Below are 103,678 nucleotides of genomic sequence, written 5' to 3' on the forward strand. Positions count from 1 at the left end.
GAAATTTCGCTCAGGAGCATTCATATTGCTTGTAGATGTTACTACACTTTGACTGAAGTTAACCTGTGGCAAATTCATTTAAATGGTCAAACTTTGGAAAGACACACATCTTAATAAAAGGTCTAACAGCTGAAATGCATATCAGAGCTAAATCCAAGCCCTGAGGTCAACAAAACTGCTTGTAGAGGACGGTTAGAAACAGCATTGGATCAAGCCACAGATCTGGGGAAGAGTTCAGAAAAAATTCCACTGCATAGAAGGTTCACAGAAGCATGTAGTCTCTGCTACGCTTAATGACAGTAGTTTGAAACAAACAGGACTCGTCCTAGAGCTGGCTTTCTGGCCAAACAGCAATTCATGGAGAAGGGGCTTGGTTGGCTTGGAGTGGTGACCAAAGATCCTGATGGACACTCTAGTTGAGCTCCATGATCATATGTGGATATAGAAGAACAAACATCACTGTGGTGGTAGCAGCCTCATGCCGTGGGGCTGTTTTTCATGGAATAATCCAGAACAAACCTTTAAAAACAATCAATATAAAGAACTGCTAATTTTAATAATTTTTTTTTATCAAATATTAGTCATGAGTTTAAAAATAATAATTACTAAACAGGTCCTTTAGCACCACTTAAGGAGTCGTCCCAAATGAAAAATAACTGCTCTCTCATATTCCTGGACAATCTTTTGACAAGCAGAAATAGAGATTGAATTAAGTAAGTGATGATGACCAATATCGTAATGTTTAAGTCAGATTTCAAACAGCAATTCATGGAGAAGGGGCTTGGTTAGAGTGGTGACCAAAGATCCTGATGGACACTCTAGTTGAGCTCCATGATCATATGTGGAGATAGAAGAACAAACATCACTGTGGTGGTAGCAGCCGTGGGGCTGTTTTTCAGAGGCAAAATATTGTGATAGCCTTAATGAAAACCCAGTCCAGAGCATTCAGAACCTCAGACCTCAGGTCCACCTTCCAACAAGACAATGAGCCAAAGCACACAGCAAGATTGGCTTATAGACAACTCTGTGAATGTCCTTGAGTGGTTCAGCCAGAGCCTGCCTGAACCCAATTAAATATTTCTGGAGAAACCTGAAAATGTGTGCCTGCCCCCATCCAACCTGACAGAGCTTGAGAGGTGAGGAGAAGAATGGCAGATAATTGCAAAATGCTGATGAGCAAAGCTTGTCGCATAATACCCAAAAATTCTTGAGGCTGTAAAGGTGCTTCAGCTAAGTACTGTTAAGGGTAGAATACTTATGCAAAGTACTTTAAGTTTTTTTTGTTTTGTTTTTTTAAATAAATGTACAAAGATGTGACTATTCTGTTATTGAGTTGTCATTATGGTGTATGGAGTGTACTGTAGATTGGAGAAAAAGTAATATATAGCAGTTTAACATAAGGCAGGAACATAACAAAACATCTTATCTAATGTTTTTTTTTTTCCTAAATCTGAGAAAAGACTTGATGTGATCAATTCTCAAATATAATATCATACTGTATGCAAAAAAAAAGTCCCTCACTGGAATTGTAATTATTTGAACATTTATTAACGAATAGCCTAAAATAATTACACTAGATCATTTTTATTCCAAGTTTATTTAAAAAAAAAACTGCTGAAAATATATTGTGTAAACGTATATTAAAGTAGAATGTAAAATCATATAATATGATTTCAGGTTATCACTAAAAAACGTAATCCTTATAATCCGTTTACTATGCATCTGAAATACAAATTAATTAAATTACATGATACTGGCAACCTTCTTAGTTATCAATAATTGATAACAAAGTGAAAAATAACAAAAGTGCATATTAAAATCAACAAACGCCGACTTGAAGAATTGAGTTTTTTGCTATTTGGTGGAATTTATTAAATTAGAAATTGCACAATTTAATTGAACACCAAAAGGGACTAAAAAGATTTACACTACAAAGTGATTGACAGCCGGCAAACACACCCACAGCCGAAAGCGGCGTTCTCGTTGGACATTTGCCCACGCTGCACGCTCCACTGTTTACGCTTCAAACGCGGTTTAATTCTCCACAGAAAGCGTTCTTTAATTATCCCAAAACATGTAAGAGGACATTTAAAGCTAAATATCGTCGGAAAGTGTATATGACGTGAAATTTAGGCTACTTTGTGTGTTTTCCTGTGAGGTGCTATTGTTCCAGCTGTGTGAGACGCAGATGCAGTCGTTTGCAAGCGGCAAGACATTATATTGTTTTTAGACGCTGCCAGCGTTGCTAAAATGAGGTAAGCACAACTTTTATTGATTTTTTTTTTTTACAATGTATGAGCTGAATGTCTCTTACATTTAGACTGTCACGAGGACGCCAAAAAATTAAGAAGTTCGCATTATTGTAGTCAAGAATGGGTTTTATTTATTGGTTTGACACTATTTTCCTTCAGTAGTACACAATTAGTTTTTCTTTTGCATTTTTACAATACTGTTTAATTGTTTTTTTTATATATATTGATAAGTATATTTATTCACTGCCATATTTATTTAATAAATGCTTATTATATTCAATCATTAACTAAGACTATTGTCTCTGCACTGAGATTTGTGATTGTTTTGTGCTCACAGTCAAAAGGGAGCCTTATTCGTATGAACCTCCTTTGGATAAATAGGTAAGCCTAAGCCTATAACTAGGGAGGTATTCTATAATGTTGTCAACCGCAGCAAGCTTTAACATTTTTTTCTGTTTTCAGGGTGGTTGTAATGGGCCACAGGGGACCACTGCAGTTGTCCAACCTTTGCAAGCTGTATAATGAGGAGCCTGTCCACACCCTGTGCTCTGTGTTTGAGCGTGAGTGGGAAAAACAACAGAATTACAATGAGGTAACTGTGAAAATACACAAGAGCCAGAGACAACCTTCTCTGCTGTGCTTGTTTTCATTATGAAAAGAGTGCTTTGAATTATATTTAATGTTAATATTTGATTTATACAGGGGTTGGACCTAGAAGAGGATTCTGGAAGAGAGTCACTGCTGGTCTCCAGTAAAACCAATAATGGTTACTCTCTCCTTTATGCAATATGGGTGACATTCTGTCCAGCTTTAGTCAGAGTTGTGCTTCTGAGACTGTCAACAGATCTTTTTAGCATTTTAGGTCCTCTGACTCTCAGGTATGAATATAATTCTACATTTTTTGTTCAAAAATACAGTAAAAACAATTTAAATATCATGTTCCAGCAAAACATTAGGCAAAAAAAGTCTGCATTTAAACATCAATAATAATTGATAAAGTTAAGCACTAAATCAGCATATTAGAATGATTCACAGATGACCCTGGACCACAAAACCAGTCATAAGGGTCAATTTTTTGAAATTGAGATTTATACATCGTATGAAAGGTGACTAAATATGCTTTCCATTAATTGTTAGGATAGGGCAATATTTGGCTGAGATATAACTATTTGAAAATCTGTAATCTGAGGGTGCAAAAAAATCTAAATATTAAGAAAATCACCTTTAAAGTTGTCCAAATGAAGTTCTTAGCAATGCATATTATTAATCAACAATTATTTTTTGATATATTTACGGTAGGAAATGTAGAAAATATCTTCATGCAACATGATCTTTACTTAATATCCTAATGATTTTTGGCATAAAAGAAAAATGTATAATTTTGACCCATACAATATGTTGTTGGCTGTTGCTACAAATATGACTGGTTTTGTGGTCCAGGGTCACATTTATCATAAGCACCAATAATAAATAATAAATTTAGGCACCGAATTAGCATATTGGAATGATTTCTGAATGATCATGTGATTGAAGACTGGAGTAATGGCTGCTGAAATTCTCTGATCTGTTTTTGTACATGTTTTTTAACCTCAGGTGGGTTGTTCTGTTCTGTGAGAGGCAGGCTGTGTTTGACTGGGCAGGATACACATTTTCTCTGGTGGTGTTGGGAGCTGTTTGCTGCTGCTCTGTTTCTCAGCATCACTTTGAGAAACAAAGTAGGTTAATTACAGCCAATGCACAAGCAGTTCTGTCTGGCTCCCTCTACAGGAAGGTAAATGTCTCATGTTTCATTTTCTCAATCAGTATGCTGTCGGAATCATTCTTCTCACAAAAAAACGTTTTGTCATGTCACTGAAAGTGTAATAAGTATATATCCATTTCTTTATATACTGAAAGGTTTCTCTTCTTTATCCCATGGTTCATGTTCCCTCCATTTCCCCCCTTCTCCTATACATAAGACATTGTCTGTTTCCCATAGTTCTCGGCAGCAATCCAACACCACTCAGGGGACAGATGTATTAAGGGAGGTTGAATATTTGTCAGAGCTGGTGGTCCCATTAGCTTGTCTTTGGTCTGCTCCCCTGAGAGTCGCTCTCTATCTGGGTTTACTGTGGGGCGAATTGGGCCCATGTGTTCTAGCGGGGGTGGCATTAATACTAGTCCTCATTCCTGTCAACTCAGCAGTGGAGCGCAAAGCCAAACAGCTTCGGGTTAGTATGGCGTGGCTGCTCAGAAATTCATTTAGAGTATGCATGCATGCATAAAATAAGAGATGAAGTGTATTTCTGTCTATGCTGTGATGCTGATATATCTTTGTTGTTCCTCAGAGAACTCAGCTGATCATCAGAGAAAGGAGTGAACAACTGATCAAGGAAATGTTGCATAAATACCAGGTCTTTTCTGCTTCTAATCCTTGATCCTGACATTTATAGTCCTAACTCTTGAATTTGTTTCAATCCCAATCAGAGGTGATTGTAGGATTTCGGTCTAAGGGTGGCTCAGTTACGTATCTGAGCATGAGCTAATTTAGATTGGAGGTATATTTCCTGCTGTAAGGACAAAAAAAGTCAAGATTAGTTTTTGCTTGAATTACTGAATTTTTTTTTTTTAATTCATATGCCTTCATAAGTTTTACCAAAATAAGTAACTTCACCTTCTCCTTGCAACAACATCTCTGTGACGTGCGTCTGCTTGAGGGCGAAACAATAATTCCTGGCCTTCAGCAACCTGTCACTCATATGAGATTGCAGCAATTAGCAAACGACAGCGATCCAATCAATTCCTGATGGACAACATCAAGTCCTGCTTCACGCTTTTTCTCATTTGAGAAACCGTTTTGCTTTGACATCAGTAGGGTGAAAATCCAATTGCAACTTCGGTGTCTTGGTGATATTTTATTTTTAATTTTTTTAACAAAATCTGTTTGACGGTAATGGTTTTATTTTTGTCATTTCTCTTATTCAGTGCTTCAGTGTAAAAGTTCCATATTGGCCACCCACATACAAGCCGTTTTATGCATACTTTATTTAATGCTTAATTGGAAATAATAGAAAATTTTGTAATTCTTTAATAATGAAAGTGTTAAAGAATTAGTTAACTTCCAGAATATAAAATTTCCTGATAATTTACTCACCCCCAAGTCATCCTAGATTTTCATGTCCGTCTTTCTTTAGCTAAAGAGAAATTAAGGTTTTTAAGGAAAACATTCCATGATTTTCTCCATATAGTGGACTTCAATGGGACTTCAAATTGCAGTTTCAATGGGCTCTACACGATCCTAGCTGAGCAATATGGGTCTTGTGTAGTGAAACAATTGGTCATTTTCTATATAAAAAAAACATTTCTATACTTTTTTACCACAAATGCTTGTTTTGCTTGTTTCTAGCTCGACTTCACGCGTTACATAGTCATGTTGGAAAAGTCATGCATAACATAGGTGGAAGTACCAACCCAGTTTACAAAGCAAACATGCAAAGAAAGTCAAACGCCCTTTTAAAAAAAGGTAAAACAACATTGGGTGATTTTGAAGTTGGAGGAGAAATTGAGCTGGAGTTTTTTCACACTAACCTACTTTTCTGAACCGGAGTACAGAGACGAAGAATTAACCACACATGACCTTTCCAACGTGATTACGCAATGGTTTGCAGAGCTAGTGCAAGACAAGTTTTTGTGGTTAAATGGTATAGAATATATTTTTTTTTAAATGACAGATCGTTTTGCTAGATGAGGCCGTTATTGCTCGGCTGGGATCGTGTAGAACCCTTTAAAGCTGCATTGAAACTACAATTTGGACCTTCAACCCATTGATCCCCATTGAAGTCTACTATATGTAGAAAAAATTCTGGAATGTTTTCCTCAAAAACCTTAATTTCTTTTCGACTGATGAAAGAAAGACATGAACATCTTGGACTTGGGGTGAGTAAATTATCAGGAAATCTTTATTTTGGAAATGAGCTAATTCTTTAATGCCTTTTTAAATTACATATCATGTTTATTACGGCAGCTCAAAAGTATGCAATTAAACATTTCCCTGTCTTTGTATTTTCAGCAAGCTAAAACCTCAGCATCTGTCATGACATTACCTATTTCTATATTCATTAGTTTTGTAACTGCTCTGTTTATCGTCAGAATCAAGCCGAAGTAGAAACGGATGATTTCTTTTGTATTGTGTCTCACGTCTAAGTAAAACAGATTGTCGAAAAATAAAAAATGTAGGGTATGGACTTGGTTCAATCCATCAGTTTTTAATTGTTTGGAGGCAGATGTGTTTACAATAAGATCAATAGCATGCATTTGGAAAGCATATTTTAATTCTATGCCAACTTTAATCTGTCTTTGTGTAGGCGCTGAAATATCTCACTTGGGAGTCTTGGTTCCATCGAAGAGTTACAGAGTCACGGGCGAGGGAGCTGGAGATGCTAAGAATTCTGGGATATCTGACAGCCTTATCTATGCTTAACTCTATCTGTATGCCTTTCCTGGTAAGTGCTTGATATTCAGGACAAATACCCTCAAGAGCAAGATGGGCTGACCATCAGGTGTTTTTCTAGAGCTAATTTGGTAAATAATCTAGTTAATCTAGAATCCTTGTTGGTTAGTGTCCAAATATTCCATATCCTTCTTAAAAATCATTTTTTTACTTACTACTGCTAATCTACCCTCTCTGTGATTTTTGACTTCAAATTACCTTGCCTCTCTTCTCCAGATGCACAGGGGCTTATCAAGTAAACAAATCCACAGAGCTCTGAGATTAAAACCCAAATCAAAGTCTATCATAGATTACAACCTGAGGTCAGAACATTTTGGTCCCCATCATGCCGCTCTTTCATCAGAATGGACATGACCTGTGACTGGACAGTGAACGTAATATCTTATTTGACCCATATTTCCCATACTCTTTAACTTTCTGTGCAGGTTGGTTTCTCTAGTCTTGGTGTGTTTGTGCTGGTGGATGATGGGAATGTTCTCACACCGTCTCAGATCTTTACATCCCTCTGTTTCTTCAGATTGCTCCGCACAGCTCTGCTGGAGCTCCCTGGGCTCTTGTGTGTTCTCAAGCAGGTAGCATGCATGTGACATAACATCAAAAACTTTTTTAAAGAATTGTATTCATATTTTTGTTCATATTAATTAATCTCAACATCATTTATGCAGGCACAGCAGTCTCTTTGCCATCTGGAGAAGATGTTTCTTACAAAGGACTTGGGCACCACTCAGTTAGTTACTACAAAAGGTAACCAACATTTTTGGAGACTCACTGATGCACTTTTTTTTTGTAAGTGGAAATTTGTCTTGTTGTAAAAGCTATAAAGTGTCACTCTGTCATGTGTTACAGAAGAGCTTCCATCTGATGGCTTCCAGCAGCCATGTGACAGGTAAGTTGGTACTTGTTTATTTGTATTTTACAATATATTCATAATTTTATAATGCACTGCAATTAATCTATTGAACACCCTCATTTAAACGCTTGGAGTCTATAAGACATTTTCACGTTTTTAAGGATTCTTTTTGCAGTAAAACAAGTTTATAATAACAATGTTTTCAATTTTAATATATTTTTAAATGTAATTTATTCCTGTGATGGCAAAGCTGAATGTTCAACAGAAATACAAATGTTTGTGTACGTTACGTTATCCTCTTCCATTTGATTAGGCAGAGTCCAGAACATTGTGTAAAGCACAGTGCGTGACCTGACCTGTCAGTCTTGGTTGTCCAGTACAGATCCAGAATTAATATATTACAATTGCTTTAATCCAAGACAAACATCAGTGCATTTAAGAGCATTAGCAGTGCTTCTGATTTTAATATCTTTCTGATCCCCCTGAGAGAATGTATCATGCTTTTCTTACACTGTTTTCTCTGCCCTAGAGTTGCCTTTGTGGTTTAGTCATGAAGGGTAGTGCAGGTTAAGAAAGGATTATTGCTGGTCACAGGATAGTTGGGACCGGTAAAAGAGCCTGACTAAACAGGGTTGCCGACTTTTTTTTTTATCACAATAATTGAGCTTGTTGTGGCATTATCCTCATCAACAAGCTACACCATGTTTCTCTAACCTGCCTGTGGTTTTGTTGTGTTGATGCATGTGCTGCAGTTTGACCTCAAGTACACTGTATTTTTATAGTCTAAATATTCTCCATGTATTGATTTTTACAGGTGTAAAGATAAGCACAGTCATTCTGATGATAAAAGTAATCACTATCTATCCCAAAAAGTAAGTACCAAAAAATTATTTTCATTAAAAAAATTTATATTTAATATATTTAAAAATATTTAATATTTTAGATAATTTGACTTTCTTAAACTTCTTTAAAATTATATAAAATTTTCATGCTCATCAAGGCTACATTTATTTGATCAAAAATACAGAAAAAAACAGTAATACTGTGAAATATTATTGCAATTTAAAATAATGGTTTCTATTTTAATGTACTTTAAAGTATAAATTATTTCTATGGTGCAAAGCTGAATTTTCTTCAGTCATTTACATAATCCTTCAGAAATCATTTAAATATGCTGATTTATAATCAATGTTGGCAAGATTTGTTGTGCTTAATATTTTTTGGGAAACAGTGGTATTTTTTTTAGATTACTTCGATGAATAAAAAGTTAAAAGGAACAGCACTCTTGAAGAAATCTTATCTAACAATATCGAAACTTTGGGGTCCATTTTTTTTTTTCCTTTTTTGAAAATAATTAATACTTTATTCTTCAAGGATGTATTAAATGAATAAAAAGTGATCAAAGTATATATATATCCTAAAAAACATATCACAGATTCCAAAAAAATATTAAGCAGCACAACTTTCCAACATTGCATATTAGAATGATTTCATGTGACACTGAAGGCTGGAGTAATGATGCTGAAAATTCAGCTTTGCATCACAGAAGTAAATTATATTTTAAAGTGTATTAGGATAAATTATAATCAAATTTTATTAATTTATTAATTATTTATTCATTATTTTAATAATATTTCACAATTTAAAAATTTTTCTCTGTATTTTTGATCAAATAAATGCATTCTTGATGAGCATAAGACACTTAAAAAATATATATAAATAAATAAAATCCCAAATTTTTAAATGGCTGTGTGTGTATATATATGTGTGTGTCAAGAATTTTAAAAAGTTTTTTTTTTTTATTAAACTCCTTTAATTAATCTGCTTAATAAATAAATTTACATTATGAGTTAATAGAATAGTTCATTCAAAATTTAAATTGTCATCATTTACTTGCCCTTATGCCATTCAAAATCTGTAAGAATAATACAAAATGTATTTATAGAAGAATGTCTGGGCTGATGTTTCCCCAAAATAAAAACAAAGTTTTTATGAAAACAAATTAAAATTATAAAAATGTATTTCAGTGAACTAACCCTAAGAGGTTCTTTTTGCTGTGAATATTGTGTAATGGTGTGGTTTTGTAATTTCAGGGTATTGGAGAGGCCTGCAGTCTGTATTTGAGGGCTTTCAGCTGGCACTGGGTGTCAGTTTCCTTGCTTCTATACCTGTCTGTGTGTGCTGTTAGTTTAGCACAAGATGGTGTTCTGAGCTTGTGGACGGATGAAGCCAAAGAAGTTCAAGGTCTGGAAGGGTGGAGAGAGCTCAGAAACTCCCGACTGTCTGCGTACGCACTGCTCGGACTCCTGCAAGGTTATTGTCAACCTGTAGTTTCATATTTGAGAGTTTTTTTCTTTTTGTCATATATATAATATAGAATTAGAAAACAATCTAAAAATTCTTTTTTTCTGAAATATTGTCTTCATCACTCAAAATTTGAAGAAATAGATGTACCACTGTTCTACTAACATGCTTGACAATATATCCAAGGCATTTCAACAAAAACCTTTATTAGGACTAAGCAGTGCCATTAAAATGTAGGAAATTATCTCTAAAATATGCTTTTGTATTGCAGCCTTCCTGGTGTGCTGTGCCACCTACTCTCTGACCTGCGCTTTTCTCAGGGCATCTCATAAATTACACTCTAAGCTTCTGTCAGATGTTCTTCACAGGCCTGTGCATTTCCAGAGGACAGAAACAACAAGACTATTGCAAGCTTTCACTCAGGTGAGTGTTGTCCTCCAGGAGGCAGTGTTGAGCAGAGCTTAAAGCATTTGAACCAAAAAGAAATGCCTGTTAGATTCCCAGAAGTAGAAGGTCATCACTGTTGTGCCCTTAAGGAAGTATATGTTATATAACAGATGCAACCAAATATGATGAAATAACCAACATAGATCTTCCTTAATCCAGTTTGAACAAAACCAAACATTGTGATCTCATATTGGCTTAGGATATGCAGGTGATTGATGAAGATCTGCCCAAACATTTGCACAGCTGGTTGAGGAGTCTTTTGGATGTATTGATCACCACCGCTTTGATCAGCTTCATCATGCCGATTTTCAGCCTAGCTGTCTGCCCGCTTATAATCCTCTTCCTTCGTATTCAGGTACGTCATTTTCCCCTGAAGGTTTATACATTGGCAGATCAACAGCTAACATCGAGACGTATTTACAAATTGTTATTGTACAGGTATTAACATTTATTTTTCTTCTTTTAGTCACGTTTTTCTTCAGCACACAGTCGAATCAGACGCATGGAGGCAAACCCAGTTACTTCTATGATGTGTTTGACACAATGTGTTGAAGCTCCACTTTCTGGGCCAAAACGCAGGGAGGTGTGTCTGACACACTGCCTCCAAGCCTTAAATCAAAACCTGCTGGTCAAGTACAACAAAATCAACACAGAAAGGTTAAAAAAGATTTTTATTTACATTTTGTTTATGCTTGTAGTCTGAGAAGGACTCCAAGAGGTCCACTTGTTGCGAATTAGCTGATTAAAATAAATAATTATAATTGACAAAAGCACCAACGTTGAATTAAATAACCTAGTTCAGGGATAGGCAACGTCGGTCCTGGAGTGCCGATAACCTGCAGAGTTTAGCTCCAACCCTAATCGAACACACCTGAACGAGCTAATCAAGGTCTTCAGAATTACAAGGGCTGAAGGCCCCTTTTTTTGTTAGGGTTAAAGCTAAACTCTGCAGGACATCGGCACTCCAGGACCGACGTTGCCTGTCCCTGACCTAGTTAATCAACAGTGAATTTAATGATTAACTCTTTTTTTATTGTCTCACTTCAGTTACATTACTCCCAAGGTATACATACGTTTGTGTAGATGTTTCTTTATTGACAGAAAAGTGTCTTTATTAAAGGCTGATTTTTGTAGGTTCATGCACAAAGCAAAAAAGGTTGTTTGCTGATTACAGGATAAGACATTTGGCCTTGTAGGTTCTCTGCAAGTTTTGTTTAGGCCTGCCATCCAGGGTTGCCAGAAACCCGCCCAATTGCTACCCAAAACTCGTTTCTGTGTGGATCAAGTTCTCCAGTTAGGCCAGTTCTCCTCTTTCCACATGCTCCTCAGCAAAGGTTAATCTAGCCTTTTAATTTCTTTCTGCTAATGAGAGGTTTGGTCATTGCAGAGTGCTCTTTTAATCTGACTTCTCTGAAACATCTCAAGGCAGATTCTTACCCTGTTCAGCACTGAACTGGCAAGCAATTCCAGCTGCAGTGTTGAACGATTGTTGGTTTATACACTAATTAAAGCAGAAAAGGTTGGTTGCTGAAAACAGGGTAAGACATTTAGCCTTGTAGACGCTCTGCAAGTTTTGTTTAGGCCTGCCACCCATGGTTGCCAGAAACCTGTCAGGGTTTCAAAGAGAGGACTCAAATGCAGAATGTTAGTGATGGTAATTTATTGAACAGACGTCAAAGACGAGATGGTGAGGAAGGAGGGTGAACACAGTCCAAACAATAGGCAGGGAAAACATTTGAAGACACCCTGACGGTGAGGATGACAACTGAGTCCAGGCTACAATCCAGTAGTGAGCAGAACTGGCAAGAAGCTGGAAGTTAGCAGACAGGAACCTCAGTGGAAGTGACTCCACAGTAGAGATCTCACAGGTAATGCTCACATCTAGCAGAGAGGGCAGACCAGGAGCACCGTCAGCAGGACAGGACAGGACTGGACTGGACAAAAGACAACAAAACAACTTGACAGAGAATAAACTGAATATATAATAGCAGACAAACAGTAAACTAGATGGTTGGACACAGAGGTAGAATACACAACGAACTGGCAAAGACAAGAGGGAAGGTGCACGCTTATAAAGGGGATAGGAAACATGAAGAACAGCTGGGGACACTCAAACAAACGAGGACCAAACTAGAGGAACAGGTGATGATACTCAGACAAACGAGGGCTAAACAAGGGGGCGTGGAAATGGGAAACAAGGAGGAGGGACAAGAGGAGCACATGGCAGACAACAACAAAGACAAAGCCATGTGCTCAAACACAACACAAACAAAGACACATTAAACAAAGACAGAACAGACATGACTGTCAGAGGTGATCCCTGACAAAACCAGCCTAATTGCTACCCAAAATCGTTTCTGTGTAGGGTCAAGTTCTCCAGTTAGACCAGGGCCCGTATCCCTAAAGAATTTTTGTGCAAAAAGTGGCTGCTAGCGGCCAAATTCTAAGAAAATTCTCAGAGTCATGGCGTTTTCTTAGAATTTCCCCTAAAAGTGACACGAAAATCCCTAGCACTTAAAAGGGCTCCTAAGGCGAGATCTGCTAAGAGCAGGGAAGAGGACTTTTAGTGGCTTAGGAGTTCCCCTAAGCAGCTGCACAAAATGGCCATTTTTTGTGTTTTTGTTAACAAAGCCTTCATAAATAGACCAGCCAGCAATCACAGACATTGATAAAAGCTGAGCCGTGTTACCCTCGTTAAGACCACACTGAGTTGTAACGTTGCAATTTCTACTTCATTAAGGACAGCCCATCTTGTTTTCAATGGGGTCCATATGGGAGTGAAAGTACAAAATATGCCAGCTAGGATATTAATATGAGCAAATAAGACACAAATCATTATTTGAGCAGGGTGTAATGAGCTTAAGTTTTCACATATTTTAGATTCTAATGTTAGGCTATAACCCCTACAGCTTACTATTCATTTTCCAGATATTTTCTTGAATGTGAAATATTATTTACAATTACAGTCTGCATAAGATTAGAGTGTATAATTATGTTTATTGATTTGAGGGTACATCCTTTGCTTATTATCACCAAAAGTTAATTTTCATCAAACTTGTAGGATCAACCAATCACAGCTTTTGAAATGATGACTCATACCTAGCAACAGGGTCAACCACACCTCCTCATTAGATAGGATTTTCCATTAATTCCTTGCTCAGAGTTCACTGAAAATGTTCTGGAATCACTTCATCAAGCTAAAACTCCTGGCAAGGAATTTTTAGGTTATGTTAGAAGCTCTCTGAGAGGATTCTCAGAATCTTTAGGGATACGGGCCCAGGTCTCCTCTCTCCACACAACATGCTTCTCAGCAATGGTTAATCTAGCCTTTTAATTGAACAGTGTTGAACTGTTTGTTGGTTTATACACAAATTAAAGCAGAAAAGGTTGGTTTCTGAAAACAGACATTTAGCCTTGTAGACACTCTGCAAATTTAGTTTTGGCCTGCCACCCCGGGTTGCCAGGTTTTCGCTTAAACCTGTGGACATGAAAAACAACCAGCAACAGTGCAGACTTGGCAACACTGCTGCCAACTAAAAAAAGTTTGAGAACCACGACAGTACACTGGGGGTGCCATACACAACTGTAACTGATTTTATTATAGTGCTTGCAACTGTTTTTGAGTTATCTTGTATTTTAAGCAAATAAAAATAATTGTACATATTCTTTTGTATTAAACGAATACTATAAACTATAAACATCTACTGAACCTGGCAAATAAAAACGTCACATTTATTGCAGCATAAACAGCAGCTTTGACTAATGGTTTTATGGCCAAAACAATATTTCTGTGTGCAGTTGGGCTGCTCTGCGGTTAGATGGCATTGCTGGGATTGTGCTGTTCCTTGTCAGTCTGATTCTCCTGGAGACTAAACCAGACTCAGGGCTTGTGGTTCTGGCTTTGATCTGTGCCTTCAATGTAAGTTCATCTGCATACTTCATACCTACCCTCAGTTTGGTTTCATTTCATTCATAATGATTATGAAAATATTTTGTTTCAGATTAAAGAAGCTCTTCACTGTTACCCTCAGGCTGTTTCTGATATCAACATGGACATGCTGAGCATGCAAAACCTTTGTGAATTTGTGAAAATGGAGAAGGAGGTACAATGTAACATAATACATACTTAAGAACTAAATATTTTTCTTTGTGCTTGCTGGGTCACACCACTCCACACCTAACCCTACGTGGTCAAATTCACTGTGTACACTGTGTAAATTCCAAAGAGGATGATTTGTCACCTCAGAGTGTCATTGGATGCCATTTCCTCTCCATTGAAATGGACTGAGCCAACTGGCCCTTTTTTCCTTAGGCAGCATGGAGAGTCACCTACAGACTGCCCTATGACTGGCCCCAGGATGGAGAAGTGAAGTTCAAGAACTATGAGTCTGAAGCCTCCACACCAGCCTGCACACCAGCTCTTAGAGGAATTAATATCACCATTCTAAAAGGGGAAAAGGTGCCTTGAATATTTATTTATTTATTTGTTGGTTTGTTTGTTTTCTTGACTTCCATACTGATAATAAAGAAATGAATGAAAGACTAATTAATTAATATCAATGATATTTAGTTATTTATAAGCCTAAGATTTCCATACTGGTAATAAATAAGCAAATCAATTAATATTAATTAAAATGTATTTATAAACCTAATAAATGAATGTATTACTAATTAATATTGATTTATTTATAAGCCTCAGATTTTCATACTGATGAATAATTAATTACTAATATCAATATATCATTTATTTATTTTGATTGATTATCAATATGTCAATGTCAAACTTACAATAAAAAATAATTTTATATTAATCAATTAAAAATAATTTTATATTAATCAATTAAAAATATTTATTAATTTATCATTATTAATACCAATTTTAGTAATTTATTATTATTATTATTATTATTTATTTGTTTTTCATACTGAATATATTCATTTCTAAACATCAGGGTGTTTTTTTGTTTGTTGCATCAATTTGATTTATTCATTTATATATTTATTAGCCTAAGATTTTCATACTAATAATTAATGAGCTAATAAATTAATATTAATATTACATTTATTTATTTATTTGACAAAATAGCAACAAACAAATAGCAAATGAAAAGCAATTTTTTTTTTATTTTTTACTGATAATAAATTAATAGTTTTATATCAATATTTAATTTGTTCATTTATAAACATTATCAGTAAATTAATTACTAAATAATATCAATATGTAATTTATTTATTTACTTTTCAATATCAAACTTACAATAAAAAATATTTTGTTATATTCATAATTCATTTGTGTGTTATTAATTATTATTATTAATAATTATGCTATTTTTACTAATTTATTATTATTATTAGTAGTTGTTGTAGTATTAGGTTACATTTCTAGATAATGTAATTTCTTTTTTATATAATTTATACAAAATTCACTGATTATATGTATTTATTTTATTTTCATATGGAATATATTAATATTTAAACCTCAGTGTTTTTTGTTTGTTTGCATCAGTGTTATTTATTTATTTATTTATTAGCCTAAGATTTCCATACTGATAGTAAGTCAATCGGTTAATATTAATATTTAATTAATTTATTTTTATTTTTTTGTAAGCATAATAAGTAAATTAATTACTAAATAGTATCAGTATTTAATTTTATCTATTTATTTATAATCATAACACAGTAATCATACTGATGATAATTAATGAATCAACAAATAATTATCAATACGTAATTTATTTATTTTTTGCATTTATCAATGTTAATTTTAAACTTACAAAAAATATTTTATTAATCAGTCGTTATTTATATATTTGCTGTTTTACTGTTGTTATTATTATCACTAATTTATTATTAATGTAGTTATTATTTATTTTATTTTTTTATGAATAATGTATCAATATTTAAATCTCCGAGTGATTTTGTTTGTTTGCATATCTATAGATTGGTGTCGTAAGCAGGGGGAAAACAGATACCGATGGTTTGGTTAGTTGTCTGTTGCGGTCAGTGGAGGCCAGGAGCGGCGCTGTGCTGATTGACGATGTAAACATTGCCCACATCGGTCTACATGACCTTCGTAGCCATCTACAAATAATTTCTCAGGTTAGTCAAACAATATTATATTTGCATACAAGAGAATGAGATTGAACTAGCTCAATCCAGCCACAGCAAAACCGATCAAAGACTGGAGGCGAAGGAGTGTTGACAGGTAACAACTATTTGACTGGGTGTGGTAGAAGGAATGCTCTCTGATATTGAGCATAATATAAAACTAGCTTTACCACGGCTCCGCCAGGAACATGCATTATCCAGTTATTGTAGTCACTAATGAGTTATGGTGTCCCATGTGTTACAGGTTCCCGTACTGTTCTCTGGTCCCCTGAGGGCTAACCTGGACCCGTTCGCTCAGCATACTGATGCACAGGTGTGGTTGGCTCTGGAACTCTGCCATCTGAAGGAGCGTGTTCGACTTTTGCCTGCTCAGCTGCTGCACCCTATACAGAGGACCTCCCTCGCTTTCAGGTGTGTGGGAATCAAATCATTGGATGCTTTAGGCCAATTTGACTTATGTAATATTCAAAGTATTACATTGTACCAGAATATAGTTGGTCTTCGTACAGTTATACAAATGGCTGATGTAGAAAATAGTATTAGTATTGCAGAGATATTTAAGTCAAGGTCAGGGTGGTCATTTTTTTTCTTTTTTCTTTTACTTAATCATAACATTTATTTTTTGTAAAATGTAAAAAAATATTTATAATAAATCTTTAAGTTGGGTACCATAATATTTTGTAAAAGGAAGAAATTCAGGTCCGTCCTGGGTCATGCCCTTGTATATAAAATATACTAATAAAAATAAATAAATACATTTATTAGATATTTATATTTATTTTTATTTTGTATATAAATAAAATAAAGCATATAATTAATACATATATTAAATTAAATATTGATATAAATTATTAAGTTATTAACTTATTATAAATAAACAATAAATATGTATTTATATTAATTATTATCAGTATGGAAATCTTATAGATAAAATTAAATATTGCTATTAATAATAATAATAATAATAATAATAATAATAATAATAATAATTAGGCTCATAAATAAACAAATAAATAAATCAAACTTATTTATCATCAGTATGAACTAATAAGGCTAAATTAGTAATTAACTTGTTAGGCTCATAAATAAACAAACAATTAAACAATAAAACAAAAATAAATAATTTACGTAATTTTATATTAATTATTAATTGATTCATTATTTATTATCGGTATGAAAATCTTAGGCTTATAAATAAATAGATAATTAAATATTGATATTAATTAGTAATTAATTTACTTACTAAAATAAAAACAAAAATAAATAAATTACATATTGAGTTGAATTATTAATTGATCAATTATTGATTATCAGTATGAAAATCTTAGACTTATAAATAAATGGATAAATTTAAATATTGAGATGAATTAGTAATTAATTAATGGCGAGATCAGACTGCATGATTTTAGCCCCGATTTTGACTCGCCGACAGGTTTTGAGAAATCGCTGACAAATGCCCGAAATTACAGGCAAATCGGTGCTCGTTCACGTGAGTGACAATCACACAGTGTGAACTATCAAAGACGCGATCTGAGAGAATCGCCAACGTGTCGCCGACACCCGTGAGATATTTGGCATGCTAAATATCTGGACCTGTCGGCGATTCAAAATCATGCCGTGTGAAAGGTGATCTGACTGAAAATCACATCAGCGATTACCTACAGCCAATGAGACAGCAACATCCAGGCCAGCGGGAAGTTGGGGGAGGAGTTACGAAGGTATAGACCACAATATCAACAAGCATAGCTTCAGCTTCTTTTCTTTTCACTGCAAATGAGTGCACATGCAATTTGTACGACAAGCTTCTTGCGGGCTACCTTTTTTTTTTTATAATAATCCCAGTCTCACGTGAGAACTTGCACGCCTGACCTCGCGTTGTTTCCATGTCACTTCTCGCGTGTGTTTGGTTGTGAGACGTAGTTTGCGGACCGGGACAAAGTTGTCGGCGATTCTTCCTATTGTAAAGTCATGCAGTGTGAAACCCCCTGTCGCCGATCCATCATGCAGTGTGAACACAGCAGCGACGGAATGCTACCCCAGATAGTCATGCAGTGTGAAAACATCTGTGACGCGATTGCTTTGAAAATCGAGCAGTCTGAACTCGGCATAACTTGTCAGGCTCATAAATTAACAAACAAATGATTAAATGAACAATAAAAACCTAAATAAATAAATAAATTTCACATATTGATATTAATTATTTGATGATTCATTATTTATTATCAGTATGAAAATAAATAGATAACATTAATAATTGATATTAATTAATAATTAACTTATTAGGCTCATAATATTAATATTAATCGATTAACTTATTTGTTATCAGTATGAAAATTTTAGGCATATGAAAAAATAGATGAAGTTAAATATTGATATTAATCTGTAATTAATTTACTTATTAGGCTTATAAATAAATAAATACATAAAGTCCTGGTCAATTAATAATATAAAATTAATACAAAAAAAGTATTCAATTAAAAAAATAAAGTTACATTTTAAATATTTATTTTTATTTTATTTATTATTTTTATGCAATTTAAAATGTAACATTTAATGCATTAAAAAAATCACATTCACAGATTACAACAAGTTTCTCATTTGCTTATTAAAAATCTTATTCAAAAGTTCTATGAAGTGAATTTTGCAGATTGGATTTCAGATACATTTTTCCCGCTTATTTTGTGTTGAACGAACCACAGTGTGAAATTTAGGGATGTAACGATTCATTCATTTTATAATGCAATTTTTTTTTTTTTTTTTTTTTTTTACAAATGAGTTTTAAGACAAATTATTAATGAAAAGGTGTCATTTTAGTATTTTCTAATAAATAAATAAGTAAATCTGCACAGGTCTTAAAATATTTGAAAACAAATCCCAAATCAAATAAAGAATCCAAAACAAACCTCTTTATATAGACTAATGCTTTGCCTATGCTCTTTCCATTTAAAACTAGAGGCAACCACAAAACTAAGATTCTGCATACAGGAGCAGTTCACTGATCTATTATAGATCAGTGGAGCAGTTTCATTATTTAAACTAGATTGTATAATTTTGAAATATGAAGCAAAAACAAAATGTTCTGACTAAAATTCAACAATACTACAAAAATAAAAACAGCTGTGTTCATTCCTAGGGAAATGATTCACATTCTGCCTGGAACCAATCATGAGTCCTGATCTGGATTGTGTCTCTGGTTTATTGCCGCATGAAACAATATATTTTTCTCTATGGCAACCCTTATGTACTGGCACAACAAACAAGTGGTTGTTATGGGTTAAATATTTTTCTGTTTTTGTGTTGTGAAAGCTTTGGCCAGAGGAGGCTGCTCTGTTTGGCCAGAGCCCTCCTTGCAAGGGTCAAAATCCTGCTTGTGGAAGACGCCCTTCCTACTGTGGATGTAGAAACAGAGGACGTAGTCCGCCAACTGATCCACACAGAGTTTAAAGACTGCACTGTACTGTGGCTCACTCAGAACCTGCTCAATGTCATGCACACCGACAGGTCAGGAGCAACAATCCATTATATAACAAGTGACTCATCATGTCATTAAATGTCAAGTATTCAGTAAGGTATTTATGACCTGTTGTTACTCCTTCAGGCTGCTGGTTTTGAATAAGGGACAAGCTGTGAACTTTGACACCCCTTCCGCTGTCCTCCAACAGGGGCCGCTGTACAGTCAATAAGACGGGACCTGCTCTTACAGTACATCCTATTATTCTTCTCTTATCATTTACTTATTTTTTTGTTGACTAAATATTTAAAATATTCATTTGACATCATACATTAGGGTCCCTGAAGCACAGTTTATAGACACATTAATTAATAGAGGTTTTGGACAGATTATACTGAATAAAGGGTTAAATAAATAAGATTTTCAAGTATTCTACTAAATTGTGGGGGTTATTTAAATGTATTTACTTTTTTATATTTTATAATTTATTAATTAATTTAATAATATAATTATAACATTGTAATGTGTATTAAATTATTACAATACTATTTACTTTTTGCCACTTAGTCAAAATAATAATAATAATAATAAATAATGTTTAATCTAAGCACACATACACACCAGTTTACAAAGTTAACTTGCGTTCCACGATACCTTATGTTTCTGTGCTGTTTAAATAGGACTGTTTTAACTGAATCTTTTTTCTTTCATCTGATCTAATGTCAGATCATAGTTCATTTATATCAAAATTATATTTTTAACACTTTTGATACTCTTCTGCCTTTTATATGCATATGAAAAGTACACCTACAATATGCTAATTAAAGAGAACCAAACAGCAGGTCTTTCCTTCTAAGGGCTGTTTGTGGTTATGCACAGCGGCCGGTTGAGCTGTTTGTTGACACATGCTCATCTTCTCCATTTCCTTTGCAGTTATTGTCAGTTAATTGCACATTACGTTGCATTAAGAAGACGTTTTTTCACAACTGTTTTTCACATTGTGTCTCCACAAATTCCTACAGTTATTTCAGGCTGTTTGGATAGAGGATAAAAACACTTGTAACTTTTGACCAAGAGCGTAGTTTGGCCATAGGTTTTATGTTTGTTTTTTAAGGCGTATTACAACCTGTATGGAAATTTCTGAATAAAAATCAAAAAGCAATATATATTTGTTGTTTTAATGTTGTTATATGCTGCTCTTATTAGCTAAATTATGACTGGGTTTAATCTTTTGTCCACTGTTGTCTTGATCTATTTATGTGTAGAGGAACTGGAAAAGATTTAGATAATTTTTGGTTCTAGAAATAAAAATAAAACAGTCCAAAGTGTTTTCATGGGTTCCTAAAAAGACTTAAAATGTCTTCAATTTAGTGTATCAAATTTAAGGCCATAACGAGTCTTAAATTGTACAAAAAAGTCTTAATTTATGATTTAAAGAGCTGTTAAATTTGGGGACAGAAAGACAAGATGCTGTGTATGGTATGGACGCTGGTTTCTATGGAAGTCTGTTTCTGCCACTGAGTAAAAAATAAAAAAGCGACTTTATATCTTACAATTCTGACTTTTTTCCAGAATTGTCAAATATAAAAGTGCAATTTTGAGTTCAGAATTGTGAGATATATATAGTCACAATTAACTTTTTTAAACTCGTGATATAAACAAAGTTCTGAAAAATTCAATTAAATTCAAAAGTCAGACTAAACTCACAATTTTGACTTTTTTTCTCAGAATTGCATGATATAAACTCAATTCTGAGAAATAAAGTCAGAATTAAGAGATATAAACTCACAATTCTGACTTTTTTCCTTAGAATTAATAAAAACTTGCAATTGCAAGTTATAAAGTCAGAAGTGAGAGATAAACTTGCAATTTTTACTTTTTTCTTAGAATTACGAGATACAAACTGTCTGACTTCTCATAACTGTATGATATAAACTCGCAATGGCGAGTTTAAGTAAAAATTTTGAGGAATAAACTCACAATTCTAAGAAATAAAGTTGTAATTCTGAGAAATAAACTCAGTTCTGAGAAATAGTCAGAATTACGAGATACAAACTCACAATTCTGATTAATTTAAATTAATTTAAACTCGCACTTGCAAGTTATAAACTCGTAATTATGAGATATATACTCATAATTCACATTTTTTTTCTCAGAACTGCGTGATATAAACGCACAATTGTGAGTTATAAAGTCTGAATTGCAAGACAAACTCACAAATAAAGTCGCAATTCTGATATAGTCACAGTTCTGACTTTTTTCAGAATTGTGAGTTTTTTTATCTAAAGTTTAAGTAAAAAATTGTGAGATATAAACTTGCAATTGTGAGAACATAACAGTTCTTTTTTTCCTTCAAAATTTGATTTTATAACTTGAAAATGTAAGTTTATATCTCACAAATTGGAGAAAAAAGTCAGATGTGTGTGAGATAAACTCTCAGTTGCAAGAAAAAAAGTCTGAATTTAAAATAAAATAAAAATTACTTAAATGTCCTTACTTAAACTATGGTCTAATCCTTACTTAGTCTAAGCCCTGTCTGTGAAACCAGGATTAAATCTCGCAATTTTGACTTTACAACTCCCAATTGTGAGTTTATGTTAAAAAAAAAAGCAATTCTAATAAAAAAAAAGGTGAGCAAAAAAACCTTTTTAAAGGCTGAAATGTTGTTTATCATTTTTGAAAATCACTGTCTAAACTGTTTTAATCATGATTTTTAGTAGTTTTACAGTTTAATATGTTACTCTAGACATTGTCCTACCCCACTTATATGTGACCATGGACCACAAAACCAGTCATAAGGGTAATTTTTTTGAAATTTAGATTTATACTATATGAAAATCTGGAATCTGAGGGTGCAAAAAAAATCTAAATATTGAGAAAATGGCCTTCAAAGTTGTCGAAATGAAATTCTTAGAAATGCATAATACTAATCAAAAATTAAGTTTTGATATATTTACGGTAAGAAATGTACAAAATATCTTCATGGAACATGATCTACTTAATATCCTAATGATTTTTGGCATTAAATGAAAATGTATAATTACCCATACAATGTATTTTTGACTATTGCTACAAATATCCCCTTTCTACGACTAGTTTTGTGGTCCAGGTTCACATATGGTATTAATTTTATTTAAGCAAATCTTAAGCCTTAAATTTCAGCTTAAAAATCCTGCAGGTGCCCTGGGCCCCCAAAATCAGTTATTGCCTCAACCGCCATATCTGAAGCAACTGCAACCAACATGCACTTGTGAAAAATTGGTTGCGACACAAACCTTTCATTTGACTTATAAATAATGCCACTCAACAGCATCCACCCTCAATCTGAACTCCTCTTCAGACAGCAGATATTGAAAGTGAATTTTCTGAGCAGCAGTGCAAATATGAGGGTGGCTATTGCGGTCTTGTGTCTGATGTGGCTGTGCTCCTGTGAGAGCCGCACACTGGGTCGCTGTGATGTTGTTCGTATCTTCAAGCAACAGGGACTTGATGGCTTTGAGGGATTCTCACTTGGCAACTGTGAGTACTTTTGTTATTTGCATTTTCAATACAAACCTGTATTGGTTGACATGCCTGATATATATTCATTAGCTGGATTTATTTAAAAAGTGCAATGTATTGTAGAAATGTCCATATATTTTATTTCTTTTGCTTTTGAACTTCATTTCAACAGATGTGTGCACGGCCTACTGGGAAAGCAGGTTTAAGACCCACAGAGTGCGTTCGGCTGATACCGGGAAAGACTATGGGATCTTTCAGATAAACAGTTTCAAATGGTGCGATGATGGCACTCCAGGTGGAAAGAACAAGTGCAATGTTCTCTGTTCAGGTACATTATACCTTTAACTGGATTTTATGTTCAGGTTTAAACCGTATACTAAATACAATTTATGTATTGCAACTTTCACAAGTGAATCAAAAAAGTTCTTTCTAAGACAAGAACGGGTATTGTTTAGGACAACTTGGATGAAAGGTTTTGATCTGCTTCAAATATGGACTACTCTAGTTTATAATAAGGAAAAAATGTGTGTAAAAATTAGAAAAAAGTAAATGGACTTTTTGACCTTACTGTATCTATGCCTTTTAACTTTTGTTTATACGTTTCCCATCTGATAGATCTGCTTAAGGATGACCTGAAAGCTTCAGTTGAATGTGCAAAGCTCATTGTGAAATCCGATGGACTGAAATCATGGCAAGTATTTATTGCATGTATCCTTAGGCACAAGTGACAAAGCTTATTTGTCACATTAACAAAAGTTGCTTGTCCCTTTAAAGATTTGGCCTCAAGCTTGTCTATCATAAGTGTAATAATCTGTCGTGCATGTTTATTTTTGACACGATTGTAATGTTGATCTTTGTGTCTGCAGGGATACCTGGGATAGTTACTGTAATGGGCGTAAGATGACGCGCTGGCTTAAAGGTTGTGACACGCACTAATAAGGCCTTGATTGCCTGTGGGAGTTTTAATTAGCTATAATGCTCTCAAACTATGTGGTAATGCATTGCTCTTTTTTGGTATGACTTCTAAAACTAAAAGACATTGTCACATTTGTAACCTTGAGATGTATATTAAAACATTTCCCAAATTGTTAATTGTTTGTGCTTTGTGCTTCTTACTTTTGGCTAAAGCTTATGCAGCAGCAAATTGTGATAGATAGATAGATTGTTTGTTTGATGCTAGATAGTAGCGGCAGACTTTTATTTCAATTGGTTTTATTAAAACTGGAATAATCTGTCATTGAAAACCCATGTTGTTTAAACAATACTCTGAATACTGGATGTGTCTACGCTGATTATGTCTCTTACATCCAATTTCAGGTGAATTAAATAAAGCTATATGAACTGTGGACACATCCATATCACTGTAATAATAATACAAAAAAATTGCAGCTGTATTTGCCAGAACTTTACCAATTAAATTTTACAGATTGAATTGAGTTAAACTTTAGGGGTAAAAACAACATCCAGCCTGCTTAATAATCTGAAATAAGATGTATATACCAACCTGAGGTACCAAACATTTTGTACCTTTAAATAATTACCAAAAAATAAAGGTGGTTTGTTACTGTTGCTATGTCCATCAAGCCATGCCGTTCTCATGGCACACATATTCTCACACAGTGAAAGCAACATCTGACAACCCACCGACAGACAAGACAGAGCAAGTTACTTTAGGCATGAAACAAAGTCTCAGCTTTCAAATGTTGTCATTTTTTTAGAAATTCCATCAATAAATACTATTTTGTGGCTCTTTAATGTGTCTCATTTAGGGTTGCCAGGTTTTCACAACAACCCCCCCCCCCCCCCCAATCGCGTTTCGAGGGGGTCCCACGTAAAAAATTGTTTGTCAAGGTTCCCCTGGTAAAATTATTCCAGGGGATAAATGTAGTTTTTGCGGTCGCTTCAATCTGCGGCAACAGTGTTAAAGTAGCCCAATTCCTGGGGAAACTTGGCAACAGTTAAAGCGCAAAGTAAACATGAATGAACACCATAACATCTTGTTTAAACTGCAAAAAGATGTCAGTACGTGATATATTTCATTTTCAAGTCCACTGATGTTAATCTACTCTCCTGTTTGGTTTGTTTGTCAAACAAAATGGCAGATTCTGCGTTATGATTGATAGGATTGCCTGTCAATCAAACTCCATACGAAGGGTCAACTGAGAAAGCCTTGTAGAAACCAAAGACAAAATTCTGACTTTGTTCTCGAAATTCCGAGATTAAATCTCACAATTCTGATCAGAAAAACAATTTGTATATAAAGTCCATACTAGGAGATATAAACTTGCATTTGCAAGAAAAAAGTCAGAATTGTAAGATAAAATAAATACATGTTATGTAAAATGTTAAAGGGGTCATCGGATGCCCATTTTCCACAAGTTCATATGATTCTTCAGGGTCTTAATGAAAAGTCTATAATATACTTTGGTTAAAAATTCTCAATAGTAGTGTGAAAAAACACCCTTTTACCTTGTCAAAATCAGCTCTGTAAAAAATCAACTAATTTTATTGCATGGTCCTTTAAATGCAAATTAGCTCTGCTTGCCCCACCCCTCTTTGCCTGGGATGATGAGCCGTAATGTTTACTTTAGCGCAACTTGCCAACAAGCACATTATTAAGAAAGGCCATTTACAAAGATGCATAAAAAACCCTTCTAGATGATTTGTGACGTTAACTCAACAAAAAGGTAGTGGATTCTAAATTTAAACACCTCTGATTCAAGAATTCTACAGATATGTGCGTGACTGTCTACATTACTCAACGCAGCAAAAACATGTTAAAATAGAAACCAATTTGCAGAGCGCAAACCATAACACACAGGATTGTTTGCCAAATCTGCAATAAAGTGCCAATATTACAGCTTTAACTGAGGGTGCTATTGATTTTGTTTCGATTTCGTAGAACCAGGCCTGCATCGGGCAGGACATCCAAATGCAAACCTATCATTCATCGACCTCAAATATGGCTTTTCATCTGAAACATGTAAGTAGTAGCAACTTTACATGGCCCCTTAATCTAATGTTAACCTAGAAAAATCTGTGCTTTTCAAGTGTCTGTTAAATTTTTGATACAGATAAGAGTAATACGTCTTTCGAATCTGTAAAGACTCTATTTATGTGCACTCAGATCTACAACGAAACATTGTGCTTTTGTAAAATAATTAAAGCAAATAGGAGACGCTTTCTGGCATCTCTGTCTCTGAACTTGAGCGTGAAACGTCGAACTTCTACTTGTGATGGGCCCCTGTTACTCTGTTCCACTATCACCCCCTGTAATGTGGCTGTGGCAAGCTTTTGGGGCGCTTGAGCGCTTGTTAGGCTGCGTAGACAATTAAAGGCTCATTATTATGATTTATATGGTTTATTAATAAACGTGCAACAAATAGTCGACTAATGCTTAAAGGTGCCATAGAATGCATTGAAACAATATTTTAAATTGTTCTCTAAAATATACATAGAAGGTATATGACATAGGAAAGGGCAAAAAATCTCCAGAAACGGTTTTACAAGTCCATTTACAACCCTAGGATTTGTCCCTAGAATGAAATGCTCTGTTATTGCCTTATTTGGAAGGCCTGTGAATATTAATGAGGAGCTCTGCTCTGATTGGCTGTCTCACAGAGCAGCTTGCTCTCACACAGCTGTAAGGAAACACATGGAGAAAATAATATATATTTAATTACAGAGCTCTAGCCGCTTTTAAAATGTGGCTTGTTGAATCTGCCGTTTTGAATCCGAGACATTTTACTCTCACTATTGTGCGCAGTCATCTCTCTGTTTATGGGGTAGGTGAATTCTTATGTTCTGCAATATAACAGGCTACCGCTAGCATTAAGCTAACCACGTCCCTTCAGTGGCTTGCCTTATTTCCTGATGTACAGACGTTAATGATGATTGGTCTATGCAAATGTTGGGGGCGTAACTTTTAACGATCGGGAGTATTGCATAGTCGGTGTTATGTTGGAATTGACCTATTTTTCAGTGAGATTTTGCAAACACCAGATTTATATAAGAAGGAGGAAACAATGGTGTTTGAGACTCATGGTATGTCATGTCCATGTACTGAACTGTTATTATTTAACTATGCCAAGGTAAATACAGTTTTCCATTCTATGGCACCTTTAAGGGGCAGGGCGAGCAGAGCTTATTTGCATTTAAAGGAACATGCAACAGAATGAGTTGATTTTTTGCAGAGCTGATTTTGACAAGGTAAAAGGGTGTTTTTTTTTACACTTGATAATTTTTAACCAATGTATATTATAGACTTTTTATTAAGACCCTAAAGAATCATATGAACTTGTGAAAATTGGGCATTGGATGACCCCTTTAAAAGAATCAAAAAGATACTTTTAAAAAAAATGGAAAAAAATACAAAAAATATGTCAGTTAGGGTTCCAGATTTTAAATATATTAAGCTTACTAAAAATTGCTTAAGATAAACAACTACTAGTCAACCACAAAAATCTTTAGTTGAGGGTAGCCCTAATGGTAAGACAAACCAGTTTTCAATATCTAGTATCAAAACGAGTTGACACTGAAATGTGTGAGACTTCCAGTTCATTAGCTGTTTGCACTACAAACCAATGTGTTCATAATTAATATAATACATTAAAATAATATGGTAAGACACCACTTTGCACTATCAAGCATCAAAATTAGTTTGTACAGCTAAAAATATCTGGAAGTGAATCATATCAGAAGTCAGAACCATTACATTTACAAATGGCCGCACCACTTATACAGAAAAAATAAAGCATTTTACACTCTTCAACATTAAATTGATTGATGAAGTCCATCCATCATCACCAAGATTTAAAACCTCACCTGAGTGCAATTATAAACACTGATTATCATTGCCATAACCCCATTGATTAGTATTTGCCGTCTTTGACATTTAGAAGACAGCTGATTTTCAAGCTTGCTGGATGGGGTTAGGGTAAACCTCCCCATTTCCATCATAAACTAACCATATTCCAGTTCTAATAGAACGATGTGAAGAGCTGTTTGGATCTTGGTCGGGTGGAGAATGAGATGCTTGTGTTGTGTATCTCTAATAGGCTAAAATCACCCCCCTCTCCAGATGGGAAAGGGTTTGTTTCTTTAATTCTACCCTGTGCCTCTAGAGTAGTGATTACAGTCATATCTATAATTACCAGATCCTGAGTGTGTGACGTGAGTTCTCCTGTCGAAGCAGAGGACTGATTAGTTTAATTGGCTCCGTAATTAGCAGTGTGCTTTAAAGTCTATGCTGTCACTAATTGCAGACCAGGGTAAATCGCATACAAAGTACCACATCTTTTCGGTGTTAATGCGGTCCAGTTCATTTGTCTTATGTCTGGCTCTAACTCTGCCTGCCAGCTGGACCCCCTGAATGCTTTCTGATCTCCGTGTCTATTTAAATTCATGCCCACAACCGTGTTTCTCATAAACAAATACAAATGCTGTAATTGCCAGTAGGAAATCTGTAGAAATGAGCTTTGATCTGTTTTTCTTGTGAAAGAAGTGAGAAGCAGAGATAAGAAACTTAATAATGTTAATGCTATTCATATTCAATATCTTCTAATCACATTGAGAGTTGTTTATCGATAACAACCTACATGCTTTTTGATCCGTGATGAATCACAAAACTGATTTCAAAATAAATCGTCACTCAAAAGACTTTAAGTTCTTGTTTTTGTTTGTGATTAAGCATTTAAGTGGTGCTACATAGAGATTGTACATGATTTTAAAGTCATAAAAACATACTAAAACATCTTCAGAATTAAATATTTTTAATCCATTGTACACGTTCGATTCCTGTCTGAAAAATATAAAAAGTATTAACAGCACATTTTAAATTCAAACACACACGCTCACAGAAACACATCTTTCTGTACATCCAGACGTCTGACTAATTTCGTTACCTGATACAATATCACTATGATGCAAACCAGTTTAATAATTTATAGCATTGATATTTTCTATATGCAGTATTGTAAAAGGAGATGATAAAATATTCACATGCAAAAACTGCGTATTTAACAGTGGCAGCTTAAAGCAGCTTTGCAGTCACATCATACAAAAAATATGTACATTTTTAATGAATTCATCTGTTTTTATGACAACGTCCTCATAAGCTGCAGAGCACAGTCACTACATAAGCCAATGATCGCATGTTTCAAAATAAATCTTTTGCTATTAAATTATCAATTGTATACACACAACTATTGTGCCATCATTGGCAATGCATGAGAAATGTTTGAGATTAAATAAGACGCTCACTTCTTGAATGAGACACAAATGACTCTAATTCTCTACAAACCCGTCTTTTATGCTCTTTAGTGATTAATTTTTAACTGTGTCACTAGTTTGTGTGACCTTATTCGCTGTCAGAAAGGAACACGTAATTCTTCTTTTTATCAGGTTCCAACTTGTACTTGTTTTAATTACAGTAATTTAATTGCTCACTGTGTTTGGTGCCAATTAGTATTCACCCTCCCTAAGCAGCCCTCAGTACCTTCAGGTTAGACATTATCTGACAAGAAATATGAAATGGGAGAAAACAGAAAACTCATAGACTTCAAGGGATGTTTACCTAAATTACTCACCCTTGTTGTTCCAAACCTGTAAGACCTTTGTTCATCTTTGGAACACAAATTAAGATATTTTTTATGAAATTCGAGACATAGACAGCATTGCAACTACTACATTCAAAGCCCAGAAAAAAATCCATCACATTTTAGTGAACTTGGACTATTTCAACAATGTCCTTACTACCTTTCTAGGCCTTGAACATTGTAGTAACGTTGCTGTCTATGCAGGGACAGAAAGCTTTCAGATTTCTTAAAAAATATCTTAATTTGTCTTCTAAAGATGAACGAAGGTCTTAAAGGTTTGGAACGACCTGAGGGTGAGTAATTAATGACAGACTTTTCATTTTTGGGTGAACTATCCCTTTAAGAAATTGTGAGAGGCTGAGTAGCAGCTCTAAGCACAACATTTGTACAGAAATGTAAAGTAATGTGTTTGTAACCGCTCTGTCAGTGTTGCACATTTTAGCTAGTATTATTAAATCACAGACTAAACTATCCACCGGACGAGCATGTTGCTGATCAAGCAACATAGGTGACAAAGCCAGAAAATAGGAGCTGCTTGAACCGTGGAGATGATTCTTTAAACCTCCATGCCACTGTCTATCTTGGGCGTCTTGGAGATCCAGAGAGTTGATTGGTTAACGCTCGTTTTGGTCCGTGGTTTACTGTTAAAAAAAATAAAAATGTATTAAATAAAATTTAATAAAAAGTTATTCATTAATTTATTTAATTAAGTAATAAAAAAATAATTCATACAGTTTTGGAATGATATGAGGGTGAGTTGATGATGGAAAATGTTTCATTTTTAATGAAATATGTACCCTCTATGAGTAGATGTGTTAATACAGTATATGGGCTATTCTACAGAATTGGTCCAAAGTCAGAGTTGGAAACGTCTTGAAAAAAAACATTGTCTTCCACAAAATTTGTATGTACAGTATGCAAATTGTATAATATCTAAGGTACACATTTCTGTAATAGTGCTAAAATTCTCATATTGTATTTTCAGAAAGTTTTTAAAAATATTTGTCTTTTCCCCAAATTTGTCACTACCGAAACACACACACACACACACACACACACACACACACACACACACACACACACACAAAGTTAAGGATTCCTTAAGGTTTCCTTAAGGTTACACAGATTTTTCAGACTTTTGAACACATTTACCTTAAAATGATGATACCTATCGACTCAGCATGTAGCTATGAGAGAGAGGGACACAGGAATATTTCCTGATCGTAAATGTAGGGATGTAGTTTAAATCAGTCTCAGCCAATGGACTAAAACATACACTGTTTCGGTAGTGACATGAAAATGCTGAACACATTTTTCAAAGTTTTATCATTTACAAAGTATAAGAATATATAAAGTAATATATAAATATATAGAATATATAAAATAAATATATATTTTAAACTTCACTTACTTTGTAAAAGAATCAAAAAGATACTTTCAAAAACAACAATGGAAAAACTACAAAAAATATGTCAATATAATTTTCATAAGTTGAAATTTAGAAATTAGGGTTTGGGAAAGCCACCACCCAATTGAAAGTACCCAAAAAATGATGATTTTAAATATATTAAGCTTACTAATATTTTAAATATTATTGTGGGTTTTTTATAGTTAATAGAAGGATCTTAGTAAATATCAAAGATTTGAATACTTAAATGCTTTTTAAATGTGTTTTTTGGTGGGACAGTAGTTTTTGTAGAATGGCCCATATACATCCATAAACAAGCCGATTTCCCCATGTAAATCTCTATGTCGCCTTTGATATTTCCATAATTCGTTGAGTTTTACAGGGATAGTTTTATAGCACAACGCATTAAAAGGTATGCACAATAAGCAGACTAAAGCAAAGCAGCTGTTATGTGACTACTACTGTCTTATGATCGTATTCAATCACGAGAACAAGTGGCAAACATCGTAAAGCAGAGAAGCATCATCTGTTAAGGAGTTAAGACGTTTATCCAAAAGCTTTGAACTCGCTCCAAGAAGCCTTTTACCGAATAGAGCGCGCTCAGTCATTGCCAGTGATTAAATGCATTGTCTGAAGATCCCCTCGTCTGCCACAGTGATCGGAAATATGTTAAAAAGACATCACTCTGTGGGAGCGTCAGCCGTATAAACATAATAAATTACACAAATAAGCCACCACATCATGTCTTGCCAAGCATGGGCCAAGGGTTAAAGGCAGATGAACTGTGTTTCGTGCTCTATCCTGAGGGGCGGGAGCGGAGGACGGGAACGTCTTGCTTCAGCAGTTCCCTTCCATTCGGGATATTGATGGGAATAGAAGTCGAGTTGGACTCTGTCTCCAGTGCAATGTGATGTGATGCGGCAGGCAAACCCCTCCCCCTTCAAATATGCCAAATGCCTGCTATAATAACTGTGTTGAATGTGATTAGTACCGTCTAAGATGTTTTGCTGGGCACAGTTATAAACAGCTGAATCTAATTAATCACGGTAAATCCTCTGGGTTAGCAAGAAAAATGGAGGATGGTGTCAGATCTCGGCTAGTGAGCTGAAAACTTGATTAATCAAGACGCAGAGGCTGTTAGCGAGACACTGACTTCCTGATGTGTCGCCGTATTTGGATGATACTGTGCATAATAGGACAGCGCATTAGCATTAGTCTGACAGCGTTTACAGTGATTTGATCTTAATGGCTCACCTCTTGCTCAACATCTGGAAACAGCACGTTCCTGAAGCCACCAGGATCAGCAAGAGGAGAGGGATGGTAGGGATAATCACGTAGATTAGCAGCATACCTGGGAAAGAGGAAAAAAAACACTGACTACATTTGCATACAGGCGTTTATTATGAGTTAAAGGAATTCTGGATTCAATACAAGTGACTGAATCAATGGACAGAATTTGTGATGTAATATCGATTACAGAAAACACTTTTTAGAAGATTTAAAGCAGAAATGTGTAACAGAAATGTGTAAAATGTGTATCTCTTATGTATGATGACTGTTTCCACATCTAAATACTTTTTTTTTTTTAAAGTTAACTTAAATGCCTTTTACATCTTGCAATTCTCTCGCAATGTCAGTTATAAAGGTGAATTTTAAAAGAAAAGACTGAATTACGAATAAAAGTTTATATCTCTCAATTCTGTCTATTTTCTCAAAATTGCGAGCTAACATTTTGTAATTCTGAAATTATTTTGAAATATAAACTCGCAACGTGAGTTATAAAGTCAAGTTTTAAAGAGAAAAAAGACTTTAAATCTCGCAATTCTGTCTTTTTTTCTCAAAATTGCGAGAAAAAACTTGCAATTCTGACTTCTTTTTTCTCCGAATTTTGAGATATCAACTTGCAATGTGATTTATAAAGTCTATTGTGAAATGTTATTACAATGTTATTACAACTGTTTTGTATTTTATTACAGTTTAAAATGCAATTTTTCCTATGATGACACAGCTGAATTTTCAGCAGCCATCACTTTAGTTTTCAGTGTCACATTATATGTGACCCTGGACCACAAAACCAGTCATAAGGGTACATTTTTAAATTGAGATTTATACATAATCTGAAAGATGAATAAATAAGATTTGAAAATCTGGAATCTGAGGGTGCAAAAAAATCAAAATACTGAGAAAATCGCCTTTAAAGTTGTCCAGATGAAGTAGCAATGCATATTACTAATCAAAAATATTACTAATCTAAAATGCAATGCATTACTAATCTAAAATGCAATGCATTACTAATCTTAAATGCAATGCATATTACTAATCAAAAATAAAATAATATTTGGCCGAGATATAACTATTGGAAAATCTGGAATCTGAGGGTGCAAAAAAATCTAAATAATGAGAAAATCACCTTTAAAGTTGTCCAAATGAAGTTCTTAGCAATGCATATTACTAATCAACACTTAAGTTTTTATATATTTATGGTGATATATTTACAAAATATCTTCATGGAACATGATCTTTACTTAATATCCTAATGGTTTTGGCATAAAAGAAAAATCAATAATTTTGACCTATACAATGTATTTCTGGCTATTGCTACAAATATACCTGTGCTACTTACGACTGGTTTTGTGGTCCAGGGGCACACATGCTTTAATTCTAATACGCTGATTAGTCCTTGAGTCACTCTTAATTAATTAGTATTAATGTTTTTTTTATAATTATTATTATCAATATTTTGGTGGAAACTGTGATACGTTTTTTCAAGATTCTCTGATGAATTGAATGTTCAAAAGAAGCATTTATTTGAAATAGAAATCTTGGTAACACTTTACAATAAGGTTAATCAGTTAGTACTTTAGAACTAACATGAACAAACAATGAATGACTGTATTATGAATTAAAAAAATGTTCTGACCCCAAACTTTTGAACAGTACTGTTCATAATAGTTAATGTACATTACTTTTCAAACGTTTGGGGTCAGTAAGATTTTTTATATATATATATATATATATATATTTGTGTACAGTATTATTTGATCTTTAAAACAAATGAATAATCATTACTTTTTAAAAGAAAAGGAAGAAGTCTAAATTCATTTTTCTGGTAATCAACAATATACCACAAATGCTGTCGATTGAGCTTAACTTGTATTGAACACTAAATAATTCTTTAAGAATTTAAAATCTAATGTTACTTGAGGGCCCTGGCATTATAAGTTGAGGGTTCTCGTCTTGATCGACAGCCGATGTTCTCCTCTCCTCCTGTTCTTCTGAGGAAAGATCTGAAGGGCAGATTAACAGATTAGCGTCAACACTTCTGTAAATCTTCAAGTCAAATGATGACGGATTTGACACCTGGGTGCTTACCAACATCAGGCCCTCCAGGCGTGTCGCTCTGCACTTTTACCAGGTAACTTTCTGCTCAGAACATAATAAACATTGTAAGCTAAACCACTTGCATTCAGGTTAATCAGGTCACTTTTGACAGTAATCTCAAAAAGTTCACCAACCTGGCTCATACTTGCAGATGAAATTGTGCTTCATATTGCACCTGTCATCATTCCACTGATAAAGATATGGCCCACCAGGCCCAGCCAGAGCTGTAGGCTGGTGATACATCACCACGCAAGCTTCTCCTCCGCAGGATGGTTCATCAGCATACCAGTTTCTGTAAAAAAAAAAAATTTTATGACTGCTTTATGATGTAAATCTCTGCTTTGAACAGGCCCCAGATTAATCACACCTTACTTAAACTGTGAGACACTTCCGTCTGTCCACCTGTACAGGTTAGGACACGAGGCGAAGCTGCCAGGCTCCTGTGCTGTCTCATCCTCCACGCGTGTCAACCCGATCCAGAAGTCTCCATCTGTGATGCCTGACCCGCTGGAAGCACCGGAGGTAGTGGAGACGCTGAGTTCCCGCAGAAGATGTTCGATGTGCTTCTGCTCTGCTGTGTTTTCAATGCTCAGCAATGAACCGCCATCCATTTCACACGCATGCTGAGCCTCCCAGAATGCAACACGACTCGACACATCCCTGAAGTAAGCGATCTTATAGCACGGCTGCTCAGGACTGCCCTGACACACTGTCTGACCTGAAAACACAAAATTCATACAATATTTCCTGTTCTCATATGATATTTGCTCCAATAGAGTGCAAGATAGACTGGATGTTTAAAGGATGCTTAGATAAATATTGCAAAAGGCTTGCAAGCTAATAGGGGAAAATGCATGGAATTATTATTAAATCATAAACAAAGCACTTCCATTATAGAAAACACTTAAGATACACTGATAGCCCCAGCGAAGAGAACTGTGATTAATACACAGACTGTTAAAAGTCTAATAATAACATTAGCTCTCTGCCCGGGAGGTACTTTAAATAATTGCTTGGTCCAGATCTGCTATATCATCAATCTGAGCCCAGTAATGGGCCGGGTTTAACTGGGGGGAAACTGGACTCAGCATTTTCTCAACCAGCTTCCTTAGCTTTCTTCCTCAATTCCCGTCTGTGTGGCACAGTTTTATTCCTTCCAGCATTACCGTTCTGGCAGTTCCGCTCTCCAAAACCGCCACTTTCTTTTCACCTTTGTTAAAACCCCCGATCTCATCATAAAGAACTGCTCAACTGATTTTAATTACCCTTGGTGCAGCCTTTTAATTTACATGTGGATAACTAATATTTTTCGTCTCTAGCCATGTCTCTCATTTTCTCATTTTTTTTCTTTCATAATCATTTACTTTTTTCATCCCATCGCTTTATTAAGAGATGTTTTGAAGAGTTTTAAGAATGATCTTCAGGACAAATCATCTTTGGGGAAGAGAAAAACTATGAGCTGATCTGTCAGATTCATAATGCTTTTTCGAGATACTTATATATAATATAAATTAAAGTCGCAGATGAGAATGGGCTCTTAAAAGCATTTTGGAAAATTATGCAATTATGCAAGTTTATTTCACATCTAACAGTTGTTATTTATGATTGCTGCAGAGAAAATCATCATGAGAATTTATACAGATGGAAAAAAAAGATTTTATCAAAACTACTGAAAGCAAATATAACTTTTTTAAACACACAAATGCTTTTAATACACACTATTGGTGTGATAATCGGTATAAAATAATGCTTAAAGACACAATTCATCCACAATTAAAATATTTGTAATTAATCATCCTTATCCTTGTGCCAAACATATACAGTCAAACCAAAACGTATTCAGACACTCGCAACATTTATGACAGTTTATTCACTATAGTTTAGAAAATGGTAATAAAATATGACAAGAACTCAGAGTTAAACTGTTTCATATTGATAACGTCAGATAACGTTGATAGAAAGGTGAATATGTAATGGATTACAATAAACCAAAAATTCAGACAACTGTTATTATGACAGTATCTACACAAGTATTAATATTTTGTTGATCAATTACCAAGCAATGCTCAATTTTGTTCAGTCTGTGGTGTAAAAAGGTTGCATTAGCAATTAAAGAAAAAACACTTAAGCAAAACATGGTCAGGTCAAAGCATCTGAATAAATTTTGGTCCCAAATTTGTATCAGTTTTACTGGTAGTCCACTGTATGAAGAATTTTTGGGTATAATATGTCACAGCTACTTTATTTGGCTATCCTCAATTACATAAATGAACTATAGTGTCCTGCACCCACTAGTAAAAAAAAAATCAAAAATTATATCTGGTGTTTGGTTTGACTGTATGACTTTCTTCAGTGGAACACAAAAGATGATGTAAAGGAGAATGGCTTTGAATGGTTTTGGTCACTATTCACTTTCTCCATACAGTGAAAGCGAATGGTAACATCTCCTTTCTACCTAACAAATAAAGTCATACAGGTTTTAAAAACAGTCTGAGGATGACTAAATGATGATATTTTTGGCTGAACTGTCCATTTAAACTTTAATAACGTTACCTACGTCATTAAAATCCGGCGAGCACCATTTTACCACAAATAACCGAATATTTTGATACATCCTCACTGACTTTAATTCTGAGAGAAATTCTATGAATGAAAATACCTTCATACTAAAGAAATTAAAACTTACCGCTCACAACTCTCGCCCCACGGCTGTAAGAGACCAGGAAAGTCAAAGCACAAAGGATTCCGATTGCTGTGCGCATTCTCGCGTGTTTCACTTGAGCAGATGATGGAGTGAACTTCAAACAGACTTGTACCAGTCAGGCGGCTTTTTTAACGTTTATTGGGGAAGTCTCTTCTTCATAGTGTTCAAAGACATGATTTCCAGCGAGCTGGTCTGACACTCTGAAAAGCGTCTCTGAATTCTGGAAGGAGAGAGAGAGTGACACGCGCCTCCACTCGCGAACGCGCGGCTGCTCCACTTCAATGATGTTTCCCGGCTGTACTGCAGGTAATCGAACAGGGCGCAGATGTCCATCACCTCCTTTATTAAGTGCAACACACGTCCCAGGGTCGACACGCATTCTCTAGTTATAAGGTGGATGACGGGGCAGGTCACAAACACTTGTTTTTTTAGTGTATAAAATGATTTAAGCGTGATTGGGTCAATGGTTGAGGTGAAAACAGCCTTGAATAATATGCATCCAATTTAAACCAAAAAGACGCAGCTGAATTATTATAGGCCTCTGTTTATAAGAGTGAACCAAAATTGATAGTATACAGACTTGGATATTGTATTTCAAACTTGTTAATATAACGCAATCATGCTGCCATATAAACAGATAAATTTGTGTCCGTTTCATTTATGACCTATGGCAGGGATCACCAAATCTGGACCTCGAGATCCATTTTCCTGCAGAGTTTAGCTCTTACCCTAATCAAACACACCTGAGCATGCTAATCAAGGTCTTCAGGATCATTAGAGAATAACAGGTAGGTGAGTGTGATCAGGGTTGGAGCTAAACTCTGCAGCGCATTGGACCTCCAGGGTAAGATTTGGGGAAGCCTGACCTATGGTATAGGTAGGCAACATTATAGACAAGTGACATTTTAAATTTTGAACAAATTTAATGTTATTTGTTTATGTTTATAGGTTCAACGAGCCAAATTCAACTGAAATCCTTATAAGTACCCTCAGTTGTATCAAGTGATCCTGTAAAGTTTTATCTAAGCTAGTTATTGAGGACTGGACGATCAACAACTGGGCTGGTTTTAGCTGGTCAGCAGGCTGGATTTAGAGGGGGTTTGGCCACTTTTCCAGGCTGGTCTAAGATGGTCAGGCTGGGAGACCACCAGCTAAAACCAGCCTGGCCAGGCTGGGAGACCAGCTAAAACCAGCTACTTCCAGCCTAAACCAGCTAAGACCAGCCAACCAGCCTAGGCTGGTTTTAGCTGTTTTTTTTTTTAGCAGGGTGGATAATACATATTCAGCAGGTCACTAGATGGTTTTTGCATTGAGCCTTGGTGACCCTGTTGGGGTTTATATTGGCAACAATGACCGTCTAATTGTACATTATCCTGGTTATTTCACCACTATAAGTAAGGACAACTGAGGGACACATATGCAACTATTACAGAAGATTGAAATACTCACTGATGCTTCAGGAGGAAACATGGTGCATTAAGAAAACTTATTGAAATTGAAGATCATGGTAAATTCAACCTATTTTGTTCTCTGGGAAACATGTTGATATCTTCTGTAGCTTCTGAAGGGCAGTAGTAAAAAAAAAGAGATATTTAGGCAAAATAAGAAAAATGTACACATCTTCATTCAGTTCCAAAGTTGTCACCCCTAGTTCTTAATGCATTGTTCTTAATGCACTGAAGCATCAGTGAGCATTTGAACCTTCTGTAATAGTTGCATGAGTCCCTCATTGTGAAAAGATGGATCTCAAAATCATACAGACATTGTTGAAAAGGGTTTAAATACACAAAAAATGCTGAAAAACCACATAATTTGTGGGACCTGAAGGATTTTTCTTTCGTTTAACTGTTCAACACAAACAAGGGACTCAATGACAATTGACTATCACTAAACAAAAAACACAGCTGTGGATCATTCATTCCTTTCGAAAAGGGTAATTTTTATAAATTCAACTACTATTTTTTCTTGTGGACTATATGTAAATGTATTTTATGTAAAATATCTTATTCAGGTAGGTACTACATAATAAATAACAAACATTTTGTATGATCCCTCTTATTTTGATAAAATAATCAACATTTTGCAGATTCTGCAAGGTGTATGTAAACTTTTGAATTCAACTGTATACAAGTGAACATTATTACATTTCATTTAAAGGATAATACATATTCAGCAGGTCACTAGATGGTCTTTGCATTAAGTCTGGATGACCCTTTTAGGGTTTATTTTGTGATAATGACAGTCTAATTGTGCTTTATCCTGGTTATTGCACTGCTATAAATGACATAAATACTGATTTGAAATTATTATAGAAAGGCTGCAAGAGATGACTTATTTTACTATTGTAAAAAACAGTTTAGAAATAATTACACACAATTTTTGACCCCAGAATGCTTTAATTGGTCAATCAGAATCAAGGATTACCATTTTAGAAACAAAACAAAGTGAATTAGGACTGACAGCAAAATTATGTGAACGCATAAATAGATCCCGTTTCCCATCAGACCTCCCATTAACAAAATCATCTCTTCTCAGCTGACACGCTTCATCTCAGTTATCCGTCTCTCTTTACTTTTAAAAAGTAGTTTTTTCCTCATAGAGGATCACATGGTTTCCCTGACTGCCTCTTCGTGGTTCTGATCCATGAGCTGAATATCGGAGGGAGGTTTTCATATTGTCCTCAAACACGTTTCTCTGTATGATAACTAATTATGTTGTCAAAGCGAGACGTCAGCTTTGTCCGCGGATTGATCTGTTCATCCTGCAGAGCGGAGCCTTGCCGATCCGAAGGCTGTTAACTGAGCTGTAATATGCATCGACGCAAAAATGCTATTACTTAATTTGCTGTTCCCAATCGATTACTTATTTCCCACTGAAAATGCCATTCTGCTGCTTGAGTGTTCGATAACGACACCGAGATATTCTGTGACACATTATCAATAAAAAGGCAACTGCGTTATTACCAGGACCCTTGTCAGCGGAGGTATTAAGAAGATCTGGCAGGAAGCACAGACAGCAGAGAAGAGAAAGGAAATGTCAGGCAATCACGAAAAACGAGGAAGCTGAGTGCACTACCGGCCAGCTTGCAGAAAGAACGTCTTAACTGGGCCAGAGGAATGGGGTAGTGCTGATTTTGCAAGCCCGGACAATGGGCCCAGTCTGCAAGCTCTGCCAGAACATCACATAACTCTCCGCTCTCATCATCTGCTTCTCGCTGTTTCTCTCCCTCTCTGTCTTGTCTTCTTTTCAGATCAAGCATCAAAGTCACACTGAGTTCATTCTATCAGTGCGCTTAATTGCCTAGAAGTAATCAGCGGCATCAGGTTTGGGGCATGCATGCTTCACATTAAAGGAATGAACTGCGCTTTCCTGAAAAGAGGTGGATCCAAAAGGATCTAATGTTATTGCTTTGTGTCGACAGATGCTGCGACCCTTTTTAAGAGATTGGCTTTAAACGTATTCACGTTTTTTGTGACACTTTTAAGTTGGAACTCTATTGGAAATCTGACTAGCAGCCGAATGTTTCATTAGAACACTTGTACTGTTCATTCATGCCACTTTAGGGTGACCTGACCTATGAACTTTGACCCCATGAACATATTTCCTCATTAGCATGTACTCTTACTGTCAAAACAACGTGTCAATGGGTTGTTAAGTCTCAAAGCGTATTGGTTCCACTGGTATTACAGTACCTAAAAATAAGCTTGGTTTTAATTGAAATAATAATCCTATGAGTGGATTATTTCTGAGCAATCATAAAATGTAGATTGCTTTAGTGTCTTAAAACAGAAAAATCCATTGAAGGCATATTAAGTCTGGTATTGACTTATTTCATCACTTTTCCTTCTAGGTTCCTTCAAATGGAGGTCTCTAAAGAGGACAAGAGGGAAAACTCAAGCTGTGAAAAATGACGTAGGGTGAAAGACACCATCCCATCATGGCTCACCCCACCACAGATGTATGAGGAGCCCCTAAAGCCTTCTGGGTAAATGAGAACAAGCTCTTTGCTGATTGGATTAAAGCCTACGGTTTGGTGATGTGAGATTAAGGGAACATTAAAGAGAGGGATCCATTTAGGAGTCTCTGTGTTCAAATCTATACGTGTATATTCCGTCTCCAATAACTCATAGCTGATAATTGACCCGTATCATCTTTTGCCATAATTCACTTCTGGGATATTGTAAGTGTGAGTTTGGCTTGGCTTGCATAAGTATTAGTGCTCTATTATGAGCGTTTCACATGGGTTGATTGGGATTGATCAGTGGTCCATACCGCCACACAAGCCAATTAATGGCTGTCTCCTAGGGAGAGTCTGGTTGGCCGAGTCGCAATAGATGTAAATGCAATTGATTGACTGTAAGAGTTAGTCTAAGTGATTTGGCCCTGTAAATCGGGCAAGCCGAGTGTCGGCTGCATTTGAGAGGAGCCTTTCACATTCGTCATGAGAAATTGCTTCAGTTCTTTTATCTTCCAGGGTGTTTGTGTGCAAATTGAGGAAAGAACCAGAGAAGGAAGGGCTTGGGGAAAGTGTAAGTGCGGTAAAATCAGCCAGGGAAATGTACTTCTTTAACAAGCAAATCTATTTACGACCCTTTTGAGACCCGAATGGACCAGGCTGCAATCTCATTCTGCTCTCCCTCATCACTTAGAGAGGTCATTGACTTCCCCAACAGCCTCCCTGTCCCAAAAGGCATCGGCTCCGAGGGCTGACATCAGCTGGTGACTGGATGCTTGTACCAGAATTAATGTAATCAGTAATTACTGGATGTGCCGGAAGGGCAGCATGTCTGAAGGCTAACACGTGAAAACATAGCAGTGAATGTTAAAATGTTCATACACTGTTGTTCAAAAGTTTGCTCGCAAATGCTGCATTTATTTGATCAAAAAATACAGTTAAACAGTAATAATATAAAATATTATTAGCATTTGAAAAAATTGAATTCTATTTGATTATACACTACCAGTCAAAAGTTTTTGAACAGTAAGATTTTTAATGTTTTTTAAAGAAGTTTCTTCTGCTCACCAAGCCTGCATTTATTTGATCCAAAACAGCAAAAGCAGTTATATTGAGAAATATTTTTACTATTTAAAATAACTGCTTGCTATTTTTATATATATTTTAAAATGTAATTTATTCCTGTGATCAAAACTAAATTTTTATCATCATTACTTCAGTCTTCAGTGTCACAGGAACCTTCAGAAATCATTCTAGGCTGATTTGCTGTTCAAGAAACATTTATTATTATTATTATTATTATTATTATTATTATTGTTATTGTTATTATCAATATTTAAAACAGTTGAATACATTTTTTAGGATTCTTTTATGAATAGAAAGATCCAAAGATGAGCATTTATCTGAAATAAAAAGCTTTTGTAACATTATACATTGTCAGTCAGTATTCTTTTTTAAATTATAGAAATTAATACTTGTATTTAGCAAGGATGCTTGAAATTGTTCAAAAATGATGGTAAAGACATTTGTAATGTTACAAAAGATTTCTATTTCAGATAAATGCTATTCTTCTGAACTTTCTATTTATCAAAGAAACCTGAAAAAATTCTACTCAGCTGTTTTCAACATAATAATAGAAAAAAATTCATGAACAAATCACAGGAGTAAATTACATTTTTAAATATATTCAAATAGAAAGCAGTTATTTCAAATAGTAAAACTATTTCAAAATTTAACTGTTTTTGCTGTACTTTGGACCAAAGTAATGCAGGCTTGGTGAGCAGAAGAAACATTAAAAATCTTACTGTTCAAAAACTTTTGACTGGTAGTGTATTTTAAAATGTATTTATTTCTGTGATGCAAAGCTGCATTTTCAACAGCCATTACTCCAGCCTTCAGTGTCACATGATCCTTCAGAAATTATTCTAATATGTGACCCTGGACCACAAAACCAGTCATAAGGTTAAATTTTACAAAACTGAGATGTATACATCATAAGCTCAATAAATAAGCTTTCTATTGATATGTGGTTTGTTAGGATAGGACAATATTTGGCCGAGATACATCTATTTGAAAATCTGGAATCTGAGGGTGCAAAATAATCAAAATACTGAGAAAATCACCTTTAAAATTGTCCAAATTAAGTTCTTAACAATGCATATTACTAATCAAAAATTACATTTTGATATATTTATAGTAGGAATTTTACAAAAAATCTTCATGGAACATGATCTTTACTTAATTTCCTAATGATTTTTGGCATAAAAGAAAAATCAACAATTTTGACCCATACAATGTATTTTTGGCTATTGCTACAAATATACCCCAGCGACTTAAGACTGGTTTTGTGGTCCAGGGTCACATATGCTGATTTGGTGCTTAAGAAACATTTCTTGTTTTTATCGATGTTGAAATATATGCTGTTCAAAAGAACAGCATATATTTTAAATAGAAATCTTTAAATGTTATTGCTGTCACTTTTGGTAAATTGAACGATTAAAAAAAAATCTTACTGACCCAAAAATAGTGTATGCCATGTTAAAATGTGTAATGTTGTTTTCAGACACAGGAAAACAAACCTTATTTTTTGTCACAAAGGTAAAACTGAGAGGCTGTTGATGTCTCCCTATTTATCCCTCTGTTTTATTTCCTAATTTAACTATGAGAGATTTGGGGAAAAAATTAAAGACCTACAGTATGGTAGCAGGGGTAAATGACTTCTGTTAGGACCAAGAACAGGGGTGTATTTTCCCCTCAAATTGCTCTATTTCCACAAATGGACTCTTATTGATTCTAAGAATGCATCCCCTCAAAACAGATAATCTGTTACTGCCATTTGCCTCCTCTAGTCACCACTTAAGTATAATTACCTAGAAGTCAATACGGCTGCCAGCCTGCTGCCACAGTTAACCTCTGAGTCACCAGTCACAAGCATCTTGCTCAAATGTCCTCTCGGCCTGGCAGAATGACAGAGTTCTGGGTTTTTAATTAAACGATTGTCTTGTCAATTAATAAAGATGTTCTCGGTGCTTAATGAGCTCAAGACATCTTAAAGACAGGCTTTGGTCAGCTGTAGATTTGAGGCCGCAGGGGAACTGCATTAAGTAGAGCTAGTTGCAGTTTAGCTGTAGATAAGGCAACTTTAATTACAGTAGCATCTGATTTATGCACTTTATGGACCATGTTTTAATTAGTCACTGCAATATCTGACAATGTAAATGTTATTCTAAACCATATTTGAAGTAATGTGATACTACTGCCATGTAGTACTACATGTACAGTTGAAGTCAAAAGTTTACATACACCTTGCAGAATCTGCAAAATGTTAATAATTTTACCAAAATAAGAGGGATCATAAAAAATGCATGTTATTTTTTATTTAGTACTGACTTGATATTTCACATAAAAGTGTTTACATATAGTTCACAGGAAAAAAAAATAGTTGAATTTTTTAAAAAAAAGTTTACACACACACTTGATTCTTAATACTGTGTTATACCTGAATGATCCACAGCTGTTTTTTTTTTTTTTTTGTTGTTAAATGGTAGTTGTTCATGAGTCCCTTGTTTGTCCTGAACAGTTAAGCTGCCTGCTGTTCTTCAGAAAAATCCTTCAGGTCCCACAAATTCTTTGGGTTTTCTGCATTTTTGTGTGTTTGAACCCTTTCCAACAATGACTGTATGATTTTGAGATCCATCTTTTCACACTGAGGACAACTGAAGGACTCATATGCAACTATTAAAGAAGGTACAAATGCTTAACGATGCTGCAGAAGGAAACACAATGCATTAAGAGCCAGGGGGTGAAAACTTTTGAACAGAATGAAGATATGTACATTTTTCTTATTTTGCCTAAATATCATATATTTTATTTTCATTTAGTACTGCCCTTCAGAAGCTACAGAAGATACTTACATGTTTCCCAGAAGACAAAAGAAGTCAAATTTACCCTGATCTTGGATCTTGGTTACATCTTGGACGGCCTGAGGGTGAGTAAATTTGCAGGAAATTCTCCTTATCCACCTCCTCTAAAAATACAAATATCGTATTAAAACATAATTAATATACGCCTTTTTAGTGTTATTGTGGGAACCCATTTTGTTAAGCACTGACTCATTACCTGGAGCAAAATGCATTCTATTCATTATACCGAGGTCTTTCTGATTTGCTGATTATATTTAGTGATTACTATTTTAGGAACATATAAACCCTCGATTATGCTAACCACCATAATACATGCTCTGAATACACTGCCATATTGCAGCCAGCATTTAAGAAAATCAATTCACAGTTATGAATTGGCCTTGTCATAATCTCTCCAGGAGATAATGCATTTTCCAGCACTGGCAGCTGATTTATACAGCAGATGACAAGCCATCCATGAAATATGTAACTCCCTCCAACGAACAGACTATACAACCAGAACCATGATCAAACTGAGCATGTGCCAAAAACCTGAGAGAGACATTAGGCTAAAGATGAATTTATCATACAAGTTATGGCCTTATGCACTATATTGGTTTCTGTTTTAATCAGCAGAGTTAATTAAAACTGTTTAGATTTTATTACAGAATTAAATTGCATTGGTTATAATGGATCGAGATAAGCATCACTCCATGACAAGATTTATAATCGTGGTAGCTGAATATTTTTCCTTTGTCTGGAAAACAAACATCACATCTTTATAGAGTGCTCGTCTACACAGTAGAGTGGTTCATCACAATGATTTTATACAAGTCAATATTATGTATGTCTCTCTGTATAGCACACCCTTAAGCAATGCAACACTACAATCAGTTTCTTGCTGTGGGGGTAATGAGTCTAATTGATGACCTCTAGTATTTCTACATAAAATAATTAGGAATGCTCTGGGCCTATTAATCTTTGCCGAATAGGCAGAATGCCTGAGTAACAATCTCTCTTGATTACTGACAAGAAAAAAAATCTTAATTAGGATTGATTTTCTCTTCCATTTTATTCACCACTTATTCAATATTTTGCTTCTCAGTAAACCACAGTTGCATTTTGACAGAGTGATTAGGGGAAATGTACAATTATTTAGTTGTTTTACTGCAATTTTCAGTCTTATTAATGCTGAGAGGAGCATTCAGGAGTATTTTTGTTGTTATATTTCCCTCAGAATGTTTAATAAGCAGTTCGATTAGATCCGAGATGCAGACACATTTGTTTACATCACTGCTGTGTCTGATTCATGAGCGAATGAGTCTGATCTTTTCCATTAAACAATTAAACTTGTTCTTATAACCAGCCTGAGCAAGTTGGTTAACGAATCGGACCAAGTTGGTGAGAGTAGTTCGCTAGACAAACTGACTCAAGTTCGATTTGTAATAATAAGCTGAGAACTATGAAAGCCCATTTCTGCAATGTAAGAAAAAAAATGAATGCCTTAAAAGTCGAAATTATGACATACTTAAGTCATAATTACGAGATAAAAAGTCGAAATTATGACTTACTAAATCGAAATTATGACTTTAAACATCGTAATTACGAGATAAAACGTTGAAATTAACTTACTAAGTCAAAATTATTACTTTAAAACTCATAATTATGAGATAAATAGTTGAAATTATGATTTTACAAGTCGAAATTAACTTAATGACTTTATAAACACATTGGTCACAGGGTAGTGGTCTAATGATAAACAGGACAATCTAAAACAAATTAATTTGGCTTAAAACTGTTTGGAGGACCAAGTTCAGTATACACCTTAATAATAACGTATATACCATTTGCAGACAAGTAGAATATACCCCAGAATATGAACGCTACACAGTCATAATTTTGATCATTTTTATCTCAGAATTACAACTTTTTATCAATTTCGAATTTATAATTCATAATTTTAACTTTTTAAGTCATAACTTCAACTTTTTATCTCGTAATTCTGACTCTTAAAAGTCAAAATTTTGAAATTTTTTCCACGTAATCATGACTTAAGTACATATTAATTTACACTTTTTAAGGCATGATTTCTTTTTTTCCATGGCAGAAATGGGCTTTAATAGAGAGCCGAAGATTGAGATGACATTTGTTGTATTTGAACCTAAGATTTGACTGATACTGGCCAAAAGTTACTTTAATATTCTTCTATCAGAGAAATGTTCTAAATAAACCACAAGCTGCTGGAAACGTTTAAGACCTTAAGTAGATTTAAATGAATTAAAATCCAGTGGTGTAAATGCATAAAAGTAGGCTATTGTCTAAATGCAAATTCGATAATATTCATGTTCTGACATGGTTGAATCATGACTGCAACAAACTGAATGAACCCAGGAAAGCAAACCACCGTTATTAGGCCTAATCAAATAGCAATACTTAGCTGTATGTGTGCACTTATGACTTTATTATAACGTTTGAGAACATGCCACGCTGGAGTGCCAGCAATGAGCACGTGCTGACGCTGTTATGACGTAAAGGAGTCACTGAATCATTTTAAACGGTTCTTTAAAACGAATTGTTCGAAAGAATCGATTCGCCGAAATGACACGCACTATTGTTTATGACCCCACCTATCGGATATTCAAGGCAAAACACACGTACTATTGTTCAGTTATCGCTTGTTTATTCTGTAGTTCTTATCTGCCATCACAGATAACAAGTTTTTTTTTAAAAAAACAGGCCTTTGCATTTTTTTAATTAAATCAGTTTTGAAACGAAACCCGTTTCTCTTAAGTACAAAGTACAAAATCCGAAATACAACAAGCTGACACATGATACAGGACAATAATCTATTTCCAAACGTTATATCAAGTGCTTATCTGTCTATATAGGTCCGTAATAAACTTGACATTTCAAAGTACGTAGTTTGTTGCTAAAACACAAGCTCACTCCGCACTTCCGCGGCTCTGCCCTCGGGAACACACGCCTAGGTGGGAAAGAACCATATTACGGGTGGCGTCGGGTCTTACGGTTGTCAGTATGACGGGTCTGCCTCACTGCGCGCTATTTTCTCCGGTGGAATGTACAGTCGTGCCGCCTGTGAGGGTACTTAAGGGTACAGCTGATGCCCGGAGGGAATAAAGGGTGGTAACCAAACTAGACGAGCCAGACACATTCAACCTATAATGTCAACACATGATCTGAAGTTGCAGCAGTCAAGTTGTCAAAGCGGAGTAAAAGCCAGCGTGACTTGCTATGTATTAGAACAGGAGATATTGTACACGCAACCTGACAAATCACGGTAGGCTATAAAGTTTAAGTTCTTGCAGTTCCTACAAATTTCTTTTGCTCTGCTTCTCTCGCAGAAATAATAGTTTTCCTACTTTCCTCTGTCTCTTAAAGTGACCCTTATCATCTTCCAGTCCGCAGACTGGAAGTCTGTAGCTTTAAGCGGACAGGTTGAAGTTCTTACGTAATTAGAAGTTCTTGCGTAAATATTAGTTTGCTGTATCCGTTGTAGTTTTAGCTACTAGATGCAAATTCTTTTACAATGAAATAATTATAATAAGATGCCAGTGGATTGAACATTCAAGCATTGATCTCGTCTGTCACCACCCATGTTATATAATACCTGTTGTTGCCTTGCACACATGCAGAAATGCCTAGCTAAATAATTAAGGATATATGATTTTAAAAACAGCTTTACCAACATGTTTGCTTGACTACATCTCATTTTAATAGTTTCCGTTGGTTTTAAGCACACCTCCATAATATCTACTGAGGTGTCACTGGTATTAATCTTTTGCTGAATGTTATCTCAACATGTCTCACCATGTTTATGGTAATACTTTAGCTCTTATGCAATTTGCTACACCCATATTGTCTCATTTTGGTAATAATAATCATTATTGCAAAAAATCGTCATTTAACAAAAATTAAAATGTGTGACATTATTGGGTGAAATACAAGAAAGTCCTTTCCGTCTACTTGGCAACTGCTGTAATCACTTTATTTGCACATGTTGAGGTGAGACAAAACAATTGAAATTTCACTGTCATGCGTTGATATACTAAGAAAACATCTATGGGTGTTCCTGTGAAGAATTTTTCTTAAGGGAGTGAACCTTAGTTTTCACTAAGCCGCTGCAGACATGTGGTGTCCGTTGAGAGAAACAGTCAGGCTCTCTGTATTGTAGCAGTATTGTAATGTCGATGCTTGATTAGTTTTCAGAATGTAAGTGAACATGAGTTGCATCCTGGACCACTGGACCACGTCCACAACAAGAAGGATTTAGAAACTAGAGCTACAACATCTTCACCTTCGTTGCAGTTAACAGGCCAGCCGAAAAGCAGTAGGGGTGAGTTTGTATTACCCGGATTATCCGATTATACGTTAGTTATCAGACTTAAACTTTAGGACATAACAGCTCATCATAAATTCATAAAACACCCTGACTATGTTCTGTTGATTTGAATGACATGCATATATACTGTATATATACATATATAAATGTGTGTGTTTGTGTGTGTGTTATCATGCTGTTTCTTGTAACACTACTCCATTGATCAGACTTCCAGATCAAGCAAATAATAATTCTCAGGCCTAAGGAAGACCTTGGTAGGACATCTGAGGAACAGAAAAAATCTGGCAGATTTACTTCCACCATATCTTTTAGTCTTCCCAACAGACGAAACAAAAAAGACACAGCAGAGGAAAAAACACTACAATCTATAACTAACGTGTGAGTTAGGATTTTATTTTTATTTATTTTCTTTTATACATTTTCACGCTGCTGCTCTAAAAAAAGCTGAGTGTTCATTTTTGTTTTCAAACTTCTTTTTTTTTATCAGCCTTCTATCAGTAATCGGTTATAAAATGAAAATAATTACCATCTTATGGCATTAACTAGACTTCTAATATCATTGTATATCTAGTTTAAAGTCCAATTCATAGTATAACATTACATCAGCTCTTATAATACAACTTCACAGCATTCACTCCAAAACTGTTAGTCTCAATATTACTAAGTGTTTATGAAAATGTGATTCCACTTAATATACACTAACTGCACATAATAATATGTTTAGTCTTGTAAATTATACCATAGCACTTTGTGTTTTGTTTCGTTTGCACAGTCCTAGAACAGCAAACGCCCTTTCGACCTATGACTGGCGGTAATAGTCCTTATATAGCAATAAGTCATGATTTAATGACTCTGAATGATAGCGTGAAAGTGTATAGCCGAAGATTTGCTGTTTGGATGTACCGTATCTAGGTGTGTTCATGTTTTCGAATAGTGCTTACACCTTTATGAAGTGTTTACACCTTGATCTTGAAAAAAGTGAATAGACATTTATTGTGCAGTATTATGGTATTTTGTTAAAAAGGTATGACATCACTGCTCTCTCATTTTTCAAAGCAGGCATTAAACAGGGTTTTTGTTTTGTTTGTGAGTGGTATGTGTGTCTGACTGTATGCATTAATGTGTGTGAGACACTCTGTACTAATTATAAATCAGTTTAACCATGAACCCCTCCCTTCATGTCAGGCAGATGAATTGTTTACTCCGAAAATGCTTAAACTGAGAGAAAGGATGGAATGTCGTTCGTCTTGTTTTCCTGCGTTGTCTTGCTGAATATAAAAAGACGTTGAACTAGAAAAAGTATTTAGGGGGTAAGAGTAGCGTGTGAAACACTGAATTAGACTAGAGATTTGTTTTCGTCATAGTTTTCAATCTGCCTAAGGGAACTTATCTTTGTTAATTGCTGAGATTTTGAGAATCAAATATTTTTTTTATCTACATACTTTATAACTCTTGCTGATACTAATTAAAAATTATTTTCTCAATTTCACAGTTTTAGCACACATGAGGCCATAAAGAACTCAGCTAATCAACACCACACAGAGGTAAGCATTCAAGCTAAGATGCAGATGTAAGAATGAGATTATCTTTTTAGAAAGAGAATCTCTGATGTAAAGATCAAATCTATGCCTTGCTCTTGCTTATATAATGAAATATCTTCATTGAATACAATGAAGTTTAAACATGCAGAGTATTTTTCAGCGGAATGTAAAGCTCAACTGTGAAGTTGAACTGTCTGTTTAAACAGTTATGGAATGGGAGTGGCGATTTGCTCAAATAGTTCAAATACATGTGAGAAGCATTTCTAACAATTTTCCCAAGCATTTGAAATGCAATTTAGTAGTCTAAAATGTTTCAAGCACAAATGCTACTGTGCTTGAATTAGCGCCTGTGTTTTTGTACTATTGTTGGCACTAATCAAAAGCTTTGTTACTTGTTCTGACAGCTGAGGGACGTGTTTTCACCTACTGAGCAATGTGGCAAATCAACTGGTGAATTATTTAAGAATGGGGATGGGCCACAAGCAAGCTTTGATGAAGAGAGTTTCACTACTCTGCATCAACATGGACATAACACACATGAGCAAGGACAAAATACAGGAATACAACACAACATAGACCTTCAAATTTTCCACGACAACTCACGAAGACATTCTACTCAACCTTTTTGTGAAGTTCAAACTGAATTCAACAAGGAATCTGGGGCCAGTGACTGTAGAGAGAATGCTGCAACAAATCCACAGTACCACAGTAATCTGGCCTCTCTTGAAGTGGACAGTGGACTAAAATCAAGCGCTGATTTCTATCATTCCAAAGTCTTCTCATTAGACTCTTTTCCGGCTTCTCATTCTGAAAATACCACTGAGCCAGAACCTGGTCTTGTAAGTCCTTCATCAGATATGTTGACATCAGCCCTGGCCTCAGTTCTTGCTCCACCTTGGAGTGGCCGTCTTCGAAGACCCAAGCAAGGTGGCAGCGAACTACAGCATGAACCCCAAGATTGTGGACAGAATGTCAACCCATCTACCTTATTTCGCCAGGATCAGCGGCAGCCGTTTCTTCCTTCCCATAGGCGACATTCTGAACACATGTTGGCCAATGACAATAACATGCGCTTGGCTGCAGGAACCAGCTATAACTCTCCAGACTGGCAAAAAGAGAACAGTTCTCCGAACATCACCACCACAATACAGCCAAAGAGACCCATCATTAAATCCTCCTCTGTGGGCATGATGTACAACAATACAGATTTGCATCCCACATCTATGGACACTCATCGGGTACCAAATTTGCCCCATTCGGGGTACAGAATATCAAAAGCTGGAGATGAACATGAGCCTTACAAGTCGTTGAGCTCTAAGCCAACAACAAGCAGCCTACTTCTTTCCCTGAGGAGGTCAAACTTGAGAAGCACCAGTGATGAGCCTACACAATCACAGACTCAGATGAATAGGTCTGCCAGGTCGCTTACATTGCCTAGCAGAGTTGTTCTGAAAACTCCATCCTTTGCCCGCTCTGTTACCCCTGATGACCAAACCTCTGAATACCCAGACGCTCCTGCAAAAACAGAGGAAATACCAGTCAGTCAGTACCCTTTCTCTCCGAGAATTAAGAATAGAGTGCCATTAAGGACATCAATGTTTCTAAATAAACCAGAGACAGAGATTTCAAAGAGACTAGAAGCTTCCAGAGCAGAGAAGGAACATTTCCCACACTCTACAAACAAAACTGGCCAACTTGGGGCTCCCCGAGCTCAACAGAGTTCTTATTTAGTGCTTATGAGGAAATATTCCAGTACAGAGGATTTAGATTCAGTGGACCAGTATACTCCCAACAACACCAACCTGAACAAACAACAAGTAATTCCAGATGCCACAATTTCTCCCAAAGATTCAACAAATTTTAATGTTCAACAATCTGCCTTTAATTTTCAAAGATTAAAATCACAAAGCGCACACAATATAATAACCAGCAGTTCTTCGGGCACAAGCACCTTTACAGACAGGCTGAGCTACTCACCCAGAAAAGACTCTTCTGCAGATGGAAGTCCCAGAAATGTGAGGCAGACGTACATGGAATCTAAGAAGTATTCTCAGTCAAGTCAAAGCTCAATGGATCTTTCGAGCCCTCTTTCTCCAACCAGACCTCTCAGAAGTGTAAGAGTACCGAGCATCTATTCATACCTACGGGAGTCCAGCCCGGCAGTGTCCACCCCTTCCCCTTCCACCCCTTCTTTCCACATACAGAGAGGTGAAACATCACCTCCCAAGCACGAGGGCATCCGGAAAACACTTTCCTCAAAATTTTCATTTGACTTCAACCCATCTGTGCCACAGGCACGAACATTACAAAGAAGCTCTAGTTCCAGCTTTCATGTAGCACCAGCTCATTCTCTGCCTCCTGATTTTGGACGAAGATCAGCACCTCGTCTCAGCACTTCTCCATATACCAGCCTCATCTCCTCACGGCCTACGCTCAACAACACTTTACAAGAACTATCCTCTCCACCTGTGTCCAAAACTCACATCCGATCTACATCTTATGATATTGTAACCACTCCTGCAGACTTCGTAAAAGTTTATCCAAGCCCTTCACTGTCCACATACCCAAGCATATTAAGAAGATCAAAGGAACAGTTAGCTTCTCCGAACAGTGAACAGAGGACAAGAGTTCAAGCTTATACAAGCGCCCTAGATAATCACAAACCTGCCCAGCCATGCCTCTTACAAACTGCACCAGATGCAAGTTTTGTCATGGAAAGCCGAAGCGCAAATACAAGCCCACACCCAAGGCAGCCCAACACAGGCTCTAACAACTTCTTTCATCAGGAGCATGATGGCTTGATCGAATGTCAGCTTGATAAGGGTACTGCTTACCCCAAGCACAGGCTGAGTGAGAGAGAGAAGTATTTACTACCTGATAAGCTCACACTAGAAAGTCAGACTCCGCTGACAGCTGAGAAAGAAAATCCTGCTGTGAACATGCATGAGAGATTGCAGGAAATGCAAAGTTCCAATTCAAAAAAGAGCCTCTTTAGTTCACTAGTCAAGAGAGACAAAGAAGCTGTCTTCTCTTCATCTTCTTTGCCAGACAAAGAGGTTATTAGTCCCCAGTATTTAAAAACCAAAAGAAATGCACCAGTGTTTAAAACGAACAGCAGGATTGACCAGATGTTAAATCGCTTGAAAATGACATTTGGTGTCAAACGTTCAGACTCACTTGACACACTACCCAAAAAGAACAAGAGTCCCACTCAGCAACTTTCAGTCACTGAGACTTTTGAAAGACCCAAGGAAAAAACATATTCTGAGAGCCACCCAGAACCCTCTAACTCCTCTTTAACAACTGATAAAGGTTCCTTGTCAGTATTAAAGAAATTTGAGAATACATTAAATACAGATAGACAAAAGTCTAAGGCTGAAGTAAATTATGCTGGGTGCACACGGGAGGCCCCCAACTCACCCTCGACCACAGATAAAGCATCTATTGCCTATTTTGAGCTTTTGTCACCACTTCCATTAAAGAGATCTGAGAATACTTTAAATATGGATTGGCAAAACAGATCTACAACTGAACAAAAGGATTCTGGGAGTACATGGGAGGCCCCCAACTCATCCTTGGCCACCAATAAAGCATCTTTTAGGCCACTGTCGCCACTTACATTAAAGAGATCTGAGAATGCTTTAAATATGGATTGCCAAAACAGCTCGATAAGTGAACAAAAGGGTTTTGGAAGCACATGGGAGGCCCCTAACTCATCCTTGCCCACCAATAAAGCATCTTTTAGGCCACTGTCGCCACTTACATTAAAGAGATCTGAGAATGCTTTAAATATGGATTGCCAAAACAGATCGATAAGTGAACAAAAGGGTTTTGGGAGCACATGGGAGGCCCCTAACTCATCCTTGGCCACCAATAAAGCATCTTTTAGGCCGCTGTCGCCACTTACATTAAAGAGATCTGAGAATACTTCAAATATGGATTGGCAAAACAGATCTACAACTGAACAAATGGGTTCTGGGTGCACATGGGAGGCCTCCAATTCATCTTTGGCCACCGATAAAGCATCTTTTGCCTCCTTTGGGCCTTTGTCGCCACTTGCTTTGAGGAAATCTGAAAATACTTTAAATATGGAGAGACAAAACAGATCTACAACTGAACAAATGGGTTCTGGGTGCACATGGGAGGCCTCCAATTCATCTTTGGCCACCGATAAAGCATCTTTTGCCTCCTTTGGGCCTTTGTCGCCACTTGCTTTGAGGAAATCTGAAAATACTTTAAATATGGAGAGACAAAACAGATCTACAACTGAACAAATGGGTTCTGGGTGCACACGGGAGGCCTCCAACTCATCCTTGACCACTGATAAAGCGTCTTTTCCCTCTTTTGAGTCTTTGTCACCCTTAACCATAAAGAAATCCCCTGAGAATAAATTAAATGTTGATCAGCAAAAGAGGTACAGCGATGAAAATGGAAACCGGTCCTATGGTAGAAGCCTTAGTCCAAACATGCGAAAGGCCCAAGGTATGAGTCGTTCTGCCACCTTGCCACATTACAGAAAGTCTGGTCCCCCATCACCCTTTAATTTGTTTGATTTCGATTCAGAAGACATTCAGAATGACAATGTGTTTTATAGTCCAGTGAGCAAAAAAACAAACTCGCTGTGTGAGTCTGATGACTTCTCTCCTCTAAGCACCAGCAAAAGTCCGGTGCAGCAAAACCTTGTGAGGTCTGGTTTGTCCTCGTCATGTGCTGATTTAAAGTATGGACTACACTATGGACGATCTTTCTCAGTAAGCAGTGTGGTTTCAAGCCGCCCGTCAGGTCCTGGACGAATCTCAACAAGCAGCATCAGCGACCTCTCAAGTTTGGACGACTTTGTGACGAAAGGGAGTTATACAGTAGTTGACTCTCCAATGAGTAGTAGCCTTTCCCCAATCTATAATGCCACTGGTAAACAGTCTCAACCTGGATATACAAATGATCATTTTGATCATAATGACGCAGACCCAACCCCACCTCCATCACCAACTATGTCATCTTCACCTCGTCGGATATCCCAGGCACTTTCTGTGTCCTCCCCCAAGTGGACAAGTCCAGAAAGTCTGTCTCCTCGTGGACTCTTGCCATCAAGGACAAGCTTGACTGTTTTTGAGGAGTCTGATTCTGACACCACAACCGATGATGAATACTATCTTGATAATGGTGGCGATGATGCTGTGGAAACAGAACTTTAGAAAAGAGAATTATGTGTTGTTCAGTTTCATTATGGTTACATATACTGAACATTTAAAAATGTCTAGGTTTTTTTTCTATGCATAGGGTCTTCTATTACAAAGTTGCAATAACATTTAGAATCTAAATTGTAAAAACAACTAGAAATCCATTGTATATGAATAGAAGGAATTATAGTTATACCACAACCATAAGACCGTGTTCATTTCATGGTTCTTGTTATAAATTAAATATAATGGGCAGGCTTTTTAGTGCTTGAGGATAACAATGTTTGATTTCATTATGAATGTATGTACAATACAATGCACTGTTTCATTAGGTTTATATAGATTTTTTTTTCTGGATCTTGAAGCTTTGAAATGGTGAATTCTCACGTCATTCTTTTTTATTGAGGCCTGCCTCCTGTAGTTTATTAGCTGTTTTGTTCACTGTAGCATTTGAAACACAGCGTGTCGGTCACAATACATTATTTTCCTGACAGACATTCTATAGACTGTACCTGTCAGCTAAGAAACTGAACCCCAGCTATGTTTAATAGATCTGTTTGATATATTTTTTTGAACTTTGCTTTAACTGCTGCTTTAACAGTTAGACAAAAGAATATAAAATGGAGTACAATACTGATGATTCCACATTAATTATGTCTAGATCTGTAAAGATGCTGATATTACAGACGTTTGCTATCCGTTGATATTATTGTTAATATTATGAAAGTGTTATTGAAGCATCCGCTACTTGGTAATTTGAGGTTTAACCACAGGGGCTCTCACAATTTATGCAAAAGACATATATGAACTAAGCATTCTTAAATAAGAACTCACCGTTGATTTTCTTTGCTGTATAATTTAATTGTGCTGTTTGTGTGTATCATGTTCGTATGTGGCTTTCACTGTAATTTTAATTGATCTTTTATTGTAATTTATTATGCAGGGCAGGGGGTTGGTGCATCATTTCTTCTCTAGAGCCTTAGGGACTTCAATAAGATGTGTCAATTGCAGCACTGACCACAACACAGTTCTACCAAATGCTGTATAACAATAGGCCGTAAGGTCCGTTTTGTAAGGCCATTGAATGTCTTCATTAAAAGAGTTTTATTTATGAACATTTAATATATTGACTACATTGTATTTTCTTTAACACAGAAGATTAATATAATTAATCATTTATTTAAAAATAAATAATAAAGTATAGACTGTAATGACTAACTTTGCACATGACTCAAGTTAAATTGCTATGCTAAACTTTGATTAGCACACTCTGTAGTCTTAGTAAATTTATTTTCTAATGACACAGAAACAACTTAATTACAGCTCATTAAAACAGGCTGACACTGTTGTGTGTCATGTCACAAACTGCCATCCTTTAGGATTAAATGTAATCATAAAATGAAGAGTTATGACTATGAGTGATGCAATGACTTCTTGACTGCGGAAGCCTATGGGTGAGAGCCTTCCGGTTGATTATCTGCTATAGAGTGTTTTCCTGACGTGTCATTAATTGGCCATATTGGCAGCATTGACATAAACAATTCCACTGAAATTATCAAAACTTACATATTTGGCTGATTATTGCTGCTGAAAATGATTAATTGTTGTCATGTTTTGGCCTGTACTAATCGTTCGTACCAAGGAAAACATTTGGAGTACTATAGACTGTAGCAAAAAGTTATAACAAATCAAAGAGAAGAGTACAAACATCTGTCTGAGCAACAAAAGGTGTTCATGGTTGACCAAACTGAACCAGGATTTCCAGGGCAAGAATCTTGACAACATTCATGTTTGTTCTTATCATTTGCGGTCAGGTAGGTGAGATATTAGGCTAATATCTTAAAGGAGTAGTTCACTTTCAGAACAAAATTTACAGATAATGTACTCAACCCCTTGTCATCCAAGATGTTCATGTCTTTCTTTCTTCAGTCGTAAAGAAATGGTGTTTTTTGAGGATAACATTTCAGAATTTCTCTCCATATAATGGACTTCTATGGTGCCCCGAGTTTGAACTTCCAAAATTTAGTTTAAATGCAGCTTCAAAGGGCTCTAGATCCCAGCCGAGGAAGAAGGGTCTTATCTAGCGAAACGACGGATTATTTTCTAAAAACATTTACAACTTATATACTTTTTAATCTCAAATGCTCGTCTTGCCGAGCTAGACAATACGAGCATTTGAGATTAAAAAGTATATAAGTTTAAAATTTTCTTTAGAAAATAACCCATCGTTTTGCTAGATAAGACCCTTCTTTCCTCGGCTGGGAGAATTTAGAGCCTTTTGAAGCTGCATTTTGGAAGTTTTTGGAAGTCGGTGAGCACCATAGAAGTCCATTATATGGAGAGAAATCCTAAAATGTTTTACTCAAAAAACATAATTTCCTTTCAACTGAAGAAAGACATGAACATTATCTGTAAAAAAAAAATTTGCATGTATCTTTACCACCTATTAACTTTAGTTTGTCAAAATATTGCGCCTTTTCCTGCCGCATATTTTTTCCATGGTTTAGACAGAATAAATTAGCAGAACAACAGATTCAGCAGTACATTATCCATGCAATCAATGCTGTTGTTTACATAAGTATCACCAGTATGGCTGTGCATCCGGGAACTGACCAAATCGTGATGTGAGGGCAAACACTCTATAGAGAATGGGAACGTGGCGTCAGCAACGCACTGCATTCTGGGATTTAGGGACATGGACACTACAGTAGAGACTGGGTAATGGTGGAGATGAACTGCCATATCTGTTTTCATGCCCGGAGTGGAAACCAGGTCTAAAATGAAATGCAATTTTCTGCTTTTCAGCTTGAAACAACACAATGGTGAAAGCAGCTCAATGAAAATAAACAACTTGACCAAAATCTGGCTTTGTCATTTGTATTTATTAGTTATAACAGATTCATAATCCCTGATCCACTTGAATGTAAGTGCTCACGCTATGAATAATGTGCAAAACATGTTTGGGAATGTTATGCGTGATACAGCTTGTTGCAATCACTCTCCGTGTTCATAAATCAACCGCTGATTCATAGTTCTGATTAATGAGCAATTGTATTTGTTCCATTTAACTCCAGTGAAAGTTATTTGGTGTCATGCTTTCACAATATCGTTGATTTTAGAACTGCAAGTTTACTTTACTTCAGAACATTCATTCATGGATTTGCGCTGCGCTATAACCTGCAGCGTCTTCACACATAGACGAAATTTACTAGAGAAGTGTGTCATAGTATAGCTCTGTAAATAAGTGCAAATGCAAGCATCTCTTTAAAATAATAATGCAAATGTAGCCGTTTTTTCCTCTGGTGATTTGTATTTGTTGTCATTGTACGCTACTCAGCGTGTCCCCACACATGGCCGCGACTACCCAAAAATGCGTGCACAGTGACTTAGATTCCCACTCTTTATAGGGAAATAGCCAGAACAATAACAACGTGCAGTAAACGCTAAAACTGTTTGCACTACAAACGTGTGTTCACATTTAAGAAAATACATGAAAATAATATGAACAATTTGCAATTTCAAGCAACAAATCTAGTTATATTTTACAGCTAAAAATACTTGGACTCTGATGAGACCGGAAGTCACACCCATAAATTTACAATGACTCCGCCCACTCTTAAGTTAAGAAAAAGGGTCACTGTTTCAGTAATGATTGTCAGGTTTGCTGAGCAAGAACAAAAAAAAAAACTGCGTTCAAAGGTCAATATTTTAAGTAGGGTTTTTATGGAAACAAATTAGTGAACGATTCAATGTCACAATAATCCTTCACTTTTTGCAACGTAGCCTACTGTTGTAATGATGTAACCTTTTGAAAGGGCTACTGAACGAATATTTTTTGGTAAACGAACCACACGTAGTTGTCTTTTATTTAAAAAATAAATAAATAAAGCTCAAACAATCAATCACTTTTGACTAGAAATCTCTACCTATTTCTAGCTTTCTAGCATTGAGTTGAATGAGTCTGTTTTCACGTTGCTCCGGTAACGGCTGTTGTAGGCGTGCAGTCACCTGTCCTCATAAAGGAATAAAGTCATACTGTAAGCATCATTTTGTCGTTTTTTTAACTCCTTCGATGTTAAGCTTACTCTTTGGTGGCAGGTTTTAGCTTTCTCTACGTTTTTTACCTCAACTTGTCGCTTTGTTTACTTTTCGATAGTCACCGAATGGGTTTGATTTGAATGTTATAGATAATAAGTAACGCTTTGTATGCAATACATTGCCAATTTTAACCACCTTCGACATTTTAAAACAGGTATTTTTTAGGAATATTAGCTAGGGAATGAAGAGAACTCCAGATATCAAGTAGGCTACGTTTTGAGGGCTTAAGAGAAAGCAGCTTTTTTCATTTTGATTTGAGAAAATTGGGTGGAGTTTAATGTATTAATTCAATATGATAATTATAATAATATCTGACTAATCCTATTTCCCATTTCTTGACATGCCAAATCAGGGTGCAGAGCTTTAGCCTCAGTTAATCAGTATTATTTATCGGCTATGTGTTCTCCAAACAGGATTATTCCTTTTCAGCTAATTGAAATGTAAATCCATGTTAATGTTTCACAAAATAAACTTTTTTCTCTCTTTTAATCTTTAAGCAACACGTGCTAGCATGAACAAGAAAATGACTGAAAACACATACTCTTCTGACAGGTATGAAATACAGCAAAACATACAGACTCATTTAAATCAGTGAAGCAATAGAAAAAAATGTCAATCATTTTTTTCCCCTTTAGGCATCACCCAACATCTCCAGCTGGGAAAACTACATCAGACACTAATGTCATACTTGTCCCACAGCTGGAAACAGTTTACAGCAGAGCAGCTAAGATCATCCAGCGAGCATGGAGGGCACATGTTGTTAGTGATCAGTCAGCTTTCATGTTACATTTTCTCCAGCATCGAAATGCATAAATAAAAAGTAATGCATACTGTGCCCATCATGTGTAGGATACTGCGGTTTTCAAGCACCTGAAGAAACTAGTGAGCTTCCATAATCAAGGGGATCCACGTCTCCTCCTCAGATTCATTAACCCAGCAGAGGTAAGTTTGTTACAATGCATGTTTGAGATGTGTTTGTCAAATCTTATTTTTGAATACTTTGTTGTAGGCTGATATTCTGGATGCTGCTTCAGGGGCGCTTGTCCGATTCAGACTGGGTGGGGTGAGTGCTGATGTAATACGTCTTTCCTAGATTAGATGCTTATTTCTACTCAAGAGCATGCTGTAATGTGTTATTCTGAAGGTTACGTTATTGGAAAGCTATTATAAGCAGACACATTACAACAAATTGCAAATTACTAATGTTTATAAAATTCCAGCCAACCTATCCTCCAAACATCTACTTTAAAATATACACTCGTGCACCCATAGTCGACATGTGTGCCTCTAGTCCTAAAGACTACACACAGAAGAAACCAGCTCCGAGCCAGATTCATAATGGCCGACTGATGATCAATGACAGGGAGGATCACTCTGGGTGGTACCAGCGGGCGGAGAACAATGGCTGGAGGATTTTGTCTTGCAAGGTGACATATCCATTCATAATACTTTCGTTTTCATTTTAGCTTTTGTACATAAATGCTATTCAGTAAATAAACATATCCACCCAAATATTCAGCAGCCATTACTCCACTCTCAATAAATTACATTTTAAAATATATTAACGTTGAAATATGTCGTTTATGATTAAAGATTTCCGTGTATGAAGACCCAATAACTCAAGATACCAATGTTAAGAAGATACAATTCCATCACTGCAAAATCCGTAGGCGACAAGATGTTGCAAGAAAAAAGAAGATTCGGAAAATTGAATGGATGAGGAAAATGTAATGTGATTAAAATCATACAAATCATACAGAAAACTGGAAATGAGATATGAATGCATATCTTGTGCACAGGTATGCTGAGGGTCTCCTGCATGCTCATACAGAACACAGCGAAACAGCTCTGCTGGTGCAAAAATCAACAGAGAGCATGATGGACTCCCTTGAACAGATTGAACCAGATTTGGTTTCTGAGCAGGAAGTGGATGAGCTGCTTGCGTGGACCAAAGCTCTCAATTTTGATGAGTAATTAAGCTAATATAATTTTACATGTAATACGGCATCATGGTTTCTAAATGTCCCATTTAGAAATAATATTTGCTTGTCTCTTAGGTATATCAACGAATGGAGGAAATTGGGTACCAGCAAATGCTGCATAGTTAAAGGTAAGACCCAAAGGTAAACACTTTTGTTGCTTTGTAGCTCCCTCTACTGTTCAAAATGGGAGAATAGAACGCTCTTCTATTTCTGTTGTATCTACTTGTTTTCTTTTTATTTATTAAAAATCTTGACTTGACTCTCTGACACTAGCATTCTCTATTCTTTTTCTATTCTGTGTACATGTTTTCTTTTTAATTATATTAAAAAACACAACCCTGGAACACTAGCTACAGTGAAGTCAAAAGTTTGCATAAACCATGCAGAATCTGCAAAATGTTAATTAATTTAACAAAAAAGAGGGATCATACAAAATGCATGCTATTTTTTTATTTAGTACTAACCTGAATAAGATATTTCACATAAAATATATTTACATGTAGTCCACAAAAGAAAATAATAGCTGAATTTATAAAAAAATGGCCCTGTTCAAAAGTTTACATACACTTGATTCTTAATACTGTGTTGTTACCTGAATGATCAACAGCTGTGTTTTTTGTTTGTTTAGTGATAGTTGTACGTGAGTCCCTTGCTTGTCCTGAACAGTTAAACTGTCTGCCGTTCTTCAGGGCAATCCTTCCGGTCCCACAAATTATTTGGTTTTTCAGCGTTTTTCTGTATTTGAACGATTTCCAACAATGACTGTATGATTTTGAGATCCATCTTTTCACACTGAGGACAACTGAAGGAATCATGCATCGATTACAGAAGGTTCAAATCAAACACTCACTGATGCTTCAGAAGGAAACACGACGCATTAAGCCAGGGGCCAGGGGGTGAAAACATTTTGAATTGAAAGATCTAGGTAAATTTAACTTAATTAAAATTTTGTCTTTTGGGGAACAACATGTAGGTATCTACTGTAGCTTCTGAAGGGCAGTACTAAATGATAAAATATGATATTTAGGCAAAATTCATTCTGTTCAAAAGTTCTTAATGGATTTTGTTTCCTTCTGAAGGATCAGTGAGTGTTTGAACCTTCTGTAATAGTTGCATATGAGTCCCTCAGTTGTCCTCAGTGTAAAAAGATACATTTCAAAATCATACAGTCATTGTTGAAAAGGGTTCAAATACACACAAATGCTGAAAAACCAAAGGATCTGTGGTACCTGAAGGACTTTTCTGAAGAACAGCGGGCAGTTCAACTGTTCAGGACAAACAAGGGACTTATGAACAACTCTCACTAAAAAAAACACAGCTGTGGATCATTCAGGCAACAACACAGTTTAATCAAGTGTATGTAAACTTTTAAACAGGGTTATTTTAATAAATTCAACTATTATTTTCTCTTGTGGACTATAATTAAACGTCCTTTATGTGAAATATCTTATTCAGGTCAGTACTAAATAAAAAATAACATGCATTTTGTACAATCCCTTTTATTTTGCTACACACTTAGACTAACTAGGACTTGTCACAACATTTATATATTGTTGCTATTTTGTTGTTTTAAATGGCTTCTATTGTCCTCATTTGTAAGTCACTTTGAATACAAGTGTCTGCTAAATGATTAAATGTAATTGTACTTTTCTTTTTATAGATAGGCTGTCGGAGGGTAATCAGAAGGACTTTGCTTGTGTCTCTGTGCGTGATATTAGTGAAGTTCCTCAGATCATTCAGGATCCAGTGGTGAGCCAACATCTGGATCACATTTGAGGCTGGAATGTATCCTACAGCTCTAGTAATATTTTGCACAGTCTGATTTGCTTTATTCATTTGAATGAATAAAACAGGTCTTGTGTTTTAGCTTGTTTTGTGCATATATGGGCCATTTTAAGGAATTGGTTCAAAGTCAGAGTTGGAAAAGTATTGAAAAAATGGAATGTATGCAAATGTATCAGTGTTTCCCATTCATTAACTAGAGTGTGGCGGCCCACCACAGTCTAATCTGTCCCGCCACAGTTTCAGAATAAACCGAAAATATATTCATACTCGTCAATTTAACATAAAATGTACTTAATGTTGTGTTTCGTGCCATCGCATTGGCAAAGTGTCCGTCAGACGAACTAAGCGTAATTATGGCGTTATCCTCTCATCAAGGCTGTTTGCGCAAAAGCAGAAGTGGTTCAGTCAAAATGCTGCATTTATAACTGCATGAGAGGATAATATGAGCTGTATATTTCAGGCTGACATGTTGCAAGCTTTATTTAACCTAACAACTGACAAACATATGGAATACTCGGAGTCAGATACGCAAATTATTATATTTTGAGGACACTAAAAGGAAAAAAAACTTTATCAGTAAAGTCGTGTTTCATCTTTGTATTGTGATTAAAATGCAATGGTTGGTTCTTTGGTGTATTATTAAATATGTTTAGTTGTTGTTGTAGTAGCAGCAACTGAAAAAAATGTTTATGGCCAGGAAAAAATATTTATTTGCTGGTAAATTTTCACAAGTCACCAGCCATTGGCAGGTGTGGCAAAACGTTAGTTTTAGGCCCTGCTTGCAAGTATAGAAATTAGGACAAAAGTATTGTAATTTCCCTACTGTAGAATAATGTAAAATAATATACCTGTGAAATACTCATTTTATTTCATTTATTTTATTTTCTAATGACTAATTTATTTACTCTTTTCTTTTACAGTGAAATTGTTTTACAATATGTGATGTTTCATTAACAAATTTCAGGAGGAGCTCGCGCAGATAATTAACACGGCCAATTCATCATCAGCAATCACTACCTAATCAGCCACTCTCCCTATCCAATTACTACAGTTCCTTAAATAACCAAGCAGTCCTACCTTCAGCTATCTCTGATTCCAGCATCCCTCCCACCCCCCCTTTTTTTCTCTTTCTCCTGCAGAAAAGGGGGGAGCGCTATTGGGTTCGGGCCAAAGGCCGAGCTCGGACCCCTCTCCCTGGGCAGGGGGAGTGCCCCGGGCTCGGGAATGACTACCGAGCTCGGAGCCCTCTCCCGGACAGCATGCCAAACACGCTTAACTTTACGCTGTTTATTATATGCAAAAGCGAACTAGTGAAATGGCTATGACTGTCATAGGAATAATAATATACAATTATTATTAATATTATTATTATCATTATATTCTAATTTGTTTGGCCTCCAAATTTACCAGTGTGAGTGTGATTTAGACTTACAACTAAAAAGAGGACCAAGTTCCCTTTAAACTTTAATTACAAGTCAATTCACCAGCTTTGCACAGAATGCACACTGTGTTGGAGTTCTTAATTTTAAACTCTCAAAGTGCACCAGAGAGATGAATTTAACTTTAAAATGTACAAAATTTTCTTACGGGGGGCATGACCCCATACCGGACCGGACCCCCCTAGAGGGACTGGGGTCCACCCACCACAGTCTCCAAAAATCCTGTGGGAAACACTGTGTATAATATCTAAGGTACACATTTCTAGTAATTGTGCAGTTAAATCTCATATTGTATTTTCACAAAGTTTTGGAATATTTGTCTCTCCGCAAATTTGTCACTACCAAACACTGTAATAACTATTTAATTTTAATTTTTAGAAGGATTATATTGACCTATTGAGATTTTGCTCACATCTACATTGTAAATATATATAGATTTTTTTTTTTTTATTAAACATTTTCTGAGGCAAATCAATAAGTTACATTTTTTTGTATTGATTTGTTGTATTTTTAATCGCTTTTTTTTTTGTAAAAGGCAAAAAGTTGATCATACTGATTTCAAAGTTAAGGATTCATTAGTTTGAATATCCATTGAACCACTCAGTCAGTATACTTTATTTTTGTCAAAACATCCCATGTTTCGGTATTGACAGTAATGCTTTGGTAGTGACCACATCACATCACACAGAATGTTTAACTTGCATACTAAAACACTACTAAAACCCACTAAAATATAAAAACAATGATGACATGTTTCGGTCGTGACTATGTTGGTAGTGACAAATTTATGTAATTACACCAAAGAAATCAATGATGTCACTAGCAAAACTCCACCAAATGTTTCAGTAGTGACAATTTTAGATACTTTTGAACCTAGCTCCGAGATGCTAATCATCACATGGTTACCGAGCACAGTGGTAGTAGTGACATTACTTGAAGTTACACACAGATTTTTCAGACTTTTGAAGACATTTACCTCAAAATGATGGGGCCTATCTGGTCACCATGTAGCTATGAGAGAGAGGGACACATACTTCCTGATAATAAATGTAGGGGTTTAGTTAAAACCAATCATACACAGTTTTGGTAGTGACATGAAAATGTGGGACACATTTTTTTTACATGAAACTTTTATATTTTAAAATATAAAATAAATAAAGATTTTCAACTTTATTTTATAAAGTTTAACAATATAATTTTCATAAGTTGAAATTTGGGAGTTAGGGTTCGGGACAGCCACCACCCAATTGAAAGTGCCCAATAAATGATGATTTGAAATACATTAAGCTTACCAATATATCAGATATTGTTGTGGGTTTCAATAGATAATAGAAGGATCTTAGTAAACATCTAAGATTTGAATACTTAAATGCTTTTGAAATGCGATACTAAAAACTATAATAGTATATCCTATTATATATTAAAATAAAACACCGATGTTACATGCTCTATCATCGAAATCTCTTTAGCGAGACATTCTGCATTACCGCGAGACTCGCGAAGCTGACGCGCATCCAATTAGATTTCTCCTTTTTGTCGGGGCGTGTTTTTCACTGTTCGCAGTCATGGCGGACTACAAAGAGGCTCCTTTGGCCTCTCGGCCAAAAACATTGGATCCAGCTGAATATTTTAGTCTTTCACCTGAGTACCGGCGCGCTGAGGAGAAGAGAGCGGCTCTGCGGTCACAACTGAAGAGGCAGTATCTGCAGCAGCTGAATAATCCTCATCGGAAAGAGCTGATTGTAAGACGAACCGAATATCACTGCAAACATTAGCTGGGAGTAAAACAGTTACAGTGAAGCTATAGATGCTTTTTTCCCCATATTGCACTCGTTTATAATTGTATAATGGTTTAATAATTTATGTTTTAGTCTACATTCATGTTTGAGAAGCCTAGATTTCTTTATATTGAAGCTGCAGTGAGTGACCTTCACTGGTCGCTGGCTAGCAGTTATTGCCTGCTAGCTTGTTTTGGTCCACAATTCACATGTATATGTGATTTGTTAAATGTATCCTCCTGGGTGTCTTGTTTGCCACATTATTGTTTAAAATGTTTATTAATGCATTGTTGACACTTCCATTTAAACAGTTTGATTAAGTCATCAACCTCCATGTGTGTTTTAATTCGTAGGAGGATCCTGCTCTTACACGGTGGACATATGCACGCGCCAGTAACAAGTACATAAAACCAACTCCTAAAACTTCATTGATTGGTGGCTTGATTGGAGTTGTACCCCTTTTCTTCTTTTTTGTTTTGTTTAAAACAGACAGGGTGAGTTAAAGCTGTATGAATTCACTTCATATTCAGTATTGATGTCAAATATGCAGTGGTTATATTTTTAACCATGTTTTCTCCATCGTTCCAGGACAAAAGAGAGGCCAAGATTAAGGCAGGGACCTATAAGCGCCCCTATCACCTGTCAGCCTAAATCTTTTGGATTTCACTGTTTATTGTAACACAGAGTGCTTGTTATTATGTACTAAATAAAATACTTTATTGTTGAAGTTTCGTTTATCACAGTTATTGAGAAAAACAAGAATCACTCAATTTTTTCCATTTCATATACAGGGTTTCTGCAGGTCTTAAGTCTTAATTGGCCATTCCTTAAAAAGGTCAGAACATCTTAAGTTATAAAGTCATGACATTGAATGTTGCATGCGTTGCTAAAAAAATTTCCTTCCTCAGTATTATCTAAATATATGTAAACGTATATATATCTAAACATCTTTAAATCAAGATGCATGGGATGTACCTTAAGATGCCAAATTAATAGTCTTGTTTTATGAAAGAATTATTAATTATGTGAGCTTATGGGTAATGTAAACTTATTTTACCTTTACATTTTCTTAGACCACTGGCAGATATTATTGTTCTAAACGTATACATTTTGCTCAGTTTTACATAAAACAAGACTTGTGTCATTTTTAAAAATCTTTAGACATTTGCATTGAAAAACAATAGATTTTTTTTTTTTTTTGGAGAGGTACACCAAACATTTCGATATATACTAGTGGTTGGGGGCAGAGCTTTTAATGATAAAGAAGTAAAAACCTCTTAAATGTTCAAACTTTAAAGTGCTGCTAATACAACTTGTGATGTGTTCCCTAGACATTTATATTTTGATGCACTGTGTTCCCTTTCATTAATTTTCTTTATTTGATCTTAAAAGGTCTTAGTTTTTTCTTTATAAAACCTACAGAAACCCTGTGTTTTGTTTTATTGGTTATATTCCAATTGCATGTTTAATTTTGATATCATAGATCTGGTTAACACTCAATTCTAGATGTAAAACCATTGTGAATCACTGATCCACATATCAAGCAAAAATTAGGATGACTGTTAGGGTGTAACCCTGTTCCTCATGTTCTACTTGCTGCTGGGTTTCCAGTTTGGATTGAAGTGACTTTTTAAGGCCTCCCAGCATTTATAGTAGCTCTTATCGAGACGTTGGCAGGTGTCCAGTCCCCACTTGGTCACAGCCATGCTGAAAGATGACTCGAACATGAATGCCTGTTGGATACAGAATTATTTAGAACATCATTTAGTCTTTTTACATGTATAGAGTGTTTTCACGACACATCATCGATCAGCTATATTGGCAGCACTGATTCGAATGAAACTTGCATACTTTGCTTATAAATGCTGTTGAAAATGGTCAATTATTGTCATGTTTTGGCCTGTACTGATCGGTCAGACCGGTAAAAAAACATTTGGAGAACTACAGACTGCCAAAAGTTATAAGCCAAGGAGAAGAACTGTCTGAGGTACAAAAGGGCGTTTGTGGTTACCCAAACTGAACCAGGATTTCCAGGGCAAGAATCTTGACAACATTCATGTTTGTTCTTATCATTTCAAGTAAGGTAGGTGAAATATTAGGCTAATATCTTAAAACTGGTTGTGTATATCTTTGCCAACTATTAGCTTTAGTTTGTCAAAATATTGCACCCATTGCTGCTTTCTAAGTCCTATATGGTTTAGCAGCTTCCACAGGTTTTTTTCCATGGTTTAGACATCATAAATTAGCAGAACAATGTATTCAGTAGTACATTCACTGTGCAATCAATGCTGTTGTTTACATCTGAGTATTGCCAATATGGCCTAAACAAAACATTTAAACACTACCATAGTGCCCTCAGCAACTCTCTCTGGTTTCAGAGCTGCTGTGCTGTTCTTCTCAAAGCATTCGACGTCAGGGCCATGTGGAGTCATGATGCTGTGGAGACTGGCTCCTCCAGGTTGGAATCCTTCTTCCTTTGCTTCATAGTGGCCTTTGATTAATCCCATAAACTCGCTCATGCAGTTTCCTGTTACCACAGACAGATGGCGCTGTTTAACCGCTCGAAACTTGGTTTCAAAACAAGTGTTTATCAACAACACTAACTTACTATGGTAGTAAGGAGGCCGAAAGGTATGATCAGCGACACCCCAACGAGGAGGAAAGATGACAAAATCTGCAATGGCCACACCTGGACGTGTGGATTTGGCTGTCAAAACGGTGAAAATCGACGGATCCTGGAAATAAAGATTGAGGTAATTTGACTGACATGGGCAAATATAGTGATTTTAAGATATAAAATGAAGGAAGTTACTCACTGCGTGATCAAACGCCACACAATTGATGACCATGAAGTTCTCCAGGTTGTATTTGTACGGTGTGTAGTTTCCGTGCCACGCCACCACGTTAAACGGCGAGAAGTCCTATTTGAACACATTTAAAATGACAAAAACATGGGTTCTGTAATAATAAACCTCGTAATGAATTTCTGTAGGCTTTGAGTATATAATCAATAGTAATGTCAAACGCGAAACACTACGACGTCCGATCAATGCCCTCAGTAAAACGTTTAAACGACATCGTTTTACTCTGACGCTCTTCTCCTGTACTTGAAATAGTAGGTTGCGGGGCGAAGAAATGTCTTCGTTAAAAACCGCAATTTTATACACCCTTCGCTTGATAATGCTGCAGCAGACAGATTTTGAATGCTGCCTGCAAAATCAATATAATTCATTACAGCAAAGACTGCCTGCTGTCCTGACCCTCATGCGCCCTCCTGTTGTTTCAACCCACCCACATGTACAAACACACGCGCGCACACACCAGGTAAAACATCAGACACAACTGTACACACAAACACAAATCCAGAGACTCAAACAAGAACATGACTGTTTTTACAGTTACATTCAGTCACACAAAGACGCTCTCCGTGCACCCTGGGGTTTCTGGGACCCTGAGGTTTGTAATCTCACAGGCATAACAGTTCTCGGGATAACTCTACCAGACTCTATTAAAATGAAGAAAAAAAACTCATACACACAAAACACAAACATATTTTCCCAGTCAAGCAAATAATAAGCTAATTTAAGCAATTTTAGCACTCAGTTGGAGGACAAAACAACAGGATAAGGCTGTACCTTCTCCTTCAAGACAGACCGTAAACCGTTTAGGAGAGTACAGACGGCGGGACCTGTTTCGTTACAATGAGTGATACTGCCTTGTGATGTGACTTTTTTGCGCTCTAATTTGCTCCTGACAGCCATAACAAGTCAATTATTTACTCGACAGGACACGGGGAAATAAATTCAGTGCAGAATGATGAAATCTTAGTCTTATTAAAAACATATCCTGCATGGGCAAATTGCACATTTTGTGCGTAATCTAACATTCAGTGTTTTATTGATGTCAGCAATGTTAGTAATGGGAATTACTAATGACGCAATCATTTCAAGGCACCTGTTGACATGAGAAGAGCTTTCCCTGGTACTTGTTGACGACCGTGTAACCTGTGGCTACAGTACGGTCCTCGTACCAAGCCACAGGCGTTTGGAAGTCCCTAGGGTTAGCCAGTCCATTAGCCCCTGCAATGCAGAAGCAAATTAATCAACTTTTCACAGCAATATGTTCAGAGGAATTAAAAAAAGAAATTGTGTTGTACATACCGATAGGACCCAGGTCAGGGAGTTCAAAATGGGCCCCAAACACCTCTAGAATGTATCCCCTAGTTTCTCCAAACACATCGACACTAAAACGCATCCCTTGCTGGGAAACAAAAGAGTACATGATAAAAAAAATGAATCAAAAAGTGTAATATCTATGCTGTTTATTTGGAATATTGAATTAAGCATGAATGTACAATACCGCTTAAAATTTTGGGGTCAGTAAGACTTAAAGGAAATCATTACAAATGTATTCAGCAAGGATGCATTAAATTCAACAAAAATGTTACAACAGATTTCAAATGTCAATGTCAAATAAATGCTGTTTCTACATTCTATTCATCAGAGAGTCCTGAAAGCAAAATATATCACTGTTTATACAAAAATATTAAACTGCACAACTAACCAACATTGATATAGAAATTTCTGAAGGGTTATGTGACACTGATGGCTGCTGAAAAGTCAACTTTGCCATCATAGGAATACTTTTTTTTTTTTAAATATTAAAATAGAAACTGTTATTTTAAATTGTACCCGTAGTTAACAATTTTACTGTATTTTTGATCAAATACACTACCAGTCAAAAGATTTGTAATTTTTTTAAAGAAGTCTCTTCTGCTCACCAAGCAGATCCAACGTTCATCCAAAACAGTAATATTTTGAAATATTTTTACTATTTAAAATAACTTTTCTGTTTGAATATATTTTCAAATTTCATTTATTATTCTAATATTTTGATTTGCTGCTCAAAAAACATTTATTATTATGTTTCTTTGATGAATTTATCTGATCTGAGATCAGATAGTCTGAGAAACCTTTTGTAACATTATAAATGTCTTTATCATCAATTTAAAGCATCCTTGCTAAATAAAAGTAATAATTTCTATAACATATTTCCCAACATTATACTGACTCCAAGCTTTTGTATAGGGTATATTTTTACAAAAGCTTTCATTTCAAATAAATGCTGATCTTTGGATTGATTATTCATCAAAGAATTTTGAAAAAAAAAAAAATACTCAACTGTAAATATTGATAATAAATGATTTATGAACAGCAAATCAGCATTGAAACTGAAGTAATGATGCTGAAAATTTAGCTTTGATCACAGGAATAAATTACATTTTAAAATATATTCAAATAAAAAGCAGTTGTTTTAAATTATAAATATATTTCACAATATTACTGCTTTTGCTGTTTTTTTTTTTTGATCAAATAAATGCAAGCTTGGTGAGCAGAAGAGACTTCTTTAAAAAACATTTAAAATCTTGGTATGGTAGTGTACATGCAGCCTTTGCGTGCATAAGAGACTTTCTAAACTAAATTTATTAGTTTGTTTAAAAATTAGTACTAACCCAAACATTTGTATCTCATTCTTTTATAGATATTAGAGTAGCACCTGAACAACACAAATCTCATTGGGCTCCACCATCATCTTCCCAAATTCTGTAGTAATCAGGACTTCGCCTTGTTGAGGCACTGAAACACAAATTGCAGTAATAATCTACTACTACTACTAAAAACGATATGAAAAAAAAATATATAAATATGCCATGAATGAGAAGACCAAAAGCTTACCAATAAGGAAATCACCATCTGCATTTTGAAAACATCTATGAAAAGAAAAATCACCATCTTTAAAAAGCACTGTACAGAGCATGGCTGTATAGACATTGGTGAGTTGAATCCAATTCAAACTTACTTGTCAATCATTGAAGTATTACAGGTGTACATGTGGATGGCAATTCCATTACGGGATTTTGAATCTCCAGCTCCGCAGACTGTATGCAGACCCTGAAAATATCAAACCGATGACGATGGGCAGCACTGAGACGTTGGATTATATAAATATAAAGCCGTATGTACAAGTATGAAATCTTTTACCGATATAAAATCCACTTTTTTCTCAGAAGATTTGGGAATGTTAAACGGCTTCCATCGTAGCTGGTTGGGGTCAGGTGCCACTTCATTCCAGCTCTCTGTGAGATCTCCACAGCTCATTGCTGTAAAAGGCTTGTGGCACACAGAGGGTAAAATGCGGTACAGCCAGCTATAAGCATAAAAGTTTGCAGTGCTCAGTTATTAAAAATCATGAAGGTTTAGGTTTGACTTACTGTACATTTGCAAAGCAATATATACCTTCTCTTATTGGTCGACCTTGGGCAGGTAAACGCAGAACCAGAGAGTTGCTCAGAATATAGGCCATATGGACACACTTGTGGATTGTTCTATAAAACAAACTATAATGAGTATTTGACATGTAATGTTAATTGGTCAGGTATATAGGTGATAGAAGTTTTGCTATTACCTGTCCCTCAGGTAGAGATCCAGGACAGCGAGGGTCCTCAGAGGCAAACTCATTTCCAAAACCGCTCATGTACTACAAGAGTTATTTCAAGAGTATTGATTAAGTATGAGTTCATTTGATTTTAAAAACAAAATAAGGGACAAAATGCGATAAAAGAATAGAAAAACACAAAAGAATAAGCTGTGTAGCGGTATTTGAGTATCCACAAATGTGCTTAGTCATGGTGCATTTGCAGATGCATACCAGCAGCTTGTAAACATCTCAAATAAGTCTGTATAATTGAAAACATAACAAATGGTCAGCAAGAGTCCACTGTAGTAGACTTTCAAATTCCTTTTGAGATTAAGCCTAAAAACGATAAAAAAAAAGGCTAAAGTTTTTATGTAGACTACAGTTTATGTAGCCTAAACCCGAGATTAACATCATCTGGGCAGCTGCAGATTCCTGGGATCTGATTGGCCAAGATGGAACGCCCCCCAAATCCTCCTCATGCAACGATGACATGTAAAAACTAATTTCCACGAATCGGTTCTTTTGAACAGTTCGCTTCAAAGAATCGATTCATACAATCAGTTGACTAAATGTATGTTTACATGTTCCAAAACATTCCAATAAAGCCATATACTTCCTGTTTAGGTTGGTTTTGGTGTTTGTTGTTATCGTCATAAAATGATAAAGTCTTATTTACATTAAACAAAGATAGAAATTCTGTTACATGTCCCTATGATTTGTCCATCAAGAGCAGCTTTTCAGAAGTTTCTTTAGGTTTTTCAGTGTTTGGAAACGCAGCCCTTACTAGTTTTGTGAATCGCTTCTACCATTTCAATTAAAAGATTCGACTCACAAGAGAGATTCGGACCTTACTATGTTCATATGTACCGGTTTCAAACATAATAAGCAAGCATATGTCTGTAAATAAAAAAAATAGGGAAAAAAATATTTTGGCGAAAATGTTACATGACTGAAAAAAGATCGTGAATAAAACTGCATTACGATAAGCTATGTAAGTACAGAACTTCTAGGCTAATGTTTTATTTTAGAAAAGCATTCGTCTATGCAGTCCAAAGTGCACTTACCTTCAGACCAGCCATTATAGCGTGATTTACTGCAGTCTAGTCTAATAAATAAGCGTTTCAGACTAAGCTGCAACTTTGTAGAGATGCTACTTTCCCTCAGAATATCCTCCCAGCAGTGGTCTCTTGAAAACGGCTCGTACCGAGTCCGTGCTCTCTTGCAGCAGAAGACCGAGGGAGGAACTTGGGTCGTATTTACGTTTTTCTCAATATGGTTTTAATTAGACTCAGACACGACTCGTGACGCAACCAGAGATTTGGGCAACGTTTAGCAGAGGGGAGGCGAGGTTTGATGTTCACAGATCGTGCAGAGAATGACCCCTGGCACAGGTACAGCAAATGTCAGTCAAGGCAAAATCGTAAAGTCCAGTTCTCAGGACTTAGCAAATGCACGTAGGCCTGTTTATTGTTCGATATAGAGAGACCGAGTAATGTAGCTTTTTGGTAGTAGCTTACTGTACATCCGTGTATTTGGGGTTTTAATCCGCGTCTCAAACCATGATATATCATTACCATATTTGTGGAAATATTACAAAAGTTCATACAAAATGTAAAACAAATACAATTAGAAACAAATGAAGACATATTTACTTAAAAGCTAGGTTAATCACATTTACACTGTGGTAAATGTAGGCCTATATACTGTCTTTTTGCTATTTGTCGGACTGTAAGTAGTCTACATTAGAAAGTAGTTTCACAACCAATGCTTTAAGTAAATAATTAATGTAGCCTAATTTAATTAGTTTCACCTTGAAAAAGTAAGGTAAAGTATTACTCTTAATTTTCTGTCATTTAATTACAATTCTGTATTAAACAATATAGTGGACTGACCATCAAAATTTAACATCTGATGTTAAACTGTATGTTTTTAATGTAACATTTTCCCTTTAAATACTGATCAAGGTTGATTTGAGATTTAGAGAGTAATTAGTAATGCAGTATTTTTTAGAGACAGCAATTAGTACAGTAGTCTAATTACACTGTTGAAGATGTAATTAGTAGCTTTTAATTAATAACTTTTTTTTACACAACACTGGTCACAACCAGCCCCATCTTGTCAAACATGTTTCTAGTTTTATTTTTGTATTTACACTACCAGTCAAAAGTTTTTGAACAGTGTGATTTTGAATGTTTTTAAAGAAGTCTCTAATGCTCACCAAGCCTGCATTTATTTGATCAAAATAAAAATAAAAAACAGTAAAATTTTGAAATATTTTTTACTATTTAAAACAACTGTTTTCTATTTAAGTATATTTTAAAACGTAATTTATTCCTGTGATCAAAGTTAAATTTTCAGCATCATTACACCAGTCTTCAGTGTCACATGATCCTTCAGAAATTATTCTAATATGCTGATTTGCTGTTCAAGAAACATTTTTTATTTAATATTATTATCAATATTCAAAACAGTTGAGTACATTTTTTTTTTTCAGGATTCTTTGATGAATACATTTTTTAAAACATTTTATTAACATCATACACTATACCATTAAAAAGCTTGTAGTTTGGAAATGATAGAAATTAATACTTTTATTTAGCAAGGATGCTTTAAATAGTTTAAAAGTGATGATAAAGACAACAAATTCTACTCAGATCTTTTCAACAAATGTTTTTGAGCAGCAAATCAGAATATTAAAATGATTTCTGAAGGATCATGTGACTGGAGTAATGATGCTAAAAATTCAGCTGTGAAATCAGGAATAAATTGCATTTTTCTATATATTTAAATAGAAAACAGTTATTTTAAATAGTAAAACTATTTCAAAATTGTATTGTTTTTGCTGTACTTTGGATCAAATAAATGCAGACTTGGTGAGCAGAGAAGACTTATTTAAAAAGCATTCAAAATCTTTCTGTTCAAAACATTTGACTGGTAGTGTATAACATGTAGATGTTGTTGCTGATTCATGAGATTTCAATTCTGTTATTTGACATTCATTTTAGAAGATCACAAATGAAAATGCAAGACATCAAATTACTTTTTTTTGATGCTACAAGCCTGAAAAGGAAATCTGTGATTTGTACATGTTTCATCCTGCGATGCACTTAGAGAAGGCCAGAGCTGTTCAAATGCAGTCGTTGTTTCCATAATTTAAACATAGCCAACAGGCCGAGCCATTATGTAGGTTTGTGTCTAAGGTTCCCCAGTATGACACTGAACTCGGGCACGGGTCCAATTGTGCATTTCTTTCTGAGAAAATGAATAGGCGTAATAAAAAAGCGAAAACAATATCACGTCGAATCAATTTGCCTCTTTCATTCCACACACTATTCCCTTTCTCTCATCTTTTGGGGAGGTGATGTGTTGGTGGGGTAAATTATGGCAATTCTCATGGTGAGGCGCAAATAAACTCAGAGCGGCAGAAGTAACTGTTCTCTACTGAAGCGTGCAGCTGTGCCGAGCCTCCCGCTGGCAGGCCGTTTAGGTGCTGTGCTCAAGTCGAGAAAGACTAATGCCGGAAAATATCTCGACCCAGTCTGCGGAAATTGATCTGCTCCTCAGGGAAAAAATGACTGATTTTAATTTTGTCACGCCTCTCTCTCTCTCTCTCGCTCGCCTTTCTCAAAGTAAGCCGCGTTCTTCCACAGGCAATAGAGTGACAAAAATGGCTCATGATAGGTGCACAGATGAGCAAGAGTATTTTCTACAATATAGCCTTGATGTTCTCCCCCCCCCTGGACAAACTACATGTTGATGGACTTGAAATCAGTCCCCCACACATTCCTTTCAGTGCAATTCACAATCACAGGATGCAAGGCTCTCCGTAAATCCTGGAAATTCAGGATAGATGGTAGAGCTGCCGTGTATGGGTTTTCAGAGGCACCCCAAACCGAGGCTGATGCATGAGCAAGCGTATGATAAACATGCTTCCAAATGCTGCGTCCTGATCCCTCTCACCTCACGCCGGCAGTAGTTCCACTTACCGCTGAATAGATTTGCTGAGACACCCACTGTCCCCTTTTAAAATGAAGAGCAACTGGCCTTGTTAAGGGAGTCTCTCCAGCGGCTGTAATGTTATGCAAATGGTTTAATATGAAGATAAAGACTGTAGCGGCATGCCACGCTCTACCAGTTCAAGCCCCGGTGGATCCTCAGAGCCTTCACTAATGAGAGAGGGATTATTCTGGAGTCATTAAATGGTGCCCTCCCTGACATCTCTCCCCTCCTCCCCCGGTTATGCCCATTAATGCACTGTACACAGACTTTAGAGATACCTTTTACCACCGGCTCCTGGTTTTTTACACATCAGAATGTCACTGAATAGCAAATTACATTCTCTTCCCACAGAGAAAATTGCTTTTGAATCGCTTAGTTATAAGGATTTTTTTTTTTTTAGGAGGGGGGGGCATGCAAAAACATAATTACTTGTGTTGAAAATCTCATTGGCAGTTGTTGCTGCTGGTTGCGCTGGAAATTTATTTAGGGTATTATGCGGAAATGCATCTGTTCGTGTTTATGTTTGGATATGCACAAGAACAAAAACCATGCTGTTATTGACCAGTGCATTAAGCATAAACTAACTGACATAACAACTCACAAGCTAGAGAGGATAGCTACAGTCAAACCAAAAATAAAGTAAACTGTGACATATTATACCCAATAATTCTTCATACAGTGGACTACCAGTAAAAATTATACAAATTTAGACCCAAACTGTTTTTTTTCTTTAATTGAAACTTACACCAAAGACTGAACAAAATTAAGCATTGGCATACTACATGCATATTGGCAATATTGTCATACTAACAGTTGTTAGAGTTTTTGATTGCAATCAATTACATACCTTTCTATCAAAATTATCTGACATTACCAAAATTAATTTGTTCTGACACAGTTTAACTCTGAGTTCTTGTCATATTTTATTACCATTTTCTAAACTACAAAGAATAAACTGTGATAATGTGAGAAATTTTTGAAGGTGTCTGAATAAAGTTTGGTTTGACTATATAATGGTTCAGATTTGGCGAGACAGCTTAGCACTAATATAAAAAACCACAGCAGGGATTAAGGTAATATCTGATTGATTTCAAATTGCTGATAGTGGAAAAGCACCAGTCACACTCTTAAAAATAAAGTTTCTTTTTGGCATTGATGTTTTCTAACTTCCATAGAACTTTCACATTAAACAAAAGGTTCTTTGAAGTGGAAAAACGTTCTTCAGATTAAAAAGGTTAAACCGGGCCTTAGCTACATGAAACATCTGAACAAATCAAAACGGCAGATGGGCTGAATGAAACGCAAATTCATTCTCTGACAGCAGGTGGCGCTTATGGGACAGCAGCACAGCGCTTTTAAATACTACATTAATATGCATTAAATGGAGGTAAGATGAAACAAAAATACCATCTAAACTCTTCTGAAGAGATACAGTCAAATAAACTCAGAGGTTTTTGGGGTTTTAGTATGAGTAGGTTAGCCTTATGTAAGCTAGTGTGCTCCAAAACAACGTCAAAGTTTGCATTTACAAGATAAAAGCATTCAAAACTTACAGTCTCTAACTTCTGCCAATATGGATTGATGGTTTTGGTGACATCACCCTGGCACTTATCTTCTCATCAAATTTTCTGTCCAATCAATTGCTCTCTAGAATCTGTCGTGTCCCGCCCCCTTTACTATAAATAGAAGCTGAAACTGTGGCTGAAATTGGTCACTTGTTGACAGAATTAGTATTTTCTGTATGGGATGGGGAACAATTCAGACAGTGTAAATATGCTTTCCACTGGGGTGAATAAACTGGTTTTGCTTTGAACCATCGCAGCGCATGTACTTGTAGCTAGGTTCACTGAAAGGTTCTTTGGGAACCAAAAATCATTCTTAGCATCACAGTAAAAGTGTTCTTTAGAAGTAGAAATAGGTTCTTCATACTATTAAAATGTTCTTAGTTCTTCTAACAAAAAAGTAATGGTTCTTTAAAAAACTGTTTACTAAAAAGTTCTATGAGGATCCAAAATGATTCTCCTACTCTAAATAAAGTTTCTAAAAGAGGGTTTTCACAGCGATGCCATAGAAGAAACATTTTTCGGTTCTTAAGGGTCCACTGAAGTGCTTCTAAACACACAGGTTTATTCTATGTGTTGACGTCATTTTAACTAAAACAGGAAGACAGGGCAGAGCATATCATCAAAGACTATAGAAATATGGTTAGTGAAGTAAAAGACGTTCACTCCTATACTTATAAATGGGAGAAACTGCAACAAGAAATATAGTGGAATAGTCCCACCTTCTAAATGAAAGAGCCAATCGCTGATTGGTAAAGTCATTGCGTCACTGCAGTGGCTGTTAGCATGTTGTGGCTGCACATGTGCATTGGCTGGCCTAGCTTGAAAAATAAGCTTTTTAAAGGCTATTTGAGCCTATAAAAAACAACATTCATGGGGCAGTGAAATATGTCATTTTATTGTGAGTTCAGTGAGCAGTTTTTGAGATTTCAGGATTCCCCCAATCATTTACATACAGTTGCAATCAAAATTATTCAACCCCCTTGACCTGCAAGACATTTTGCTGCAGAGAACAAAATTTTGTGAAAACAATTCAACAAAGGCATCAGTACACTATTAGAGAAAGTTTATTCATACACATTTGAGTAATTTTGAGAATGTAAGTTGATGACTAATGAAAGAAAAATAAATTGGCTCTAAATGTTCATGTTCAAAATTATTCAACCCCCAAAAGTAAAATCTGGTGCAGAATCTTTTATTCTTTAAAACTAGCAATAAACACTGCTTGGAAGTGTTTAGAAGCTTCTGTCACCTCTCTACTGCAATCTTGGCCCATTCCTCGTCTGAAAAAGCTTTTAGACCACTGATAATATTTAGTTTCACACTGCTACTGCTTTCTTCAAATTCAACTAAATATTTTCAATGAGAATTAAATCTGGAGACTGAACAGGCCACTCAAGAACATTCTATGACTGATCCCTGAACTAAGCTTAAGTAGATTTGGATGTTTACTTTGGGATGACTGTCCTGCAGGAAAGACAATTGATTAATAGCTTCAGCCTTTGCACCAAAGGCATCACAATTCTTGTAAAAATGCCCTGATACTTCAAAGAATCCAGGATGTCCTTCATACAGTCATGTTTTCCACTTCCTGCTAAAGTAAAACAACCCCATAACAGGACTGATCCACCTCAATGTTTGACGATGGAGATGGTGTTCTTCTGCTTACAAGTTTTGCCTTTTTTGCACCAGACATACTGCTGATCCATGGATCCATGGCTGCAAGTTCCAGTTTGGTCACATCACTCCAAAAAACATTCTTCCAGAACTCCACAGGTCTATCCAGATGAATTTTAGGATGTTCAAGTCGGTCTTTTTGTTCTTCTTGGTCAAGAATGGTATTCGGCAAGATGCCACAACATGAAGACCAAACTTGTCTAGTGTTCATCTTGTGCTCTGCATTGAAATGTTTTTCCTCCTTTCGTTGGGTCATCTTGCAAGTCTTTGGCTGTACTTTGCAGGTTTTTCTCAGTTGCTCTGATCAAACATTTTATGAAATTGTGTTTTTTTGTTCAACACCCTCAATGGTTTTCTGGTGCAACACACTTTAAACTAAAGAATAATGCTGCCAGCTGTGTCTCTAGGGACTTTTAAATGTCTTGAAAATTCTCATACAGCCTTAGACTTTATAATATAATAAAACTATTTCTTCTCTATAGCTTTTGTGAGAGCTCTGTTGACTTTACCATATTTGCTACTCAACTTCAGCACATGCATGGACTAACTGTATGTATTTGTAACAGCTCAAGCTCATTCTGTTTTTAAATAGTGTTTCTAAAGGCTTTATTGTGTTTTAAGACAATTTTGTTCCCCACCATAAAAATAACTGACTAAAAAACAGCAATGTTGAACAGGGGTTGAATAATTTTGAACATGAACATTTAGAGCCAATTTATTTTTCTTTCATTAGTCATCAACTTACATTCTCAAAATTACTCAAATGTGTATGAATAAACTTTCTCTAATAGTGTACTGATGCCTTTGTTGAATTGTTTCCACAAAATGTTGTTCTCTGCAGCAAAATGTCTTGCAGGTCAAGGGGGTTGAATAATTTTGATCGCAACTGTAGGACTTAGTCCTAGATGAGCTGCCCGGGGGCATTGCAAATATGGCCGCTGAGTGAACAGACTTTCCTTAAAAGGGACTTCCAGTTCCACCCTCTTTTTAAAACAGCCAAAACAGCTTGGGCCAAAGCCGTTGAGCTTGGTAAAGCCACATTTGACAGCGTACGACAGCCATATCGCATATATAAAATAGCATTCTGTGTAGAATTCAAATGTGTCCGATACGTTTTGTGGTCTGCGCCAGCTTGTGCATATAATCTGCTCCATGCTGATGTCTCTCTGGACCAGAGCAGCATGTGAGTGTGCTGCGGCGGTTCGTGTGACACAACGTGAAACCAGACTTCATTCGCCCCGACCGAATGCATATTTACACTGCCTGAATCATTTCCTATCCCCTGTAATATACACTACGTGCCATTTACCGTGCAGAAAAACTAATTTGGAAAACAAATTTCAGCCACAGCCTCTGTCTATTTATAGTGAAGGGGGTGGGACATGTCAGATTCTAGAGAGCATTTGATTGGACAAAGTTTGATGAGAAGCTGAAGTGCAGGGTGATGTCATCAAAATTGTTGATCCATATTGGCGGAAGTTAGAGACTGTAAGTTTTGAATGTAAGTTATGCCTTTTTAATCCAAATTTTGTCATTGTTTTAGAGCACACTAGCTTACAGATAACCTCAAGGCTAACATATTCATACTAAAAAAAACATGCACAATACTTCAATTTTGATTTCATGGGGACTTTGAAGGATTTTCATGGAACCAAAACCCTTTTGGAACCTTTATTTTTAAGAGTGACATGTTGCATCAAACTCATTCTAAGCTCAAGGAGGAAATTTGTTTTGAGTTTTGTGGGTGAAAGAGAAAAACAAAGAATTGATAAGAGAATGACAGACAAAATGATGACCCTTGGGTGTCTACTGTAGCTTTTTGACCCTGTTTAATTCCTGTTGGTGGAAACAGGGGTGAGACCGCCATGACCCCGAGGGACAGACCGAATTTACTGTTACTACTTCCTAACCACAGGGACTCCAAGCACCATGAAATGGAGAAGTAAGAAATCCAATATAGATTGCATGGCTTCACTCGGCTCCCCATCGTGCGGTTCAGAGCTGCAACCCGGGATCAAAACGTTTTTGTCTCTCCCACTAAATTGGTCTGGAGGGCTTGGAGAGCAGTCAGCTTCTACTAATGATGCCCTCCGATACATTCACATAAAATTCTTGGCCTTTTCACACACACACACAACACGGCCCATCGCAAAACACACAAACAAAGCAAAATATCCCCTTTTATCGCTGTCAGCCACCCCTGACCACTTCCAATCTGTCAGCAACAGGGAAGCAAAACAAACATAACTATGGGAGCTAGAGTCCTGAAGGAGAAAAAGAAAGAGGGGAATAGAATAACTGGCCTCGTGTGGAGGCAGAGGGACGGAGCTGGACTGAGCTAGAGGAGAGCTGTCACAGCAGCCATTACCATCACAGCTGAACTCCAGAGAAGCCATCTCAGCACCACGCAGGAAGCTAATTTCATTTGAGATGAAGTCTCTGATGAACTGCTGGCGATTATCCCCTATAAGTATCCACAGACATCATTAACAATACCCCAAGACATCAAGTTTGGTGCTTTATCAACATCTCCTGGGCCTCGCTGAATTGGTTATATAGGCAAGCAAATTTTTGGGCTAAGTTTTGGCCTACAGTGCAAACGCCAATTTGGGGTTTCTCCAGTTTTTTTCTGATGCATTACAGCTCCACTAGATGTCAGTAGAACCAATACAACATTTCTGGGTATGGCCATGGCCATTCATCAACATAGTTGAATCGATTGTCACAATATTAGCCCTGCCCTATACATAAATTTTGACTCGAATAACACGAAAATGTCATGTGGTGTAACCCATAAAAAAAGTACAAAGCCTCTTTTTAATCTTCCTTAATTACACCTCTTCTTTCGTCTTTGAATACACATGGCTTTGCACAATATTTTTCCATTAAAAAATATCAAAGATATGATCAGAAATACAGGTCTTGCATTAAGTACATTTTTACATTATGAATTTAAGAGTTCATATTCATGAATATCAATAACATGCATTTTTCATTTTAAAAATGAAATAAAGTGTCAGGAGGCTTTGTGACAGCAAACGGGTTTCTTGTTTACAGCTCTAATCTTTTCAAACATCAATCTTTTAAAACAAAATCACATAGCTGTTTAAATAAATACTTCAAACTACTTCTGCCAACATTTCTTTTATCAAGAATTTCCACCTTTTAATGACATTTGTAACATTTAACATTTTTACGTTTTAAAATCTCATACACATACATTTTTACTTCAAGCTTTACAAAATACATTTTTGTATAAGAAATTGAAAAGATGTTCACTATAAAAGATTTAAGCATGTTCTGTATGAAATAAAAAAGCGTCTTATTATTGACCTATAGCCTCCTATGCTCAAGATGGTAAAATATTATTCCATAATACATGACCTCCTTCTGTGCTGTTCCCCGGCTCGTGATAAAGCCCAGCGAAATAGACAAAGATTCTTTTCCTGTCGTTGAAAACCTCTTGATTACTTCTTTTATACGAACGTCTAAATGTCATTTATTTCCTTGTGTCGTTTTTGCAAAATTTACATAAAACTCAGACAAGGTCAGATAGCAGCTAAGTCCCTAATTTACTCTAATCAACTTTCATTTGCATGGCGATATTTGCGCGCGTTATTGACGCTAACTGAATAAATGGACTTCTTCAAACTCAAGGGGAGAGGTTTTGATAAGCTCATGGGAGAAGAAGAATAATTTGCATGTATTACTTTGATTAACTTAATAAAGGATTGTCATTCTTGAATTTAGACATTCATATTCTTTCCAAGAAGCAATCAATAAAGGGCAGGAGCACCTCTTTAGATCATCAGCGCACATGAACCCTCTTTACAGGCAAAGAGAGAGAAAAAAAAGAAAATATAATAAATATATTCTAAGTCTAGAAGCCCCTGCACACTTCTTCAGACCGAAACGATAATAAGATCGGAGACGCAAAATTGTTCCAACTCATATTTGTGACCTTTCACCCAAATGCATTATTAAAGAAGCCATTCCACGCTTCACGTTCCACAAATCGATAACAATGCAGAGGAGACCTCACTGTCTCCTCTAATCTACAAAAATGACATTCAGACTTATATGAAATGATGCGCAAGAAAAACAGAAAACTTGAAAAACTTCCAAATGATCTTCTGTGATCTCTAGGCCACTGCGCCGTAATACAATTGAGTGTTGGTGGGTTGGTTTCAAGACTTGAATCTTGAAAATATGCAAAATTTTAACATAAGTAGTAGGCCTATATGTGACCCTGGACCACAAAACCAGTCACAAGGGAACTCTGGAATAATTAAGTTTTTCAATGATATGTGGTTGTTAGGATAGGACAATATTTGGCCGAGATACAACTATTTGAAAATGTGTTTAAAAAATCTAAATATTGAGAAAATCGCCTTTAAAGTTGTCCAAATTAAGTTCTTGGCAATGCATATTACTAATCAAAAATGATGTTTTGATATATTTGCGGTAGGAAATGTACAAAATATCTTCATGGAACATGACCTTTATCCTAATGATTTTTGGCATAAAACAAAAATCGTTCATTTTGACACATACAACGTATTGTTGGCTATTGCTACAAATATAACCTACCCGTGCTACTTAAGACTTGTTTTGTGATCCAGGATCACATATATGTTTAAACCACTGTTACAAAAGACGTTTAGTTACCACAGAACTATACAGTGCGCGAAATAACTGCCAGCGAACAAGTGTTGCATTAGCCTGAGGATGTTACCGTAGCAACAGTTCGCTGCTCTGCCGCTTTCAGGTAGGATCGTGCAAAACAAAACACAGTTGGCCTGTCATCATTTAGTTTTTATTATAGATTTAAACATTCCAAATATAAAACCAAAAACGTGTTTTATTTAGAACGTCTTTAATATTACTTAAGACATAACATTCTAATTCGACCTGTTTGAAAGTCGCTAAATAAGCGGCCGTTCACACAGAACCCGTTTTCCCATTTCACACCGCTCCTTTTCCATTGCTTTTCAGTGTAAACACTCACTAGGCGGATGTATTTAACTGTGACGTTCTAAACACGGAGTGCTTAAGTTAAAATAAGTTAAATTTTTAAAAAACGCATCTCGCGGCCTTGCGTTTTTCCCGTCACTTACGAAAATTAACCAAAGATTTATTATAGAAAAAACGTTGATTATCAGAACTACGGTTAATTTGTGGTAACCATGGTTTAACAATGGGCCTATAGTGTTTTTAAAGCTTTTCAAAGCATTCTGTGTGAATGGCCACGACTGGCTCGAAAAAGCTACGTTTAAGAGGAAAGCCTTATTCGAGGCTATATCAAAAGTAAGCTAAATCTGGTTAATTTGCATAACAGTATTATTTAGAAGACAGCTCTCTGTTTAAAGTTCGGAAAATATAAGCACCTGTATGGTGAGGTGAAGTTAAAGTGAGACAATCAATTTTTTTGTCAGCCCCAAGACAATGGTCCCTCAGGACCGAAAAAGCAAATTGGCACTTAATTAATTTAGACTAACTATTGACTTTTGCATCACTGAAGCAGCAATACCGCTAACTACATGAATGTCAGATGTCGTCACTCTTAGCATATCAACCTGTCAGCATCTCCATTATCTATATCATTATCATTGTCTTACGCATGTAAACAATGCAGTGGACCACACTTAAAGATTTAGTTCACTCATATGTCAAATGTCAAAAACTTGTATGACTCTTTTTCTTTCTTTCTGAGAAACACAAATGTATTCACCTTATTCTTTAACGTGGAAGTAAGCCAATGGTTGAGACTTCCAGTTCATTAGCCACTATAGGGAAATAAGGAGAAGAATAACAACGTGCATTAAATTGTAAAACTGTTTACACTACAAACCAGTGTGCTCATAATTAAGATAATGCATTAAAATAATATGGTAAGACAGAACAATTTGCAATATCAAGCAGCAAAACATGGTTGGGAAGACTGACCCATAAAATGTACAAATGGCTGCGCCCACTCTTACGAAAATAAAAGTGGATATATGAATTAAAATTTGGGCCTGCTGTGATTGTTAGTGCAATACATTATGCAAATAAAGTCTGTGAGCTGCAGACTCTTGATTCCTATGGATGCCGGAAAGCATTTATGGATCAAAATCAAGTGAAGAATCTTTCAGAAAGCCAAGCAGTAAACAATAATAATTTGGCATTCAAGCAATAAAGCAATTGTGATCCTATTTAGTTGTGTCTTCAGCGACAGGATAATCTTTGGTTAAAATGTTTGAGTTGTCTTTCCTCTTCCTTCTTCTCTCCCTCTTTTTAAATAAATTCAAATTATCGAGTCAGTTGAACAAAATTAGAGTCCTTTTGTTTTTATTAGTGCGTATTACTGTTGAAAATTACAGATGATCATTGCGTCCTAGATTGCTATTGTTGTTCCGATCATCGACTGTCATTCTAAACTTAAGCTAACAAAGTCATTAAATTGACTCCCTCGCGCTCTCATTATGCGTGGTGTTAATAACCACTAATTAACTTTGCTTACGCGCGCGTCTGAGAGCACGTCTTTTTGTTCGCCCTTTCAAGCAGAGCAGCATCCAATTAAGTCACAGCAACAGGAATGAAGACACACCACCTCTGGAGCACAACTGTCATCAGTGTGGCTCCGAAATTTAACAGTGAGCCGCTAACCACACAGTAACCTTTACCACCAACTAATTAATCATCTTAATTTACAGCTCATGACGTTTTGAGATGGTAGATAGATAGATAGATAGATAGATAGATAGATAGATAGATAGATAGATAGATAGATAGATAGATAGATAGATAGATAGATAGATAGATAAAAAAAGACAAAATGTTTTAAATTAATATGCAATTACCCGTGATTATCCATCATCAAAACGAAATGTGGCAGAAACTTTCCACATGAATTGCAACTGATGATTTAAAAGAGCGTCAATCATGATGCAGTCGTAGTTTAGTTTTTTGCTCAACAGAGTGGATTTATCCATGAGCGCTGTTGTTAACACCAGGAGATGGCGCTGCTTGAAAACCTGGGAGTGATGGAGTCTATATTAGGGATTTAGACACACAGCTGTTGAGCTGTTGGTATAACATCACCGAAACGATGTAAAGTGTCACCTACTGTTACTTACAGTTTGAGGAAAGCTTCTTGTTATCGGAACAGGGGGAGGTTTGCATAAGCGTAGCCAAAGCCCAACGGATTACGGGCCATGTAAACTCTGCAAAACAGAAGACGATTGTAGAAATTATCAAGTTAGGCTGTTGTGAAAATATGACACACTGTGGTATCGGGTAATAGAGGAGCGTGAAACTGACTGGCACCCACTAACAGCTTGCCTGCCCGCACGTAGAGCGCTAAATAGACTCAGGACTGAATATGGGAAAATTGCGCATTTCTTTCTTTTTTTTTTTTTTTTTTTTCAAATGCTTGCGTGTAATTAGTGCATTTAAACAAAGCGCGGATGTCCTGCTGGCGGTAATAGTCCCTGACATTTCTTTTCTTGGGTTAATAACAGAGCGCGTATAAATGAATCAAATTGTGCCCCCAAATTACATAGCGACTTTAAATACCCGTCTGCATTACGCGCCTGTTTGGGAACGGGGAAAAATGTCTTATATTGTTATTATTGTCATTACTCTGTTCTGTTGATCTGCTTGTAGGTCGTTCTGAAGTTTTGAAGGAAGAAAAAAATAATAATTCGTCGTAAGACGAATGTGCAGTGTTGTTTATGAAGAATGTTAGAGCTGCCATCTCAAAGTCCAATTAAGGCCAAACAGAAAAACTTTTCACAAATGTTTTTAAGCTCGAGTATTCTTCACATACAGTATTTTCACGACCCTAATCTCGGTCTGTACCAGAGCAGAGTCATATAACCTATGAAGAGGAGAGAGTAAATTGCAGCTTCGTTGCAAGTTTGGGATTGAATTGTGAAAATGATCCTTTTAACATTGATGGGTCTGAGCGGCGGATAGGGTCATGCCATCCGCAGCAGGTTAAATAGACTTTCATTTAAAATTACATTCTCAATCTGTCTCTCCAGTCTTCTGGAGTCTAGTTGCCTGCAGTACGCTCTCGCTGGCCTATTATCACCACCCTCACTTTTTAAGTCAATCATCTATGGCTATCTGATCGCTTCACTCTGAGAGGACAGGCAATTAGGCTAGGTGTGTGTATACGCACACGAGGACCAGGTGAACGATTCACCCGGTCAGGCCTTGCCTCTGCTAAATGGGCTTGTGTCTCCTTTTTCAAATGGCTATGGCACAGAGAGTGTAAAATAACATCACGTAGTATCACAACTATAGATAGATAGACCTAACAACCAAAATAAGACAAACGGGCTGTTTAAAAATGGCTAGAAATAAATGCAGTAGCCTATCAAATAATATAAAGTCAATATAAAATAAAACAATGATAGTTAAAAATTAAGATCGGCATTTGTATTTTGTGTAATTCTAGTGTACTGCCTTTCCCTTCTTATTTGTACCAATTTAGATATATTTTGGAATTTTAAAAAGACACGATATAATAATACAAATAAAGCATCTAGCATCTTGGTAAATAAAACAATTTCATAAATGATTTCACTTCAGAGTTATTTATTTATCTGCAGCGTATTTAGTCTTCATTAATCTAATTTCGGTCTAAATGTGGAGGCGCTTATTCAGTAACTTCAGTAATCCATCACAACATTCGCTGAGTTCATACCGTTTAACTTTAATAGAAAAATATATAAAGATCCCCCTTGTTCCCTTGGGAGCCAATCAGATTTGCGTTACACGTCAATGCAACAGAATGGAGAGCGGAGCTACTGCGGATCAGTGCATATGGCATTAGCGGCCAGGGTGGGATAGGCAAGAGAGACGTTTCAGATACAGTGCGAGAGAGAGTAACAGTCACCCACCACTCGAGCGCAACCTCGGACGACACAAATATGACTAGTCAGTACGACGACGATAGCCGCGACCGAAGCGAATGTAAAAGCAAGTCGCCCACCGTGCTTTCCTCCTACTGCATAGACAGTATACTGGGCAGAAGAAGCCCGTGTAAAGTCAGACAACTGGGAGCGCAAAGTTTGTCAGCACCCGTCAGACCGGACCACGACCAGTCAGCCGAAGGTAAGCGCCTTAACGCTTTGGCGTTATTTCTTGTATGGCGTTTTTGTCACAAACATGACATTAATTGATTTCGTGAGTATTTTACTTCACAATTGTAGAAATGTGTACAGAGGTAGTGTCCTGTGTCCACACCTCTAGGTGTGAAAACAGTCTTGAAAGTTTGGAGAACCTCGCGAAGTAAAAAATAAATTAAATGAGCAGCGTTGAAATGCTTCATTTGTAAAAAAAAAATAAAATAAAATAAAAATGTTTTTAAAAGGCTTTAGAACTTTATGCATTCGGAGACTTTTTAAAGTTCTTTAGAAAACCGTGCAAGAACCAAAGGGGTTTCTTAATTCATCAATATTTGATACGAATATACTTATGCTTTTGATCATGGTATATATCAAATTACCATCTGATAGCACTATAGTACAGTATTGAAGAACCTGTTAAAATACCGTATAATAAAAACTTAACCTTATACAGCAAAAATACAGCAATATTTTTTAAGAGTGCATATTATTTATAACACTCCATTTATAATACCTTTTTAATTCGCAGTACTTGAGCATTTAAAACATATCATTGTTTTATTTTATCTAGTCACCTCTAAAGAGAACTCGTTTGACTCGGACATGCACCTGCCGCCCAAACTGCGCCGGCTCTACGGCCCTGGGGGGAAGTACCTGGACTCCGGGAGGGGGTTTCACGAACACCTCGAGAAGGGTGAAAGGGAGAGACTGCTGGACCAAGCCTGTGAGAGTCTCAAAATCAGCCAAGCGCCACAAGTCAGCATCAGCCGTAGCAAGTCGTACAGGGAAAATGCACCGTTCAGCCAGAGCGATGAAGGCCAGAGCCCCGAGCACACGGCCCAGGACCTGGTGGAGCTCAGCACGCTGAAGTTTGAAGAGGATGTTGTCAAAGAGGAGGCGTGCGGAGACGCCAGTCTGTCTCCCAAGGATGAAGAGAGCATGCACAACGATGGGGATGTAAAAGATGGAGAGGACAGTGTGTGTCTGTCGGCCGGCAGCGACTCGGAGGAAGGGATGCTTAAACGCAAGCAGAGAAGATACAGGACTACCTTCACCAGCTATCAGCTGGAGGAACTGGAGAGGGCCTTCCAGAAAACGCACTACCCTGATGTGTTCACCAGGTAGATATCGCATTTTGTGGTTTATAGATTTTGACAAAAAGGATGACAGAAAAAAAAACATAAGTCATATAATGAAGAGAATGCATGCCTTAGAAAATATCTGTTTTTTTTAAATACTAAAACAAATCATATAAATAAATAAAAAACAAACAAATGTAAAAAGTACAGATCTGTATATATATTATCATAATTTGAATCGAAAGAACATCACTAATCCATACTTTACATTAGCATATTTCTCCAATACAAATCTAGTAACATTCGAAGAATTTAACATTTTAATATTTATATTTAAATTATAAATATTTTTAACATATTTTTACGAATACAATATATATATATTTTTTAGAAAACTACCATTCAAAAAGGGTACATTCATGAAAAAAAAACCTTAGTGGCTAACGCTTCTGTTGTGGATCTAGGCTATAGCCTATGCATTTCGTTTAGCAGCTAATTTTTTTCCTTTTATGAAAACTAAAATTACAGCGGTTGATCGTTTTATTTTTAAATCGAGGAGATAATCGGCTTGACATTCTGTACAATAGATATCAGACAGAAATATTCACTGAAATGTGTGCACCTTCGTTTATGTTTTGTAGCTACAATTTATTCGTATACGACGATACTTACATTATTCTTTATGGTTAGTTAGTTTAAACATTCGTGGCCGTCAAAATAAATATATGTGGGCCTTAAAAGAGCTCAAGGCCAGGAGCAGCCTACTTCAAACTCATATGTATAAATTAATAGTTTTGAATAAGAGGTTTAAGTGTGGCTTTTCTGAAAGGTTTTAGGTCCTTTTTTAGTGTTAGTGATACAATGCTAATTTTTGGGTTTATGCTATTTTAGAACAGCATTAGAAAAGTAAGCCATAAATTGCCGACAAGACTAAACAATCATAAACATTTTAAAACGTCATGGTTTTTTAAATAAATATAGATCTATTTTAAAACGGATGTGCTGTATTATTTTATCATTATGTCAATTTTATTTAAGTTACACTATTTTGTTTATTAAAAACTTGATGTACAATTGTTGTTCTTTATTTTGTAATGGAAATCTCAGTTGATGAAAATGATTAACATTAATAAGAATTGTTTCTGAAATTTATTTTGACAACACTGCCCTACATTTATTCCTAAGTCACGTTGTATAAAAGAAAAATAATCAATATGCCACACAAACATAAGTCTATTAAATAAAAAACATCAAGTCTGCCTAATGACAAATTTACCCGAGGAGCGTTTTTCTTTAACCAAAATGTTCGTTGTTGATCACGAAATATCGATGTTTATATTGACTTGGCAGATAATTGTCATAAATTTAGCCAGGTATATTTTCAGTAAATGCTCAATTGTCATATAATAGTCTAGATGCCATTATTTCCATCATTATGTCGTTACAGTCAGTGCACTAAAGCCTCGCCCAACGAAACGACCCATTATGAAAAACGTACAAGTTATCCGTTCGATTCTCATCAGCCCTAAATTGCTTTGATAGGTTTCTGACAATTTAGGCAAAATCTGTTTTCTTACGGTGTTTGTGAAGGAAAGAAAAAAATCCCTGCACACATTTTTGATGATCTATATTTTCTATTCCAGAGAGGAGCTTGCAATGAGGCTGGATCTGACAGAAGCGCGAGTGCAAGTAAGTGCTTACTTTTCTTTATTTCTAGCACAAAAATAAAACACAAAAATAGATCGAATTTAAATGCATAATAATATTAACGCGTACTGTATAAAACACCGTCGAGAACCCTGACTCCATTCAGATGTTAAAAGCATTTAAATTGCAGCGAATTGAGAGAAATTGCCTATAATATGACAACTCGTCGACATTTTGAAGGTAAAGATTAACTAAATGATGCGAGCCTGCGAATTCTTGCAATTTGCTTACTTATAGACGTTAAGACAATATACCTAATGGTCTATATTTAATTTCATTTTAAAGTGACAATCGTAAACTTGGTTAAATGACCCTGTACGTCATGGCAAGGTCTTTCCTGTTATCGAAAGTTATTATACACAATAGAGCGAACATTTTAGCGGCAATTACACAGACGCCCCTGATTCATAAAAGCGCACTTAGCGAGAGAGCAAACACTGCTATTCCAGGGAGAAAATGGTGTTTGAATTCTCATCGCCGGCGCGGGGGAGAGGGAGGGGTAGGGGGGATAATGCTATTTGATTTCCCATTTTGTGATTGCAATAGACCGGCATTGATCCGATGCTTTGCACTTGGAACGAGTGAGAGACTATTAAGGGTGTTTGCCACCCCTCCTTTCTCTATTCAAAGCGTGGCTCGCATGTTCAAGCCCAACTCTCATAACCAAAGAGACAGTGCAAACATGAGGAAGCTACCAGGGTTATTGGCCGTGTAAAACAACAGATGTCAATTTGGAGATGTGGGAGAACAAATCACTTAACAGGCTCGATCAGGAGGTGATAAAGCTAATAAATGCCCCAGGGGCCGCGTCATGCAAAACGGCGAGGGGGGCCCAGGTCCCTGTTGGTTTGTCTGTTGACACTTTCCTTCATTACGAAGCCCCTGTCTGCAGGTCGTGTTCTTGCCGCACAACCTGGTGGGGTTTAGTGGGACAGGAGGGGGATCGTGGGAAAGCTAAACAGCCTTTTCAAGCAACTTACATTTGGGGGAATTTAATTTAAAGTGCATTAATTGTTATTGGATGCCGTTCAGCTGTTATTCCGATGTCTTTTGTTAACACGGCTCTTAATTACCACGCTCCACCCCGTTTTTTGCTTTGCCCGAACCAGATTTTAATTAGCAAAGTTAGGGTAACAGACCGTAAGTTTGGGGCCATGTAATTACCCTTGACTTCCAGCCTATTTGTCACCTCATTAAAGCGAACCAAATATTGCACATGAACAAGAGCGACAAGCTCATGCTTAAACGACCATGCAAGCTGTCAGGTGGAATATTAATGGCTCTGGATTAGAACCGTGAAGAGACAACTTCTCAAGCCTAGCTATTTAAGCGTGTTCCTCACTCGTATCTGAACATCAGCGGTTATTAGTAAAGTTTGGACTTTAATGAGGTTCTTTAATGAAGTTGCTTCTTTCCCAACTCTTAGGTTTGGTTTCAAAACCGAAGGGCGAAGTGGAGGAAACGTGAAAAGGCAGGTGTCCAGGCTCACCCCACAGGCTTGCCCTTTCCCGGACCGCTGGCAGCCGCTCACCCCCTGAGTCACTACCTGGAAGGAGGACCCTTCCCACCTCACCCTCACCCAGCTTTGGAGTCAGCATGGACCGCCGCAGCGGCAGCTGCTGCTGCATTCCCAGGTCTGGCACCGCCCCCAAACAGCTCCGGCCTCCCTCCTGCCACACCCCTCGGCCTTGGAACCTTCCTGGGCACGGCAATGTTCAGGCATCCAGCCTTTATTGGACCTACTTTTGGCAGGTAAAGACCATTTGCGATCACAAGAGGGCTTTTGGAGTGATTCCATAGAAGAACCATTTTGGGTTCTCCAAAGAACCTATCAATGAACAACACTCTTAAAAATAAAGGTTCTTTATTGGCATCAATGGTTCTATGAAGAACGTTGAACATCCATAGAACATTTCAAATGCAGAAAAGATTCTTTATAGTCAAAAAAGGTTCTTTAGATTTTTAAAATGTTCTTCAAAATAGTTCTTTTGGGAACTGTTGAAAGGTTCTTTGGGAAACCAAAAATAGTTATTCTATGGCATCACTGCAAAAACACCCCTTTGGAACCTTTATTTTTAAGAGTGAATTCTTAAAACAACATTTTAATAATCTAGAGAACCTTTTTCTGGTCTAAAGATCTTTTTTGTGCAATGGCAAAGTTGCATTGATGTTAAAGGTTCTTCATGGAACCGTAGATGCAAATAAAGAACCTTTATTTCTACACTCTTAAAAACAGTTTCTTTATTGGCATTGATCATTCCATTGAGAACCTTAAAAATCCATGGAACCTTTCTTTAGACTTTTAAAATGTTTTTCAAAATGGTTCTTTTAAGAACTGTTCACTGAAAGGTTCTTTGGGGAACCAAAAAAGGTACTTTATGGCATCACTGCAAAAACACCCCTTTGGAGCCCTTATTTTTAAGAGTGTAAGAGTGTAATATCACATCTAAAAATGCCTATGGACTCTGGACTCAACCGACTGCTGCTAAACCTAAAAATTAGCTGTGTAATCACTGGTGCGAGCATGTTCCTCTATGAGTGCAGTACTTGTATCACAGGAACACTCTCTTCTGTTTAGACTCTTCTCAAGTATGGGTCCTCTGACCAGTGCTTCCACGGCCGCCGCTCTCTTGCGTCAAACCGCACCACCAGTGGAAAGTCCAGTGCAGCCACCGACCACCTTGCCAGAGCCTTCTTCTTCCTCATCCTCTACAGCGGCTGACCGCAGGGCATCCAGCATCGCAGCACTGCGCCTCAAAGCAAAGGAACATTCGGCCCAGTTGACCCAACTAAACATCCTGCCATCCGGCACTGCAGGAAAGGAAGTGTGCTGATCCTTCTCCTTAAAAAACAAAACAAAATATTAAAGAAACCATCTCAACAAAAAGCACGACCAAATCCATATAGCACTAGCAACACCGGAGACCCATTCGACACTGGAGTCATCACCCACTGGACATCATCACTAAAATGAACCAAACATGTTTGAAAACCCTGAATATAGAGATTCTGAGCGTAATGTAGGCACCTCACAGGGTGAGGCTGTGCTTGGGTCAGGAGCAAATGTGGTAAAAGACATTTATACAGCCACACAGAGAAGAATCATTGGAGCCACACTGCAATACACACAGAACTCGACATTTTTCTTCCTAGTCTTCTCTCAGTGCTGAAGCAGAGATGGGTCAATATGCCAAAGGGAACTGCCACAACATGCTACCCATCCTGAAACGAATCCACAGCCTCGATATTGGCAAAACAAATCAAATTTCTGAAAATGAATACTCAGCTTTACTTTATGTTCGTTTCCAACTTATGTTAAATATGATATTTAGGAGAAAAAAAATAATGAAGAATAAATGCTTTGTTTGTTTTAAGGATGAACAATGTGAAAATCTAAACTTTAGCCTGTTTACTGATCTGTTAAGGGTATCCTGTATATATAGCTCTGTTTAAAAAAAGGAATGAAAATGGGGGCAAACAAGAAAAAAATAGTTTATTTCAAAAGATGTTTTGAGAATATGCTCTCGGTGTAGTACTGTAGGAATGGTTTCACGTAGATTCATCCTTTGTTCGTTTGATTCAAATTTTAGATTTTTAGATGATTATTTATGTCTGCCCGGTAGAGAGCTTGAAATCCAGACCGGGAAGTTTTGCTATTCAGTGGGAATTTTCCCTGTCGCAAGCAGGGACCAAGTCGGAATAAAAGAAACTGGTGAAACATAGACCCTTCTGTGTTATTTACAAATGATTTTAAAGATTATCAATCATTTCATTTTCTTATTTTTTGTTTGTTTATATTTTATATTCTCAAATAGTTAAAAAGTAATTAAAAAACACAATTAATATACTTTACATATTTAATATAATATACCATTTTTCTGTGTCGATCACTAAAAATATATATTTTATCGTAAATTTTTAAATGGACTCTTTTACGATCTAATGATCAAACACAGTGCGGATTTATAGCCATAAGAGTTTATTTCTACAAGTAAATGGGCAATTATTCGGTGGGGAGTCTGGAGTCACTAATAAGAGCAAACAATTTAAGTGGTCACTTAAAACATGAATCAATTACCACAGCAGTTCAGTTCAGTAATGCTGTGGGCAACTGCAATCGTAAACATTTCTGTCCTGGAAAGAGCCGTTTTTGTTTGCTTCAGCTTGCTAAATGATTGAGAATAATTTACGTCCAGCATAACGTATTTATTTGTATTTAGTCAGATGATGATATTCATGACGGCTCTATTCTTCAAGCCTTGACAAAAAGCGGCTTGTAATTATTTCGCCATCTCATCCGTTGTAGGCCTTACAACTTGTAGAGGCGCTAAATTGGACGCAACATCTGTAAATGCCCGACTCCGTTAAGTCCCTTTCTCATTAATGAAGTAACAAGCAGTTTATCAAAAAGTCTTTCGAATTCCTTATTTAATTCCCCAAATCCCTCTCCGTTGGATCTCACGAGCGAAGCGATGCCATTACTGCAATCAATGCGCTCTATTCAAACGAAGTCATTTTCGCCCATTTGACCCGTCCATGGTGTCGAACCAAATCGCGTGAAATTACCTCAAGGATTAATTTTCTCCTTTATCGGGCGCGCCGCTGAAAAGAGTTCGCTTTTCCTTGTTTTACCCGCGCTAATCCGTTTCATTATGACGCCACAAACAAGCAGGATCAGTGAAGATGGAAACGAACGAAATGAAGACGGGTTGGGAGGCGTGGGGGGATCAGTGCTCCTAAAACGCCCAACAAATATAGCGCGTTAAGGACCCCCCTCTCGCAGCAAGTCCATATTAAACATGTTGGCATGCGAGAATATGTTCAAAGGAGCATTAAGCAAAGGAAACCAATTTTCTCTCCAGTGCCATACCTCCAAGCGAGGTGCATAGGCTTTTTCTGTGGAAGGGACCACTGGAGCGTGCAGCCCACTTCTGTTGGGATTTTTATGAGATTTTCCAGAATGCCCTAATCTTATTGTGAGCATTATTAATGAATCGCAAACCAATTTGCTCGTAATATCTGGGGAATGCTCGCCACAATTGTAGAGGCACTGACCTGAAGTGCTTAGGGCGACTTTTTCTTTAACTCTTTTCTTACAATGCATGAATGAATGAAGAAACAGCCTTTGTGGAGACTAAATTTGCCTCTCTATTTGTGGAGAGTGTGTAGATGATTCATTGCCAATGTTCCGACCACAAAGTACACTCAAGAGTGCCAAAACACCTGTTTGGGAGCCACCATCAAAAATCAAAGGCACCAAGTCATTCCGGCAAAATGAGCGCAGATTTCATTTGCAAAAAGCAATTCAAAAACAAATTTAAACATTTTATAAACAAAAAAGGTTTTAAGCCTAAATAAATAATATGTGCGTGTGTATATACACATACATTTAAAAAAAATCTAAATGGTCGATTTTTCTTTTATGCCAAAAACATTAGGATATTAAGTGAAGATATTTTCCTACCGTAAATATATTAAAACCTAATTTTTGATTAGTAATACGCATGGCTAAGAACTTCATTAGAACTTTAAAGGAGATTTTCTCAATATTTAGATTTTTTTTGCAGCCTCAGATTCCAGATTTTCAAATAGTTGTATCTCGGCCAAATATTGTCATAGTCTAACAAACCACACATCAATGTAAAGCTTTTTAATCAACCTTTAGACGATGTATAAATCTCAATAAAAAAAAAAAAAATGGACCCTTATGACTGGGTTTGTGGTCTACTGGGTCTGGGGTCACATTATATATAATCGTTATATCATATGTATGTGTGTGTGTGTGTGTATACACACAGACACACACACACACACACACACACACACACACACACACACACACACACACACACACACATATATATATATATATATATATATACACACACAAATATGGGCTGGCAAACGATTAATCGCGACTAATGGCATCCAAAATAAGTTTGTTTACATAATATGTGTACTGTGTATATTTATATGTATATATACATACAATCTTGTATATATTGAAGATAAATACATTTATGTTATTTAGATTTACATATTAAATAAATTATAAATATAAACAGGCACATGCATTTTTGTAAATATGTGTATATGTGTGTATATTATTATTAATATATACATAAATATACACAGTGCACACACATTATGTAAACAAACTTTTATTTTGGATGCGATTAATCGTTTGACAGCCCTTATTTATTATATATTTGTTTCTACAAATATCAAGTTTTTAATCTGTAAATAGAGTTTAATGTACAAAATCGTGGTAGCAGCTTTTCATTTATTAAAATCATTTTGTACTGACAAACCCTTCCCTTTGATTAAAAAAAAAAGATTTGTGCATAATTTCAGTAACCCTTATGATGGCAGCAGAGTGGATAGGTTTAGTCTCTTTAATAAAACATGTCCACTAGAAAAAAAAATACAAATAAAAGTATAAACAGAGGAAGAAGCATATTTACTAAAACTAAGTATACTGCTGAGGGCAGGGCAAAATGGCATCTTTAGAGATAATTATATATATATAAAAAACAAAAACATTTTTGGTTAAAAGTCAGTTTTCCTGTTCACAAGGAACACTAAAACAACACTAAAAATCAAAACACGTGTACATTGACAGTTCATAAAAATTTCACATGCATTCCCTTGATTTTAGCTCACTGGGCTGTACTTCAACAACCAGCGAATAATCACACTTTTCCATCCCGACACAGCTCGAGACACCGGGGGTAGGCGAAAGCACTAAAGGCGCTTTGATGAGCCTTTCGTCTCCTATTGGAGCAGTAGAGTAAGAAATCACGGTGAAAAGGGCTGAATGGCGGGCCACTGGAACCCTGTCCCCTTTTGGTGTGCCTTAATTCCTTCGTCTCTTTTACCCTCATCCAATTAGTCCAGTGTATTAAGCGGTTTATCATCTCATAGCCTGCTATTCAGAGAAACAAGAGGAGCACTTTGCAATAGGGCCGGCTTTCCTTTTGACACCCACGGGTACTTACATATTCCGCGATGCCATGAATAATAGAGAAAGAATAGGGCACTAATTCCCTCATCAAAGAGAACCTTGTCCACCGCTTTGCTCAACACCACCATTCTGGTCAAAAAGACAGGCAATAAAGCTTAGCATAACAAAAACGAATCATTCTTATTAGCTTAGTGGGGTAAATTAATGCAAAGCCTCGTCTGCATTGAGTGGCCCAGTTTGAAAACAGCCTCCGCGGGCACGGCAAAAGCGCGTTCGCGCTTAAAGGAATGTCCTGTTGAAAGCCCCACATCGTGCGATGACTTAATCTCGTAAAAGTGCGATACAACCTTAGGGAACTACCTATCGGTTAAGCATTGCACGCATTAAGCTAAATGGATACATAGGCCTATATGTGTTTAATACATCAGCCGCAAAGGCCTACAATGCGCAAAATGCCGTCTGTCATGCTGCGGACAGAAAGTAGCTCTTAAGTGTTGCTGCACTCTCCAAGGTCGGTGCCATTAGTCGCAGCCGTTTAAGGCGATTCTTTCGAGCATGGCATTTATGGAAATTGACATCTGATGAAATGGTTTAAGACATCGTCTAACTGTCATTATAAACACATGGAATGAGCGCGTGAAGCACCACATTCTTAAAACCGACTCGATTTAAGTGGACTAATCTCCTCGCTTTCACACACTCTTGGCTTGCCATTCTCCAGGTCTTGCAAATGGAGCCTTCCATTTGGAGAAGTTAACTCGCCCTCTTCAAATGTGTAAATGTCATCACTCCCTGCAGCACAGTGAAATAAAATAATCAAAAAGGGGGGGAAAAAAAGAAAATGTGAACATTTTATGAAATACTTTTATTGATGTTTCTGTATCAAAAACAATAAAGAAGCTTGAGACACTTTTATAAGCAACAAACATTCAGGCGTATGCGATCCGTCTAATAAATTCGCAACGTACCAGCTGAGAGCGGTTCAAACATGAGTTCAATCGTTGGAAACTCCACAAATCACTGGCTACCTCTGTATCATTGGCTAATTGCTGTGCTGTTAAAGATGAAGGGGGTTGTGGAGAAGTCATTACTGAACTAAGACCCCTTCAAACCGCTACAAGCCCCCCATGAACTTGCCTGTCATTACCCCTGATTGTTATCTCTAAAAACCCTGTGTGTGCGGTGCTACCGGGGGGCTGGGTTGTGTTGAGAGCATCTTTAGCCCCTTATCATGGCCATTTTACCACAGATTCATCATCGATTAGACCTGGACAAAGGCTAAATGGGATGGGACACAAGAACACAGATTAGACTGAGAGACAGGTGCTCAAACATGGAAAGGTTGGGTGATTACATGCAGATTGACTGTGAGCTCGTCACCTTTGACCTTAATTCACATCTGAGCCGTCAGGGACAAAAACACCATCAGGGATTACAAATGCAAAGTGAGTGAGCTAGAAAATAGCATGGATTACAAAATCACAAGGTGTATTTACAGGAGACTGGAATTAAAAGATGAGAACATAACATTGGAAGGCTTCTCTTGGTGGGCAGATAGGCATAAATATTATGCCGTATCTGATTACCCAGGTTTGTTTCAGGACAGCCGGTCAATACTTGAGGGCTGTGAACGCCTGGAAAAGTTTGGCGAGGTTGACTTCAGAGTATCCGCTGGTGGAGAGGACGTTGTCTACTACATCCTTCAGCACTTTGTACGCATCCTTTTCTTCTTTCCAGCCGGACTTGAATCTCCCTGTGAAAAGAATGAAAGAAATATGTTAAAAATCACTAGACTTTTCAAACTTTTTGATGCCTTAAACATTATTATCCCTTTGCCCTTCCCTAACATATAAACACACATTTATATTGCATTAAATAAATAAATAAATAAAAATAAAAACAAAAAATTATATATTTTTTTAAAGACAGCAAAACATTAACTGGCACAATTTGACTTGCCAAGGCCAAACTATTAAAATTAAAATGATTTAAATTTTTTTTACTTTGCATTTAATAATATAGTTGTAAAAAAAAAAAAAAAAAAAAAAAAAATGCTTTATAGAGAATATTGTCCTGTATCTCAATCAAGTGACTGTAGCAAAGCGAAAGTGAAAATCTACATTAAGATAATTTTTTTTGCCATTTACTGAAAGTCATAATGAAGAAAAGTTAAAAACATTTAAATATAAAAAGAAAAAATTTAAAATGCATGAGGATTTTTATTTATTGTTTTTATTTATTTATTTATTTATTGTTAATAAATAATGACTGTCAATAAAAAAAAAAATAGAATAAATCATGAACAAGTTAGTTTTAAGTAGTAATAACAAAAATAAATAACTAAATAATTTTTTTTTTTTTTTTTAAACATAAGGACGGGTTCAGAGTTTGGCTAGTTAGCATGGTATACAACCAGTCTTTAGAAAGCACAAGGGGCAAAAAAACAAAAAACAAACAAACAAAAAAAAAATAAATAAATAAAAATAAAATAAGACAATATTGAGCATATTATAAAGACAGTACTAACTTTTGCCAAACTATTAAAATTAAAATGTCTCAAAAGTATTTAATTTGCATTAAATAAATATTTCATAGTATTTTTGTAGAGAATATTGTCTATTAATCTGTAGTAAGATATGATTTTTGTACATTTAAAAACATTAAAAGTAGTAAAAATTCATTGTAATTTATTATTTTTTATTAGTATTAACAAGAATAAATATTATTATTATTTATTAAAATTAATAATATTATTTATCATATGTGACCCTGGACAACAAAATAGATATATACATCTTAGCTGAACAATAAGCTTTCCATTGATGTATGGTTTGTTAGGATAAGACAATATTTGGCCGAGATACAGCTATTTGAAAATCTGAAATCTGAGGATGGAGACAAAAAAAAAAAAAAAAAAAAAAAGAGTATTAAAAGTTCTAATGAAGTTCTTAGCAATGCATATTACTAATCCAAAATTAGGTTGATACATTTACGGTAGAAAATTTACAAAATATCTTCATGGAATATACTTAATATCCTAATGATTTTTGGCATTTAAAAATCAATAATGTTGACCCATACAATGTATTTTTGGCTATTGCTACAAATACACCCGTGCTACTCCAGAGTCACATATTATATCAGTAGTACATTTAATAGTAAAACTCTACTTTAAAGAACAAGTAATGTACACCAAAAAGTACTTAAAAAGTACATCACCATGTGACATTTTGGTTCCAAATATATTTTAATCAGATTTTTATTTACTTCCACCTACACGCAACTACAAAAAACGTGAGGCCGGCAGCAGGCAGGGCTGAAGTGGATCCATAACGAGTCAAAACTGATACGAAAAGAAAAATATCAGTCATAATATCGAACTATGCTCACGGACATGTGCTTGGAGAGGTCTATCAAGTATCATTTCAAATGAAAGTCTTTGAGAATCGATAAGGAACCAGCAATCCAGGCAGTTTGAGGCTAGCGTGCTGGCGAGAGGGGCTAGGTGTCTGCAGAAGCTAAATAGACTCTTCTGCCAGGGGGGCACGGGGTCATGCAATCGGGTCGATATCCAAGGTCATTT

At 36.1% G+C, this 103,678-nt stretch overlaps 9 protein-coding genes across 9 annotated transcripts in view; 6 read left to right on the plus strand and 3 right to left on the minus strand.

Annotated features, from left to right (window-relative positions):
• The first annotated feature begins 2,117 nt into the window (after positions 1–2,117).
• On the plus strand, positions 2,118–20,496 carry abcc13 (ATP-binding cassette, sub-family C (CFTR/MRP), member 13). Its single transcript, XM_073830574.1, is given in 24 exon segments — positions 2,118–2,122; positions 2,174–2,255; positions 2,590–2,633; positions 2,715–2,844; positions 2,955–3,130; positions 3,846–4,023; positions 4,211–4,462; positions 4,580–4,645; positions 6,596–6,733; positions 7,167–7,313; positions 7,407–7,485; positions 7,588–7,627; positions 8,406–8,463; positions 9,685–9,904; positions 10,167–10,318; positions 10,542–10,697; positions 10,809–10,999; positions 14,141–14,261; positions 14,344–14,445; positions 14,655–14,801; positions 16,283–16,441; positions 16,695–16,861; positions 19,757–19,951; positions 20,049–20,496. Coding segments are annotated over 24 exon segments (3,090 nt in total). The 3' UTR covers positions 20,134–20,496.
• A 2,008-nt stretch (positions 20,497–22,504) lies between these two features.
• On the plus strand, positions 22,505–24,494 carry lyz (lysozyme). The gene is made up of 4 exons (XM_073830961.1): positions 22,505–23,420; positions 23,575–23,730; positions 24,018–24,093; positions 24,269–24,494. The coding sequence occupies exons 1-4, from the start codon at positions 23,198–23,200 to the stop codon at positions 24,336–24,338; spliced, it is 525 nt and encodes a 174-aa protein (XP_073687062.1). The 5' UTR covers positions 22,505–23,197; the 3' UTR covers positions 24,339–24,494.
• Positions 24,495–29,156: 4,662 nt separating this feature from the next.
• On the minus strand, positions 29,157–37,768 carry chodl (chondrolectin). The gene is made up of 7 exons (XM_073831070.1): positions 37,474–37,768; positions 35,160–35,505; positions 34,922–35,079; positions 34,779–34,829; positions 34,607–34,693; positions 32,661–32,757; positions 29,157–30,639 (listed from the first exon to the last, which is right to left on the minus strand). Exons 1-7 carry the CDS (start codon positions 37,547–37,549, stop codon positions 30,555–30,557), a joined length of 900 nt encoding a protein of 299 aa, XP_073687171.1. The 5' UTR covers positions 37,550–37,768; the 3' UTR covers positions 29,157–30,554.
• Positions 37,769–48,337: 10,569 nt separating this feature from the next.
• Positions 48,338–57,551, plus strand: LOC141300559 (uncharacterized). Its single transcript, XM_073830843.1, has 5 exons — positions 48,338–48,646; positions 49,569–49,702; positions 49,915–50,086; positions 51,201–51,252; positions 51,654–57,551. The coding sequence occupies exons 1-5, from the start codon at positions 48,531–48,533 to the stop codon at positions 56,442–56,444; spliced, it is 5,265 nt and encodes a 1,754-aa protein (XP_073686944.1). The 5' UTR covers positions 48,338–48,530; the 3' UTR covers positions 56,445–57,551.
• A 3,428-nt stretch (positions 57,552–60,979) lies between these two features.
• On the plus strand, positions 60,980–64,651 carry c24h11orf65 (chromosome 24 C11orf65 homolog). Its single transcript, XM_073831230.1, has 9 exons — positions 60,980–61,079; positions 61,163–61,286; positions 61,377–61,469; positions 61,537–61,590; positions 61,748–61,954; positions 62,121–62,254; positions 62,327–62,497; positions 62,585–62,637; positions 64,170–64,651. Exons 1-9 carry the CDS (start codon positions 61,039–61,041, stop codon positions 64,283–64,285), a joined length of 993 nt encoding a protein of 330 aa, XP_073687331.1. The 5' UTR covers positions 60,980–61,038; the 3' UTR covers positions 64,286–64,651.
• Positions 64,652–67,274: 2,623 nt separating this feature from the next.
• Positions 67,275–68,238, plus strand: ndufb4 (NADH:ubiquinone oxidoreductase subunit B4). Its single transcript, XM_073830842.1, has 3 exons — positions 67,275–67,475; positions 67,865–68,005; positions 68,100–68,238. The coding sequence occupies exons 1-3, from the start codon at positions 67,299–67,301 to the stop codon at positions 68,160–68,162; spliced, it is 381 nt and encodes a 126-aa protein (XP_073686943.1). The 5' UTR covers positions 67,275–67,298; the 3' UTR covers positions 68,163–68,238.
• Positions 68,201–75,246, minus strand: hgd (homogentisate 1,2-dioxygenase). The gene is made up of 13 exons (XM_073830841.1): positions 75,053–75,246; positions 73,977–74,048; positions 73,808–73,896; positions 73,553–73,718; positions 73,371–73,462; positions 73,247–73,281; positions 73,068–73,147; positions 71,672–71,771; positions 71,466–71,590; positions 70,328–70,432; positions 70,120–70,246; positions 69,857–70,038; positions 68,201–69,244 (listed from the first exon to the last, which is right to left on the minus strand). The coding sequence occupies exons 1-13, from the start codon at positions 75,065–75,067 to the stop codon at positions 69,101–69,103; spliced, it is 1,332 nt and encodes a 443-aa protein (XP_073686942.1). The 5' UTR covers positions 75,068–75,246; the 3' UTR covers positions 68,201–69,100.
• Positions 75,247–90,072: 14,826 nt separating this feature from the next.
• Positions 90,073–96,838, plus strand: arxa (aristaless related homeobox a). Its single transcript, XM_073831152.1, has 5 exons — positions 90,073–90,331; positions 90,917–91,466; positions 93,068–93,113; positions 94,558–94,883; positions 95,710–96,838. Exons 1-5 carry the CDS (start codon positions 90,148–90,150, stop codon positions 95,963–95,965), a joined length of 1,362 nt encoding a protein of 453 aa, XP_073687253.1. The 5' UTR covers positions 90,073–90,147; the 3' UTR covers positions 95,966–96,838.
• Positions 96,839–100,941: 4,103 nt separating this feature from the next.
• pola1 (polymerase (DNA directed), alpha 1) overlaps positions 100,942–103,678 on the minus strand; it is a 64,122-nt gene continuing 61,385 nt past the window's right edge. Inside the window, exon 37 of the mRNA XM_073830499.1 lies at positions 100,942–101,848. Coding sequence (XP_073686600.1) covers positions 101,706–101,848 — 143 coding nt within the window. The 3' untranslated portion in view covers positions 100,942–101,705. The remainder of the gene's footprint in view (positions 101,849–103,678) is intronic.

The sequence above is a fragment of the Garra rufa genome, chromosome 24, assembly GCF_049309525.1.
Source record: "Garra rufa chromosome 24, GarRuf1.0, whole genome shotgun sequence".
Taxonomy (NCBI): Eukaryota; Metazoa; Chordata; class Actinopteri; order Cypriniformes; family Cyprinidae; genus Garra; species Garra rufa.

Coding starts and splice junctions, on each gene's coding strand:
- LOC141300559 (XM_073830843.1), top strand. CDS start 48,531: ATGTCAACACATGATCTGAAGTTGCAGCAGTCAAGTTGTCAAAGCGGA. Junction 50,087..51,200: donor CTACAATCTATAACTAACGT/GTGAGTTAGGAT, acceptor TCAATTTCACAG/TTTTAGCACACATGAGGCCA. Junction 51,253..51,653: donor CTAATCAACACCACACAGAG/GTAAGCATTCAA, acceptor TTGTTCTGACAG/CTGAGGGACGTGTTTTCACC.
- c24h11orf65 (XM_073831230.1), top strand. CDS start 61,039: ATGAACAAGAAAATGACTGAAAACACATACTCTTCTGACAG. Junction 61,080..61,162: donor AACACATACTCTTCTGACAG/GTATGAAATACA, acceptor TTTCCCCTTTAG/GCATCACCCAACATCTCCAG. Junction 61,470..61,536: donor GATTCATTAACCCAGCAGAG/GTAAGTTTGTTA, acceptor ACTTTGTTGTAG/GCTGATATTCTGGATGCTGC.
- chodl (XM_073831070.1), bottom strand. CDS start 37,549: ATGCGCACAGCAATCGGAATCCTTTGTGCTTTGACTTTCCTGGTCTCT. Junction 34,694..34,778: donor GCCTGGAGGGCCTGATGTTG/GTAAGCACCCAG, acceptor TCTGCCCTTCAG/ATCTTTCCTCAGAAGAACAG. Junction 30,640..32,660: donor TTCCAGATGTTGAGCAAGAG/GTGAGCCATTAA, acceptor TTTTTTTAACAG/TAAACCACGGACCAAAACGA.
- arxa (XM_073831152.1), top strand. CDS start 90,148: ATGACTAGTCAGTACGACGACGATAGCCGCGACCGAAGCGAATGTAAA. Junction 90,332..90,916: donor CCACGACCAGTCAGCCGAAG/GTAAGCGCCTTA, acceptor TATTTTATCTAG/TCACCTCTAAAGAGAACTCG. Junction 91,467..93,067: donor TACCCTGATGTGTTCACCAG/GTAGATATCGCA, acceptor TTTCTATTCCAG/AGAGGAGCTTGCAATGAGGC.
- ndufb4 (XM_073830842.1), top strand. CDS start 67,299: ATGGCGGACTACAAAGAGGCTCCTTTGGCCTCTCGGCCAAAAACATTG. Junction 67,476..67,864: donor CTCATCGGAAAGAGCTGATT/GTAAGACGAACC, acceptor TTTAATTCGTAG/GAGGATCCTGCTCTTACACG. Junction 68,006..68,099: donor TTTTGTTTAAAACAGACAGG/GTGAGTTAAAGC, acceptor CCATCGTTCCAG/GACAAAAGAGAGGCCAAGAT.
- hgd (XM_073830841.1), bottom strand. Junction 73,148..73,246: donor AGATGGTGATTTCCTTATTG/GTAAGCTTTTGG, acceptor TTTGTGTTTCAG/TGCCTCAACAAGGCGAAGTC. Junction 69,245..69,856: donor GAGTTGCTGAGGGCACTATG/GTAGTGTTTAAA, acceptor TGTATCCAACAG/GCATTCATGTTCGAGTCATC.
- lyz (XM_073830961.1), top strand. CDS start 23,198: ATGCCACTCAACAGCATCCACCCTCAATCTGAACTCCTCTTCAGACAG. Junction 23,421..23,574: donor GGGATTCTCACTTGGCAACT/GTGAGTACTTTT, acceptor TCATTTCAACAG/ATGTGTGCACGGCCTACTGG. Junction 24,094..24,268: donor TCCGATGGACTGAAATCATG/GCAAGTATTTAT, acceptor TTGTGTCTGCAG/GGATACCTGGGATAGTTACT.